The sequence below is a fragment of the Papaver somniferum genome, chromosome 2, assembly GCF_003573695.1.
Source record: "Papaver somniferum cultivar HN1 chromosome 2, ASM357369v1, whole genome shotgun sequence".
Taxonomy (NCBI): Eukaryota; Viridiplantae; Streptophyta; class Magnoliopsida; order Ranunculales; family Papaveraceae; genus Papaver; species Papaver somniferum.
In genome coordinates, this window is record NC_039359.1 from 57,925,801 (window position 1) to 58,069,979 (window position 144,179).

The 144,179-nt window shown below is 36.4% G+C and overlaps 10 protein-coding genes, 2 long non-coding RNA genes and 1 pseudogene across 15 annotated transcripts; 4 read left to right on the forward strand and 9 right to left on the reverse strand.

Moving 5' to 3' along the window:
• The first annotated feature begins 1,491 nt into the window (after positions 1 to 1,491).
• On the forward strand, positions 1,492 to 3,625 carry LOC113351122. Its single transcript, XM_026595173.1, has 4 exons — positions 1,492 to 1,939; positions 2,101 to 2,345; positions 2,624 to 2,883; positions 3,067 to 3,625. Exons 1-4 carry the CDS (start codon positions 1,492 to 1,494, stop codon positions 3,623 to 3,625), a joined length of 1,512 nt encoding a protein of 503 aa, XP_026450958.1.
• A 12,384-nt stretch (positions 3,626 to 16,009) lies between these two features.
• LOC113351123 lies at positions 16,010 to 16,990 on the reverse strand. The gene is made up of 2 exons (XM_026595174.1): positions 16,643 to 16,990; positions 16,010 to 16,495 (listed from the first exon to the last, which is right to left on the reverse strand). The coding sequence occupies exons 1-2, from the start codon at positions 16,988 to 16,990 to the stop codon at positions 16,010 to 16,012; spliced, it is 834 nt and encodes a 277-aa protein (XP_026450959.1).
• A 4,142-nt stretch (positions 16,991 to 21,132) lies between these two features.
• Positions 21,133 to 24,409, reverse strand: LOC113353347. Of its 3 annotated transcripts, XR_003361220.1 has the most exons (5): positions 23,990 to 24,409; positions 23,595 to 23,896; positions 22,650 to 23,170; positions 21,709 to 21,856; positions 21,133 to 21,388 (listed from the first exon to the last, which is right to left on the reverse strand). It is a non-coding gene; the product is annotated as an uncharacterized LOC113353347 (long non-coding RNA). The 3 variants fall into 3 exon arrangements; XR_003361221.1 differs by lacking the exon at positions 21,709 to 21,856; XR_003361219.1 differs by having other exon boundaries at positions 21,133 to 21,856.
• Positions 24,410 to 33,485: 9,076 nt separating this feature from the next.
• On the forward strand, positions 33,486 to 34,062 carry LOC113353348. The gene is made up of 2 exons (XR_003361222.1): positions 33,486 to 33,661; positions 33,753 to 34,062. It is a non-coding gene; the product is annotated as an uncharacterized LOC113353348 (long non-coding RNA).
• Positions 34,063 to 34,861: 799 nt separating this feature from the next.
• On the reverse strand, positions 34,862 to 36,364 carry LOC113351124 (probable ATP-dependent RNA helicase ddx56). Its single transcript, XM_026595175.1, has 2 exons — positions 36,189 to 36,364; positions 34,862 to 35,129 (listed from the first exon to the last, which is right to left on the reverse strand). Exons 1-2 carry the CDS (start codon positions 36,362 to 36,364, stop codon positions 34,862 to 34,864), a joined length of 444 nt encoding a protein of 147 aa, XP_026450960.1.
• Positions 36,365 to 65,647: 29,283 nt separating this feature from the next.
• LOC113347739 (pentatricopeptide repeat-containing protein At4g19440, chloroplastic-like) lies at positions 65,648 to 72,025 on the reverse strand. Of its 2 annotated transcripts, none has more exons than XM_026591407.1 (6): positions 69,203 to 72,025; positions 69,043 to 69,085; positions 68,871 to 68,965; positions 68,387 to 68,570; positions 66,063 to 66,230; positions 65,648 to 65,908 (listed from the first exon to the last, which is right to left on the reverse strand). In XM_026591407.1, exon 1 carries the CDS (start codon positions 71,869 to 71,871, stop codon positions 69,304 to 69,306), a length of 2,568 nt encoding a protein of 855 aa, XP_026447192.1. In that variant the 5' UTR covers positions 71,872 to 72,025; the 3' UTR covers positions 65,648 to 65,908; positions 66,063 to 66,230; positions 68,387 to 68,570; positions 68,871 to 68,965; positions 69,043 to 69,085; positions 69,203 to 69,303. The 2 variants fall into 2 exon arrangements, with proteins under 2 accessions (XP_026447192.1, XP_026447191.1); XM_026591406.1 differs by having other exon boundaries at positions 68,865 to 68,965.
• A 1,205-nt stretch (positions 72,026 to 73,230) lies between these two features.
• Positions 73,231 to 77,071, reverse strand: LOC113347740. Its single transcript, XM_026591408.1, has 11 exons — positions 76,915 to 77,071; positions 76,766 to 76,827; positions 76,601 to 76,681; positions 76,408 to 76,512; positions 76,212 to 76,319; positions 76,061 to 76,132; positions 75,914 to 75,964; positions 75,266 to 75,328; positions 75,051 to 75,175; positions 74,667 to 74,892; positions 73,231 to 74,082 (listed from the first exon to the last, which is right to left on the reverse strand). The coding sequence occupies exons 1-11, from the start codon at positions 77,009 to 77,011 to the stop codon at positions 73,360 to 73,362; spliced, it is 1,713 nt and encodes a 570-aa protein (XP_026447193.1). The 5' UTR covers positions 77,012 to 77,071; the 3' UTR covers positions 73,231 to 73,359.
• Positions 77,072 to 88,033: 10,962 nt separating this feature from the next.
• Positions 88,034 to 94,791, reverse strand: LOC113347741 (conserved oligomeric Golgi complex subunit 8-like). The gene is made up of 12 exons (XM_026591409.1): positions 94,508 to 94,791; positions 94,255 to 94,407; positions 91,665 to 91,813; positions 91,476 to 91,553; positions 91,265 to 91,358; positions 91,047 to 91,121; positions 90,567 to 90,863; positions 90,172 to 90,239; positions 90,034 to 90,088; positions 89,697 to 89,835; positions 88,837 to 89,021; positions 88,034 to 88,729 (listed from the first exon to the last, which is right to left on the reverse strand). The coding sequence occupies exons 1-12, from the start codon at positions 94,622 to 94,624 to the stop codon at positions 88,397 to 88,399; spliced, it is 1,743 nt and encodes a 580-aa protein (XP_026447194.1). The 5' UTR covers positions 94,625 to 94,791; the 3' UTR covers positions 88,034 to 88,396.
• An 11,940-nt stretch (positions 94,792 to 106,731) lies between these two features.
• On the reverse strand, positions 106,732 to 107,301 carry LOC113351125 (leucine-rich repeat extensin-like protein 3). The gene has a single exon (XM_026595176.1). It carries the CDS (start codon positions 107,299 to 107,301, stop codon positions 106,732 to 106,734), a length of 570 nt encoding a protein of 189 aa, XP_026450961.1.
• A 1,411-nt stretch (positions 107,302 to 108,712) lies between these two features.
• LOC113351127 (U-box domain-containing protein 34-like) lies at positions 108,713 to 111,887 on the forward strand. The gene is made up of 9 exons (XM_026595177.1): positions 108,713 to 108,941; positions 109,039 to 109,160; positions 109,243 to 109,361; positions 109,463 to 109,584; positions 109,668 to 109,966; positions 110,052 to 110,153; positions 110,291 to 110,722; positions 110,797 to 111,540; positions 111,638 to 111,887. The coding sequence occupies exons 1-9, from the start codon at positions 108,713 to 108,715 to the stop codon at positions 111,827 to 111,829; spliced, it is 2,361 nt and encodes a 786-aa protein (XP_026450962.1). The 3' UTR covers positions 111,830 to 111,887.
• Positions 111,888 to 119,100: 7,213 nt separating this feature from the next.
• LOC113353349 lies at positions 119,101 to 120,320 on the reverse strand. Its single transcript, XM_026596983.1, has 2 exons — positions 119,526 to 120,320; positions 119,101 to 119,451 (listed from the first exon to the last, which is right to left on the reverse strand). The coding sequence occupies exons 1-2, from the start codon at positions 120,173 to 120,175 to the stop codon at positions 119,418 to 119,420; spliced, it is 684 nt and encodes a 227-aa protein (XP_026452768.1). The 5' UTR covers positions 120,176 to 120,320; the 3' UTR covers positions 119,101 to 119,417.
• A 4,250-nt stretch (positions 120,321 to 124,570) lies between these two features.
• Positions 124,571 to 127,708, reverse strand: LOC113351128 (annotated as a pseudogene).
• A 13,443-nt stretch (positions 127,709 to 141,151) lies between these two features.
• Positions 141,152 to 142,171, forward strand: LOC113353350. The gene is made up of 2 exons (XM_026596985.1): positions 141,152 to 141,246; positions 141,486 to 142,171. Exons 1-2 carry the CDS (start codon positions 141,174 to 141,176, stop codon positions 141,995 to 141,997), a joined length of 585 nt encoding a protein of 194 aa, XP_026452770.1. The 5' UTR covers positions 141,152 to 141,173; the 3' UTR covers positions 141,998 to 142,171.
• Positions 142,172 to 144,179: the final 2,008 nt, after the last annotated feature.

Genomic DNA, 144,179 nt, shown 5'->3' on the forward strand with positions numbered 1-144,179 from the left:
AGAATGTGGAGAAAATGTAGAGAATCAAATGCATATTTATGATTCATTTATGGGCCAAATTTATGGGCTTGGTTCTCGTATGGAGTTACTTAAGTCTTACATTGCTCTAGGAGAATCGGATTTCTCCCTTGATGATTTCAATACAGACAATATTGATCTTGCTAGTCCAAATGCTTCTATAGCTTATTCACAATCTTTACAAGCTCTAATAGTCCATTTTGAGGAAAACTTGGAAGCACAAAACCACAATGAACTAAATGTAGAGTCATCAGCTAATGCACATGTGAGCTTGGATATTAATTCTCCATCACCTAACTCACTATATTCATTTCATGGGACTGTTTCAGAGAAAAACCTTCACAAAAGACTAAAAGCAACTTCTTCAAGCACTAACGTCCAGGTAATTACTTACTCTCTGTTATTTTTCAAATCTTTAATTTGCAATTATATTAATCTTTTATACATTTCTTTCTGTTCCAATAGCGCAGTTTTACTTTCTCATTACTATTTGTTTTCTTTAAATTCTGTCAATATGAAAATACTATCATGGAATGTTCAAGGTCTAGGGGGTAAAGATATTAGAGATCATTTACTCGACATTATTAAAATGCACAAGCCTGATTTAATTTTTCTGGTTGAAACTAAGGTTGGTGTAGACAAAACTAAATCCTTGACACAAAGATTTAACTATATCCCAACTCTCATTATGTTAGTTCTATCGGATTGTCTGGTGGACTGGCTTTAATGTGGAAAAATGGTTTCCCGTGTGATATAGTTTGTTAAAATGATAACATGGTGCATTTTCTTATTATCGAAAATCCATCTGAACAGGAATGGTTACTTTCTTGTATGTATGGTTCCACTCATAATGGTTTGAAACAACACCAGTGGGAGTTTATTAAAGAAATCAGTGAAAATGTTTTCCAACCATGGATACTTCTAAGGGATCTTAATATTCATGTTTCTGATAATACTGCTTCTACTAGTGTCAACTCTTATGAAAATTGGGTAGGAAATATTTTGAATAATGCGGGTCTAATGGATTTAGGATATGTTGGTTCTTCGCATACTTTGACTAATAGAGTTAGTGGAAAAGGATTTAAAAGAGCTCGTATTGATATGGCTTTACATAATGCACACTGGATTAGAGAATATCCTGATTCAAAACTTTTACACTTTCCGTTCTTGGGGTCAAACCATAGACCAATCCTTCTTATCACTGAATCTGATTCTGTCAAACCAAAGAATGTGTGGAAGTTTTATAGGTGTTGGCTTAATGACCCAAATTGCACTGATATTATATCTAATGCTTGGGATTCTTCGAGTACAAATGATAACCTTCATCAGAAATTATGCATTGCAAGGAAAAAAATATCTAGATGGAATAGAGACTACTTTGGTAAAATAGGTTTTCATGTGAAGTTCCTCAAAAATCAGCTGGCTTCTCTTCAGAATAAGCCATATAGTGATGCTATCTCTTAAAAGATACACATGACTACTCAAAGGTTTCAATTCTGGAAGAAATTGGAAGCAGATTTTTGGCATAAAAAATCAGGTGTTAATTGGTTTAAAGAATCCGATAATAATACTGCTTTTTTTCACTCTTTTGCTAATAGAAGAAGGTCTAGAAATCATATTTCTTCCTTGAGAGATGATCGAGGTCAATGGTATCATACTCAAAAAGATTTGGAAATTCTTCTTACCAAACACTTCTCTGGGATAACTCAATCTACAAATCCAAAGTTTGAGGATACTTCTTTTGACATCATAACTCAATCAGTCTCTGAAGATGATAATACCTTCTTAATCTCAATTCCATCAGAGGATGAAATTTTTAGCGTGCTTAAGAATATGCCTAGATGGAACTCTTCAGGGCCTGATGGTTTCCGACATGATTCTTTTTATCCCAATGGAATACTGTTGGTAGTAACGTGGTCAAGTTAGTTCAACAATTCTTTATAATAAGACAAATGCCGCAGAACATTAATAACACAGTCACTTGCCTTATTCCTAAGATTAAAAATCCTTCCAACCCTTATGATTACAAACCAATTGGTCTATGTATCATAACGTATAAAAATATTTCAAAAATTCTTGTAGCCAGAATGAAGCCATTGATGGAGAAAATTATTTCTCCTACTCAAGCGACTTATGTTCCTAGAAGGTATATAAATGACAACATAGTGACGGCTCACGAATTGGTTCACACTATGAAGAAATCTAAAAAGAAAAATGGCCTTGTAGCGCTTAAGCTTGATATGTCGAAAGCCTTCGATGGAATTGAGTGGGCTTTTATTGATAGAATGTTATTTTCTCTTGGGTTTTGTGAAGATTGGCGTAATATGGTTTACCAATGCCTTTCAACTACCACTGTCTCTGTTAGAGTGAATGGCTGTCTTAGTCAATCTTACACTCCTTCAGAGGCCTTCGTCAGGGGGACCCTCTGTACCCATATTTGTTTATCATCTCTATGGAGTACCTTTCTAGATCTTTGGTTTTGGCTGAGTCAGAAAGGTTACTTAAAGGAATTCAAGTTTATAAAAATTCTCTATCTATCAATCATCTATTTTTTGCGGATGATTGTTTACTTTTTTTCCAAGCGGATCGTTCTACCATTCATCAGGTTAAATCTTGTTTAGAAAACTTCTGCACTATATCTGGACAGATGATCAACTTTTCAAAATTGTCAGCTTTTAAAGTTGACATCATGAATGCTCTTGGTGTTAAACAACTTTCCTCTTCTAATAAATATCTAGGTCTGCCCATTTTATTAGGCAAATCAAAGGTTAATTCCTTTGTTTCTATACAAGAAGCTGATGAACATAGATTTCAGGGGTGGGTTTCTAAAACTCTTAATCAGGCAGATCGCTCGACTTTGGTCAAGTCAGTTCTTAACTCCATGCCTACACATTAAATGAGTAATTTTAAGCTTCCAAAAACTATTCTAGCTAAGTTAGATTCTTCCCAAAGGAAATTCTGGTGGGGACACATATCCAATCGTGGTCTGAATATGATTTCTTGGAGTTCACTGTTTTATCCTCTTGATGAAGGTGGTTTGTCTTTCAGAAATCTTGAAATATTTAATAAAGCTTTGCTCATAAAATTAGCCTGGAGGTTGTGTACTGAGTATAAAACAATTTGTACTCAACTTATGAAGGTTAAGTACTCTCCATATACTTCTTTTCTTCATCTTCAGGATTCGCCTTCTACTCCATCTTGGATTTGGAATGGTATAGATTTAGGTCTGTCTTATGTAAGAAAGTTTAGCAGATGGGAAGTGAGAGATGGTAAAAGCATATCGGTTTGGGAAGACAAATGGATAATAGGGTTAGATTCTCCACCTAAACCAAATGACTCATTCAGAGAGCCAGCTGCCATCGTGTTTGTATCTGACTTATTGTTGGATAAACCTAGAAGATGGAACATACAGTTAGTTCTGGATTTATTTGATTTTCATACATCTCAACTAATTCTCAAAATGTATATAGGTCAGGAGGGTAAAGATAGACTTATTTGGGAACCAAATAGATCAGGCTCCTTTTCAGTCAAATCTACTTATAAAGCCTTATCTAAATTGGAAAATGTTCATTCTCAGTTATGTTCTGCAACTTTTAATGTTAACTAGAGAAAATTGTGGAAGTCAAATTTTCCCCACAAGGTTAAGTTGTTTATATGGAAGTGCCTTAGGAATATAGTACCAACTAATTTTAAGCTGCATACTTATAATCAAACAGTTGATACTATATGTCCAAGATGTCTTCAGGCTGATGAAACCTTAACACATTTACTGCTTCAGTGTGATCATTCCAGAGCTATTTGGTCATCCATGAACATAAATGTGTCTTCTTTGATTGTTCAAAATATAGAAGCCGTTGAATGGATTACAAGTTGGTTTCCAGATTCTGCTAACTCATCTTTAGTAGAGTATAACACTTGGATTTATACTTTAATGGTCACTGCTTGGTTCATATGGAAGAATAGGTGTTCAAAGGTCTTTCAAAATAAAAATCAAAATATTTACTCCACGGTTCACTCTATTAAATGGATGTTACAACATTTTGTGTAGCAACAATAAAAGAAAAGCAAGCAGTACAAGTTTGGTCTCCCCCTCCGGTGAATAGTTTTAAACTCAATATGGATGCTTCTTTTAATCTTGACACTTCTGAATTTGCTATTGGACTAATAATCCGAGATTACACAGGAAAAAGCTGGGCCATCAAGGGAAGATACTTCCTTGGAGGAATAGACTGTGAGCAGGAAGAATTTTTAGCCATGAACGAAGCAATCTTGTGGGATAAAGAATGCAATCTCAATAATGTTATTTTGGAAAGTGAGGACTTGAATGTAGTAAACTCTATCAGACAGACAACTTCTTCAGTACTTTGGATGAATCAAGCAATTATCGAAGACATAAAACTAATGCTGTCTAATGCTTCAAATTTTGCTGTAAATCATATAAAAATATCGATAAATAAGGTAGCTCATGGTATAGCTAAGAAGGCTAGTAGTGACAGAACTTCTTTTGGCTTCACTTGTATTTCCCGGAAGATCTTAGGAAACTAGTATCCACTGATTACAATCTGTCATTTTAAGTTATGTACTTGAACTTTCAGTAATAAAAAGGTGTTTTCGTATCAAAAAAAAAATATATATATATATATATATATATTTAGATAAACTTCGATTTCATTCTGCTCTCCACATTAATAATCAATAATTTTATTATTTTTCTAAAACGCGTCTACAAGGTAGTATTATTTAATGAGTAAAATTTGTTTATGCTTAAGAGCTTCTCCAATGGAATGTATGTGATGATAAATGTCTAAGTCCACATAGAATACACATTGATTTTCCCTAAAATTCTTCTCCAACACAATTTCTTAAGTCAATGTGAAGATGACATGGCTTAATATTTGTTAGACATTATCAAGGTGAATGTCAAGTTTTAGACATTCACCTTGACAATGTCAAGCTATCCTAGTAAGCTTTTACTTAACTAAACTTAATTCAATATATTAAATAACCATTTTTAGGTCTAATAAAATCTTAAAATTACTAAAAATAAAATTTACATTTAATTAAAAAAAGATGACAACTAACATCATTGGAGATGAATTATTTTTTCCCCAAAATTTAAGTTAACATTGGAATAAGGATGTATTATTTGTAATTCTACCTAGGAAACACACACAACACTATTGGAGAAGCTCTTAGTTACCCATATCATTCTACTGAACAGATATTTATGGAATGTTACCATGCTTTATATACTTTTCAGTAAAATTTGTTCTGCTCGGTTGGCCTGTCCCCTTAAGTTTATTGGTAAGTGGTAGGGATCTGGGTTGCCGGGAATGCTCAATACGAGTTCAAGTTGACCGTTGAGGTGCTGTAAGTGACAGTTTAATGAAACGAGGGGCTTACTTTTGTGGATATAAAATTTGCAAAGGGTCTCTCCTCTTATGATATTATTAATTAAAAAAAAGTGAATGTTATTCTCCGCATTCTTTAGGGTTCCTCATCAGTCATCATATCAACATTTTCTTTCGGTTCCGCACTCCACAATCTGTGCAACTTTATCTGTTCCAAGATGAGATGAGATAGAGATATAGATCAGTCTCAGATACTAATAATAGAAAAATCTGCAACAAGGATTTTGGTCACTTGATGAGTGACATCATCATGATAATATAATGGAGATGCATGAATGAACAGTTTCCAAACTAAAGAAAAAGCATCTAATAATCCAAGAGACTTGCCCTACCAACCTACCACTATATAAACGGAGATGATACACCTACCTCGCCTCTGTCCGGCAAGATATCCCGCTAAGGGATCGGACGGTTCCTGGTCATCTTCTCTGTATTGAGATTATAAATGGGGGAAAGCAGGATCCATGTATGTGAGAGGCGGGATTTTCAGTCGGGAGAGAAACGCGGTAGGGCAATCATTTCCGCTGTATAAACCGTCTTTTGGAAACCCTAAACAGTTGAGAAAATATAGCCAATGTCAGACAGAATGTCACTTAATTAAGCGACCTTTTTCATTGGATGGGTTTGTATTGCATGTGCAAAGTGTACATGTCACGTGGTCGGTTGGCTGTTCCACACTTGTCACACCGGGATTTTGCTATATTCGAAAACAAAAAAGATTAGAACGATCCGTTGTAAAAACTTTTGTAACTTTGACCTTGATCCAAGTCTTCTCATAAAGAAGAAAAACAAATGAAGAACTTTGGTGGGGTTGTTTGTGAGTGGATGGATGGATGTGGAGGTTGATGGGGAATATATAGCTAGGTAGATGCGCCAAGATATGGTCGGTACAATAGGATATGTATAAATTTTCTGGGTAGATAATAATCGATATTATCAACAACGAAAGTGAATGAATGCCATGAACGTAGGAAATACAGCAGCACATTTGTGAAAAGACGAATCAAGGTTCTGGTTCAACTATTAGGGAGATGGAGTAACAACTCTACTCTCGGTCTTGAGAGTTGAGACTTTAGTGCGGCCCTATAATGCGAAGCCAAAATTTACAACGCATGCAGATGTACTACCAAGTGGTTCCTTGTCACTCTCTATTTCATAAAGACTCCTAGATTTCTCGACTTACCCACTAATATTCTGCACCCCGATACTGCATGTTGCGACCCTTCAAAATAAATCCTAGTTACACTCAGTTGCAAATCTAATGTGAAAATGAAACAATTCTAACCTATTACTAAATTATTATATATAATTACGACAAGAAAATCATCAGTGGAAAATGTCGATCAAATTTTGTTTATGAAAATGAAATGGTCCTCATATAGATATAAATGGAAGCGACAAAACTTGAAAAGGAAAATACCTAGTGATAGTTGACCAAACCCGTAGAGCAATGTTGAAGGGATACTTATTTAGAACGAGAATAATATCACATAAAGCAAGTATATGTATATGATTATTTCAATCAATGGTCTAATTCAAACGGTATCATATCCAAACCAAATAAAAAGATATGGCAAAGATGTTATGGATATGCTCAATTAATCAGTGTAAAAGGGGATTACCTGATGTCCCATCAAGAGAAGAACTTATTCCAAACCAAAGTGGTGGATTTCGTATCATACACTCTACGGCCCAACAAATTTGAGTTTCCCAAGTTCAGCAAGTTACTGCCCACGGAACGTCCCGGGGAAGTATAGCTATAACTCACTAGAAGCTTATTTGTTCATTTGTAGATCTGAAGTTATAATCTGAACTCTCTCTTCCTTGGTAGCTAGTAGTGCTCAACTTGAATGTGACCAGGCCTCCAACTCTAGTTTTCGTATGCTATGATGAGCAACATTAATTCCCGTGAAACTCTGGTTCATCACCCTAACTTTCTCGTGTGCACAGGAAATAACAATCCAGCATATGATGGTTACAAGATAGTGATCGCAATGACGAACTCTGATGAAGTTTGGTTGACTTTGCTCTTATTGCTCTGCTACCAGTATCTCATCCGTAATTCACTCGGCGTCTCGGCCCGACTCTTGGATAAAAAAAAGGTCTATCTGTAACGCTACTTTTGACATATCTCAGTCCAAGTTGCATTCCTCAAACGCAACCTTGCTAGCTAGTGCCATGTTTTCTTGAAACCTATTTATCCATACATCTATGATATTACAGATATCCCTGGAAAACAAATTGTACTAGTATTTTAACAGTTCTGCTCCATCTATATAAACATTTTACAAGATATTGTGTCTATCGTATAAGTAGCTATTTGTAAGTTAGTTCTCTATCTAGTAGAAGATTAATAAGTTTCTTATTTTGAGAACATTATCCTATCTAAATGAGATATCGTAGTATGATTTTCTGTTTCACAATATGTTGAATCTTCCCGTCTTTAGGTTTTTGCAGGTTGACAAGATGAAGCATTGCAATCGCGCGTGTCTGATTCACCTCATAAGTCATAACAACTATCATTAGTTTGAGCTCACCTTCTTCGTGTTGGAAGTTTTGAGACTTTAAAGCTATTTTGGCTCGTTTATCTCTCTCGCTTTTGCACATTTGGAGATAGACTGCAAACCATCACGAGTAGCTTGCTTCAGAAAATAAAAATAAAATCACGAGTAGCTTCAACACTGTGAAACCAAAGCCATGTTTCGATTATACAAGTGCGAAACTGCGAATCCATCTCAACCCATGTAAAATTACACCATATTTTAATATATCTGAGGTGACTCCCCGCTTAACCGTCTCGTCCTAAGCTTAAATGCTTCATGAGTCCACTTTCCCATCTTTGCAACATCCATCGATGATTGTGTTGTATGTGACAGTATCGAACGGCAACTGCCTCTTTCATTTTCTTGATTTGCATAAACTATTAATTACAGTGTTTGAGGTAATTGTACTTCGGAAATCATTACTCCAATAATTTATACCAAATCTCAGTTTCCACAGAATGATTCCCCTCCAACTTTCCCTCCCCTGCAATACGCGTTTTTTCTCCCTTCATTCTTGGAAGAGATTTTGCATCTCAAAATTCAACTAGGGTTCTACCGAAAAGTTCTCTGAGAATTAACATACACATACGTACAAACAAAAGATTTGTGGAGATTCTAGAGAAAGAGAGAGGACACTGATAGATGGATCGTAATCACTCGCAACCAGTCAAGTACTACAGAAGATCATAAACACATACTAGATCAGAGAAAAGCATGAAGGTAAACTAAAAGTGGAACCCAACGAAACCATTAATGACATCAACACCTCCTCTTAATGGTATATATATGAAGAAGGTGAAGATGTACCATGGGTAGTATATTTCCCTAGCGGCAACGTTCTCCACTTTCCTGCCTCCACGTGTCCACGTTCTCTGGGTAACCGTTTATTACCGGTTAGTATACCTCGAACGTGCAGTCAACCCATTAAGCCAGTCATCCTTCCTGTGCTATTTAAATCTCGCTCGACCTAGTCTGGCGTTTCCTTTCCTCTTCTTTCTTTCTGCGTTCATCTGGTTTTGTGTTTTCTCTTTCTTCTGCCATTGTCGCTCCGCTTCTTATCCCTCTATCCTTCTCTTATTATCATGGCTTCCAAGAATGTCACCACAACTACCTCTCGTAAATCTTTTGAGGATTTCTAAGCAGATTTTCAAAAGATGGATTTAACCCTAACTCCTGCTGTTGACTCTTCTGTGAGTCCTCCTGTTATTGCTACTCAGGGTATGGAACTTAACTACAGGTGGATTCATTCGGATACTTGGACGGTCGACAAGACGATTGTCATGATTGGTCAGTTGAGGGCTGGATTAACTTTCCCACTTTACGATCCTTCCAACCCCATCTTCCTCGAGATTCTGGGAAACCTGCAGTGCGGGGATTTTCAACTTTCTGGTAACGCAATTCGCATCTCGAACGAGTTTAGAATTCGTTCTGGTAATGGTATCTCGCAGGTTCCATCAGCGGCCACAAAATTAGATTCTCGCGATTTCAACTTGCATTCCTTCGTGGCCAACTATTCGGCGAAGTTCACAAGCATGAGAGAGCACCAGGAGTGAGGCATTGAGCTTACTCGAAAGACGGTCGTGGCTCCGATCAAAGTTCTTTTGTTAGATGTGGATTCCCAACTTCGCCTTTCTAATGATGATGATTGGGCGATGTTTCCTCTAGTGGTGGGTGGCCCTTTTGTTTGGGGTTTTGACGAGAAAGGGGTTCCTCACCAAGGCCCTCTTCCTAAACATTGCTATCTTGCTGATTGTGATCCTTGGAGACTTCGGTGGTCTGTGCCACCCGATGTATGATTTCCTTCCTTACGATCCACCTTGTTTCGTGATTTGATTAGTTCTCATGTTTCTCCTTTCTTTCAGTTCGTAATGCCTCCCGCTCGCTTTCTCACGACGGACAAGGAAATGGTTGTAACTACCAAGTCCTCAATTCCCAAACAGGTATCCATCTCGCCTATGATTTTCTTCTCGTGATATCCTTAAATTCTAATCCTTTTCTCCTTGTAGGACGATATTCATCTTGTTAAGCATCCCACCTTGGGGTCGACAAAGGGGAGAAAAAGGCGTGACCATCCTACTCCGCCTCCTCATTCTTCTCAGGTATTCTACTTCGTCATCATTACTACCCCGCTTGTTTCAAACTCCTAGATATATTCCTACTAATCTTATTTTTTCGCAGATTGGTGCCCCTCCTTCAGGCGAGTATAAGAGGCAACGGAAGGTCCAGGATCTAGCTGCTTTGACCGCAGTTCCGAAAATTTGTCATACTTACAAGCCTCTCTACTCCTATCAAGCCTCAAACTTCTCAACCTCGTACGATCGCATCTCACAAAGTAATTGATCCTCCTTCTCTTCCAAAGGTTGAGCCCCCCAAGAAGCCCACTGAGGATCCTTCTGCCAGTGAGAAGAAGAATCAAGCGGATTCGTCAGCGATGTCTAACCTCATCTATGATCCTGATATGAAGTTTCTTCAAAAGATTTATGACCTTTAGCTCTGGCGATTTTCTTTCCCAAGATCCTTCTGTGATGCTGAACGCCTCTATGAACTTGTCTTTCCAGCAACATTCCTCCTTAATGTGCCAAATGATTCCTTTGTATCTCCTCAGTTCGACCTTCCTCTCGCTCTGAGGCTTACTTCTAACTTTTGGTTCTTTGACTCACAGGAGGTCAATCGTCATATGGCCGGTCTCGTAGAGATTATATTAATCCGCGAAAAGGCCAAGAAGAACGAAGTTCAAATCAAGAAAAAGAGCTTAAAGAGGAAAAATAGCATTCCAGCAAGCAAAACAATAGAGAAGCTCCTGAGTAAGTGCATCCCCTTTGCAGATTCGTTCTTTTCCTTTTCTTTTGTTTCTGTTATTTTCTTATTTCGTATTTCATCAAGCTCGGTGTAAGCAATGCCAATCGAGTGCCTCCAAAGCATCTGCCTCGTTAGAAGATCTTCGTGCCGAGAACGTGAACCTCGTAACCCAGAATGACTGTTATGTATCTGAGAACACAATTTTAAACGAGAAGGTCGAAACTCTTTTTTCGCAAGTTGATCGTTTGTCCATTGATTGTTCTCGTAATGAGGATATGAATCACCATCTTCATGATGAAAATGAGCGCCTCAAGCTGGAATTTCAACGATTCAACAATTCTCTCATTACTTCGAGGAGTCTCCACTTTTTGTCATTGGCTACCTATAAGTGATAGACACATTTTTGTGTCTAATTCGTCCTCAATGTTCTGTATTGTTGGTACTCGATTTCGTTCTTATTATGGTGTTTTATGTATTTGTAGGTATTTTTGAGAAATAAACATTTTTGGAAAATTCGTCTCGAAAAGGTGCTCGGGGCGCCCCCGTAAAAGTACTAAAGGCACCGTCATTTTGGATAAGGGCACCCACAGGCACCCAACTGTTAAAGGCGCACATACTCTGGATAGGGGGAAACCATCATCTTCCTCAATTGAAACTGAATTTTGGCGGGAAACTTGTTTCTCACCTGCAAAATTTTTTGTTCGAGATTTAAGGACATTTTAGAGAGACTCAATGGCTGAGAATTATTGGGATGATGTGACTGGTCTTAACAGACATGGTATGGCTTATTTTGTCGGATAAAATTGGCTAGATTCCCATGTTGAAGAAGACAGAGGCGTACGTGCATGGGAAGATATTCTCCATTAAACTCATGGATATTTGGTTGGATTTTCTCTTGTTTTGGATATATACCAGCCTTTTATACTACAACAGGGTTGGTAAGTGCTTTCAATTCGATCAAAGAGGAAGATACACGGAATCTCGTGAAACAGGGGAAGAAAATATTCCCGAGAACATTTTTTTCAATACCGAGTAATGGAAGATTTGCTGGAGTTATGGAGGATTATTTTCGGTTCTGGGAGGCTATTTAAGGTGTACGTAGAGAAGCAGATGGGTAAATGGAGAGTTAGGGGACGAAAAAGGGTGAGAAATAGAGCTTCAAAGCTTGTCTCTGCTGCTGCCATTGAAGGAGAGAACGAAGAACATAAGACCCTAAAGAATCGGATCTAACGATCTCCGAGCTGGATCATTTATATACTGATATTCAAGAAACCTTGAATACCACTATCTTGCAGATGGAAGGTAGTTTTAGGTGCGATGCCAAATATCATTGACTACATCAAACTTCTAGTTCCTGATGAAGTTCTGTTTGGTTTTGCAGAGTCCGAAGAGCGTCACAAATCGTGAAAGGGATGAGTCACGCACAGAGATTCTTCGCCTTCAAAATGAGGTCAATGGTTTGAACGAGGATATGGTCGAAATGATTGAGTCTTCTGCGAAGGTGGGGAAATTAGCTCGCATGAACACTCAGAGTTATCTGGTCTCTCTTTTTGGCAACTTTTGTGAAGAGGAAGGCCTTCCTCATCCTACCTTTCCCTTGGAGGTGTTCTCTGATGACGAACAACCAAAGGATGATAATGTCATCTCTGGTGATAAAGATAGGCTCACTGAAGATTGCGAGGAGCATAAGGCTGATGAAACGAAGGTCATGGAGGAAGAGTCCAAGGACTCTTCTGCTAGTACTAGTGTTGGTCTTAACGGAGCGCGTGATGAAATTCCCGAGACAACCGTTACTGATGACGCCCTCCCTCAGCAGTAGATTTAATTTTCTTCAATCATTTTGGTTTTATGTCTGACTTCTTTAGAAACAATTTTTCTTTCTGGGCGCTCCCAAGCTTGGGGGGTAAACATTTTAACTTCTTTGGGTGGTATTTCGATTGACTTTTGTGTTATTTTCTATTTTCCTAAGTATATATTTATTCAATATTATAATTTTCTATTTCGCCAAGTATATACTTACCGAAGAAACATTCAAAAAAATAATGAAATTTAAAGTATATACTTGCCTCTTATTCTTCTATGTGTTTCTAAGGTATGGTGTAGAGATAATTGATACCTCCCATCTTTGCCTTAACCTTGCCAAATGCTTCCCTCCCTTTGGATTCATGAAGCATCTTATCTTGTCTTATCTTATGTTTCGCCTGCGTTCCTCATGTGGTCTTTGTTTTCAGCTTTTTTGTGTTATTTGCTCTTGTTTTTTCTTCTTGCCCTTGCCTCTTGCCCTTCTCGTCGGGGCGAAATGCTAAGCCTCGCGAGGATAATGTTAAACATAAGATGTAAAAATATTATCTCGCCGCCTTCAGTTCTGACAGCCTTACCTTTGCTACCTTATTTCTTTTACCTTCCAAGAATTATCTCGCCGCCTTTAGTTCTTATTCACATTCTGATTGTTATATGTTACTTTATACAAGGTCTTAACGCTCCTCCTAATTAAGGTCTTATTTTTCCTCATCCTTTTTTAGGATTTTAATTCGACGAAGTATCAGGCGCTTATTACCCTTGCGAATAATAATCCATCTACCTCATATTAACATTTATTTTATTTTTCTCCGCGACAATGCGACATGCCTAGCCATTCCCATCAACGTTAGCCCCATGATATTGCCGTCTTTTTTAGTCACACAGCTCCCTAATATGGAGGGTGCTTTCCCTTTATATTCCCCCTGATTGCCCCTTCAAGGAACATGCATGTTGGTCTCCTCCCATCCAGTTATTACGAAATTCAGTTGTTTTCGTGGCTTCTTATCACCTTCGCCGATACGTCTTGGGGTTACGAAGCCACATCCTAAGTGAGGTTTTTTTGATATCGAGTGCATCGTATCCAAGACTTTCCATATGTACATGGCCGGTAACGCTCCAGACGTCCCAGACACCCGCAGCTCAACCGAATACGTCGACGCCTTGGTCATATTTCTGCACCTCTTACTGAAGTCCATCATAAAAAGGGACCCTCAACAGATAGGTCTTATCATTTCCCCTATATTATTTCTCTAAGAGTTGTTAACGACATGTGTTAGGTCTTGCCTCTTGCACTTTCATGCGAACTAGGGTGCGTGCCATGGATTCTCAGCCTTCCTAGGAGAAGGTTTTAAGTTTCCCTAGAAACTGCTTATTTCATGAATCTTATTTTCCTCCTAATGTGAGGTCTTACTTTGCTCTTGTGAAATTTATATTCATGATACGATTTATGGAAATTTATGGAAATTTCATTGATATTCTTTTGAAATTTGATACATTATCAATTGATAGATTGAATTAACTACATTCATCTGGTTTATATCGCTCTTCATCGATTATTAGTGTGATTTTTCCATGCGAATGTGTTCAGACTGATATATTTTCAATTCTTTCATCTTCACTTCGTTCCTGATCTAAAACAATGTCGTGAATAATGGCTGCCTAGCTGATAACACATAGATGAATGAGCGCACTAAATCTTCCTCTGAAATTATTCCTTTTAGTTCTCTGCATATCGCGTCCCACCTTGCCTCTAGACTTCGCAAATTTTCATTTTCTCTTTTCCTTAACGAGAACAGTGTTGCTATTTCTGGTTTGCATGGTTTGCTTCTTGCACATTTGTTTATTAGTTCCGGTTGCAGCCCGGTTGTCTTTTCTATTATTTGGGTATTATTTCCTCTCTTGCCGGCCACCACCTACTGCTGCATTAAATACTCTCTTTCTATGAATTCCCTTCTACTATTCTCTATGGCTCTCTTTAAGTCTTCTCGTTCATTCTGCTCCCATCGCCCCTTGTTATCTCGCTGGTAGTCGCGACATTCTTCAGCTATCTTTTTGAAGGCATATTCTCCTCTTCGTGCGCTACTCTTCTCTTGCTTCCTTTTTAAATGATTGTTTTTAATTATAAGCTTCTCATTTTTTCTTTCCAACCTTATGCGTTCCTTCACTGAGTCTTCCTTCTTTCGTGTTTCTTGATAGAGTTCCTCCTTAAATCGTTCCTTTTCTTCTTCTTCGTAAGCCTTTTTCCCTTTACCTAGAGAATCATGCAATTCAACGCTTCCCTCAGCCTCTTGTTCCAACGCCCTTTTATGTTTAGAAGTGTTTATATTTGCTCTTACTCACGGGGTTTGCTTTTATTTAACGATAGGGGTTTCTTTCTCACTTCTCGGTGCCTCGCTTCCTTCAGCCGTTTTTCCTTTCCGCGTTGCTTTACCTCATCTTAACCTCCCTTTTATGGAGTCATCTCGCGTTCCTTCTCACCATCACTCGTCATTTTTACCTCCTCATATAGTTTCCTCTGTGTTGCGTCCAACTCTTCACACTTTCTAATTGTTAATACCATCAGTTGCTCCACTCTTCTTTCTTCGCATGCCTTCTTCCTTTGCTCGATTTTCTTTCTTTGTTTCTCCTCATAGTTATGGACATCCTTCTTGACGCAATCTTGTGCTTCCATAAGATCTCCTCTTATCTCGCTAATTGCACTTGGCATGGGAAACCGTATTGCCTGATGATATGTTTATGCAATCCGTTTTATCCCGTGTATCCATGGTCTCCCTATGAGAGCATTGTAAGATGAGTCTATGTCTATCACGCAGACTGTGACTTTCGTTTCCAGCTCGCCAACGAAAGTTTTTACAACTAATTCTCCTTTCGTCTTAAATGATATTCCATTAAATCCATATATGTTGTACGTTGAAGGCACGAGGTCCGAGTCCTTGTACCCCATGGTTCTAAAGGTATGATAAAAGAGTATATCGACCGAGCTCCTGGTATCTACCAAGATTCTGTCAATTGCCCAGATTTTCTTCTTTTCGGTTTAATCTTCTTCTCACTTTGAGTACTTCCCAAAATCCAGGGTTAGAACCAAGGGGTTTGTGTGAGAATTTCCTCCTTCTGGTGCATCCTTTGCTGAGAACGTTATTTCTCTCTTCAGCCATTCCTCTAATGGTTCTCTTGTTGTAACGTTGAATATTTCGTTTCCTTCGAAGTCACACTTATGTACTCTTTTAAGTATGTTGTCATGGAAATTTCGGATGCTCTTCGCTGCATGTATTATCGTATTACAGTTTGGCTTTTGTACTCCCCGATCTTTTTCAATTCAGTATATCTGCTGATTGTCACGAAGTGGTGGTAGTGGTGGAACATAGCCTTCCAAAAAATGTGCGAGTTTTCCCTGCTCTATCAAACGAAGTATAATTCGTCGAATGTTTCGACAGTCCCTCATGTGTGTCCATGAAAACGAAGATATTTGCAGAACTCATGACTCCTGGTCTCCGCGGGTGGCTCTCTTCCCAAATTGGGTGGTGGTGGGATCTCCTCTGTTAATACTATTGCCTCCCATACCTTTTCCACAGTCGTGTTAAGCCTAGGGAGCTTCAAATCCTCGAAATCTGGTGCATTTAGTCTCCGCTCTCCGAATCTAGGTCCTTGATTCTTCCTTTGTTGATACCCTGTATTGTAACTTCGTGGCTCGTAATTCCTTCGTCTTGACTCCTCATACCTTTGTTGATCGATCCATTCTTGATATCCACTTGATACAACTACAAGTTTTGCCTGGACTGGAGTTAAAGGATCTCTCTTTTCATGTTTCGAATCATTCTCCACGACATGCACTGTCCTTGGTAATAGCCTTGAATTTCCTTCTTTTGCTGGAATCGGTGCCACTTCGCTAACTTGCTTCTGCTTTTCTTCCAAGGCTATGTACTCCTATTGATATTCTCCCAATTCATTCATCGTCAACGAGTTTCGAATAATGAATATTTGAGTGTACAGCAGGTCAGTTGGTATTAAAGCGTTCACGAAATCTAAGATGAAATTTTTCTCATCAACTCTCCCTGCAAGCTCGCTGCATACCGTTCTCCACCTCGTCATGAATCCTCGCAGGATTTCTGTGGGTCTCCATCTCAAATTGAATAGAGTTTCAATTCCTGGCGTCAAAATGTTGTTAGTTATATAAGTGGTCAGGAATTTCCTCTGTAAGTGTTTGAACGACGAAATTGATCTTTCTAGTAGCCCATAGAACCAGGCCAATGCTTCCCCGGCCAAGCTCGCAGGGAAGTATCGACAAAGTACCGCATCATTTTGTCCCCATTGCATCAACGAAAGGGTGTATTTCTTCAAGTGCTGCACACCACTCTCAGATCCGCTGAATATGCTTGGTAGCGTTGGAAGCACGCATTTCTCTGGGATGTCCGCGTACATTATCTCATAGGTAAATGGAGATTTATCGGCCTCTTCTATTTCCTCCGCCAACTACACTCTGCTGCCTCTTCACGAATTTTTTATCAGTATTCTCATATCTCGCATCTCATCCAAGACTTCCTGGTTCAAGTTCCCTTCGTTTCTCTCCCAACGGTATCCTCTCATCACACTGAGCCTTCCTTCACCATGCCTCCTTTCTTCCTCATCCTTCCGGTTGAATTCGCGTTGTCTTTCATCTTCTCTTCTCCTCTCTTTTTTCTCATGCCTCCGTCCTTATTTGTACCTCCACCTTTGATCTTCCATCTTGATATTTAGTCGCTTTTTTCTTCGCTCTCCTCCATCGTCCTCGCGGGTGTATCTTCCTCGTCGTAACTCCTTTTCTCCTGATAAAATCGTTTCCACCTCTGAATCCGTGTCTTCGGCTGCCGCTTCCTCGTTCAGCTGGCGATTCTGCAACACCAACCTAGCGTTCTGTCTTGTCAATCGGGCATGTTTCTCTGTTAGATCCTTGTCTCGCTCCCTCTCTAGGAGGAGTGTCTCCCTTAGCTGATCCAACGTCATGTATTCTTCACCAATATTCTCCTCCATTTCCTCACGATTCATCTCTTCTCCTGCTACGGTTTCCGTGTCGGAAGTGTGTACAGATCCCTCTCTAAAATTATCTTTGTTGGCCTCCTCGGTCCGCCGCTGGTCCACGCCCTGTCTTTCCCTTGCAAACGATGTTCCTCCTCTTTCCATTCTTCCTCCTCTTTTGGACTACAATCGTTTCTTCTCCTCGTCGCTATCATGTGTGCCGCTCGATCTGGTGTTCTGGTCATCAACTTATCCTAGTTTCAATATCGGCTATCCTTTAAACCCTAGTCTTAAAAAGGGACGTCTCACTAAGATCTCTCTCGTACAACTTCAGCTTCTCTCCACTCCTTAGATGAGGACGAATCCCCAATCTAAGTTCCCTGTTTCTGGACGCCAAAGTGTAACTACTGGAAATCTAGTAGTACACCCACAGTGATAATCGCTAAGATATAAGGCATACCAATTAATATAAACACCGATATCTTATTGATGAATCATTCAAAGTAACAAAGATACAAGTTCTTCAATACAAGGAAACCCTAATCTCTCTCTCTCAACTAAGATCTCCCACTCTCCGAAAATCCCATCCCCGAAACATTGCTCAAGGACCTCTATTTATAGGCCATATAACTCTAATGGAACACAGCTCATTTTATCTCGTCACATTCTCTCGGTGGTGCTTTTCACTTCGTCCAGACCGTTTTCCATAAAGTTTTTCCCCTTCTTTCGCTTACTTCACATGGGTTTGTCGGGACACCTGTCTCTTTCTTGCTCCACAATTTATCTATCTCGTGGATTGTCTTTTCAGCCAAGTAATCTTACTCCGTCCCTTACGACTTCGTCCTTGATATCTTATTGGATACTTCAACTTGGTGCGAGTTTCCTTGCTTCTGCACGTACTATTTTTGTACTTCTCAAGGATGATCGTCGACGAGATAATTCTGACATCTGAATTGACAAGTTTCTGACCGGATCTTTTAATGAGATTTTCTATCCCTATTTCTTCCCTTTATATCCGACACGTGGCGAACCTATTTCGTGTACCTACACCTAAAATGAAAATAATCTAAAGAAACCCTTGTGAGGTATACTCTGATGAAGAAGCCATTGAAGTAAGAAAGAAACGGATCCTGCAAGAGATAGTTCAGATAAGGTGGTTGGGTTGACAGATAGAGAGTAAGCACGCAGTGCTTCAAGTATGGGAACACTCATACAGGAAAACCATGTGGGCTCACTCTCTTCTGTCACCATATAAACCTATGCAAATAAAATCATACATGTACTACTACCGTGCTTAGTACGTCATAGTACTACTTGAATTGAATATATGATCTTCCTTTGACCCTTACCAGCTATATGGCTAGCTAGACCCCTTCTTCTTCTTCTCCTTTTTTTTTTTATCATCATCACTCCCACGAGAGTATAAAATCTTAATGGTTATATTAGAAGATTTTTGCTAAGATTTTCTGAGTGAAGAAGAAGTGAAGGCCTGTTGATCGTTTATATAAGAAGGGATCACAAGCAGCTCTCTCTCTCTCTTGCGGTCTCATTTTTTCCGGTTCCAATTCTCCCATTGGTTTATTATTCCTATCCTCTAACTTTATTTCGCTTTAGCAGCATTGAACAAGAAAAACAGATGTGTGGGCGCAAAATACCGCACACCTAATAGTAATAGTAAGGAAAAAATATACATTTGATATAAGGAAAATATGACGCGCTCATTACATTTTGTTGACGAATGAGATGACGTCACCAAGTCACACCAAAAGTGTGAAGATCAACGTGATGGTTAAAATGTGAGTGCGGCAAATATAATGGAGGGTGATTATAACGCCCTCTCAGATCCGAAAATAAGGTTTTTATTAGCTGTCCTCCACTATGTAACCTCTATAAAAGGGACAAGAAGCCATTATAAAAAAAGAGATCTTTTTTGAGAACTGAGATAAGAATTTTAGGAGAGAGAAAGTTATTTTGTTCTCCATGTTAGGGTTTTCCTTTATCCATTTTGTATTTGTTCTATCTTCTAATGAAAATGATTTAGAGTTTTTGTCGACCTGCAAGCTCCATGTTAGATAAAAAACAGAGGCAAAAATATTGTTAAAAAAAATTAGATTATATCTTACTTCCTCGGAGCGCAAGGTGACTCCTTTAACAAGTTATTCTTATTTTTCTTCTTCGACATCCGGAATAGGCAGCAATGAATAAATTAAGGAAGCGAAACGAAAAGAAAAATGAATTAAAGGGCGGAATCAAAGTAGGCATACTTCTTTCTTTTCCTCGGGCCAATTAAAAATCTAAGGTTTATAAGTAGTAAGTCTATCAGGAAGAGGGAGGATTGATCCATGAACACCTATACCAGTTATGTAAGGGCCCTCCATGATAAGAAGAAATTTTAATCAGTGAGTATCCTTCGATAAGCGAGCAGAATCATTGGCTTTGTTGTGAAAGTCAACTTCACGCATAATATATTCATGCTCCGCGAAACCATCCGCCTTCATCAAACGGATACCCTAGCGGTGGCGTTCATGGGTAACAAGGGAAACATCATAATGTTTTAAGAAATTTTCCACGGTTTATTCTTCCTTATTGGGCGGAACTTTCACATATTGAGGATATAAAGACTCTAAACCAGCATCGCGACGAGAATACTCCACCATAATCCTAATATTGTCGCCGCTTAACTGGAATATTCCATGAGAAAATTTGATATTTGCTAATAGATCATAAAAAAAGGGGATTTCAGGATTATAAAGGGAAATAGGGAGCCCAGCAGAAAGTTGTCCAAGGAAAAATAATGACTCTCTGGTCATTCCATTGCTCAAATGAAAACCAATCAAGTCCAAGCACGGTATTATGACTCGAACCGTTAGGAATTGTCAGAGTAATTCCTTTGAGTTTAAGTTCATCTTTCACTCTAACGAGTTCCTTTAGATGTTTTTGTCCTGCTCGAGGAGCTATTTAAAGTATGGGAATATGAAAGAAAGTTCAGAAAATCTGAAACCAAAGGATGATCAAATCAAGCAAGATTAAGTTAATCAAGATTTCAAAATGATGAGACTAAAACTGAAAGAGAGAATGATAAATTTTAAAAGAAGGGATAAAAAAGATGGTGAATTAAGTAGTAGCAGAAGAACAGAAGCAGAAGGCACTAGTGGAAATCAACAGTTTCGCGACCGACAAAGCAAGTCATTTAACTCGTATCTATGACTTGCTTTGTCAGTCGAAACTGTTTGAGCGTTTTTTTCTGACGTGTCTCTGAGGATCGTTAAAAATCTTATATCAACGACTGATTTTAGCAGTCAATGATTTATGACTGACATTCATCGGTCATAGATATAAATCTTAATAAAAAAAAATGATTCAGATTGGCTGTCTGGCCTGATTGAATCTGAATAAATCTGAATTCAAACACAAATGAATCTCAAAGGAGAATCAAATGAAAATCAAATTCAAATGAGAATCAAATGAAACTCAAATTAGAATTCAAATGAAACTCAAATTAGAATTCAAATGAAAACCAAATTCAAATAAATGAAAATGAGAATCAAATTAAATTTGCACATAAATAATCATTCAACTTAACATTCATTGATTCATTGGACACAAAGAATTAAAATTTGTAGTTCTAACCAGTATAATTTGTAGTTCTAGGATTAGATTACAAGAAGATGAACTAAAAAACTATATTGATTAAACAGCAAAATGATTTTCTCCCCTCCCTTGTGATGGAAACCATATCAAGTGCATAAATTTCATTCTCCTCGAATTGTGCATCATCAACTCTGGTTTCAGGAACATTGAGTACAACCTAGGAAGCAACAACTTCTGAAAAGCAGTTTTCAAGAGAACAGTTTTTAGTTCATTGTTGTTCACAGTTGTGAAATTATTTGTATGACATGCTATAACTAGTCTGACAACCAAGTATTTAAGAGATACACTTCTAGAGTTGTGCGTTATTATGTAAAAACTATCTAATATTTAGTCGTAGTGAAATGCAATGAACTCCTAAGATTGTAAAATTATGGCAGTAAGTTACTAGTCTAATCCGGTAACTATCAAACAATCAATATTTGGAGATATTTGGTTTATTAATATTTAATATACATAAGTAAAAAGAAAACAACGGTAAGTAAAAATAAACTGACTTGAACATTTGGGAATATCCCACACCACATGGCAATGGATGATAGAGTCCAGTAAGGTTCTCCCAACGAATGATTATTTCCATGGTTAAAATTCATTGTTACCATCGATGTGCCAATGGTAACATCTTTATTACAGAACATTCAGAAACTGTAATTCCAAACATATAGTTTCGTTAGTCGACACCAACTGGACAAACCAACGATATCTTAACAGAAAAAACTCCTGTGATAGTACTCTAAAATGTGGATCGTAACATCTATGTTCTTATTCGGCAATCTCATAGGAAAGAAAAAACGGTAAGCCAACAAAAATTATGAGTTCTCGTTCCTTGCCGTGCAAATGAAACTCAAAAGCTAGACCAGGTGTTTCAGGTTTCCACAAGTGCAAGCTAGTGTGTTCTTGTTGTTGTTAGTATTTTTCCTGCCTTCTATAAAATGTGGAACTTAACAATAATGGAAGGGACAATCTTCTTCTTTGCTATCACCTGATATCGCTTTTAACATGGTTGGTCATATAAAATCAAGTCAACATAAATAATTTTCTTTCAACTTGTGTTGATCCATTCCCAGATGCCAGCTTGTAAGACCAATAAAAAAGATACGCATAAGACTGTTTAATCTAAATATAAACATAGCCATCGACTTTCTTTAAGAAACCCAAATGTGAATTGCTTTTAAAACTTGTCAAACAATAAAATTTTATCAAAGGCAAGTCCATCAAAATCTAAGATTGACCCTTCCTGCTATACATGTACATGTAACTTCTGTTTTCGCATACTTTCATTACAGTACCAAATATTAAATAACTCATAATATCAGCAAAGTTTCATTATGTATTCTTAAGCTAGGTTTTAGGTATAAATACTAAATAATTACCTAGGAACCTTAAGTGTTTCTATAAAGTATAAACAATTTCCATCAGATGGGTTCTTGTGATTTACCTGTATCCGAGCGGCGCTGGTCCATCTTCTATGTTTTTCGAGCTCCAACTCATCAATGACATCCAAAGAAGGAAATATACATTCAGAAATAGAAGAACTATGTAGTGGAAAATATTCATCTTAAGAAATTACTGATCGTGTAGTCAAAGATAGCATATGGTAAAAATAATATCCAAATGAGGAATTGTTGGTACCCACTGCCTCAAATGGAGAAAGCTTCATTTCATATGCATCAGTATATAGTAGGTTGTTCATCATTCAATAAGAGGCCGTTGCATAACAAACGCACAAAATGAGAATTAGAAAATTTAGCTAATCCAAGATTGGTAGTTATCTCCTGAAGGAGTAAACAAGTAAAGTTAAACCGTAACTCAGAATATTCCACTGAAAACTTGAGCGAAGGATCACGTAGAGATACATATTTGTGGGACTGAAAGACCACTATCTTAAGCTTTGTCGAGGACTTTCCATATCACTATTCCACGCATGATCACGTGAGGCAGCCAGGTCCACAAGAATAACTGTACCAAACCATAGATAAATTAGTCAATTAATCAAGAAGGTTCCAGGTTTTATTCCTTATTAGGAACACGGGATGTAGTTATATAAGAAATTAAGAAGTGTGTATCCAAAAAAAACAAATTAAGAAGTGGTTCACAAAATATCATTTCACGGAGATGAGATGAATGAACATATTTTTTTTATAACGTTAGGTCACTAACGTGAGTAAATATACCGCTGGAAAAATGAAAACCGCCGAAGAACATCAAAAACAAACACATGTCGGCTTACTGATTTATAAGAATGCAACTGTTTGTTCTGGAGGTAAAATGGTGATGGTATGGCAATGGAGGTTGATGAGATAGTGAATTGCTGATATTTATGATGAGTAGTGTAACACTGATATGGAAAGCTCATAATTATCGGTATATAGAAAAACAATACCAGTCTAGGTCACCAATGTTGCAAAAGCTTTATACGCATCATTTCATAAGTAATTATGGATGAATTGACAATGTCTGCGCTCAAGCTTCAGGGGACAACTCAAAATCTTGAGTGTCAAAGGCCTCCTTTGCTGAGAGTGTGGCTTCCATATCTGTAATTCCCAACATTAGGGAATCTCCTAACATGACTCAACCAAGAAAATAATATATGGAACCAAGAATGCAAATCTCCCAGAGAAATCCTTTCCAAATTGCTCTGGAGCATAATTGAATTCCTGTAGTACATCATTCCCCGTACTGCATCTACTCCAGCAAGAGTATGAAGAAAATTCCAAACCATCTTAACTACCCATTATCAAGAAATATGAGACTTAGTGAAAAGTTTAAAGAAATTACCAGTCTTAGCAAATGTCTGTCCGCGATAAGAAGCCTAAAACCTAAGCTCCAGGATATAGATAGGATTTTCAACGAGTTCAGTGTCTAAAGTAATGTTGTCCTGTTTCGGCTTCTTGAAGGGTTATATCCTGCAACAAACCAATAAAATAAAGCTTCGGTACATCATACCTGATGAATTTGATGATCAAGATCGTAACGAGAATGATGATTTAAAGAAGAAAATGCTGAAATGGGTTAGGATAAAGCTTTGTGAAGTAAGAACAAATCTAGATTTTAATTCTAGGGTTCTTGGGGTTTCATAGATTTGTGTCTACTAACTAAATCAGGGAAGAAGAAGAAGGTGTCGGTGTGGTGATGGAAGTAGTGGATGGTGTTTGGGTGGTCTGTGTTGGTGATGGAGAAGAATGAAAAATAGCTGCCCTCTCGAGAAGAAGAGAAAAAGAAATAATGGAGAAATAATAGAGGGATGAAGAGATAAGGATAATGATGCGTGAAAAATTGAACCATAGAAATATCTGGGTTCATCTGTCGAAGTGTGTGTCCTTGAGCGAGGAATAAAATAATAATAAAAAAAAATTATTCAACGACCAAATTTGGCGCTCGAAGCTGCGGTCCAGGATTTTTCTACAACTATGACCGCCTTGACCAGTCCGCGGTCAATGGACCGCCAGTGAGGGTCGTGGACGTGGGTCAGGAAAAAGCCCATATTCCACTAAGTTGCAGAGGAAAGAAGGTAAAAAAGGATAATCAAGACGTATTAGGGTAGATAAAGGATTTCATTTTTTTTCCCGAGATATTTCATCTCACAGGCGCATTAATTAGAGGAGAGATAAGAAGAGCGTTGTTACCAGTAAAAAGGAGATTTAATGGAAGACGTGTCAATCAATGAGTGATAAAGTCAACACGTGTAGAAGATCATACGGAAATTACGGAAACATGTCGGTGGATCTAAGAGAATGCGAAAAGACAAAGTTGATGCGGAAAATTAAGGCTTCTCTTACCGCTCTTTCCTTCAAAAAGAACGATACGAGAAGTGGAAAAATGTGGATGCAAAATACAGCACACCTAATAGTAAGGCGAAGGTATACATTTGATATAAGGTGAATATGGCGCGCTAATTACATTTTGCTGACGAGTGAGATGACGTCACCAAGTCACACCAAAAGTGTGAAGATCAGCGAGGTGGTTAAAAAGTGAGCGCGTCAAATATAATGAAGGGCGATTATAACGTTCTCCCAGATTCGAAAAATAAGGGTTCTATTAGCTGTCCTCCACTAGTAACCTCTATAAAAAGGACAAAAAGCCATTGTAAGAGAGATCTTTTTGAGAACTGAGATAAGAATTTAAGAAGAGAAAGTTATTTTGTTCTCCAAGTTAGGATTTTCCTTCGTCCATTTTGTATTTGTTCCATCTTCTAATGAAAATGATTTAGAGTTTTTTTTATGATGTTTTAGATTCATTTCATAAATTTATTTGGGTGTTAGTTGTACGATTTCGTGTAACTACAAAATGATTTAGAGTTTTTCTTATGATGTTTTAGATTCATTTCATAGATTCATTTCCAACCTGTCCCAGTAATTCAATTCCTCATATCAAGGTGTCTTCTAATTCTAAATCTCCTTTCAAATGGAAAAAAGTTGGCTTACTTCTCTTTTTCTCTGTTTTATGATGAGTTCAGTCCCCACTAAACCCAATTTTTTTTTGCTGGGTAAATTGAAGATATATTAAGAAGAGAGAAAATTTACCATAGAGCACTAGGGCTAGCCACCAAACAAGAAAGTTGAAAAGGGAAAAAACAACAAAAGAAAAACCCAAAGCCTGAACAACAGAAAACCAGGGGATCTACCACTAAACCCAACTAACCAGCCACGACTCAAAAACCAAACCCCTTATCATCACCAGTAACAACAAGCAACTCGGCTGTCTTTCCCATTCTTATCTCTCTATCCCATGCTGTTTTCCTGTTTCCCTAAACCGACAAGTCTTCCAAGTTTGATGGTTCAAAACATTCAACAAGACATACACATTTCCAAGATGATAGCAGAGAACAAACAATGAGATAGACATGTTCGGAACTTGGAAAAAGAAAAAAGTTAAGGATAAAATAAATAATCAGGCTTTCACTTAAGACTGTTAATAACAATATCATTACTTTAAGTCGCATGTTAATTAAAGTTATGCATTAGTTTAAGTCGCATGTTAATTAAGGTTACGCATTAGTTTATGCTAGTTGGACCACTAAACCTTCATTATATATGGTCCTAATGGTCCTGATTGCGCGTTAAAACTGCTTACAAAATCGCTTTTGACATAGATCAAGAAGGAAAAAACAATTTGGTTATAATAGTATATGTACACTGGCGACTAACAAGTAAGTATAGTAGCCATAGGTAGACGATTTAGTATATACAATGCTACAAGGTTGAGGCCCTAGATGCTTAGGGACCCTTTTGGGATCCGTAGTACATGGACGACTTAATTAGAAAATGCAAAATATCCTCCGTAAACGTCAGCCTTTACGTCGGCGTGATCTGGTCCTAGTACTAATTTTATTTCTAAAGTTAGATATGTTGTTTATTTTGCTAATTTGAAAGGATAGTTATATCACCGATTCGTACAAAAATTATTGGCGAGTACATATAATTGGTTACAATGCAGAGATTCAACTTCCCAGTTTAATCTAATCTAAGCTGACGTATACGAGCTGTGGGTATCTTGTACCGTCCATACGCATGCCATTTAGCTTTAAGATAACATAAGTACAATAACTAGTGTCGTGTTTGCTTGTGGCTCAATATCATTAACTGCCTTTTGAGGGCATTTTATTTTTCTTACTACATGGTGATTGATGGGTATATGTTAGAAAATGGCATCCAACTCAAAACCAATTGACAATAAGTGGAGTAGTTTCACATCTTATATGGATCGATATATAGTTGCCCTGCTTTTTTGAATCTTACTGGATCTCACGTCTCATACAGGACTTGGCTGTGATAACATATTAGAATACGGGCATCCAACTCACAACCAATTGGTAATAAGTGGAGAGGCCTTAAGGGATTATAAACCGCAAGATCTTAGATGCCCAGATAATGTGGGACTAATAATCTCAACAGTCCCCCTTAAGTGTAGCCTCGTTGGGTCTAACACGTGGACAATTAAATCGGATGACGCGGAGTAAAGGCGCGGTCAAATGACTCGTCGCAAATAGCCTGCTCTGATACCATGTTAGAATATGGGCATCCAACTCAAAACCAATTGGAAATGGGTGGAGAGGTCTAAGGATTATAAACCGCAGAATCTTAGATTGCCCAAACAATGTGGGACTAATAATCTCAACACGCCCCCTCACGCGTAGCCTCCTTGGGTCTAACACGTGGACAATAAAACGGGTGACGCAGAGTAAAGGCGCGGTCAATGACTCGTCGCAAATAGCCTACTCTGATACCATGTTAGAATATGGGCATCCAACTCAAAACCAATTGGCAATAAGTGGAGTAGCTCCACACCTTATATGGACCGCTGTATGGTTTCCCTGTCTTCTTGGATCTTACTGGGTCTCACGTCTAATACAGGGCTTGGTTATGATAACATATTAGAATACGGGCATCCAACTCACAACCAATTGACAATAAATGAAGAGGCCCTAAGGGATTATAAACCGCATGATCTTAAATGCCCAGATAATATGGGACTAATAATCTCAACAGTATCATTTGATCCAGGACTTAGGTTTAATGAGCGGTTCAAGAGTTTTGAACATGGAATGCTACATGCTCTTTCATGAATACAATAAACAGAGAAGAATGTATTGTCTTTGAGTCTGAGAAAACACAAAGGACTTACAAGATTTTCATATTGAGTCTTTGAATTTTAGGTTCAAAACATATGATTATCTCATCTACGAAGCCACTTCTTCGGTTTTAACTTGGGAAGCGGCGGCAGGTCGCAGATTTCATCTAATCTTTCCCAATACTGTAATGTCTAATTGGCAGACAATTTTCTTATAATTCTCTGTTAGTTTATCATTTTTTTCATTGCTTCACCTACCTGATATAATAGAATTGCTCGTATATTCCTTCTTCTTATAATAAATCTTCCTTTTCGATCAAAAAAAAAGAAAAAAATATTTGAATTTTCGCATATACGAATAAAATCATCAAATGCAGCAGCATAATTCTAATGATATCTGTGCTTTCATCATCATTTTTTTTTGATACGCGAAAGCCGGACCCAAATCCCTATCCGAACCCAACCAGTTGGACTGGCCCCACTACCAGACCCAACACTGATCAACCCACTATACAACTAATCTACCACAAATCTTTACGACAACAGGGATTAAACCCCTGATTTCCTCTTTACTGAAGTTGATGGGATAGCAGTGAGCTATGCTCTTGGACCTCAGAGGAGTATACATTAAATCACCAATAGCTAGATAAACAAATAGAAGAAAAAATTAATAGGTGGATAAACAAATAGAAAAAGAAATTGTAAAGAATGAAAGAGTGAAAAACGTACGAACTGGTTGCATAATTATAGTATGTATGGATGAGTCTTTTGCGACTTCCAACAGCCAACCACAAAGCGAAACGTAGTCATCGACAGCATTGTACTTCCGACAAACAAAATAATTATTACGGCGTAAAGAAGCATATTTGATTTCCTGATTATATAAACTTGAGCGGATCCAATTAAGAGAATTATTGATCAATGTTTCAACAAATCACGCGTACTGGGTGATCTAGGGAATGAAAGATATGAAAAAGAGTACAACAAAAATGTTGATTCATACCAATGAGGGAACGAAAGCGTGATAATTGTATATGCCAATACGTCAGGGACAATTCAATCTCTTTTTTATCGATCTTCTTAATTCATTAAATTATAGTAGTACTTTAGGGAACCAAAGTACATTTACTTTAGGTTTAGGTTTATATCAAGATAATCAAATTGCTCATACTTAATACTTAATGGAAAATCCTTAATAAACCTATGCAGAGTGAATTGGCCATCAGACAGCAGGGCTCTAGCAGAGGATTCTTTCCCTCAACGCCTTCATCTTATTTTTTATTTTTTTCGAAGATAAGTAGATTGATAAAACAGAGAGAAACTAATCGCTTGATTCAGTCTCATATGTAACCTATTCAGTGTGAATTGTTCTTCTGATGACTGAATCTCTTAGATTAGTTTCTTCTGAAAAGATTACAACAGAGTTACCAAGATTACATAATGCATAAGCTTTTTCAGTATCAAAAGCAATTGAAGGAATTAAAAACCGGAGGGGGGCGGGGGGCGGGGGGTTGTTCTAGCCAAGACTGCTGTCTATTGTTCTTCCTCCCATTCTTTGCTAAGAGATCAGCTACTCTGTTAGCTTTTTCTGTTTACGAAATTGAAAGCCAAAAAGTGTGTTAAGTTTGTTGTTTGTTTCCTTACTTCCTCCAATATTGCCAGAATTTGCCATTGGATTGTTGAATTTTCTTCTTGTAAGTACTTTATGATTGCTTGGTTGTCTCCCTCAATGACCAGGTTTTGTAAGTTGTTTGTGATGGCCCAATTTGTAGCTTGAAGGAGAATTAGAACTTCTTCTTTAGCAGTGGAAGTTATGAAGATTCCTGATTCGGCTCCTTTGAAAGTTCATGTCCAGTTGCGAATCACAAAGCCAAAACATGCATTGGTATTTTCTAAAATCCAAGAAGCATCACAGTTTATCTTAACAGTGTTCACTTTTGGAAATTGCCATAAAGGTATAGGTTTGATGTGTCTGACATGTGATTGGGTTGTAGTATGCAAGATGTGTTGGATGCTAGTAATCATAGTGTCTTGTTATGTCTAAAGCAAGTTGTTCAGGAGTTCTGGATTTATCCTCAAAGAATCTAAGGAATCTCTCCTTCCATATAAACTAACATTTGGTTGCATCAAGAGCCATGGAGATTGAATTCATATCCCCTGCTATCCATTCATTATATTTATGCAAGAAAGTATTGTTCAAATTATGAGAGTTTAGAGTTTGAGATACTCCCTGTGAAGCCATTGGTTGAAGATTCCATACTGCCTTTGCATAATCACAATCAAAAAAGAGGTGATAAGTATATTCAACAGCACCATTACATAAGACACACTTGTTTTCAATAGATGATCTTTTGTCTAGTTGGTAAAGCGTATTGTAGGCATTTTCATATAAACAATTTGATCCTCTGAGAAGTATCCACCGTGTATGCATCTAGTAGGCCTTCATCTTATTATAAGAGTAACTGTTTGTATTTTCTAATTGAACTAACTAGTCTAACTTCGATTCATCTGAACCTATCTCATAACATTCAAAAATTATTGAGTACGAGGATTACTCAGATGCGTGCTCAACGAATAATTTCAAGTTAGACGCATGAGCGGAGTTAGATTTCGAGTTAGACCTCAAAAAAAAATGAATATATAAACGACCTGACCTATAGTACGGGCTGAGTCAAACATGAACCATACACGTTCAGATTCTGAGTCAAATGCAACAAACAAGGTGTATAAAACTAACCCCTAGATGCCTCTCCAAATTCAACACTCAAATTGACAACAGATCAACTAATATTAGGTCCTAACCCCCATGATAATTCAAGTTTGATGCGCTCAATGATGGACTCAAATACATGAGTTATAGATTTTAATTCATAAACCAAATGTGATGGTTTAGGTTTGATATGCTCAATAGTTCGGCGCAAGCAGATGAGCCTTCAGATTTTAACTCATAAAATCAAATTTCATTGTTCATATTTGATGCTTTTAGCGGTTGAGCACAAAACATAAAATTTCAGTGTAATGAATTAGAACACGTCGTATAAAATAGAAAAATATTTGAAAAATAGTTTTATTACCCAACTGTCTATTTTTTTTATTTTTTTAACTTCCTACTATTTTTTCAATAAGTAGAACATTTAACGGATTTGGAGGGGAAGGTTGATTATAGTTACTAACATATGTGAACTTACTTTTGTTTCCGTTACAATTGTTGGCAGAACAAAGTTAAACCTCAAAATCTAAACTGATTACTTAAGCCTCAAAATCCTAAATAATCACTAGCCTGCTTCAAGGCAGATTCAAATTTTAAAAACTTGAAAAGAGAATTTGGTTGTCCACACCAATTTGCCAAACGAATATATCATAGAATGTGCAAAAGGGGTCCCCTGTCTAGCTAGCCTGCACAGGTGCTCCTTTCTCAATGCAGGTCAGTGGCTCATGACTTGAAAGCAGGTGGGGATATCCGACAAATTACCAGAGAATGATTTACAATAAATTACCTAGTTTAAGTTTGACTAACCCGGCATCATTTGGGTTGAGGAACCAGCAAATTAGCTATTTAAGATACAGCCAATCCACGGAATATTGGGATGGTCAAACTACTCTATAGCCAGGATACGTGGGGTTAAGCGTCATAACGAACGTTAAGGCACGCCACTATTTATCAGAAATTTCATGCAGTAGGCACAGTCCGCTGATATAAAGATGATGGTCAATGTTAAGCGCAGTAGGCACAGTCCGCAGATTAGTACAATGATCTCGAATCATCACGTAGATTGGAAACGAGCGTCACGGATTATTGCGGATTTGTGTAATAATCTGTAACAAATTTGCAGATTAATTGCAGATCGTTACAGATTATCATGAGGGGATAGATCATTGCAAGCAAGGGTCAGTTGGTCCCTGAAAATTCCTTGTTGGCAGGTCAGTTCGTCCCCAAAAAAGAAGAAAGGGATAAACCATAGCAAGCAAGGGCGGTAAATTTCTTGTTGGCAGGTCAGGTATCCCCCTAAATAGAAAGGGAATAGACCATTGCAAGCAAGGGCGGTAAATCCCTTGTTGGCAGGTCAGTTAGTCCCCAAAGAAAAGAAAATTCAATTCAATTCAATTCATCGGAGATAGATCTATGCAAGCAAGGGCGGTAAATCCCTTGTTGGCAGGTCAGTTAGTCCCCAAAAAAGAAAACGACCGGTCGAATACCGATGGTGGCCGGGTCAGAACAGCGGCTCGATGGATTTAGCCTGGGCAACTATTCCGGATCGGAAAGCATCGGTCGGGCGGGATGTACATGGTGGGGATGCATTGGGAAGCGGATTAATGGGGAGATTTGAAGCGAGATAGAAAGCCGAAATGTCAGTATAGTTGGTTGAGCGAAGAGTGGGCAACAAGGGCGCTGAGGAGGTCTTTCCACACTGGTGGGACATCAAATGTCTACAACACTCACGGTCTAAACGGTGAGGATTAGCTCTCCCCCAAAACCACCCAACCCGATGAGCATTAAGGGAACAAAAGGTAATCTTCACTGGGTCAATGTTAAGCGCAGTTGGGTTTGAAGAAGGCAAACAAGTTAACTAAAAGAATTTGGGAGTTCTTGAAACTACTATATCTATGGGGGTTGTGTTCTGATGACGGTCAATATTTAAGCACGGTTTCAACCAACAAAATTTCTCCATAGGAGTGGAGGTATAGGGCGGATCCAGTGTATAGCAAGGTCCTTTTTAAAGAATCATATTTCGGGGACCAGCTTTTTTTTGGGATCACTTTTTTATTTTGGGTAAGACATTAGAAGTAAATCTAGGTCACCCCTTATCTAGATACTTTTCCACCAACTTTCAAGAGCTTCATAATTCACCGAGGGATCGTAGCCTTCTCAAACACTTGTTCCCATAATTGGTAGGCCTGTGATTCGATGATAATCATCCGGAGTTATTGCCATCTCGCCAAACGGTAGATGAAAGATATCCGTCTCTGGATAAAGCCTCTCGGCAAATACATAAACAGTGACAGTATCAAACTTTTGGTGTTCATGTTGTATCGCGTTCCACAGTACACAATCAAATACCGCCAACCAGACCTCGTCACATTAATCTGATATATCCCATATCACTACAACAAACAACAATATTCGTGATATTATATTCTCAACACCCGTAAATGTGTTATAAATATTATGCATTTGTGATATTTCTTGTATCGCACATGTATAGCGTTAGCTGAGTACAATGATAATGTTAATATATTAATTTGTGGCTCTCGTATAGTCGTAGGAAATAGTATTCGTGTTAATAAAAAATTTAAAAATAAATAAATATTTTTTTCAACGTTATTAAATGTGAAAAATAAAATAAAGTACTGATAAAATAAATATTAAATTAAATTATTATTTTTTACTATAACCGTTTTAAAGGAGGTGTAACCTTTTAATTCACCCGGATATCCTTTCTTAAAATCATTAACTAATCACCATGCTTAAAGGAAAAGAAAAACTAACTATTCACCTACGTGTAACCGTCTTAACTTGCCAAGGGAACTTGGTGGATTCATAGGATTACACGTTAATCATTTCTTTTCAAAGTCACGTTTTTTAATTTTTGGTTAACAAAAATCCAGCCCACAAATATTTGTTTCCATATATTTGTTTAGGAAAGATATTTCTCTTTCCATATATTTAGAGTAATTAACCCTAATATTGGCTTATCATCTTCTTCTCTTTTTTCTTTCTTCTAGTTTTTCTTCTTCTAGACCTACATTTAATCAAAATCAGCCGCCACTACGAGCATTAGAAAAGAGGATTAAACATAAAAAATACTCTCATGAGTAAGAAGTTAAAGATCTAATTGATGTTAAAGTAGGTGTTCCTTATGCTTCAAAAAAGAAGAAGAAGTAGGTGTTCCATCTATCTGTTACTTTAGATCAATCAAAATCATTATTTGTTTTATGGGATTTTCGTTTTTGTTTTTTCTACTGTCCGTAGGTGGAGTTTATTTTACTGGTAAGCAAAAGATCTTAATCTTCTTTGGAGAGAAGAGACAAGTTATTTGAGTATGATTGTCGAAGAGCCACAATTAGAACCGATTCCAGATTCTTCTAAGCAACAACAACTGTGAGGATGAGATCAAGAATTCGGTTGTCCAAAGCTAATACGCTTTAATTATGAAGAAATCAACAGATTTAGAATGTATAAATATTTAGTTCAACAAAGTTTGTATGTATTTGGTATTCCTTGTACAATTATTTTTTCCGATGGAAATGTACTATGTACAAAGTCAATTGCTTTGTTTGTATGTTTAAATTCTATTTTTTGTTAACCGGAAATTATATCATCATTTTCTGATCGATGTTCAGCATACAGTGTCTGCTCATGACCTTTGATAACTATTGATTATTCAGAATTTTTTATCGAAGATTCTTAATTAAGAACAACAAATTGTAAATTTTCAGAATTCTCCGCATTATCATAAAAATAAAATGTCATATTAATTAAAAAATAATAAAATAATAAAAGTTTAATTTTTATGACAAAAATGAGTAATTTATCGATAAATGGAAAAATAGACTTTTCTGACTCATAAATTGATTTTGTGATAGAAAAGTATGCTACAAAAAAACCCTCGGCATAAGTGACGCTTTTAGCGTCGGTCGGATTATTCGCAACACCTCCTTTTATAACGCATTGACTGACAGCAAAAAAGCGTCACAACAATAATTTTGTGACGCAAAATAAAATATTTTCGACGATATTTTCCATTGTAAAAACCATGTTTTGTTGTAGTGTATCTTGTTCTTATAACGTTTCAAAACACTAACCGCATTATTATGATCCTACAAAAACAATATCATATATTATATATACTAATAGTTTGTGAAAAATATATGTCAAAATATAATAAAACGACTGAAAAATCTTGATGGTTAAGATTCAATACCTTTGTCGCAAAGATCTTGACAGCCCATGAGTTTTTCTAGCCAAACAATACCTCCCCTCCATCTCTTGGAGTACCATAAGTTGGGTTCTTTGGTGGCAAACACAAACTGTCATCAGGAATGTATGCATATCTAGCACAAGCCTTTTTAGGCATCTTTCTAGGATTTTTTTTGAATTATTTCTCCTTGTTCCTCTTCCTCATCCTCTTCATCCGAGTCCTCCCCTGATTTGCCATCTTCATTATCTCCATCCTTATCTCCATCTTCCTCGTCTTCTTCACTGTCATCATTGTCATTCGCTTCATTTTCATTTTCTTCTTCTTCTTGTTTAGGTGGTTCCTCTTCTCCACCTTGATTATGTTCTTGAGTACCCATATATTCCATAATCTCTTGATTAACTTGTTGGATTACATTGTCAATAGTATTTCTATTGACATTATTTTGGATGACAACACCCGGTAATGACCCACCTCCAAACTTAGCATTTTTGGTTCCACGCTTATTGGCACCTAAGTGTACTTTGCCTCGAGGCGTGGGAGTTCTCTTATCTTCTACTAAAGGTTGGTTGGATTTTTTTCCTTTGCCACTAATGAAGAAAACAAAAGATATTATCTTAACCGATAAATGATTGACTAAATCAGACGCAACATAAAGGTTCTCAGCATAAGGTTTGGTTAGTAGCAAAAGTTCACGAAAAATAGGTCAACTCTAATTTTGTGTTCCAGAGTATAGTTCGGTTACTTAAGTTTTTTTACGAACAAACCGAACTCGACATTGGTCACTATTAGGTAACCGTTCGGTTAGTCAGGTTATTTTGCGAAAAACCGAACTCAACATGTATGCAATTAGGGAATAGTTCGGTTTGTCAGGTTTTTTGCGAACAAACCGAACTCAACACTATGCAATTAGGGAAGAGTTCATTTACGAAAAAAATTTAAAAAAAATATGCGAACAAACGGAAGTCCATATATCCACTGAGGGTAAAGTTCGGTTAAAGCCAAACTCAACATAGTGGTCCAAATAGCAGAGTTCGGTTACAAAGTTTCATTTTTTTTTTGTAATAAAGGTAAAGTTAGGTTAGAAAACATTTTTAACACTTTATGCGAACCAACCGAAGTCCATATATCCACTGAGAGTAAAGTTAGTTAAAGCCAAACTCAACATAGTGGGCAAAATAGCAGAGTTCGGTTACAAAGTTTCAAAAAAAAAATTGGTAATTAAGGCAAAGTTCGGTTGAAAAACAGTTTTAATATTTTTCGCGAACCAACCGAACTACCAGTTCGGTAACCTAATTCTAAATTTCATGGAACCGAACTGTTCTTCGTGTTCTTCCTTTCAGGAAGTTCGGTTAGAAAGCTAGGGTTTTTTTGAAACTCGTCATAACCGAAAAACACACTGTAACTTTCATTTGAACCCTATTTGATGATTTCTATTCAATTTAACGAATCAAAATCAAATTAAAAGTAATGGGTTTGTGGGAAAATACCTGCGGATTTTTGCCATGGTAGTTTCAGGGTTCTTCTTGCGTCTATTATAGCCGATTATGACTTCACTTTCCGGTACCACTTCTTTATTAATCTCAAATTCATTTGGGAAATTTGCTAGATGTGCTAATTCGGGACCTTTTCCAGGGAGTCTTGGGGTTTTCTTTCGAAGAACCATTCTTATATTCGATTGATTAATCGACGATGAAAATTTTATGAATCGACGATTAATCGATGAAGACGATGTTGAAAGGAAGAAGAAGAAGAGAAGAAAAAAAAATTCTCCCAAAACCTGCTTGTGCGGCTAGGGTAGGGTCTAATTTTGATTTTTTGTTAATAGATTAGATTACGTTAAATTTATATTTTGGTAGTTATTAGTTTAGTTATAATCCTAATTAGGATTAAGGGTAAATTAGTAATGTTTATATTTTAGGACATTCCCTATAAATATAGGATAGATGGCCTTATAAAACAATGGTCCCAGAAAAAGATTGGTTCCCATTAAAATCGTTCTTCTTAAATGGCTTCAAAGCCTAAAATTTGAAAAATGCTGGGCATCCAAGCCCATTTCACCTAGCTTGCACCCCCTAGAATTGTTTTGCTCCCCCTTAGTCAGAAGTCTGGCTCCGCCCATGCAGGTAGTGGAAGGGACCCTGCGTTCTTGATACGAGTTCAAGTTGGAAACGAGGGATTACTTTCGTGGATATAAATTTGCACTGGGTCTCTCCTTCTAATATATAAAAACTAGATATAAATGAAAGAGATTCTTCGTATTCATCATCAACATTTTCTTTTTTCTTTTTCGTTTTTGAAGAATAGCATTTTCTTTTGATTCCACTCGCTCCACGATCTGTGCAACTTTATTTGTTCAAAGATGAGATGAAGCCCAAGATAGAGTTATAGATCAGTCTAAGATATTATTAAAAAATCTATAGCAAGAATTTTGGTCACTTGATCATGATTGAGATGCATGAATGAACAGTTCAAAAGAAAGAAAGAAAAGTTTCTAATAATCCAAGAGATGTGCCCTACCATGTGAACTTCTTTTGGAAATCCTAAACAGTAATAACAAGAAGGAAGCCACTGAGCCAACGTCAGACAGACTTAACCTAGCTACCTTTTCTACTCAGTTCATTCCATGTGTAAAGTGTACATGTAACGTGGTCAATTTGCTGTGCCACACTTGTCACACTAGGGTCTCACTTAGTGTACTCCAACAGAAAAAGATGATTCATTTTCGCCAAAAGAAAAAGATTGTTAGAACAATTTATTGTATATACTTTTGCAGCTTTGACCCCAAAGAAGAGGCAAAACGATGAATTTTGGTGGGGATGTTTGTGAGTTGTGGACGGATGCATCTTGAACTTGATGGGGAATTAAAAAATAAGTTGATGCGGCAAGATATGGTCGGTCCATAGGACACATCTCAATTGTTCAGAGGCTTGACACAAGATCTTCTGGATTGTTTTTATCAACGGATATTATCAAGAATCATATCACGGGAAGAGAATCATCTGTGGAAAATATGCTGTCGACCTATTTTATGTCATTTTGGCGAGGGAAACTTATATAGCGTAACATTATGAGGACATAATATAAGATAAAGCAAGTATATGATTTGATTGGTCGAATCCAGAAAAAAAAGATATGGCAAATATGTCATGGATATCCTGAATTAATCAGTGTAAAAGGGGATTACCTAACGTCCCATCCAGAAAAAAGAGCTAATTCCAAAGTGGTATTATCATGCACTCTATGACCCAACAAATTTATGTTTACCAGGATAAGCCGTTACTGCTGCTCAACTTGAATGTGCCTAAGCCAGGCCTCCAACTTTAGTTTTCGGATGTTCTGAGCACGTTCTCGTGAAGCACCTAGTTCATCACCCTGACTTTCTCGCATGCTTGGATGGAAGTAATAATCCCGCATATGAAGGTTGTAAGATAGTGAATGATCTTCACACTGCTGCTACAATGCATCACAACCGAGCTACCCAAATGACAACTCTCATGGTGTTCGGTTGACTTCGCTCTTATTGTTGAATGGAAAATTTCTTGTTTGGTCCTAGGTTCATATAGTTATTTATATTAGGGTCCAACCGGATCTTTTTTTTATCCGCAGGTCCAAAATTAATTAAAATATGGAAATGTCCATAATACTCATTACTACCAAACGTGTGTGTCTACACTGCTTACAAATTTGAGTACATATCTGGTACACTGCTTACAAATCTGAGTACATATCTGCTACACTACGTACAAATCTAAGTATGTATCTGCCTCACTGCTTACATATAGAATATGTATCCGTTGGACATATTGAACCTGTAAATGTGACCAGAATATAACAATATTAAAACACAGCAACAAAACTAGCATCCATTTCAGTATTTCGCATACGTACTCATGGATCAAACCAAAATAAAGTGGCAAAACTATGAATAAAACAGAATTAAAAGAAGTTTTTATCAGTACAACATATACGTACCGCGGATTCATAAACTAAAAACTCAATTACATGTCAAGAAGTGATGAATCCATGAATATAACCGAGTCAAAGCACATACTTCAGTATTTCACATACGAACTCATGGATCAAACCAAAAAAAGTGGCAAAACACTGAATAAAACAGAATCAGAAGAAGTTTCAACCAGTACAACATATATGTACTCCTGGATCAAACCAAAAAAATAAGAGAAAACCTATAGATTCATAGTAAACAAAAAAAGAAAACAGAACGTCAGATATGTATTGATGGTTAATACACAAAAGAAAATTGAAAATCAAACCAAAAACCATAAAAATATCAGATCTACTAATGAAATAAACGTAAAACATGATTTTTTATTTAGATCTGAACTTGCTTCATTAAAATCCACCAATATATCATATACGTACCGATGATTAATACACAAAAGCAACTCAAAAGCATATAAAAAAAAAACAAAATGGAACTAAAATCAGTTGCATGTGAAAACCAAGTAATGAATCTATAAAAAACTGAATCGAAACACTTTTTTTTCCAGTATTCCATGTATATACTTCTAGATCGAAGAAGAAGAATATCCAAAACTACAAAAATAACAAAATTAAAGCATAATTTTTCAGTACACCATATATGTACTGCTGATTCATAATCTAAAATTTAGCGGCATGTGAAAAACAAGTAGCGAATCTATGAAAAAATATAATCGAAACACTTTAATTTGAGTATTCCGTATATGTACTTCTGGATCAAACAAGAAAAATCTCCAAAACTATAAAAAAAATAAAAAATTAGAGCAGTATATTTCAGTACACCAAATATGTACTGTTGATTCATAGTCTAAAAATCAACAGCACGTGAAAAACTAGAGAACATCATGAAATCGAACTACCAAAACTGGAAAAAGAAAGTGAAAACATCATGAAATCAATCAGACCTTCATGATTCAGTTGAGAATTAATCAAAAACAAAGAAGAACTGGAGAAAATATTACATAACATACCTGTAAAACCACGAAACATCTTCACAAACCCTAGGTCTAAACTTCATAAGCGGCTGCAGCAGAGAAGAGGAGAGCGAGCGAGAGAGAGAAAACGGATCTGAGAAGAAAATTGAGAAAATGTGGCTTTTATTTCTGTTATACTTATAGTGAAGGCCATTTTGAGAATTATTAAAATGCACGTAATAGGTTACACACGTGTGTAGGACCTGGGCTTAAAAAATTTGGTCCATTTTTATGTTTTGTTTTAATTATGGACCTCCAATTACTGGGCTTTAATGAGTGGACCTGCCACTAACTAAGAACACTATAATTATATAATAGTACCTATTGGTAATTCCTACCTGTTGAATCTCATTCGTCTCTTACCCGGCCCAACATGCATCTTTGTTAAGCCCAATCCATTTTGTGATGTGGACGGTTCAACAACAACGTAGATGAAAAAAGAAGCCGGATAAAAAATAAAGGGGAAGACAACCTTGCATATGTTTCGGCAATGCCAAATTGGTTCGGAACTCGGAAGTATCGGCAGTGGCATACTCCTTCCTTACAGAAAAGAGCTGCAAGCTCGTATAATATATAGATAGCATGAAACTTAGAAGATGAATTTTGGACTTGGTAAACAGTTGGGCGTGTGAAATGTGAATACAGGTGGGCGAAACAGCAAGCAGAGATAGAATAACAATTTGGGCATCCATCCTATTTAAACTTGTTTTTTTTTCCTTCTTATATACGCTTCCATTTCATTAAACCAAAGATCTGAAAGTCTCAATTCTTCCACATCTCACTCACCTGCAATATAGGTAAATTGGTGAGAAGCAAATGTGAATTTCATCTCCTACGGAACATGTGCATTCTTAGTTCATTACGACAGTGCCCATTACTCCCCTTATATAAAGTAATAATTAGATCCACTAGCGGTTCATCAGCAATAGCTAGAGGTCGTTTTCCGTCCCCGAACAAGGTTATGGATAACATAGACATACACAAGAAGAAATGCATACATAAACAGATTGGACGAATAACATGTGAAAATCAACTAGCTAATTAAACTACCGGTGAAAGGGTTATTCAATCTCTTATCTCTCCATGTGTTATTTATTGTTTTATCTGGTAGTATATATATATCGTCTTGGAAATGTATATGTCGTGAACCTTCGAACTTGGACGAGTTGTCTTTGTATATGCCTGTCTAGGATGCCAATAGAGATAAGATCGGGAAGCCAAACAGTAGCAACGGTATGTATTGTTTCTAGTGGTGTTGGTCAGTTAGTGGGGACTGACTGAAAAAAGGAAAGCAGGCCAACTTTTTTTATTTGACCTTGACACGAGGAATTCATCATCATTCATCAATGAGACAAGTTGGGATATATATGATCGACCAAACCTATATACAGGTTCGGATATCAATGAGACAGGTTGGGATAGATGGATAGATAGATAGATAGCTCATGTGTACTCCCTGTATAAAAGGATTACATGGAGAAAGTACTCCCTATGTAAAGGATCTTGAGTCATATATAGGTCTTCGGTTCTTCACACCAAAAACATCTCAACAATCCATCCTCTAATAAAGCAGTTGGCTAGGGAATGGGGTTTTATATATCTAGATAAGCTCTTTGATCGCCTCTTTTTAATTAGCTCTTAAATAGGGCTAAAAATAAAATAGGTTAAAATTTGTATTAACTAGCTACAACTTTGCGTGGGCAAAAAAAAAAAAATTTAAAAATTTCCATAGCAAAAAAACAAAAACAAATCAGCAGTTCCACATTGGCCAGGGTTGTGTCCAGGGAGATAGTACATATATATTGCTATATATAATAACGTTAACAATTTTCGTGCTTGGCTTCAAAGATCAATGTATATATATCATCTGGTTACATGAACAACATGATTTGTGTCTACATGAAGCTAAGTTTATTTTAAGAAATAAGAAAAATAAATAAGAAAAAGAAAAATTAACAACAGAGGTTTTGAAAGTCCACATGGGAAAAGTGTTATTTGGGAGTTGGAACATTTGTTATCAAGCAGCATAACAACCATACTGGTTATGACGAAAGCGCCGCATTGGTTTCGATCCTAATAACACACGGCCAGGTATATATTTCCAGGGGCCAAATCTTGTTTCTCCTTCTTCTAATTCTGTTCCAAGCGCCTCGGTATAAACAATCGAGTTGATGGTGGGACTCGTGGGAGGATTAAGAGGTTGTACATTAACTTTTTATTTTAATTGTAAAACAATACATCTTTTTGGAGAGAGATCAAAATTTTGTAGAATCACCGTACAATACAGCATCATAAACTCCGATAATATGATCAAATAGCTAGCGAACTTCTAATGGCTTTTCTGTTTTTGTCTCCAATATATACCCTCTTGTTGGAGACTGAGTCTGTTTAGGCGATAAGTCAATCACTATACTACTAGCTCATATATCAAAGTTAGGGACAACGCCACTCTTTTATTTATACAAGATGTTTTCTTTACTGTATTGATCTACTCTATTGATTACCCTCCATAATCAGATGTTTGTTATAATGTTGCACCTTTAGGAGAAAATCAAAACCATCCCAAAAATGAAATAGAATGTGTATTTGATACCTTGCAACATAAAATAGAATTAGTTTGACATATACTTGTACAACATATCATAGTCTTAGCTTGCAAAAATCGAAGTCCCAAGTCTCCCATCAATTGGTACATAAATTTGATGGATGATCAGTTAATTAGTCTCCAAGCAAGAAAACTTGGAATATGAATATCTGACTTCCCCTCATCAACTTAATATGATGAACCGACCTGACCAGATCCGAGGTTCATACACAAATCATTGATATATGATGGTGATGATACAACTACAAATAACAGATACTTGAACGCAAATTATAAAGTAAACAAAAGCTCGATAAAACACAACAGTTTACTTAAATTTGAACTATCTTTTTTCAAAAAAAAAAAATGATAATAATTATAAGAGATTTTGCATCTCAAAACTAAACTAGTTAGGGTTCTTTGAGAAAAATCTACACATACACTTAAAATAAAACACAAAATAGACTTGTAGAGCTAGCTATTAGAAAAAGAGAGAGAGCACAGATAGATCGATCATCGATAGATCCTAATCACTGAGTGGAGAAGATCGTAAACACATATAGATCGAGATCTAGATATCAGAGAGTATGAAGGTACCATAAAAGTGGAGCTGTTAGAGGAGTAAATAAATACATCAAACAATACCATTGAACCATTAATGACATGAACACCTCCGTATATGTTTGTTAGTAAAAGGGAAATAATTTAAAGAAATCCTTTTAAGGTATACTCTGATGAAGAAGCCATTAAAAGTGAAACAAACAGATCCAGAGTAAGCACCCAGGTGGTTGAGGTGACAGATAGAGACTAAGCACGCAGTGCTTCAAGCATGGGAACTTTCATACAAGAAAACCATGTGTGCTCACTCTCTTCTGTCACCATATAAACCCATGCATATTAAAAAAAAGCAGACCATCGTACCTGTATTATTACTACTGTACACCACCTTACACCTGAAGAAAATTTCTTCCTCCAACCCTAGCTAGTTATAGCTAGCTAGCTAGATCCCTTCATCATCATCACCCTCAGATTTTAGTTATATAATTGTGTAGAACCAACTAGTTTAATAGAAACTCTTGTTGAGATTTTCTGAGGGAAGAAGAAGCGAAGGCCTGTGGATTCTTTATATAGAGATCACAAGCACCACTTGTGGTATCACTTATTAGGGTTCCAACTCTCCCATTGGTTTATTCTTCTTATACCCTTACTTCGTTGGTCATTTTTTAAAACAAAAAACAGATGGATATCTCTATCTATCTAGATTACACATTCACACTAGCCCTCTCTCTGTCAAATTCCAACCTGTCTCACTAAATCAATTCCTCATATCAAGGTGTCTTGTAATTCTAAAGTTGGACTACTTTTCTTTTTTCCTCACTAGAAGTTCAATCCGTCCCCACTAGTTAAACAAACCACCACCGCCCAAGAAAAAAAAAATGTAAGAACCCTTATCACTGTTGCAACTTAGCTACCCTGCTTTCCCTTTTCTTATCTTTATCCCATGCTGTTGTCTGTCTCCCTAAACCCACAAGTCTTCCAAGTTTGATGGTTCACAACATGCAACAGGAACATACATTTCCAAGATCATAATCAGCCTCACTGATGTCTGTCAATAACAACATCATTAGTTAATCCGCATGTTAATTAATTAAGGTACATAAACTAATGTATTAGGAATTCATAAAACCATTCATTACATGGTCCTAATGGTCCTGATTGCGCCTCGAAAGTGCTTGCATATGCTATCGAACACTAAACAATGGCGCCTTTTGTATTATATCAAGCAGGAAATATTGTTAACAATACACACTAGCGTGACCAATTACAAGAAGTGAGTATACAGTAGTAGCCAAGATTTGATACATTCGTTTTGAAAACGATGAAAGAATATATAATGCTGTTACTAGGTATAGAGTTGGGACCCTTAATGTTTGGGGACCCTTTCGGGATCCGTAGTACTGTACGAATTGCATTAGAAAATGCAGATAATCCTCTGTTCTTTTGTTCATTTCACACGAAAGTTATATCACCGTACATTAAATGTTCATACAAAAATCATTAGCGACTATGATTGGTTACAATGCAGATATTCTACCACCCAATTTGTGATAATGTAGTTGCGGAAAATTCCACAACTACACCCAATGAAATGATAAGAACACGGAGTCTAAGCCAGGGAGATAAACTTAAATATTAATGATATTATACAACTCTTGATACTAGATATGATCTTCACACAAGCTTTTTATTAAGGATATGGTGTTCTTATAAATATGATGAAGATTCAAGTTTATAACAATGGAGATGACAAGTAAAAGATTAAACTCTAATGACTTCTTTTCTCTCTTCTAAAAGTGGTTTTAGCTTTGATACTTCACTGAATTCCCTCCCAACCTCTCCTCTCTCTTTACTATTTGAACCCTTATATACGCAAACACTATCGTAGAAGACAAACGAATTCACGTGCAAAATCTCTGCTATCTGATCTCTGTTCATTCTGTCTTATTCGCCAGGCTTTGGGGAGATGTCGTCGTCCTTCGCTACTTCTTCGTGCTCTTCTTGATATACATCGTGCTATGCCTGTTGCATGGTTGTTCTTCGTGCTTAGTTCTCCTTATCGCATAATTACTCTTCGCCTAATTTCTCTCTTCTTCGTGTTGATGGTTGTCTTAGTCATGGCGAGGTCATGTTTTATCTCTGTGCGATATTTCGCCCCTACAGATAAAAAATCAAGAAGTTGCTAATCTAATCATAAATTTGTTAATAATTTTTAGGCCAAAATAAAAAAGTGTTGGTAACACTTCTGTAGAAGCAGAGGGAGTATAATCGAAGCGTGTACAAGTGCAGACGAAAAACAACATGTAATTGCTAGCTATCTGGATGGTAAAGCATTCCCGTGTCAATTAACTCAGTCTATTTGACTTTTTTCGATGGACAACGGCCAAAAAATCCCTAATGTTATTGAGCCAAACTATTTTCATCATTCGATTTATTTGACATTCTTAAGGAGGGAAGTTGTGTTTGCACCAAATATATAATGCTATTGCGCAATGGTACTCTATATGTGTAGGAGTGGAATATCGCACGCTCATTATGTATGAGAATCAAAGATCATCTAATACAAGCGAAGATCATCGCACATAGCAAAATTGAGATGACGTATTTGGTGTTGTCAGCAAAGTCACGAGTAAAGTGTGATGATCTGTGCGAAGTATAAAGTGTGCAAAGTTGAGTAAATGTATATGAGCGATTGTAACGCACAGTGATTCCGAAAATATGGGATCTATTAGCTGTCATCCACTATGTAAAATCCTATATAAAGGGAAGAGCTATCATGTAATGAGAGAGATCTCAGAGAGTGTGTTAGACAAGAAATTAGGAGAGAGAAAGTTTATTTGGAGAGCAAGTAAAGTCTTTGTATTATCTTGTTTCCATCTTAAGATTTTAATGAGTAAATGAATGATTTTCACCATGATAACTTAGTATATTGCTTAGATTCTTATATGGATGTGGTTGTAAGATTTTCTGCAACTACATTTTGGCGCTAGAAACAGCTCGGAGTGATATACCCTGTTGGTGAGTTCGTTTAGAAATCAAGTCTGCGGAATTTTAGATCTAACATTTTTCTTTAAAAAATTGAGATTTTCATCATTAGAACCTTCAATTCTTTTTAAAATAGTATTTCATTTGTTATTACAAAAAAGTGGTGATGAAACGAATCGGATCTACTACTGAACGAATGGCGACAACTAGGAGGAGTAAAAGAATTGCTGAAAGAAGAAGAGGTGAAATTCCTGAAAAACCAGAGGTAGGACAAAGAGAAAATCAAAGAAATGAAAATCCAATTGGACCTCAGCGCATACAAGAGCAGAACAATGATATTGATTACGATCGAGTCAGTGTTCATCCTGCACGAACGAATTCTACCGAAGAGGAACAAATAACTGGAGATGCAGGAAGGATTAAAGAAAATGAAGAAAATATGATAATTGCAGAACTTAGGCAAATATTGATTGCACATCGGCAAAGAGAAGAAGAAGAGCGTGCGAACTTGATACGTCAGAATGATGATCTAAGATAAGAGAATCTTAGATTACAAGAACATAGATCAAGAAGCGCTACGCGATCAAGATCTAGGGCAAGCAGAAGTTCATCAAGACGAAGTCAATCTAATCAAAGAGATGCTAGGCGTGAGCAACCTTTAGATAATATTGATGAGAACTTACAGGTAGATGATAATTTACAAGATCAACGTGATGAGAGACACATAGAATATGACAAATACCATCAACTGCGTGAGCATCATCACCGACAAGAAGGTCAAAGGAACAACAGACGTCAAAATGCAGGCGAGCGATATCGCACACACTATGAGTCGGGTTGTGATGAAGAAAATGATCCAGAACAAGGAAGAATTCTATTGAATGGTAGAGAAATATTGAAAGATCAATATGAACGCGAAGAAGAGGATGAAAAAAAATAATGTTATTCGTGAACATATGAGAGATGAAAGAGAAAGGCGTAGGAGAAGATGAGAAGAAGCTGAAGAACGACAGATCCAAGAGTCCATGAGACAAATAATCCTGAGAATATATTGAGGAAAGCGAGATTAAAAATACCTATGCGACAGGATTTAGATCAAACTATGAGTGAAGAAATTCTTCGAGAAACGGCAGAGTTAAGAGAAATTATGACTGCGCAAAGAAATGGTGGAAGGAGACAATTAGAAGAAGCAGTAGAGGAAGCTGGAAAAACACCCTTTGCAAGGCAAATACAAATTGCAATAGTACCACCTAAGTGAAATTTACCAGTATATTTGATGGAAGCACATGTGCAGTACAACACATAAAAGCTTACAGCCGATCTCTGTTGCAATGGGAAGAGAATGATGCAGTATTGTGCAAGTATTTCCCTGCAAGCTTAACAGGGGAAGCTTTGTAATGGTTCGAAGGGTTTCCAGTGGGGACCATTAGATCATTTCGTCATTTACAGAACGTGTTTTTGGGACAATATATCAGTAATAATATGTCAAGACCGGGGATTGAGACGGCCTTTGGACTTCGCAGAAGGATCAATGAGAGTTTGCGTCATCTAACCACGCATTGGAGGACCATGTGTACTGAAATGGTAAAACGAGTAGATGAACGCAATCTTATACTAGCCTTTATCAATGCTCTTTTTCCTACAAATTTATTATATACACGGATCTTCAGGATAAAGGATACCACAACAATGTCAGAGCTGCGTGAATTTCAAGAGGAGTATATAGCACTTGAGGAGAAGCAGAGAGATATGGATTATTACCCAGTTGAGATACCTAATGCGAATAATGGGAATGCAAGTTTACTTCCAAGGATGACAAATGTTGTTGCGAGTACATCACAGGGAAGTCAAAGAAAGAATATTGAAGAGGTGGAACAAAAGCTGGTAGCCATGGGTAGCGCAGATCAAGAAGAATTCGAAAGAGAATACAAATAAAAACAATTTCAAAATCGCGGAAGAAATAATAAGATTCAAAGAATGGATAATCCTCCAGAAGGCTATGGAGGCCAACAACCATATTATAATAGGAAACAAGGAACTGGGAAAATAGTCTGGGAACATATAAACTTGCCAAAGCTGAATACTACAGTAGACAAAATCTGGGAAGATGTTATACTAATGGAAGAAATTACTGAACCACATAATGTAGGAGATGAGCCACCACCAGGGAGAAGGAGCAAAGAATTATGTGTATATCGTCGCTTTCATGGTCATACTGCGAATGATCGATCAAGGAAAATTGGATCACTTCTTATCACAACAACCACAGAATTTACCACCACCACCACCAGGAGGAAATGCATATGGTGATGAGAAAGGAAAGAATGGATACATAATTGAAGTTGTTGCGAGGGCGAAGAACCTGCATTGTAATTCGATTATACATTCGTTCAAGAATATAGAAGACTTTCATGACAACATCTTAAGTCGGGTGCATGCGAAAGACAATGATGGAAGAGAAATATTTAACCTTGCGAAGGTATCACCATTAAAGGATTGGCAAAAGCAGGCTATTTCGTCCAGTGTGGAAGAAACACCAGGAGCAGGAGAACCACATGAATGTCCACTAGTGGTGAGGTTAGGGATTAATCCGAAGGCTAAAGTAGAGGATGACGAAGAAGATGAAACAAATACTTGGGCTATAAATAGAATACTCATAGATCCTAGGAGTTCTGTTGATATTCTCTTTTATCATACGTACAAGACTATGGGTGGGAGAGATGACGAATTAATTCCTTCAACATATAAAATTTACGGCTTTAATGGTGTTGCGAATAATCCAAAAGGAGAAGTGACAATGCACTTCCAATAGAAATTGTATTCTGTGTTATTGATGTCGAATCACCTTATAATGCTTTGATTGGGAGACCATGGATGCATAGTATATTGGGTGTGGCTTCGACGTTCCATCAATGCATAAAGTTTCACCTCAAGGTCTTGGTATAATAAGGGGAGATACAAATGAAGGAAGAAGCTATCAGGAAATTGATATTGACAAGTGCGAAGAGCGGGAATGCAAACGAAGAAATTTGAAGAAGCATGCTAAAGATAATCAAAGAGGTGAAAGATTAATGGTGGATGTAGTGTCTAAAGGTGGAAAAACAGATAAGCAGGGTACTGAAGCAGAATCTTCTTCGAAAAATAATACCAAGCGATCCAGAAAGATTATTTCTAAAGAAGGAGAACGAATCCAAAGACAGAAGTTATGTTTTCAAGAAAAAAGTGAAGTGTGCGATGATTCTCGCACAGAGGAGAACGAAGAAATCATGCGAAATAATATTTTGAGAAGCATTTGCGAACTTCAAGAGATGCAAAAGACGAAAGAAGCAAGTGAATAGTATGAAAGGCGCAAATGTTTTTCTTCATGAGTAAGAAATTAATAAGAATTATATGTACTAGAGTTGTATAACTCAAGAATAAGAATGAAATGAAAAATTCTATTTTCATATGATGATATCATATCAAGAGAAGGCAAATGTAAGTCCTAATAATAAGACCTTAATAGAAGGCAACAGAAATAAAAACTCTAATTAGGGAGGCTAGGCATCCGAATGTGACGTCCAACCTAGTTCGCATAAATGCAAGAGGCAAAAAGTAAGACCTATCACATGTCATATTCGGGGAAAACCTGGTAAGCATGACTCAAGGAAAAGCTACATCGACCTTGGAACTTGAGTCATGGAGATTTGGGGTGAGAAAAACGAAAATGCCCATCCAGGAAAGACACCTAAATCGAAAGATTGGGGTAATAAGATCTTTCCTAAGGAGTGCAGAAAGTCGATCAGGACGCCGAGGTACACGGTTGAATCAAGAGTGCCCGGGGCGTCTGGAGCGTACCTTGCCACTTTTGACAAGTCCTGACTATGATGCACTCGGTCCGAAGATACCTTACTTAGGGTGCGTTCTCGTAACCATAAACCTCATCGATGGAGGAATAAGAGGCTGCGAAATCAACTGGTTGTTATATTGTCGGATGGGAGGAGCCAACCTTAACTCGATAGAGGTAAGATTCCTTGAAGGGGCAACCAGGGGGAAGATAAGGACGTCACCCTCCATTAGGGAGTTGAATTTGTCAAAAGACGTAAATGTAATGAGGCTTTTTACTCATGGGAGTATTAAGGCTTGTCATATTTACGCACATAAGAGACCTGAAGAGGTAATAATACAAGAAAAAGATAAGGCGAGATCAATAGATCGATATATTACAGTGTAAAGACGTTCTGCGATTTCGTCGCACAAGAATAAAGAAATTTTCGGGGAAAATAAGACCTTTAATTAGGAAGGCAAAATAAGACCTCGTGAAATATGCTAACTTTGTTTTGCAGGGGAATGAATACGCTGCGAATAACTTCGCATTAGGACAATATTATGTTCGTCGGCCTATCAATATGTGACAACTAACAGAGGCAATAATGGGAATGCAAACATAAGAGGAATGTTATTCGCCCCATTTGATAGTCTCATGCACGTACGAGAAATAATGACATTTTAAAGAGTATTAAATCTATGTGCGAATACAAGTATAAATCAAAGGGAACATACATTAAAGGAGCAAAGATTAATACTTAAAACATGCTCTTTACAAAAGACGTGTTCATTCCAAGAAACATGAATATATACAAGAGGTAGAAAAATAATTTACAAGCAAGTGAAGAATGACTAATTTTTATCTTCATCATTTCGCTCGGCTTCAGAATCACTTACTTCTTCTTCATATTCTTCGTATTCTTCTTCACTATCAGAGATATCAGGAACAACCTCATTGGGGGAAACGTCTGCGTATATATACTTAAAGAGAGGAATAGCGTTATCAACACAGACTTTCTTAACGACTGCATCACGAGCGCGAGTGGCATCCTTGCCATTATTCGAAAAAGTAAGGATGTAGTTATTCTTTAACTTCTGGTACTTGGAGTTGCGGGCAGATAATTGCATCTCTAATTCTTCAATATTTGCAAGATAGTTCTTCTCTTTCTCTGCGAAGAATAAATAAGCAAGTTAGAGATAAACAAGATATCAAATGACCTTCATGATTGGAAATTATGTCTTTAACCAGTGCGGAGTGTTCAGATTGAAGGCTCACGTTTACGGATAAACCCTGCCTAGCATCATTCAGAACCCTAGCAGCCCAACTAAATTCAGCTTCACTTTCTATAAGAAGTTGAGAGCGAATTAAATTTCTTTCCTCAATAAGTGCGTTCTTTTCGCTCAAATCTAAGTCACGTTCAACTTGAACTTTAAGAACAATTTCTTGGAATATTTATAGTGCCTTCGCACCCTTGAGAGCAACCTCATCTTTTTCACTAATGAGTTTGTTCTTCCTTGCTTCCAAAGTCTGAATTGTCTCTTTATTCTCATGAAGACAACGTCTGAAGTTATTGAGTGTAGTCAATAGGGGTGTATGATCCATTCTAAGAGCAGTATACTTCAGTGTTAATTCTTCCAAACTAAGATTCTCAAATCCTTTGGTAGGATAATTGTTTAAAGAAGAATTGAGATGTTCTAAAAGAGTTTCCCCATCGTGAAAATTGGATGCCTCATCAGAAAGGTTATAAATGTCTGCGAACATGAAAAAATAAGAAGTGCGAATTATCACATAAAGCAAGGAAAATGGGAATGATAAAAATTACGTACCAATAAGTTCATCATTTCTTTCTCGGATTTCGCGAATACGCTCAGTGTTGGAATAATTATCAGCTTTAAGTTTGGTATTTTCCCCCTTCAGCTTGAGGAGTTTCCTTTGGTAATCTGAGGAAACCACATAAGATAAGCGAGATACCTGCGAAAATATAAGGAAGGAATTATGAAATAAAAAGAAAGAATATAAGTAATAATTAAAGAAAGTGTGAAGATGTGAACATTACCATAGAACCAAGTGCATATTGGAAACTTGGGTTTATTACAGAAGCGGCTCCGCGAAGAGATGGATCATCCAAAATGGAAGCATCGCAGACTTTAGAAACCATTCCAAAAGTGCGTTGTAATTCATCATCATTAATAGCTGACATTGTATCAGAGAAAAGGGTATATAAATCTTTCATGGAGGAGGAGATCGATGGATCTTCAGAAGTGAGAATATCATCATCATCGGATTCAGGACTCGAAGAAGGGTCAAATTCTTTACGCTTCTTGGAAAGATCCGAAGAAGACGTTTTGGATGAAGATTTAGACAAAGGTTTCTTGGTTTGATTCTTAGTTACCCATAGTTTTAACACCCGAAGTTTCAACCTGCCCGAATAACCAAGATAAGGAGCAGAGACAACAATATTGTTAAAATTAGAGAAAGAATGTTCCTTACTTCGATATTCTGCGAAGATGACACATCGTGCGAAGTCTTGGCCCTCTTAGCCATATTCTTTGACTTAACAATCTGGAATTGAAGGAGTACAAAAATAAGAAACAAAGAAAATAAAGTTATGCGAAATTTAGAATACTTGTGCGAAAATCTCATACCGCTTTCTTATTCTCATCTTCGGACAGAGATAGTTTCCAAGGATGATAAGCAGAAAATTTCTCAGGCAGGGGAAGATCCAACCATCGGCATCTTTTCCCGACACATAAGGCCCTCCTAAGATTACAGGGAAATTAAGCCAACATGTGTCATTGGACCTGCGAGCAGTACTATTGGATTTTTCATTCCAATCTACATCTCGCATAATCTTCTCGTCTTCAGAAATGCCATCCTTTCTTCTTAAGCGAATGGCCCACTTGGTTGATTCATTCTTCATGATCGCAGCATAGTAGTGTTTGAAGAAGTTATCAAGAGTATAATCAACAGGATCGATAGCTTTATCACAGAACAATTCATTTCGTACCTCATAAGAATAAGAAGTTCCTAATCCTGCTGCGCGACGCGAATATTCCAAAATTATTCTAATAGCATCACCACTCGGCTGAAATATTCCCAATGCGAATCGGTTATCAACCAGAATTTTGTAGAACAAGGGGATTTCTGGATTATACAATGGGATAGGAAGATTATTCAGAAGTTGTCCTAATGATACGATAATCTTCTGATTAGTCCATTGTACGGAATTGATTAACTCAAGATTGAGTTTGGATGAATAATCAGAATCAGAAGGAAGGGAAAGCGAATAACCTCTGGTATCAAATTCTTTCTTGAGTTTGGTGAATTCTATCTCCATCTTTTTGCCAGCAGGAGAAATTGTAAGAATGGGAATGATGGGTTTATAAGTAAAAAAAAATCTTGATCAAGATCAAATCAGTAAGATTATGATCAAATCAGTGAAATTAAGATTAGGTTATAAGGAAAAGATGGGAAAACGCGGAGAACAATAAAGAAGATGGGGAAGAGATGATAGACTGTAAAAAAAAATGATGAAGAAAATTGCAGTAACAGGTGAAAAAGAAAGAAGAAGTAAAAATAAGAAAGAAGAAGATGAAGGAAGATATATAAGAAGATTTACTCTCGTTTCCCGAGGTCTATCTCATTTAATGCGAAGAATAAACGGATAGAAAGAAGCGGTTATAAGGACGTGTCAGATAATGAGTGCTCAAGAAGACACGCGTAAATTAGGAAAGCTCAGATTCCGGAAGTGTGTCGGCAAAGCAGAATATGAAAAGTCGAACATGTGCGATATTTTAGGACGGAGATTTCTCATATCGCTCACTCTATAAAGAGAATGCAATGAGAAGAGGCAAAATGTAGGAGTGGAATATTTCACACTCATTATGTATGCGAATCAAAGATCATCTAACACAAGCAAAGATCATCGCACATAGAAAAATTGAGATGACGTATTTGGTGATGTCAGCAAAGCCACCAGTAAAGTGTGATGATATGTGCGAAGTATAAAGTGTGCGAAGTTGAGTAAATGTATATGAGCGATTGTAACGTACAGTGATTCCGAAAATAGGGGATCTATTAGATGTCATCCACTATGTAAAATCCTATATAAAGGGAAGAGCTATCATGTAATGAGAGATCTCAGAGAGTGTGTTAGACAAAAAATTAGGAAAGAGAAATTTTATTTGGAGAGCAAGTAAAGTCTTTGTATTATCTTGTTTCTATCTTAAGATTGTAATGAGTAAATGAATAATTTTCACCATGATAACTTAGTATATTGCTTAGATTCTTATATGGATATGATTGTAAAATTTTCTGCAACTACAATATGCACATGCTGGATAGGAGAACAATAATAGAAGAAAAGGGAAAACGTACTAATTCATTCTCTGGTTACATATATATATATACATGATCAGTCTAACCAAGAGCTCCTGTTGCAGCTTCGGCCAACCAGAAATCGAAACGTAGTTATGACAACTTTGTACTCCCGACAAACATAGATTTATGACAGCAAAGTAAATTAAAGTAAATTTGATTTTCTAATTAAATGTATCATTGAAATGTTTATACAAATCACTGAGTGATCTAGAAAATGAAAGATGTACGAAAAGAGTAAAAGAAAAATGCTAGTGACGATCAATGCCCATACTTCAGAGCTTTAATCTGTTTTTCTACTTCTTAAATTAAATAAATTTGAGGAGTGCTTTAGGGAACCAAAGCATGGGGGGACAATGGTCCTATATGTGCACTTACTTTAGGTTTCTGTCAAGATTAAAAGGCTGATGATACTTACCGAAGATGGTTGAGTTTGAATACGGGACTGGTACCAGGAGTGCCGCCATGGGATTGTAGCACATAAACACGGCGTCCGCGGCATGCTAACTGTTACTCGCGGATTGCAATCCATAGACACCGAAGACTGATAGCATATTTTTATTTTCATTTTCTTTGATCGGTAAAGATAAAGAATATGGTGCTGGCGAGTTCAGAACTCAGATCGCTGCTATCATCATCCAGTGACTTTACCACTGTACTACAGTTATACCAGTCGCTGATAGCATCTTAGAAGCCCATATATTTTACTAACTTCGAAAACCCGCTTGTAATAAATTTCACAAATACATACAATAACATACAATCCAGGTGATGAAGGAACATTTCTAATACAAATTACATCCTTAAAAAGAAGATATCACTGAAAAATTCCAGAATCTTTCCTTGATGGGTGTAAGACGCACCTGCTGATCACTAGCATAACACATTAAAGGTCGTTCCCTTTAAGGTCGTTGGTCCCCCAAGTCAGCTTATTATAAAAATAAGCCTCGGTCTGTTTGCCTGAGAATGTGCAACAGGTTTCCCCTGCCTAGCTTTCATAGGTGCATGGCTCTTTTCTCAATGTATGTCATTGCCTTCATAACTTGGGAAGAGGAAGAATCAGTTTAAAATACACGACTTCATTACCAAAGTTAAGAGTGGTTTACAATTAAGTGATTAACTACCTGGCTAAGCACCATATGGTCAAACAACTCTAAAGCCAGTGGGCGCAGTCAGCAAGTAGTAATTGTGGTAATCGGTTGAGCATCACAAGTCACAACTAGTGTTGAGGCACACCCTCAATCATCAGAAATTATTTTTGTCCTAAGCACCATGCACTAATATAAAGATAGTGATCAATAACAAGTTGATAGTTGTAACTAGCCGAAGCATGCTGATATGCACTCACTATCAAATCATATATGGAAATTTTCCATTCCACCACCAAGAATAGGCAGTTCTATTATATTATGAGGAGATATCTATAAAATACTATGGATTGAGCTTGGTGTATTCTTTTTTAACCATTTTCTTTGAAGCATTTTTAACCATTTAGTCTACTGCTCATTTTTTTATGCTTGCAATCTCCAAAGGAGTAGAGATAGTGGTAGGGAGCCTGGATTAATTGCTGGGCGTGCTCAATATGAGTTGATTGAAACGAGGGATATTTTGCGATGGATCTGTCCTGTAATATAGCAGGAGTATTAGCATATGAATAGATATTTCATATACTCTTACGGGTTTACTCTTTTTAAGGGTTTCTCAACATTGTAAACTCAGCGACATTTTATTCCAATTCTTTATCACACAGTGCGTGCAACTTTACTTGTTCAAACTTCAAAGATGAGATACAGTTATAGATCAGTACGGATATTAATTAAAAAAAAATCTGTAACAAGAATATTAGTGACAATGAAGATGCATATGAACAGTAGAAAAGAAAGACAAAGCATCTAAGAATCCAAGATATTTTCCCTACCATATACTGATATACATATATGATAATGAATGCGTCTTTTGGAAACCCTAAACAGTTCAGCAATGGCCACTGATGAGAAAATGTCAGACTTAACCTAGCTAGCTTTTCTCTGCTAGTTCAATCATCATTCATTGAATGTGATTGAATTGCTTGTGTAAAGTGTACATGTCACGTGGTCAATTGGGTGTGACACACTTGTCACACTAGCTTCTCTCTGACCGTACTCCAAGTGAAAATTAGCCTCGCGTTTTTAGGTGCCACTCGAAAGGATTTAGGGGCCAACAATAAAACAAAAAAGGTCACCCAAAGGGAAAATGTAGCCAGCCCTTATCTCGCGTAATTCGTAATGGCGAAATTACCCTTATATATTCGGAGGATATGATAACATTGTTATCCTCCGATTGCAATCGGAAGCCAAAATATTTCCCAGACTTCCGATTGTAGTCGGTGCAGTATTAGAATAATTTGTGTTCATTAATCGGGAGTGTACACAGCCAGCCATAACCACTTGGTTCGTGTTTTGGATGCAGCGTTAATCGGGAGTTAAATATATTACAAAACCTACCGATTATAAGTTGCCCCAAATTCAAATTTTGAAAGCTACCATAATCGGTGGATATGCTAAATACAATACCTATCGATTATTGGTTTCTCCACATTCAACTTTCGTCAAATTAGTCGTTGGAGTTTATGGGAAAAACAAAAAGAGCCGTTGGACCCTAAACCTATATGAAGAAACTCATATCTATCACCCCAATTGCACCAAACTCTTTCCTCTCTTCAGTTTTAATTTTCATAACAAAAAACATGGATATTGCTTTTGCCGAAGAAGAAGATTGCTCATGATCGTGTTCACAAGCTCCACAAATCGGAATCCGAAGAGCAGATATGGAACCGTATCTTTGAGGCCTTAGATGGTAATCGAATTCGAAGATCATCCAATGACATTAGGATGAGAAAGAATGCGCTCGATAAGGAGATTGACAAACTTGAAGATGAGGAACGGTTTGTTAGGAACGCTTTCCTTGGTGGACGCATGAAAAACGAGTAAGTATCTCTGTAACTCCAACTCACATTAACAAAAGTTAGTACTAACTTGTTACTCATTCGTAATTTTAGAGAAATCTTGCGGATCGCCGGTATGTGGACCTCTACGGGAAACGATTTGAACATGAAGGATGCTACACAATCAAGAGGGACAATTTCTATGGTCACTGGAAGTTATGATCTGTTTTAATACTTTTATGGTCAATTAGGAGTATGGATTTAGGTGCTTTTGACGAAATTGTAAGGTTAAGGCCGTTTGAACTTTATGTAATGGATGTAATCGGAGTATTATTAATATAAAAACTAGCCGATTATACGAAATCGGTAGATTATTTTGTTAAACAACCTACCGATTGTAATATTCGGTTATGTTATGAGTCAACTTTTTTTCCGATTATGGTGTTGTTTAGTTCCAGGAAACAGTTTTTTTTGTACTTGTAATATTCAGAGGATAATTTTTTTGTAAAGTTCCGAATGTACGATGGCCCAAAAATCAGAATTTGGAAAAACTTATACTTTTCAAATTTTGTCTTTGAAATAATCGGAAGTTAAATTAGTTACCAAAACTTCCGAATATGGGCTGTCTAACCTTCAATATTGGCCCTTGGAACCACCTGGAGCCATGGCGTGGTTTGTTTTGAACTTGTAATATTCGGAGGATAATTTTTTTGTAAAGTTCCGAATGTACGATGGCCCAAAAATCAGAATTTGGAAAAACTTATACTTTTCAAATTTTGTCTTTGAATTAATCGGAAGTTAAATTAGTTACCAAAACTTCCGAATATGGGTTGTCTAACCTTCAATATTGGCCCTTGGAACCACCTGGAGCCATGGCGTGGTTTTTTTTGAACTTGTCATATTCGAGGATAATTTTTTTGTAAAGTTCTGAATGTACGATGGCCCAAAATCAAATTTGGAAAAACTTATACTTTTCAAATTTTGTCTTTGAAATAATCGGAAGTTAAATTAGTTACCAAAATTCCGAATATGGCTGTCTAACCTTCAATATTGGCCCTTGGAACCACCTGGAGCCATGGCGTGGTTTGTTTTGAACTTGTGATATTCGGAGATAGGTTTTTTGTAAAGTTCCGAATGTACGATGGCCCAAAAATCAGAATTTGGAAAAACTTATACTTTTCAAATTTTGTCTTTGAAATAATCGGAAGTTAAATTAGTTACCAAAACTTCCGAATATGGGTTGTCTAACCTTCAATCTTGGCCCTGGAACCCACTGGAGCCATGGCGTGGTTTGTTTTGAACTTGTAATATTCGGAGGATATTTTTGTAAAGTTCCGAATGTACGATGGCCCAAAATCAGAATTTGGAAAAACTTATACTTTTCAAATTTTGTCTTTGAAATAATCGGAAGTTAAATTAGTTACCAAAACTTCCGAATATGGGTTGTCTAACCTTCAATATTGGCCCTTGGAACCACCTGGAGCCATGGCGTGGTTTGTTTTGAACTTGTAATATTCGGAGGAATTTTTTGTAAAGTTCCGAATGTACGATGGCCCAAAAATCAGAATTTGGAAAAACTTATACTTTTCAAATTTTGTCTTTGAAATAATCGGAAGTTAAATTAGTTACCAAAACTTCCGAATATGGGCTGTCTAACCTTCAATATTGGCCCTTGGAACCACCTGGAGCCATGGCGTGGTTTGTTTTGAACTTGTGATATTCGGAGGATAGGTTTTTTGTAAAGTTCTGAATGTACGATGGCCCAAAAATCAGAATTTGGAAAAACTTATACTTTTCAAATTTTGTCTTTGAAATAATCGGAAGTTAAATTAGTTACCAAAACTTCCGAATATGGGTTGTCTAACCTTCAATATTGGCCCTTGGAACCACCTGGAGCCATGGCGTGGTTTGTTTTGAACTTGTAATATTCGGAGGATAATTTTTTTGTAAAGTTCTGAATGTACGATGGCCCAAAAATCAGAATTTGGAAAAACTTATACTTTTCAAATTTTGTCTTTGAAATAATCGGAAGTTAAATTAGTTACCAAAACTTCCGAATATGGGTTGTCTAACCTTCAATATTGGCCCTTGGAACCACCTGGAGCCATGGCGTGGTTTGTTTTGAACTTGTAATATTCGGAGGTAATTTTTTGTAAAGTTCCGAATGTACGATGCCCAAAAATCAGAATTTGGAAAAACTTATACTTTTCAAATTTTGTCTTTGAAATAATGGAAGTTAAATTAGTTACCAAAACTTCCGAATATGGGCTGTCTAACCTTCAATATTGGCCCTTGGAACCACCTGGAGCCATGGCGTGGTTTGTTTTGAACTTGTGATATTCGGAGGATAGGTTTTTTGTAAAGTTCGAATGTACGATGGCCCAAAAATCAGAATTTGGAAAAACTTATACTTTTCAAATTTTGTCTTTGAAATAATCGGAAGTTAAATTAGTTACCAAAACTTCGAATATGGGTTGTCTAACCTTCAATATTGGCCCTTGGAACCACCTGGAGCCATGGCGTGGTTTGTTTTGAACTTGTAATATTCGGAGGATAGGTTTTTTGTAAAGTTCCGAATGTACGATGGCCCAAAAATCAGAATTTGGAAAAACTTATACTTTTCAAATTTTGTCTTTGAAATAATCGGAAGTTAAATTAGTTACCAAAACTTCCGAATATGGGCTGTCTAACCTTCAATATTGGCCCTTGGAACCACCTGGAGCCATGGCGTGGTTTGTTTTGAACTTGTGATATTCGGAGGATAGGTTTTTTGTAAAGTTCCGAATGTACGATGGCCCAAAAATCAGAATTTGGAAAAACTTATACTTTTCAAATTTTGTCTTTGAAATAATCGGAAGTTAAATTAGTTACCAAAACTTCCAATATGGGCTGTCTAACCTTCAATATTGGCCCTTGGAACCACCTGGAGCCATGGCGTGGTTTTTTTGAACTTGTGATATTCGGAGGATAGGTTTTTGTAAAGTTCTGAATGTACGATGGCCCAAAAATCAGAATTTGGAAAAACTTATACTTTTCAAATTTTGTCTTTGAAATAATCGGAAGTTAAATTAGTTACCAAAACTTCCGAATATGGGCTGTCTAACCTTCAATATTGGCCCTTGGAACCACCTGGAGCCATGGCGTGGTTTGTTTTTAACTTGTGATATTTGGAGGATAGGTTTTTTGTAAAGTTCTGAATGTACGATGGCCCAAAAATCAGAATTTGGAAAAACTTATACTTTTCAAATTTTTTCTTTGAAATAATCGGAAGTTAAATTAGTTACCAAAAATTCCGAATATGGGATGTCTAACCTTCAATATTGTCCCTTGGAACTACCTGGAGCCATGGCGTGGTTTGTTTTGAACTTGTAATATTCGGAGGATAGGTTTTTTGTAAAGTTCCGAATGTACGATGGCCCAAAAATCAGAATTTGGAAAAACTTATACTTTTCAAATTTTTTCTTTGAAATAATCGGAAGTTAAATTAGTTACCAAAACTTCCGAATATGGGCTGTCTAACCTTCAATATTGGCCCTTGGAACCACCTGGAGCCATGGCGTGATTTGTTTTGAACTTGTGATATTCGGAGGATAGGTTTTTTGTAATGTTCCGAATGTACGATGGCCCAAAAATCAGAATTTGGAAAAACTTATACTTTTCAAATTTTGTCTTTGAAATAATCGGAAGTTAAATTAGTTACCAAAACTTCCGAATATACCACAAAAATCATTGTCATTTGAACTTGTCTAACTTAGTTACCCAAACAAATTTACGAATGTACAACAAAAATCATTGTCATTTATCTGCTCTTCTTTACTTTACGACCGTGACTACCTCCCAGTCCTACACGACCACGGGTTTGAGCACCTTCAGTTGGAGCAGCTTCAGCGCTCGATGAAGCTCGAGTTCTTTTACCCGTCTTTGATACTGCCACCTTGGGCTGATGCCTCTTCGTGACTTTCTCCCCAAACTGGGAAGCATAATATTCGTTATCCATATTATCAACTAGATCTCTAGCCTCTTTGATCTTCTCAGCTGGCATGGGATCTCCGCTCTTCAGGCATGCAGTTAATGTTTTGGAAACACGCTTGAACCTATTCACCTGTTTTTTATACGTAATGACATAACATCAAACGGTAATTACCTAAGATTTATAGGAATAATATAAAATGAACAAAAATATAAGAACACGCACCAGTCTATCATAACCAGCTGGTTTGTCTTTGATGATACAATTATAACTTGAACCCGCCGCAGTAGTGTTGGATTTGATTTCACGGATAACCAAAGGATGTGATACCTTGTTATACCAACTCATATAGTCTGGAGAATTTTCATCACCTCGGGTGGTTCGTCTACCAGTGTCGATAATGAAGTCATTCCTCTTATCCCAGTTATCAAGAACAGTAGGTTCGATAATTCTCGGCGGTATTAGCTAACCCCGAGTTGGCAAAAATTGACTTGAACCTTTCACATTCACCGGATAAAGGCCACGCAAGCATTTTTGTTAGTGCGGCGGTAGGTTTGAGTAGACGGACCGCATCTTGATGATCCTATTAAAGTACATAAAAAAATACTTAATACAAATATTACGATATAACACATAGACAATACATTAATAAAAAATAGTAATTTTATTACCTCGGTTTCGTATATTTCTCTGGCCCATGAGTCTTTGTATCCAAATAGCAATTTTCCTCCATCCGCCGGTAGCCCAAGGATTGTGCCTGCTAGAATACCCTTCTTCTTCAAGTGCTGAGGGACAAGATGTGATGCTTTCTTAGCAATATCCTTCTTTACACCATATTTTCCTTTTTTGGCTTTTTGGGTACCACTTGGTTGTCCTTCTTCTTCTACTCTTGGCACTGGATCAACTGGTTCAATTTCATGGTGGGGTGTAACTTGTGGAGCAGTTGGTTCTGCACTTTGTTGAGCGGCTTGTTCAACACTTGGTTGCACCCCTTGTTCACTGCCTTGTTGTTCTACACTTTGTTCAGCACTTGGTTGCACTCCTTGTTGACTGCTTTGTTCTTGTAAGCTTTGTTGAGCACTTGAATTATCTTTGGCGCTCCTTTCCCTCCTAGCACTAGCTGTCACTTTCTTCCTCCTTTCTCGACTTTGTCTAAACAACAAAGAAAGGAACAATATTTACAAACTATACAATCGGAAGACAAAGTATGGAAATATAACCCGAATGAACACATTCGGAAGTAAAAAGACACATCTAGTTCCCGAATACAAAACAATCGAAATATAACTAAACATGTTTACAACCGAATATGCATCAATTGGAGTTCAGAAGCTGTAAATTTTTCATCCTACACAATCGGAAGACAAAGTGCACATCTATAACCCGAATGTACAAATTCGGAAGTAAGAAGACACATATTTTTTCCGAATGAAAAACAATCGGAATATAACTAAACATGTTTACAACCGAATATTCATCAACTGGAGTTCAGAAACTCTAAAATTTTATCCTACACAATCGGAGGTATAAAACATTATATTGTCTTTCGAATAAATACTGGCCCCAAAATGGGATTTTTCCTATATCAGAAATTTTGAGATTTTTTCAATATATACATTCGGTAGTGAGTGTTCTTCCGAATACTCTGTGTCTACTTAAATATATTCGGTAGCCAGAAAATTCATTAAACTACCGATTATTAGCAGTTTGTATCCAGGAAGATATGACCACCAATATTCGGCAGATAATCATCAAATCTTTCTTCCGAATACTGTCGATGTTCTTGAGAAATGAAGAACACGACTACATTCGGAAGTAAATGAGCATGAATATCGTCCGAATGGACCGAATCTGGATAAATAACCGAAAACCCTAGAAAAAAATTTTCTCGATTCGACGAATTAAAGCGAAATAAACACCAAAAATGATAGATTCTTACCTAATTTGGGTCATTTGAAGTTGACGAAGTGTTTGACTATCGGAATCGCCACCACCGACTACATTGTCGGGTACTTGTTCTTCGCGTTATTCGCGTTCTTCTTCATTTGCAGCAAGAATTTCTTTATTTCTTGCTATAATCTCAATCTTTGGATCTATACCCCGAGCAACATTTTTGGTTCTAGGTCTGTGGGTTTCATTTCCCTTATCCATTGTTTTATAAACGAATCGACGATGTTTTGATTTTACGATTCGCGGGGATGTTTCGGTTGAACGAGGAAAGTTTTTTTTCTTCCACAATCGGAAGATATGAAACTGGAAGAATAAGAGTTGAAATGAGTAGAATTTTTCTTGATTTGGTTTTTATACGGTTTTACCAGAAGGGCATTTATGTAATTTCAATATCATATAGGGTACCCCTTAACTAGAGTCTTTGGATGGATATAAATTGATGACCCCTAAATCCTTTTGAGTGGCCCCTAAAAACGCGAGGAAAATTAGAACTAAATATTGTGTAAACTTTTGCAGCTTTGAACCTCCCAAGTCTTCTCATAAAGAAGCAAAATGAAGAATTTTGGTGGGGGTACGTTTGTGAGTGGGTGGATGGGTGGGTGGATGTGGAGCTTGATGGGGAATATATAGGTAGATGTGCCAAGATATGGTTGGTACATAGAACGCCTGATAAACTGTTTAGAATGTTGGCACAGTAGGATAAATCTTCTGGATATATAGAATGTTATCAAGAATTATTATAGCCAAAACGAATGTAGGAAAAACAGAAACAATTATGGGAGAAAATCATCTGTGGAGTATGTCGACCAAATAGAAGCGACAAAATTTGAAAAGAAAAAGACCTATTGAAAGTTGACAAAGTTTTCAATGACCCTCGAGCGTTGTGGCCAGGAAACTTATGTAGCACCGCATAATGAGAACACAATATAACATAAAGCGAGTATTTACATGACATTTCAATGGTATCTCAAACAGTATCTTATCTAAAGCAAATAAAAATGTCAAAGATGTTATGGATATGCTGAATTAATTAGTGTAAAAGGGGATTACCTAATGCTCCATCCAGAAAAGAGTTTATTCCGCTATTGTTGTTGTAGTACAGTGGTAAAGTCATTCAGTAATAATTGATTTGAAACTCGTCTTACCAATCAAGAAAAAAAAAAAGCGAAAGAGCTGATTTCTTATTCACTCTAGGACCCAACAAATTTTCGTTTACCAGGTTGAGCAACATTTTTTTTTTCCTTTTTTTTGATCAGCAGGTTCAGCAACTTACTGCTGCTCATATCTCCCAAACACCATTTGTTACTCTGAAATCTCTACTCTTCCTTGGTAGCTAGTTCCCAACTTGAATGTGCCCAGGCCTAACTCTAGTTTTCTTATGTTGTGAGCAACATTCTTGTGAACTCCTAGTTTTATCACATGCCTGGATATGTACTGGAAGTAATAATCCTGCATATGATGACTACAAGATGGGGAGTGATCTCAACAAAACACTCTTCTCTTCTGCGGCTGCAATGCATCGCAACCGAGACACCAAAAAGACGAACTCTGGTGATGCAAGGTTGACTTTGCTCTATTGCTGTATCTCATCATCTCTCAGTCGGCCCAACATGCCTTTGTTAAGCCCAATAACTATTGATGGATTTTTGATAAATATGTCCATTTGTAGCGGTACTTTTGAGTTTTGACATATCTCAGTCCCTCAGGGTTGCATTTTCCTCCAAAGGAGAAGGGGTTTCACAACACTGTAAGGGTTGTTGATCACAAATCATATAAAGAAAAACAATGAAATGAAAGAAACAAGAACTTTTTTTTTTGAAAGGTAAAGAAACAAGATGATACCACCACAGCAAGAAAAGAAAGAAAATACTGATGACCATAATATTTCGTTTTTCTTTTAGAGTTGCATTGCAAAAGAAAAATGTGAAGATACATTAAAGATTAATTTCATATTTTGTTATTGGTTTGATATTTACACGGTGGACAGCTGAACAAAAATGGCTAGAGGAATATAGTTTCATTAGTTTTTCTACAATCCACTCGAGAAAGAAAGAAAATTATACCTGGACTGCTGCACTGTGTATAGTTCATGCTGGACCTCTTTACAAATAGGTAAATGAAAAAGAGAAGCTGGACAAAAATCCTCTACGGGCTTGATAATCTCCTAGGAGCAACTGCAGTGGACGACTAAACCCAAATTTGGTGTCGAGTGGGCTGGCGTAATGGGACGGACCATCGATCAAAATTTGATCAAAGAGTAAAACTCGGACCAAATTTGGTCGGCGATTAAGACCAAATCCAAATATAGTCGGGCGTTTATATAATGTCCGCCTACCCGACGGGCGTTGGTATAATGTCCGCCTGTAGACGCGCGTTCGTAAAGTTAACGCCTGATGCAGGGCGTTGGTATAATGTCCGCCTGGATGGGGCGTTGGTATAATGTCCGCCTGGATGGGGCGTTGGTATAATCAACGCCGGACACCACATAAGCCATGGGGTATTGATAAAGTCTTGAACCCAAATTTGAAAAGTTTACAAAACTTTGGTTGGGGCGTTGTCTTTATCAACGCCCCATTTTTTTTTTTTTTTTTTTTTTTTTGAACCCGGGCGAACGTATAATCTCCGTCCCACACACCAGGCGTTGCTATAGTTCACGCCCCATACAGGCATTGTCTTTATCAACGCCCCATACCAGGCGTTATCTTTATCAACGCCCCATGCCAGGCGTAATCTTTATCTACGCTGGACGATGAAGCGGACTTTATATCAACGCGCGACCAAATTTACTCTTCACCCGCTACGTCACAGGACGGACTAAACCCAAATTTAATCTTTTTTTTTAGTCTTTGGTCTTTAGTTATGCTCGCACCACTGTGGACGCTCTAAGCAGCCAAAGAATCAGTATACAAATCTAAAGTAATCCTGAAAGTTTCCAGCTGACCCCTTCCTAACAATGCACCTGGTCAGCAGAGAGAATGATTTCTCGATAACAATGGACAAATTTCAAACTCTCGTTTTCCATACATTATTCTCCGCCTAGCCAAAACAACCAAGGCCCATTTCCAGAAATAAATACCTGAATAACAGAGTGGGAGTCAGAATCGAGAACAATATGCTTACCACATTCTAGTGAAGTTTGTAGCAGACCTAATACCCCTCATCAGCAGCAATCATTAGCACCAAACCACAATGATTTCAAATACAACAATTGAAGACTAGAAAAATAGTACCTTTGATATATCACAGTAGAATTAATAATTCCAATGCACCACGTGCTGCTTAACTCTAGCTCTTCTCTTCTTTCCATCCTATTCAAACCTGCTTTGTTTCATCTTATACGCTTCCTTTTCATTCAACCAAAGATCTGCAAATTCGCAATTCTTCCACTTCTCATTCGCCTGCAAAATAGGCAAATTGGTGAGAAACAAATGTGAATTTCATCTCCTATGGAACATGTGCACTCTTGGTTCATTATGACTGTTCCTATCACTTCCCTTATATAATCTAGCTAAGTAACACTCTCGTTGAATATTTAGATCCAATAGTGGTATCAGCAATAGTTATAGGTCGTTTTCCATCTCCAAGCAAAAACAGCCTTTTATATACTAGGTAATGTATTTCATCATGATCATCTCGCCTATTATACCAGTTGACAATAAAACTGACAGACAAGCTTATGGATAACATAGGCATAAAGAGGAAAAAACGCACACATAAACAGATTGCACGAACAAGATCACACGAAAAGAAAATCCAATATAGCAAATCATACACAAAAATATGAGATAAACCTATACAACAAATCAGACACAAATCACAACTAGAGTAGATCAGATTCATGACTTTTAAGAAAAATAAGAGAAGAATTATGAAACTGAACTACATCCCCTGACTTCACTATGCCCTCTTTTCCTCCATGCCAAACACAGCTGCCTAAGTCCACTAAGAAATGATCTACATGAGCTAACAACCAGACCGTGCTTGCAAGGATACTAACATATATATTGTGTCACAGGATTCAAAACATTCCGCATACTATAAAATTTATTCAACTAAATTGGTCTAAGCTGTGTTCATAAAGAGGATAAGGAATTCACTCCCACTATTTTTTTCGGGTTTATAGCATTTGGAATCCAACGGGTGTATAATTTGAATATATTCTAATATTAGCACAAGCTTAAATAACTAAAAAAAGCATGAGTATGTTATCGTAGGTGCAGCTAAAAGACTAAATCGAAATATAAACTAACTTATGAATGGCTAATCTGCCGCAGCTTTAGGTCTTCATGCTGTTGATGTCAAACTCAACCTGGCAAGCACAAATATATACGAAACCATAAACCAGAAAAGCATCATTGTTAAAGATAAAAATGATGCCTCCAACTTTTTCCTTGCTCAATTGCCTTACCACTTTTTCACCACATCCTAAACCTGCACGTTTTTGTGGTCTCTCACAGACATCAACTCTCCCCATAGAATTTTGAAACCTTATCCCTTATTTAGGTCGAAAGATGCTACAAACTTGACCAAACTAATGCGGCAGATTCCCGGTATAGATGATAAGAGCATGTTTGCGACCTTTCTAAAAGATTTTCTTTTTTATAGATGTTTAAATGAATAACCAGTAACTATAAACAGAGAGCTTACCTAGTATCTCACATACTAATATATACAATAACATTACAACTACTACTAGTAATTGCATCAGCAAAAAAACGTCATCACTACCATTATCACAATTGCTACAGCCTACAAGTATTACATTTGTTTAGATCTAATTCAAACTAGAAATATCTCATGAGAATAGTTTTGTTTTTCTTAAAGTTTTAGTAAGATTCTAAAATATATTTGAACACACACATTAAGGGTATCAAAATATCCAGCCTAAATTTGCAATCAATAACTTTAATAGTCAGTAATCATTCATATATATGCTGAGATATACATGTATTGGAATAAGATTTACACACTCTAATAGCATCCACAACCATGAATGGTAAAACGGAATGGAATAAGCAATACCATTTTACCAATCATAGTGCAAAACCACAATAGGTGTATGTTAAATGTGTATTTGGGCAGTGATTGAAACTGATCCCAAAAGATGTATATTCAGTTGGCGGTGATTCAAACCGAACCATAATTTAGGCCGACTAATAAACTCCGTCAACAAACACAACACTAAACTAACTTCACATATGGACCGTTTGATGATGAGAGGATGTTGTTATGCTTGGAGGTGTTTCAAAAAGCACCCCAACTTCTAAACAATGCTTAGTTTATGCGCGGAGTTTTACTACCCACGGAGTCAAATTTAGCTATTGCTAAATTTGTATGGTAAATATACCATATGATTTTACCATGTATGGTATATACCCTTTTTTTTATATATTTTTTGTTTTTGATATATATGGTATATACCAACTTTTAGCGTATCCACTGCCAACCCCTGCTAATTGGTATATATACCATTTTAGAATACGACTGTGGATGCTCTAATCATCAAGTTGAATTTAAAGAGGACGAATTACAAGGTGGTAGGAAAGTTATGTACCTCTAATGAAGAAAGTCCACGCAAGACGGGATTTTCCAATGTTTCCTTTGACACCGTTGGTGTCTTGCTGTCTGCAACATCCTTGCCAATCTCTTCTTTCTGGTACTCCAAAAGTTCTTAACATCGTTATAAGTTCTCCCTGCAAATATGTTGCAGTTCTTGCCCATTTGTTCCTGAACCATGCCTGCAAATCAGTCGGTCAAACTTCACTTAACTCCAGATCCGGAAAAAAGAAAAAGTGAATATAACCGGAAGCTAGATAAATTTACAAAACACACCAACCAAACATATTTCAGCAGTTTTTTGTTTTTAACGTTTTTGAAAATGAAAAACTGTTTTAAAAAATAAATCAAAGAATTAGTCTCCAAGTGACAAGAATCTAAGTTCTGGATTGCAAGAGGTTTTGTTGTCAAGTTCCATTATCAGAGTAGAAGTATAACTCGCAGATGAAGAAACAAGAGGTAGTACAAAAAAAAACCTGCACCATCAATGGTAACTGTCAAGGTTTTATTTGGGCAGGGGGAAGTGGTGAAGGAGGACGAGAAGTAGGCAGCCTCTTCGATAGTCCATACATACAACCTGCACTATCATCATTATCATCAATCACGATTTATGGATTCTATACTGAATATGAAAGAGGGAACAATGAATTAAACCTGCAAATCTTCTCCGACTTCGCCCATGCACAAATTCCAGCAGCTTTTGGAGATATAAAATAGTTCAGGAAGTTCACGTGTGTCAGCCACACAAGCTACTAAATTGGAAAAAGATACAAAGAGGAAAAAGCCCAAAAATTGGCAAAAACAGGGGCAGTACCTTTGGGATCACACTCAGGAGGACGTAAATAACCCCCGCATATTCTGGATATCGCAGTATAACTCCAAAAAAAGTCCAAGATTTGCTCCAGATTAGAAGGCTTACAAAAGGGTGTCTTCCTTAACATGCCAAGGAACCATACCACGCTTGATGATGCCCTCCGATATCAAGGTAGCTTCTTTTGATAAGCCTAAACTACATAAACCATCAACTAATGTGGTATATGTAACTTTATCCATCACCAAACCTCTTTGAGACATAGCATCACATGCCATAAAAGCGTCTTCCATCTTTCCTGTCATACATAAACCATTTATCAAAGTATTGTATGTGACAACATCAGGGGCAATACCCTTCTCGAGCATTTGCCCATAAAGTTTCATAGCTTCCTTTTGATCAGACATTTTAAAGTAGCCATTAATCATGACGGTGTAAGTGTACTCATTAGGAGCCACACCAAATGCACACATTTCCTCCATCACATTGGATGCATTTTCCATCTCGCCTATCTCATAAAATCCACGAATTAATTGAGTGTAACAGACAACATTTGGGGTCAAACCCTCTGTTCTCATCTCACCAAAGAGGTTCTTTGCTTCCTGTACCTTTCTAACATCACAAAACCCACCTATTAATATTGAATGTGTCTTAACATTTGGCATTATACCCTTGGCTTTCATTTCATCCCGAAGTTTGAATGCAGCAACCATATTTCCATCTCCACAATAACCTTTGATAAGATTGTTATACACAGAAGAATTTAACTCCAGCCCCTGACTGACTAACTCGTTAAAAAAACTTCTTCCCTCTTCCACTTTTTTGGCCTTGCAGTACCCATCTATCATCATGTTATACATATAAATATCCGGCACTAGACCACCCCTTTTTATCTCATTCCAGAAGCTTACAGCTTCATCCATTCTACCCTTATCACACAACCCATGTAACAGTGCACTATATGTTATGATATCTGATTTAACTCCCCGCTTAACCATCTCATCCCTCAGCTTAAACCCTTCTTCCACTTTCCCATCTTTGCAACATCCATCTATAATTGCGTTGTACATGACGATATCAAGGGGCAACCCCCTCTCAATCATCACCTTCAGAAGCCTAACTGCCTCTTTCATATTTCTTGATTTGCATAATCCACTGACTAAAGCGTTTGAGGTAGGTGTACTGGCGGCAAATCCTTTCTCCAATAATTTAAACCAAATCTCAGTTGCCACAGAATGCTTCCCCTCCTTGCAAAGTCCATTGACCAGCTTCGTCAGAACCTTTTCATTGGGCCGATAATTTCTCAACATCATCTCCCTTATGAGTCGTACTGCAGAATCCAACCTAGAAATTGTACATAGCCAGTGAATAATTGAATTGAACACACCTGGACGTACAGAAAGACCTCTTGATAAGGTCTCCTCCAAGAGATGCTCAGCTTCTTCCATGCGACCCACATTGCACAAGCCATCAATTAGTGAATAATAAGTAACTTCGTTCGGATTAATCACTTTTGACGTCATTTTCTCTATCAATGCTGACGCCTCCGAAAAATCACCTACTTTACAGTACCCATCAATCAAAGTATTAAACACAACCACATTTGGCACAACCCCCATCTCTGACATTTCCTTCAAAACACATTTTGCATCCTCAAGCTTGTCCAAATCAATCAAGCCTTTTATAATAGAACTAAACGTATAAACATTAGGAATCACATCATTTTGAATCATAATCTCTTTAAACCTAATCGCCTCATCGACATTCTTCTTTTTGCAAAGCCCATCAATGATAGTATTATAAGTAACAACGTTCGGATAAATACCCAAACTCTCCATCTTCTTAAACAAACAAATCGCTTCATCAACTTTCCCTCCCCTGCAATACGCATTAACTCCCATAGTAAACGTCCTAACATCCGGATTCACAATACCACCCGAAGAATAAACAATGTTAAAAACCTCAATACTCCTCTCAAACTCCTTCCCTCTCACAAGTGTATCCAACAAGAAATTACACGTTCTAATCGACGGAAACGAACCTTGACCGGTAAGCAACCTAAACACATCGAACGCAATCCCCAACCCAAAATTCCTAAACTGGGTACAGTAAACATGAACTAACAAATCAAATGCAGCCACACCACCACTCCCATTCTCCTCAGATTTCTTCAAAATGGAATCTGAAAATGTCTTTACAATCTCAATATGTTTATACTCTAGATTCTCAAACACAACATTCGGCAACTTCCCATCAATTAAACGAATAAGGAACAATCTAGCGGAATCAATTTGATTCGAACGAATAAGTATATGAATCAAAATACAATAACATCTAAGTGTAAAACGAAATCCTAGATTTTGCGAAGCAAATGAAAAGAAATTCAATGTGGTTTTAGGATTAACAGTAGATTGAATATTGAATAAAACGTAATCAAATTTTGACGGAGATAATAATCTAATTGATTCCTCTTTACATTTCGATGTATCAAGAATTGAATTCGATAGAATTGATTTTACCTTATTAATAATAAGTAGATTTTGATCTGAATCATTTGATTGTGGTTGTGATTGTGGAGATGGTGATGAGATTGAAGAAATAGGGTTCGTGAAGAATAATAAGAGACGTTTAGGTTTAGTTTTGTGGAGAAGAGTTATTCTTCTCAAATCCATAGAAGAAGAAATTGACGGATTAGATGGATACAATGAGAGATTGAGGATGGAGGATGGTTTTATGTGGTGGTGGTGGCGGCGGTGGCGGAGGAGGAGTGGGAGGTTTTGGTTATCGGAGAGGAGCTGCTGGCCATGAGAGATTCAGGGAGGGTATTAGTTGCAGAAGTGAGGAGAAAGAAAAAAAATAAGAGTGCGGAGCTTGGGGTTTAAGTTGTTTTTGTTTGACCATGTTTTGGCAAATATGCCAAGCCGGCGGCGTATATTTGTTCTCTATGTTTTAGCCGTAGGTTGGGGGGAGGTAGGTGTGGGCAAATTTTATATCACACCAGTAGTTTCTGGATTGCACATAAAAAATTTCAAGATTTCTAAAGACTTGTACCAGCATTAGCCGGTTGGTACCATTTGATATAAGAAAATTTTACAAGCGACGTTGGTCGTTAGATCAGTAAATTAGTGCTAGCCCCGCTAATGTTGGTACCCGCAGTTAGCAGTCATGGAAAATTTGGGTCACAGTTCAAGGATCACAATGGAAATTTTGGATCAAAAAGCGGCAACCGGTTCACATATAGGTTTTGAGTCACAATTACTGGGACCAGTGTAAATTCTGGATCAAAGACTGACAGTTTTCTGAATTATAATGTAGATTTTGGGTCACAATGTAAATTTTTAGTCATAGTTTCTGGGTCAGAATCTAAGTTTTCGTTTATAGAGTTACAGTTTTTGGAATCACAGAGTAAATTTTGGGTCACGAATTATGGATCACGTTGTAAATTTTGAGATGCGGTTTGCAGAAATATGGATCATGTTGTAAATTTTGAGATGCGGTTTGCAGATTGCAACATATGTTTTGGGTTAGAGAGGAGTTTTCTCTATGCAGATTTTGGATCACATAGCAGCATCTTCTAGATAATGTGAATTTTTAGTCATGGAGTGGCGTTTTTAGGTAACTCGATTTTAGATTACTTTAAGACAAATGCTATTCCACACGACTTTGCGGGATGACAAATTTGAACGCCAATTATGAGTTTCAGGTTAGGAAGCAGATTTTAAACCGGAAAGCAAATTTTCTATCAGAGGACAAATTTAGGCCACAACACATACTTTGGGTCATATGGAGTATTTTCTGCCACATAGCAGCTTTGATATCCAAGATTTTCATTCATCTCATTGTGCACACTATGCCCAACAGGAAACAGAAGGAAGCACTATCAAATGCGCTAACCACATTGTATGGCAGCTGTTACAGACGTGCCACGCCGCCCGCACTGGGACATATAGCACACTGAAACAATCTCCCGGTCGATCAAGAACTGGTCGTATGACTTGAAATATGACAGATATTTGAACTACCTTGGAAAATTTAAAGCAAGACTTATGATTGATGTAAATGAATACAGCCCATTGTTAAGTTTAAACATCAACAATGTGATCACAACCTTAAATCTGATATCGTACATGAACATGATAAAAACAATGGCAATTTTTCTTTTACTTGCAATGGTGAAAGTATAAGATATGCAAAGGTAAACTGGTGAGGTCGCTATCGTAACTACTACTACTGGAAAACCAAGAACTTACTATGTTTTGAGATAGCTCCACCGACGATCTTCCAGGCCATCTATCAACGAGCTTGAAACCAAACTTTGATGCAGTCAATAATATAGAAGCCTCATCAACTCGTCGAAAAATGTGGCAGAGAATCAAAGCTGGTTTTAATTCTGCTGCAGTATTTCCATTCGAAGAAGTAATCAACTCACTAGCAGTTTCAAATAAGGGGGAGATGGCTTCAGCGACGTATGTTACATCTGTACCAATGATGACCTCGAACCCTGAAGGACTCGTCTTCTTGATTGCCTCTATTTCGTCACGATTACCCCACTCTAATCTTTTCGTAAGTACTTTGTTAAGAGTATGTTCATTCAAGTTTGAGACCACATTTTGTTTCAGTAATTCAACTGCTATCGTATCTCCATCGGTGGCATAAACTGATTCTGCATACCTAGCAGCAATCATGGAGCACACTCCCATGCAACCACTACCCAACTCAAGAACCCTTTTCCCTTCAACTATAGAAGGATTTTGAGCCAGAACTGCTGATATTAGATGAGCCGACTCCCATAGCATCAACCCTGTTGATTTGCATGTGTGCTGGTGTTCTTTTGAAAGTCCTTTTAGACTAAAGCTGTGTTCTCCTACCTCGATCTTAATGATCTAGTAGGCAATAATGACAAAGAAACTTTTTAAGCATGGGAGTACATCCCAAGAAAAGACACAAAATAAAGACGACCTATTGTTTCAGGGGAACTAGGTATTTTCTTTTTTCATTTTATTAATTTTTTGTCGGTTAGCTTGTTCTGTACAACAGACAGCGAGTTGAAAGTTTTAACAGTAAAGCTCGATTACTACTTAATGAAACTCGAGATTTTAAGGTGAACCACCCTTCAATAGAGTTAAAGTGTAAGCCTAACTCTGAGCCCTGATTTATATTGTTAAGTACAAGTGTGCTTTTGTTTACACTTTACACAGTTATAGCGTGAGTAAGAAAAATCGTTTATCATCTATCCCTGAGGTCTTATTTGGTAAGGTAAACATTTACTATCCTGCATTACCAGGCTAAACAATGAGTGGACGTGTGAACAAAATCACACTATCAGTAAAGACATTATGCTTGATACTTCTGTTGTCTTAATCGAGGGAAGCCAAGGTCGTACGGCTCTAAACAACCGAAAAAAGAAGAAGTACAGTATAGATTAAATTACAGCACTCATAACAGCAAAGCAGGCTTAAAGGCGTACCTCATGGTTAGCATCATCTATGGATGGTGTAATACTGAACATTTCAACAGCAATGCTCTCAGACATGTCAATCTCGATATCTTCTTTAGGTTCCTTCAAGTTGATCATTCCACTAATGGCACTCCCATTAGCATGTTGATCAAGGAGATCCGAGTTCTTTCCAGGTCCTGAAATATGAGAAGACTTTACCCCATCCGTGAAACGGAACACAGACTGAATCCAACGCCTGAAATAATAGAGCACCACAGAAAACTAAATTATCAATCAATCCACAAAAATTGTACAATAGTTTTGAATTTGCTTTTGCCACTAGAATGTAGACTTTAAGTCATAAATCAGCAAATATGCTTCACAATATCCACCCAAAATCTATAATGCTTATACCGGTTCATTACTAATTCCCGTGACCGGTTCTCCACTTGTTTGCAGCACACCTCAATTTCTTCAGTATCAAACCCATTTGCATTGAACAAACTCGTCAAGAACTCCTCCGAAAAGTAAAAGGCACGCTGAGAACATGATAATTTGGATTAAGAAACTGATATTAATAAAAATTCCAGAATTTAAGACACGTATTCAAATCTGCGTTGAGAACTTACAGTGCCGTCTCCCCTGACATAGAAATTCTCACTGATCATCTGATCTTTGCAAATTAATCTTTCCTGTAAGATATGAAATCAAGAAAAACTCAAAAACAGAAAAAAGGGATAATAAGGAGAAATGTACGAACAGAACTTCTGGAGTTGTCAATTACACAAAAAGGACAGAATTAGGAAGCCACTTAAGTTCTAAAACTTAAATTTGTAACGTCAGATCAACTAGATCTCATGGTAACGTTTACCCGCAATTTTCACCAACAATGAGGCTGCCTAAAACTCGGCATACTAAATGTTATCCAAAGTAACTTACAAAATTGAACAACCTAGAGCAGAACAACTTGCACCTCAGTTTCCTTCGGACTAAAGCTTCATGATTTAGCGAGTCTTGGAGGGGATGAACTTCAGGATGAGGATATCATCTTCAGGAATTGATTCACCACCCAAACAACTAATGTTAGGGAGGATAAGCAACTATTTCTACCAACATATCCTCTAAACAAAGATGGAAAAGTTATTATGTCTATTAGGTCGGACGATTTTGGTAAACATAAAGAATACAGTAAATCTAAGACAATAATTTTCCAGGGATATATTAATACATGAATAGCAACGACAAAAGATGTAATGAGGATCACAACAGAGACTAACCTGAGCAAGGTCACCAACAGCATAATCCCGCAGCAGTACAAGACCGTTTGGCTGCACATTAACATCATCAAGTTAAACAATACAGTAGGAAAGTTGAGCACGAAGTATGAGACAACTGAATGTTTATAGCTGTGGTAGCCATATTACCTTAAGAATTTTTCTGATATTCTGCAATACCATCGTCATCTTTTCAGGAGAAACTGCAGACAGTACAAATATCTGTTTAAAATGTCAGCTGAGTTGAGATCAAAGAAAAGAAAAATTGAGCTAGACCAATTATGAGAAAAATAATGTGTACCAGGGTCACAATGTCAACCGAAGACGGGGACATCTGCTTGCTAATGTCATCCGCAGTAAGATCACAAACGAACGCATTAACACGGTCACTTGTGAACTCTTTATGTGACTGCAATTCATAAACTCAGCCTAGTTACTAAACAGTACCATTGAACATAAACAATTGAGTACATCCGAAAGATTAAACAAACTCGAACCTTCACTAAATCAACAGCCCGAGGAGAAAAATCACAAGCGTGGACGAAGATATTCCGGTACGTTGCAACCAATGGAAATATAGTGTTCCCAGCTCCACAACCAATCTAAGAAAATAAAAACAGTTTCAGCCTAATTAAACAAACCCCCAAATCTAAAAATCTAAAATTAAGATTAGCTAACTTAAAATTGTACCTCTAAAATGTTTTTCGTCTCTGAATCTTCCTGGAAATAATGACCCCATTCTTTATCTAAATAATGCCTATCTTTAAAGAACTGTAATTTCCAAAAACACAACTTATCAGATTCTCAGAATAGAACTAGTAGATTGAATGAGTGAATGAAGGAAAAGGAACAAACTTTATCTTGATGTCTCTTGTAGAAAACATCCCAATACTTCTTTGCATCTTTTTCATACTTTTCTGCAACAAAAACAAATCAGAGTTTATAATCAGTGATTGAGTTTGACTCAGACTGAAAACTGAGAGAATTTTGAACAAATTTTTTACCTTTCCAGAAAGGAGAAATTCCAGTAGAAGCAGTGGGATAAATTTGAAGCTTTGGGGGATTAGGGTTTTGTAGTTCCTCTTGTTTGATTGCCGCCATTAGAGAATTAGAGTAAACAGACAGAAAAAAAAGTGCAGGAGTGTTTGTGTCTCTCTCCTCTTTTTTAAATCTAACACCTATTTGATTTGGTATGTCTCCTTGTTTTGGTAATATTGGTATGTCTCCCGATCTGAATCTGACTCGCCTGGTCAAATCTTTGTAGTAGTTTTCTTTTGATGTCTGGCTCGAGGTCTGAGTCGGTTTATATGTCTGACTCATAATTATTTGAGTCCGATCTGAATTTGATTCGGCCTGGTCAATTTTTTTTGTTTTTAATAGGAAAATAGATTGAATATAAAGAAAGCTTACGTATTGTTTTTGTCTTGGTGGATCAAAACTTGACTGCAAGAAGGGACATTATTAAACCAACTAAAATATAATGATTGAGTTCTAGCATGTTTAGCTAAAAAATCAGCTAAATTGTTTGCATCCCTGTGAACATAGGAGCAAACCCAAAAATCTAGAATTTTCAGAATGCTTAATACATCAGTTATTAAATTATAAGTTGTCCACTTCACAGCTGTGGATTTTCCATTGAGAGCAGCTATCACATTTGCACAATTTCCTTCCAGGTGTATTCTTCTCCAATCGTTTGATTTAGCCCATAAAACAGCTTCTAAAAGAGCTTGTGCCTCTGCCTGCTCTGGATATATTGAAGAAGCTGCACCTCCCCGCAATCCATGGCTATTACCTGTAAAATCTGTACATATTAGACCCCATCCAAACAGACAATTTATATTTAAATGAGAGCAATCAAAATTTATTTTCAGAACACCACTAAGGGAGGTGCCCATTTGTGTACAGTTTGCCTGTTGGGATGAATTTGTACTGAGTGAAGAGTATTAGCTCTATTCCATTCATCTAGTTGTAATAAGATATTGTTAGCCACTTCCACAGGATTAAGAGGCTTGTTATCAAAGATCTTTCCACATCTGGATTTCCAGATGAGCCAAATAATGAAACATGCCATATCATACATTATTATTGATAGTGGAGAAAAAATCACAGAACCATTCATGCAAATTCTTGTGCTGAATATGAGCAGTAAGACTAGAGCTTACAGTATTCCAAATAACATTAGTAACAGTGCAATCAAAAAACAGATGTTGGCAAGTTTCCTGTGCATTGCCACACAAAGGACAAGAACTTCATGATATTTAGTGAATCTAGAAAATCTAGACTTAGTTGGAAGACAATTATGAAGGAATTTCCAAACAAATTGATGAATTCTAGGTGGAATCTTATATTTCCAGAAAGATTTCCAACATATGTTGAGATTATTCTTAGTGGGTTTGTGAACTAAAGTGTTATTAAGAATAACATTGTATGCAGACTTAATAGAGAAAGTTTTATTGCTAGCTGGTTCCCATCTAATTCTATCTTTTCCAATGAAAGGAATCCTAATCCTATTAATCTCAGTGACAGTGTTATCATCAAAAAGAGCTTTTAAAGTATCAGTATTCCAAACCTTTTTATCTTGATCAATTAACTGAATAACATTTTTCATACCAGTGAATTGGAAATGTGATTCAGGAGGCCTATGTCGCTTTGGAATCCAATTTTCTTTCCAAATTGACACAGAAGCACCATCACCAATTTCCAAGACATGGTGCTTTTTGATAATCTCTAGCCCAGTGCGGATACCCTTCTAAATCCAAGACCCATGTTCACTCACAACATCAGTTAGGGGATTAGCATTAGCAAAGTACTTTTCTCTTAAGATAATAGACCAAGATTCATCAGGAGAAGAAACCATCCTCCAAGCCAACTTAGTAAAAAGATCAATATTAAGGATTTTTGTGCTTCTAATATTGAGGCCACCTAGTTCTCTAGGGAGTGCAATATCATCCCAACCTTTGGGATAATATCCTTTCTCATTTTCTTTTTTACCCCACCAGAAGTTCATTTGAATATTGTCCATTTGATCAGTTAATTCTTTGGGCATAGGGAAGACAGATAGATGGTGATTAGCTAAGTTTCCTAAGACAGCTTGGCTCATAATAGTTCTACTAGGTGCAGAAAGGAATATTGCATCCCATATATGAAGTCTATTCTTGTAACTATCTAGGAGGTGAGCAAAAGACTCATATTTTCTCTTCTGTAAGATAAGGGGAACTCCTAAATATTTTTCATTTAGAGACATTCTTCTTATTCTAAGGATATTGGAGATTTCATTTTTCACATTACTAGGAACCTTATAGCTGAAAGCTAAAGCTGATTTCTCAAAATTCACAGCCTGCCCTGAGAATTTACTGAATTGCTCTATTATAGTAGACATATTCTTTGCATCTTTGCTTCTTGCCTTTATAAAAATAAGACAATCATCAGCAAAAAATAAGTGAGATATAGGAGGACAGTTCTTATTAGCTTTAAACCCATGGATGAGATCATTATTTTCAGAAGTTCCCAAGCTTCTAGACAATGCTTCCACACATAGAATAAAAAGATAAGGGGATAAGGGGTCACCCTACCTTAATCCCCTTTGAGGGTAGTAAACATTACCTGGAGATCCATTAAGAAGAATGGATGTATACACTGTAGAAATACATTGATTAATCATGTTACACCAAGCATCAGAGAATCCTAGTTTTTTCTGACTATCAATAAGAAAACACCACTCCACTCTGTCAAAATCTTTTGACATATCAAGCTTAATAACAACACAACCATATTTAGCTTTAGTTTTCTTCATAGAATGTATAAGCTCTCATGAGCAATAATGATATTATCATGGATAAGTATACCAGATAAAAAAGCAGTTTGTGCAGGTGATATAATCTTATGCAGAACACATTTAAGTCTATTAGCAAGCAACTTTTATATGATCTTATATGAAACATTGCATAAGCTAATGGGTCTGAAATCAATTGCACTCATAGGACAGTTGTTCTTGGGAATGAGAGTTGTGAAGCTTTGATTTAATTGTTTAAGAATATAATGAGATTGAAAGAAAGTTTGAACCATTTTAACAACATCTGGTCCAATAGTCTCCCACATCAGTTGGTAGAAACCTGGAGGAAAACCATATGGACCAGGAGTAGTCCATGGCTTCATCTCAAAAACAATTTTTTTAACTTCATCAGCACAAGGTATAGTAGTTAACATGGCATTATCATCATTAGAAATAGCAGTATTAACATTGGATAAAAACATATCAGAGCAAGGAGGGTTGGATGTTTTACTCATTGAACTAAAATGCCTTAACAATTCATTTTCAATGTCAACCCTTTCATCTAGCCAGATCCCATGGTTGTCTTGTAAGAATTCTATTTGAGTTTTCTGTCTTCTATAGTTAGCTTTGTGGTGGAAATAAGTTGTATTTCATCATCCTGAAGCAAATAATCATCCTTACCTTTTTGCCTCCAGTAATCTGACTCAATATCATACCAGTATTTGAGTTTTTGAGCTAACTCATTTACTCTACTGTCATTTCTACCATTAACAGTACTAGTAAAAACAAACAATTGTCCTTCCAGATTTGAAATTTGAGTGTTTATATTTCCAAAATGATGATAATTCCAGTTTCTTAGACAAAATTTAGTATTCCTAAGACAATGAGTGAACTGGAAAGTAGGAGAACCATTTTAATTACATTTCTATTAAGATTTAATGATTTCAGTACAACTAGGGTCCCTAAACCATGCCTTATTCACCTTAAAAGGTTTTTTGGTGCTATTTTCCAGTTTACTAGTAAGCAACAGAATAGGGCAGTAGTCACTTCCTATACCCGTGAGATGATAAAGAGCAGCATTAATGTAAATAATTGTCTAATCATAAGAGACAACAGCTCTATCTGATGCAGGGCATACTACAATTCCATAAGATTCCGCTTAGAGGTTTGGCTTCCATGGTTTCCTAGTTTCAGTCTTTCTTATTTTTAAGATTCTTTTAGATTTCCTTTTAGTTTTCTGTTTCCTAGTTTAGTTATTCTTCAAGCCTATATAAAGGCTAGATTAAGTCTTGTAAGAGCTATCTATTACTCAATCAAATTATTAAACACAAACTTATCTTTCTCTTCTTGCTTGAATTCTCTTCTCTTCTTGCTTATAGCAATCTAGTATTGCTTTCTTTTACCTTGTTCCACATTAGTTGGTATCAACCGCTTAGTTTTAGGTTTTCATCCTATAACTTGATCCTTTACATCGCTTCCGCAACACCTTTCAGTCCTTTTTTTTTTAGTTCTTTTTCGTATACAAAAAAAAAAAAAATATGACTGCTCAACCAGTTACTCTAGCAGCAATCGAAGCTCTCATCAAATCTCATACCGAGATTTTGGAAAAAAACATTACTGAAGCTCTTGAGAAGTCCATGGAGGACAAATTAGGGTTAAGAGATACCAAGCTTGAAACCATGCAGAATCAACTTTTGAAGGTTGCAAAACATATAAATCTAGATTTGGATATGCCTGAGCTTGTAGACTTAGAAGGAAAAACTAAAGAAGATATACTTCAGTTTTTACAGAATGATGAAGTACCTAAAGATGTACTGCGTACTTTAAACATTAAGAAACCGTATGAAGGGTTCATAGGTCATTCAAAAAAGAAGCTAGTTTATCCTACACTCGACAGTGATGACGATGAGTTTGTTGGGATGATTCGTCCATTATTTCTTACTCAACAATGCAAGTCTCAGAGACACAGTATCTTTAAATCCAGATGTTATATTGGGGGTAAAATCTGCAAGATGATAATTGATAGTGGCAGTGTGGATAATTATATTGCTGATCACGTAGTTAAGAAGCTTGAACTACCAGTAACTTCTCATCCAGAACCTTACACTGTAGGATGGGTTAATGCCTCTAGCACACAGAAGATTACTCTTCAGTGTTATGTGTCATTCTCTTTTGAGGGTTATGAAGACACAGTTCTATGTGATGTTATTAATATGACGGCAACCCATCTTCTTCTTGCCAGACCTTGGAAATACGATCTTCACGCAGTTCACAATGGATTCGAGAATACTTACACTTTTGTTCATGATGGGAAAACCAAGGTTCTTCGTCCATCCAATTCCACTTCAAACTCTTGTGCGTAGACTGATGCTGTCGTAGCCACTGTTATTCGTTCTTTGCACCCACAACATTCTTTACATTCCCATGAAGATTCTAAGCCTATGATTGAGTTGCCTCCAAAGGTGAAGCCCTTATTATTTCAATATAATGTTTTATTTCCAATGAACTACCAACTGCATTACCTCCTTTACGGAATATTCAACACTGCGTCGATTTTATTCCTGGAGCCTCTTTACCAAACCAAGCACACTATCGCTTGAGTTCTGCTGAGCATGAGATATTACAGGGACAGGTAAATGATTTGCTTACAAAGGGTTTGATATGACCTAGCAACAGTCCTTGTGCCAGTCTTGCCTTCTTGGTTAGTAAAAAAGACAATGGATGGAGGATGTGTATCGATTGCAGAGCATTAAATCGCATCACAATTACTTATAGATTTCCGATCCCGCGTATTGATGATATGATTGATTTACTGTCGGGCTCTATTATTTTTACTAAGTTGGATTTACGCAGTGGTTACCACCAAATACGCATTCGAGGTGGAGATGAGTGGAAAACAGCATTAAAGACACGTGAAGGTTTATATGAATGGCTGGTCATGCCATTTGGGTTATCTAATGCACCTAGTACTTTTATGCGACTAATGAATCAGGTTCTCCAACCCTTTCTCAGTAAATTTGTTATTGTCTATTTTGATGACATACTAATTTTTAGTCGCAGTGAGCCAGAACACCTCCAACATCTTTCACAAGTGTTTCAAGTTTTTGCTGACAACTCTTTATATGTTAATTTGAAGAAGTGTACCTTCATGGCTTCTTCAGTGACATTTTTGGGATATGTGATTTCTACTGATGGTATTCATGTCGATCCTTCTAAAGTTCAAGCAATTGAAGATTGGCCAGTTCCTACTTCTATGCGTGATGTTCGTAGTTTTCATGGTTTGGCTTCTTTCTATCGAAGATTTGTGAACAACTTTAGCTCTATTTCTGCACCTTTGACTGACTGTCTCAAGAAGGAGAAGTTTGAGTGGACGGAAGCAATGGATAAAAGCTTTATTCTTCTTAAAGAAAAGCTTTGTACGGCACCAATTCTTGCACTTCCGAATTTCAACAAGCCTTTTGAAATAGATTGTGATGCATCTGTTGTTGGTATTGGTGCAGTATTATCACAGGAGGGTCATCCAATTGCATATTACAGTGAGAAGAATTCATATGCACAAAAGAAATGGTCTACATATGAATTAGAGTTATTGGCTCTTGTTCAATCTCTTAAGCAGTGGCATACTTATCTTATACATAGGGAATTTGTTGTCAACACTGACAACCATGCTTTGAAGTTTTTGAATACTTCTGCTAAAGTTAACAGAATGCATGATCGATGGCTTTCCACAATCAACAAATACACTTTCTCCATGAGACATAAAAGTGGAAAATTGAATCAAGTTGCTGATGCCTTAAGTAGAAGAAGTCATCTATTAACAACAATTCGTAATGAGAATTATGCATTTGACTATATCAAAGACATTTATCCAGAAAATGAAGATTTTAGCAAACTATGGGATCAATGCAGTTCTCAAACTCATGGGGTTGATGATTTTCTTATACAAGAAGGTTTTCTTTTTAAAGGGAATCGATTATGTATTCCTCAAGGGTCTTTACGTTTACATCTTATGCGAGAATTACATGGCAGTGGTCTTGGTGGTCATTTTGGGAGAGATAAAACCATTGCCCTGATTGAAGAAAGATATTTCTGGCCATCTTTGAAACGTGATGTACAAAAGTTCGTACAAAAATGCATGGTCTGTCAGAGAACAAAGGGTACAATTCAAAATACCGGGTTGTATACTCCTTTACCAGTTCCTGATGCACCTTGGGTTGATATAAGTATGGATTTTATACTTGGTTTACCTCATACTGCTAGAGGTAATGATTCTGTTATGGTCGTAGTTGATCGTTACTCTAAAATGGCTCACTTCGTAGCTTGTAAGAAATCAACTGATGCTTCTAATGTTGCTTCTTTGTTCTTTAAAAAAGTAGTAAGATTGCATGGGGTTCCAAAGTCTATCACTTCTGACAGAGATACAAAATTTTTGAGTTATTTCTGGAAAAGTTTATGGATGCGCTTAGGCACAGTTTTACAATCCAGCACAACTTCACATCCGCAAACTGATGGACAGACTGAGGTTGTTAATAGATCACTTGGTAATTTGATTAGAGCTAAGTGCCTGGATAATAGTAAGCAGTGGGATGTGTTATTGCCACATATGGAATTCGCTTTCAACACTTCTGTGAATCGTTCTACTGGGAAAACTCCATTTGAGATTGTGTACTCTAAAGTACCTAATCATACTCTTGATTTGGTAGCCTTACCCACCACACAGAGTACAAATACTGCAGCCGACTCTTTTGTAGACAAAGCAACTGAATTACATAATGAAGTAAAATCTAAACTGGATAAGTCCAATTCTAAATATAAATAGGATGCTGATAAACACAAGAGGTTTAAAAACTTCAAGGAAGGGGAGCTCGTGATGATACATCTAAGAAAAGAGAGATTTCCAGTGGGTACTTATAACAAAACCAAGATGAAGAAATATGGTCCTTTCAAGGTTTTAAAGAAGATCAATGATAATGCTTATGTTATTGATCTACCAAATGATTGGAATATCTCCAACACATTTAATGTTAAAGAGATTTTTACGTTTCATGGTGACAATGAACTTCTGGTTTGTTTGGACAACTCGAGGACGAGCTTTACTCTAGAAGGGGGGACTGATGCAGGGCATACTACAATTCCAGAAGATTCCGCTTAGATGTTTGGATTCCATGGTTTCCTAGTTTCAGTCTTTCTTATTTTTAGGATTCTTTTAGATTTCCTTTTAGTTTTCTGTTTCCTAGTTTAGTTATTCTTCAAGCCTATATAAAGGCTATATTAAGTCTTGTAAGAGCTATCTATTACTCAATCAAATTATTAAACACAAAACTTATCTTTCTCTTCTTGCTTGAATTCTCTTCTCTTCTTGCTTATAGCAATCTAGTATTGCTTTCTTTTACCTTGTTCCACATTACTATCTAACCTTTCTAGGATAAGTTCATTACCATGTCTTCTATTGGTCCATGTGAATGGGTTTCCAATGTAAGGCATACTAGAGAGATTATTAATGTTTAATAACCTGTTATTGTACTCTATTTCAGATTGACTAACCTGATTTCCCCCCTCTTTCTCATCATTATGCAAAATGAAATTTAGGTCACTTATAACAATCCAAGGATTAGGATAAGTAACCCTTAGAGTACTAAGATGGTTCCATTGCCTAGTTTTCTCAGACTCATTCAAAGCCCCACACAAAAAATTTATTAAGGAGCTAGTATTCTGACTATCAAGCTTAACAAGAAATTTATCATGTTATAGTTCTTATCCACTATCTGCAGATCAATGTTATCCTTCCACATAAGGCACAAACCTCCAGATAAGCCAATGGGATTGAAGAAAGATACATTTAGGTATTTGTATCTAGATAAAAGATATTTCATTCTTTTCTGCTGGTTTTCTGTTTCAGATAGGAATACTATATCTGGGTTTTGAGATTTTATGAGCATATGGAGGTGATTCCTAGTATCCTTGTTACCAATACCACAAACATTTCATGCAATGATTTTCATGCTTCTAAAACTTTTTCTAAATTGAATGCAGTTTTTTTGTAATTGAAGGACACAATAAAAACAATTGAAGAAATGATGTATATGGATTTGTATGCAGTACACAAAAACTGGGTTGTCTCTCTTCATCTGTGATTCTGTCTGTAGCCTTTGAATCCAATTGTTTCCCATCAAGAGCAATTTCAGTTGAGGTGGCTGCATCAGATCTGTTATCTTCAGATATCCTAATCCTCTTTCCAAGCCTTGCTGGTTCATTTCCACCTTCACCATATTCTAGAGCTTCATTCCTTGGAGCGATAAGAATTCCATCTTTTGGAGGGATGAATGGAGCATTTTTGATTTGCTTCTTAGTTTTGCAGCTTGGAATGGCCACAACATTGTTTTCTTCAGTCAGCTTTTTCTTCCCAGCAGTGATGTTACTTACACCAAAGTAGTAAGGTTTGGTATGAGCTTTTAGTGAGAAACTAAGTTGCTGCCTTACATGCTCCTGTTGTATGTTTTATGATAAAACATTTAGGACATAGATTATGGGGTTGTTTCTCATAAAAAATTCTTATCCACCTTGTGTAACCTGCATTTTTCTTTGCCATAGCTCATCTTCTCATTGGGTCATTGATGTTGATGAAAACACACACTTTGACACCATCTTTGTCCACTGGTATAGCATCTTTTGGCTCAATAGCAATAACTCCCCCCATCAATTACCCAATTTTTGTTACTGATATGACATTCAGATGTTCTGGTATAAGTTTCTTCAGTTGGATCCAAAGAAATGGTGGTCCCAGTCCAGCTCTTTGTACATAACTGAAGAGTTGTAGCTATGCAGGATGACCAAGTAATTGTTGATACTCCATGGCCTTGTTATAAAAACTTTTTGCTTTGTGTCATCATCAATGAACTTGAACACCATTACATTTGTATCTATCTCCACCACCTTGACTTCACCTTCTGGGATAAAAGACCATGTAAACTTGATGTGGTGTTCTACAGCTTTGAACCCCATTAATCCATTTTCCATTACAATCTTGCCTACCTGACAATTTTCCCATTCACCAGTTTCTTCAATAATATCGTTTCCAACTAATTGAGATTCTTCTTCCTCTTCAGCATCAAGATCCAACGCTGCTTTCTTAAATTTCTCTGCTAGATCAATAACTTGATTATCACTTCCTGCCGCCATAGTGAACTTCAATATTAGTTTGTCCTGTGATTCTCTGACTGGTTTCCCTTGCCTATTATACTTGTATAGATAAGAAGGGTTAGGGTTTTTTTTCCAAAAGAATGGATTTTCTGGCGAGATTGTTGAGTAGAAAAGATATGATTGTTATAACCATATTTTTTATTTCCGGTAACAAGATATATGAATGATAATCCAATGAGAAAAAACAGGAGATTGTTGACATAATTGAACCATCTTTTTTGAATATCAAATTTTCTTTTACTCCGCCTTTTCTTCCTTTGACTTTTCTTCCTGTGGCTAACGGATCAGATGTGACTGAGTTGAACTTTCTCATGATGAAGAAACAATAGAGACAAAATGGCTTCCACAAGCAACTGGGCTAACAGAGCAAACCCTTTAATCACAATATTCATACCGGCAAACGTCATTCCAGAGAGAACAACCTGTAAACACGTTAAAGGAAGTTAAAGAAATTAAAAATCCATTAAGGTTCAAAAAGTAAAATGAATAATTTTTTAAGAAGTAAGAAACATGGACTATTGAAGTATTGAATTAAAATCTGAAATCGATGGATTATTGATCTACAAATTGGATACATCTGCAAAAGACATGATAAGAATGATTAGAGAAAGAATAGATCAACTATTAAAACATGATTTTGATGTCAAAGGGTTTGATAACAAGGATGAAAAATTTAAAACTTTTACTGAGCTGTAGTCGCCGATTCACAGAGACATAATGGCCTGGTCAAATATCAAATCACCCTTTTCTTTTAGGATTTTTCTAAGTTATGACTCGATATCTGACTCGGCTTATACATCTGACTCATTTTGAGTTAGATATCATTTTGTACCTGACTCATGCTTATGCATCTGACTCCTAAGCATTTGAATTAGGTATCATTTTGTACCTGACTCACACATATCTGAAATGGATTCAAATGTTTTTTTTTTCGGATCCGGATGTGACGAGCGAATCCAAACGAATCAGTTGAGTCCAAAAAAAACGTGCAACATATAAAAGTATAAAAAAATTGGTTAGGACTTGCATTTACCTTTTTTACGAGACGACCTCTGCTAAGCTCATATAGTTGGACAAAGAGAAGAAAAACATTCACCATTTAGGATTCTAGGTTGCAACTTGGATGGCAAAAAAAAAAAGGGTTAAGAAAATAGATATTGGAGTATCTTTTAATTAGTGGTAATTCCCACAAAATCTAACCAGTATAACATTAACAGAAGAACATTGTGATATTTCGATCTCGTTCAATTTTATATAGCGGGAACATTACAGAACTCAAATATCATTTTCGCTTCTCTGCTCTCTTGAATCTAACAGATGGCGAAATATAAAATAATCGTGTTTGATGGTAACAAAAATATTGGAGGAAAAACCTAACCAAGAAATGTGCAGGATATGCTTATAATCTGTATTTGTTCGTCGTTGTGGAAGTGGAGAATGGCTTCATCTACATTGCTATAGGGTACAAATGGTGATCAAATATTAACGCTAACAAAGTTCAATTACATGAATATTTATGCTTCTTCTCCTTGGTTTTCAGCAGGAGTAGAAGTCTGTTCACTTCCATCCACCTCAGGTGTCTCCGACTGTTCTGAAACTTCTACTTGAGCATCTGACGAGACTCCATTTTCTACTGCAACTGGATCACTATTATTTTGACTATCATGCTTTTCTTCGGACTCATTAACTACTCTAGGAAGCTCCCTTGTAGGAGCAGGAGGAGGGGGAGGAGGAGCGACTGCTAATAGTTGGCTAACTCCATCAAACAAACTTTTTGACTCCGTGATCAAGGCAGCTCCACCAGGATAACATCGACCAAAGCATGTTGCACAATGCGGATATGCGACCTAAAGATTGAATCCATCTTATATATACGCTTTTGGGATAAGCAAGATGAAAGGGGTGGATAGTCGTGCAACAGGTGATATGTCTAATTGATTTCATGAATTCTTACCTCAAGGAATGCGCGGCAGAGTGAGAGAAAAAGCTGTGACTCGTTCTGTCTCAGCATTCTTGTAGCATTATATAACATCAGGGAGTCTGAAACTGCCCGGAGTCCCTTAATAACTTCCTGAGCCACCACAAGTTTCAAGCTTACTGGGGCACATGGCCGCAATTCGTTCGTAGCGGCTGAGACACCTGCAACAAGAGATTGAACAAGATAACCTTGTTAGAATAAGCATGCCCCAAATTTGATGGCGCTTTGCACACGGTATGTTAGATGTTTTATCTTAACAGTGAAGGGACTGTGCATAACAATGATCGACCATGATGTGCGCTATGGGTTACTGTCTTGTGAGTCTATGTAACAACATTAGATCATCACGTACAAATTTAATTAAAAATGGGATGAAATTACGCAGACATGTATATTTCTACACATACGATTGCTTTTGCATTTTGGTAATTTCTAATTTGTCATGCTCCACACCACATACCAGTATCGGAGACATGCACATGGATCATTGTTTAGTTGGTTTACGCTCAGTATATGTTTAATACATGGAACATCTATCATCTTAAACACTATCTCAAGCTACGACAGTTCAGATATTGTATGGACAGATTGACACTATTGTATAGCATACAATTTCTAAACTTGCACATATTATTACGTAAATATTTTACAGTAAGTTTCTAATTTAATCAACAACACTTATGTGGCACTACAATCACTATAACCGTACGTTTATCCAAAGCTTTGAGACCCATACGAAATATAATCACAAAATAATTGCCCACTGTGTGGATCCAACTGTCTATTTGCTAACATGGACATGGAATACAACCAAGAAAGAGGTTAGTCACACTCACCATTAACAAATATGGCAAGAGGTGGATGCTCCATTAAATAAGAGGGTGGAGTCACATCCTCTTGACTCTCCGCAGATGGACCATTGGTTGAAAATCCTGTTGGTAGCGCAGCAACCCACCGATGTGAATCTAAAACTACCTAACAATACCCGTTGAAAAAGGAAACATAATCAATAATCACTAAAATGAACTACCAAGTAATACAACAATTCAAGTTGATTCTGAACCAATGTGACAAAAGATTAACGTATTCCTCATTGAACAAAACAAAGTCATCCTACTCGACTCTAACAGCAGTATTACAATCAACTATCTTAGACACAACTTACAAATATACCTGAAAATTCTCAACAGCAGTGGCCATATTCTTCGAGAATAAGTTGAGTACTGCACTGAAGCAAGAAAGAACAAAGATCAGAATTCTAAATCACCTGGAAACAAGTTGTTGAAAATAAACAAAATGAAAGCCATTTACTCTTCAAAAAGTGGTGGAAGCAAGCCTCGAAAATCCAGTCCAACCCAACCAAGACCCATGGCACAATACTGTCAGAGCACGAGAAAAAGGTGATCAGTTACTAGCAATTTATTTTGAAAGAATTTTTCTAGCGAAGAGCTATGACTTGCAAGCCCTTAAACTGGATGCTGTCCACTGTACAATTTATCATATCAGTATTTCTATTGGTTTGGTTTTACATAATCAAGGAAGAAATATCACTGATTGCTGAATTAAACAACAAAGAGGAAATGGCCAACTATTTGTTGATGGGCTACATGATCACACGCTTCTCAGAAATGTACAAATCGGAGGGAAAGTACAATCTTGCTAGGAAAAGAATGTAAAAGATGATATTATGGAGGATTTTTTTTTACCATGCACTGATCTAAGATATTTGACAGTGATCCACCCTCGGTAATCTTCGGAAGCATGGTTTTAAGAGTTTTGAGGAGAGAGGTAATTTGATGCATAGCCCAACTAAACAGAAGACCACCATCATAGTTTTGCTCACTTCCAGATTTATCGTCAGCAAAAATTGCTCTGTATTGATTAACAACGTCAAATAGATGCATTCTAAAACAGTTCACCATCCCTTTTAAGTAGTCATACGCATTTCTCTGGTCTAAGTCATCAAGAATGCCTGCAAGCCACGATTCTCTGCATCTCAAAAACTGACTCCAACGAAAAGGAATTTCTGTTAGAAACAGAGCCAGAATAAGGAAACATAAATATATATACCCGTGAAAGCATAAAGTTTGGTGACAACAAGAATAACTTTTTATCACTTTAGCCTACCATAAATGAGATATCAACAGGAATGCCTTTTAAAATATATAAAGAGATCATAGCAGTACCTGTAAACGCATTTCAGACTCAGTAAATACTCCTATTCGGCGTAAATGTCCAATTATACGAAGACATTCGGGCAACTGCATTAAAAACCATCGAATGGGAAAGATCAGATCTCATGTACTAAAATCATATTTAAGAATCTCTAGAAAAAAAAAATGGATAAGTGAGGGAATACTTTACTGCTTCTGCAGTTGTGTTTCTTATGTTAACAATACAGTACCTGGATATTAGACCGAAGTTTTTGGAGAAGCTGAGACAGAAGAGATTCGGTTGTATGTGCAACTTCCGCTGCTAGTGCCTGAATCACAGGTAGCCTTGGCCAAGAAAAAAAAAGTTTCAATTCCATGGATTAAAGACTCTACATTTTTATTTTAAAATTGGGAGTAATTAGTAAAACTTTTCCTTTTGATCAGATAATTACTGAAACTTACTTCGGATGCATCGTTGACAGTTTGCAAACAAAGGCTTCCAAATCCAGGGCCTCGTCATAATTTCCATTCCTTACACATCTACAGCAAGAAGAAACTTTGAGTCCTTAAAACTTGGTCCAACATAGTCTCCACTAATTACTGAAGGACGGCGAGTTTCAGTTTAAATAGACAAAAATAAAAAACACTTACGTGTCCATAAGCTGAGGTATTTCAAGCAAGTCGAGCAATGTACTGTGGTTTGCTAGTAATGTTCGATTCAGCTTTCTCTTCTCCAAAATCTGTTGTGCAGAGTCAATGAACTCCGTGCAACCGGATGTAAGCTTTGGAATCTCATTTATCTGTTCGGAAAACAAAATCTTAGCTACATGATTTCCATTTTAATAAAACACGCACCAATTAAGCAGCGCTACTGTGTAAAAGATTACCCAGTATGCCCACAAAATAATATTACAGAACGAGCATCAGTAATTGCCTCTCATCACAAGCTTAAGTTTCAACGGGAAAGATAATGTTGCCAAATAGACTCTACAAAATACTTGCACAGTGCACAAAATAGTAATTTCTCAAATTTGTGACAAAGTAAATGTACCAGAAATGATAAAAAGATTACTCAATATGCCCTTAAAATTGAAAAAGAAAGAACATCGGTTGTTGCCTCTCATCACAAGTTTAAGTTTCAACAGAAAAGCTAATCATGCAAATAGATTCTACAAAATACTTGCACATACTACTAATTCTCACATTTGTGACGAAGTAAATGTACCCACATGATATATTCCCTACTGTCCAATCGTGGGAATATCCCCACCATTGCTGAAACTTGTCATAACAACAGAAGGACAAGTCGTAGTAGAGTCCTTCAACAACATTTCAATAATCAAGATCATGGCCTTGTAATATTGAAGCCAAAAAAGAGGAAAAACGTAAAACAGACACATAACCTAAAATTAGATCATATAGAGACTATCTTAGTGTTGTGGCATCAATTGCCCAACGTGGACACTCCTCTAACCTTGCTTTCTTCAACAAAAAATATATACCTCTACTAGATGAGTAAATTATTTAGATAAATTCAGTGGCGGAACCAGGATTTCCAATTTTGTGTGTGTGTGTGTGTGTGTGTGTGGGGGGGGGGGGGGGGGGGGGGGGGGGGGGGGGGGGGGGGGGGGGTAAAAAGAAAATTTGTCGCACCCAAATCAATCTGGGAAACACTATTTCACCTTGAAAGCAATAACAAAATAAGATCATATTAAAACAGCAATGTACAAAGTTTTTTGTCAACAGACTCCGCCTCAGACAGAAAAATACTCTTACTAACAAGAGTTCAATCTTTGGGGAACATCTCTATACCTTTGCAAATTGCTGATGCATTGAAAAGAAGTGGAATCTACAAACAGATGTGAACAACATGACTTAGATTAAATTTGTTATCGTTCTAAGCACTAAAATATGACACTATCAGAACCTATACAAAGGGCAGGCCAAAGAAATTCTTGTTGAAGAATCTAAGAAATTCTTTAAACACTCAATTCCATAAATTTGAATGGCTCGTCGTAGCTTACACGAACCTAAAGAAAATTTCTAAGGTACGAAGGGCCATTAAAATTCACAGCTGTGAAAAGTTTATGAAATGTGTTGCAAACTAAATTAACCTCAAATACGCTACTAAGCCATCTCCATAAAGCAGTGGCATAGCTGCATTTAAAGAACAAATGGGAATTGGTTTCTAAATGGGAGTGAACAACACATAAAGAACAACTTGAAACTACTGTAATACCTAAATCCTGCATCACATCATCAGTTGAGACTCTGTCGTGGAGTAGTTTCCATGTTAACCAGGCCTGTTCAGCAGTACCCTAGCTTCCCATACACTCGCAAAATCCATATGTGTGCAGTAACACTATAGAGTAATACTGTAAAGATTCTATTACTTTGATGCAATTAAGTCAAACTTCCAGTTGAGTTTAAAATAAATCATCAATGACTCCTAACCTCCTACATTAGTAAGTGTTTACAGGTGACCAAGCAAATAGATAGTATAAGCATTTCGACAAACACTTACCGAGCATCCCTCGTATTGCACAACATGGACTACCTCTCCCTCCCATTTTTCTCTATTATTCTTCTACTTCACAAACAACAACAGATATGAATATGGTGGACTAAATTGCTTGGCTTGGTGGACTAAACATAATTTTCTTTTGGACAAAGGGTAAATTACTGACTTAGTGAAGTTTTGTAAGAAAAACAAAGGGGTGGGGGGTGGCTACAGCCAGGTTTAGTCAACCTGTGCTTCCGCCCCTGGATAAATTGATGCCAAGTTCATTTTTCTATGATTCAATATATTCTTCATCACAATGTACCTCTTAATTGACTTCACATAATTCAGTAAAATCTGTCACTTAAACTGCTAATATTTGGCAAAATTTTGTTGCATAATCACCTAGAGACTATCTTTGTGTAGCACCAATTACACAAGGTAAACACTCTTTAACAACCTAAACTGGCTTTCTTCAACAAAAATCATCTACCTCTACTATATAATCCATTAATGAGTAAATTCTCCAGACAAATTGGTACCATGTTCATTTTCTATGTTTTGGTCTATTCTTACCTCTTAATTCAGTTCCAATAATTCAAAGTCTGTCACTTAAATTGCTGATTATCAGAAAAAATAAGTTGCAGGATCATCTAATTCAAGTCAAATTTGAGCTTAAAAGGAACCTTAAATTCAACTACAATTTAAATAACTTGAAAAAAAAATCAATAAAATAAATACCGTGGCTTCAAGATGTTTATCAACAGCAGAAACTTGTTCGCGAATCGCAACTAAAGCATCAGCAGCAGCAATAAACGCTCTATAATTCCCAACTGCAACTTCTTGCATTTGCCTCCGAATTCTCTCTGAATCCACTCGTAGCAGCTCCGGTTCCTACATAAAACAATCAAAATATTAATACCAACACACATTTTCATAACATCAAATGATTTAGATAAAGAGAACTAGATTTTGAGGGGATCTGATGAGATACCTTATGAAGACGTTCAAGAGTAAACGAAAGAAGTTCAGAAACATATGGTTGTTGAGCAACAGAAGCAAGAGGTAGAAGACTTGATGCATCCATTGTTGAATCTTCTGATGAATCCATTGATTGATTGATGAATTATACAAATTCGACCCTATGAAAATTTAGGGATCGAATTTTTAGAATTTTTTTTTACTGATCCAGAATTTTTTTCTTTTTTTTTTTGGTTTTTCCAGATCCGGGAGGGGAACGAGTTTTGAGTTACTGTACTGGATCTGATTTTTCCTGGACCTTAGTCTTGGTCTATCGTACTAGAAAGCTATTTCCACCCATTTGTTTTCATCCGGGAGATACGGTTTTTCAGAATCGGACTTTGTGCCAACCTGACCAGACGACGGATCGAGGGTGTCCATGGATGTTTGAAAACTCGATATTTGCTTGAATTCATATCCGAAATATCTAAAATTATAGGTTTTCGAATTTTTTTATAAGAATAAAAATTCCGATACTAAGGTATATTTTCTTAACTACTAATTAATTTTTAAATATTTTTTTGTTATTATTTTAAATGATTACGGATCGGATAATATCCGTTATCCGGATAAAAAATTAGGGTGAGAAAAATATCGTTTCGGATTTCGAATCGAATACGGGTAGTATATAGGATATTCGGATTCTGATACGTATAGCACACTATTCGCATCCATATACATCGGTTGACACCCTTACACGGGACACAAAGATTTGCAAAGATGTAGGAAATAAGTTGACGTCGTTCACCATCACGGAATAGTAGGGTGTGTTTTTGGTGTAAAAGCCTCTCGCATCTGTCTCATTTTTTTTTCCTTTAAATTTGGATTGCGTTAAGTACTTTTGAATTTGTGCATACTCATGACGAGTGTGGACACAATACTTATGTATCGTCTTTTGATTTAACTTTAAATGGTTATGTAGCGAGAAACGAAACTTTTTTAACTTTAAATGGTTATGTAGCGAGAAACGAAACTTTTAGCCCGCATAGTAATTGGGTTTAGTAGCTAACTAGTTAACCAATTAGATGAAACTATCGCACATAATGCTTTTTAAAGGAGCATGCAGAAAGTTGTATTACGTTTTAGGATCAATTCTTTTTTAAAAAAAATGCTCTTTTGAAAAGCAAACGAAGTTTCTGAAGAAATTAACAAATTAGGGAAATTTTATATTAGTGTGAGAGTGAGTAAACTAGTCTAGTTACAAAATTTTACAGAGAAAAAAATGATATAATTTCCACTCCGGGAACAAGAAAAAGCAGTGATTTTACGATTTTTCCATTTATCGCTTCATATCAACAATATAAGGAAACTTCGAATTGACATATCTCCCAAATTCGAAATTGAAGATTTATATAGTTGGAAAAAAATTATGCAACGAGTACAAAGATAACTACCAAATTATAAACATACACTAGAACAAAATCTAGCTGAAAAGATCATTACAAAGGATTGTGTAACCTAATAAGAAAAGAGTACCAAGACCAAATATACCACCAATTCTTTTTCCTTAACCTATTAAGACACACTATGTGCAATCTTTTCGAAAACATAATGACAATAGACAAAGTGACCTTGATAATAATCCAAATTCGACTAAGGACTCACTATAAGATCAATAAAGGTATGATTAATGTATGAGTCTATTTACCCTAATTATAAAGTTGAACAATATAATGCGGAGTACAGTAAATAACACATACACACAAGAGTTTGTTAATGACGAAAACTACTTGGAAAAAAAAAACCCTAGTTCAATTTTGAAGGCCCTAAAAATTAAACGGCTACATCAATGCCTACCTGCAACGTCGTGTAGTTGATATTAAATAAACTATCCCTAGTCACTCAGTTTTTCCAGTATCTCTGCGCGTACAACCAATCTGGCCAGTGCATGCGAATCCCTCAGCAGATCCCACAGTCAAGAGTTGCTTCACTGCAATGAAGACTTCTGCAACCTAATTCTGTTAAGATATCTTTTAAACATCATGGAATCAAACTTTTTGACAACCAGTCACTTCCAATCTTTCAGAGTCAAGGTTCTTCCGCCTAGGTCTAAGATACCAATTATATCTTATTTGAAACTTCTTGATCACGATCAATCAAGATTTATGATTATCGAAATAATCCACTCCATTACAAGGTTTACATTTATGATAAGTCACAAAAAACTTGTCGATCCACAAGAATTACTTTTATCAAAGAGAAACTACTTATTCTTCCCCGAAAATCAAGTTAGAAAGATATATAGATCAAGATATTAAAGTCTTTAAATCTTTAGCGTATCCAATCTTCTTGATCAAGTAACAACCTGCACTTGATTCCACAATATATTTTTTCGCACAGAATGGAGTATGTTAACGTTTGCACAATAATTCTATCAAGATATTATGTATCCCTAGAATTTATACAATCATATTTTCAAGTCTTGAGTGGATTCATATCAAAGAGAAGGATTATGAAATAAATAAGAATTTATCAAGAAGATAACTGTAAGTTAGTTCAGTAATGAGTAATAAACAACGAATATAAATAACAATCTAGTTTCCCACCCATAATATTTCTAATGTTCCTTGATTTTAAAGAAGGCTTTAAACTAGTTTATCGTGCACTAGTACAATTATGGCTTTTTGTCACGGTTACCCTAGTCACGGTTGTAACTATAAACGTGACTAAAGTTTGGTTTGTCCCGGATAAATATGTGATCGTGACCATTTCTCTTATATGTGGACACGAGTGCGTTCAACGCGTGTCTGATAATCCTCAATCCGTATTTTCTTAACACGATTGAAGTTAAAACTACTTCGGTTTCTTAACCCACCTTCTATCTCCCACAACTTCCTACTGGATTTCAAGTTTCCACTTCCTTGTCATTCTTCCGAGCAATCTTTCCTCTTTACTTCTTTTTTTGTCATTCCAACTCAAATTCGGCTTTTTCTTATCTCTTTGTTTTGATTCTCTCTGAGTCTTCTTCAATCTGCGTTCTGATTTTTATTCATTTTTTTTCCAGGTGATAGGAACTTAACTCCAAAATTGGGTTCTCTCGCTATTACATCTATTCTCACTTTCTCTTCACATATCTTTCTTCCGTTATTGGTTTATCTTTGTTTTTGATTAAAAAAAAGATTGATTTTTTTTTTGTAGTGGGTGATCATAAAAGAACCATGAGGTAATAAATTCTGTGTCATTGATAATTCAATTTAGTAAAATTCCGTTATTACTTCCATCTATCAGAGGTTAATTATCAGTTGATGTAAATTAGGGTGACTGGTTTTGTAAATTAAGGTTAATAGATTCTGAAAGTTATGGTTCATTAGTTGATGGTAATGCTTTTGTTCGTTCTACTTCACAGACGGGTTTAATTTCTTTTATGAATTGGTTGTTCAATTTTGTAAGTAAGGCTTAATTATAGGTATTAGCTTCTATATTATAAAACTTTATTCTTGAAACTTTTAAGATTTTTTAATTTTTTGTGCTTGAAGTGTTTGGTGAACAGCCTAATAAGTTTTGAGTTTGGTTAGTGATCTTGTCAGATGTGTGTATTATGTGAGAAGTGATGGGTTTTCAATGAGTTAGATTTTGTATTCAATATATTTGATCGAAGTGGCAAATTTAAGTAGCATGTTCTCTTATGTTCGATAATGACACATGGTTGACTAAATAATGCGGAATATAATTTGAATGGTAGTCATGTTTGTTAAAATATTACAATGTAGTTAAGTACATTTGAAATAAAACTAGAAGGAATACTCTTAATTGCATGGGAAATACTGTTGGAATTGGGAAATTGATATTGTGCTCATTGATTACGTGGATGGATATTTCATGATCAATAATGTTGCTTCTATGAGTTTGATATTTTGTTTAGTATCTTAGATTAAGAGGTATGTGTATTTTATGTATATTACTTGTTCGATCTGATTTCATTTTCCCACGGAGTATGAATCGAAGGTTCCAATCAGTCATTTTTTTCTTTTTTGTTTCTCTCTACATCTCTATTAAGTTTGAAATTTTTAATGGTTAAAATTAGAGGAAAACGTAATAAACAATGGGTCTTGCTCCTTTGATGTTTTGAAGCCATGGTAACGCTTTAAATATTTTGTGCATGGGGATCTACATAATTTTTATGATTGATGCTACTTTTTTTTTGTTGTGTAATTAGGTTATCTCTGTAAAAATTGATTTTGTTTAGTAAAACGTGTGTTTTAAGGCACACAATTTGATTTTGTTCGATTAAGTTCAAGCGGATTGGGTATTTCTGGTAAGAGTTTGACGTCGTTATCAAGTTTTTCGACTCGTTTATAGATGTAATATTCGGCTCATGTATGAAAACATGGATTCGTTGTATTTTAGGAGTTTTTTTATTTGAAATCATAGTGAATTAATTCCCCCTAATTTTGATTGTGTTTGAAATTTAAAAATAGATACCCAAGATAAGCATTGCTGGAGTCGAAGGGATCCATGCCTTTTCTCTCAATGTTAATGGTAAGTTGGTTTCCTCCTATGAATCTTATTTTAAAGATGAATTGGCTTTCCATGTCGCTTTAGCAGTGAATCCAAAGATCATAATGACCATTAACCCAGTCGATCCATCTGTTCCAGACTTGGTTTGCATTTCTTTTTGTGCTATCTTAGGATTATTCTGTCATCAAATTGGTGACTCATACAAAGGTTATTCTAGACGTTGGCTGTGGTGTTGCTAGATTTGATGGATACTTGTTGGACAAAAATGTTATTACTATGTCATATTGTCATTTTCCCCAAAGGATGAACACGAGGATCAAATACAATTTGCACTCGGGCGAGGAATTCCAGCTATTCTGCCAGTCATTAGGACACAAATGCTTACCTTTTTAGATAATTCTTTTTATTTGATCCATTGTGCACGATGCAGGGTGCATTAGGATGCAGATGGTAGGTCTCAATTATATAACATGTTGTTTTTGACAGGGTTGAGTTCCATTTCTCAAATGTTGTTGAATTCATATATAAATCGATCCCGAAGATTTCTGGAGCTTATTTGTGTGGAATTGTTTTTTTCTGCAGCTGGGAAACCGTTAATGGAGCTTAACAGGGTTATAAGGCCAGGAGGGGTTTTCGTATGGTCTGCAACACCAGTTTATCGTGATGATAGTGACAGAGATCGGAATGTCGGGAAGGTTTTGTTGGCTTAACCCATTTTCCCACCTAAATCTAGTTATAGAATCTTGACTGGCTAACCATGTACCTAGGATGTGGCAGTTCATCAATTGAACTTCATCTTTTTATGTTCATTGCAGCCATGGTAGCTTTAACTGAATCCATTTGCTGGAAGGTAGTAGCGAAGACAGTTGATCCAACAGGAATTGGGCTTGTAATTTATCAAAAGCCTGTCTCTAGTGTGTGCTATAAAAAACGTAAAGTGAATGATCCTCCATTGTGTCATCCAATTGAGAAAATAAAACATTCCTGGTATTTATTACTAAGTTAAAACAGGCATATATTTTTCATGCTATTCAATTGACTTATTTCGTGTAATACGACTTATGTTGTTTTGTCTCTGAGGCAGGTATACACTCCTAGTAAGTTGTCTTCCCCAACTCCCAGTTGTTAACTCAGGTGGAGATAACAAATGCACTACCCCTTGGCACCAAAGGCTTAGTATAAGACCTGCTAGTCCGGAACCAAGTGCTGAGGAAATATTTTACAAGGACGCTAAACACTGGTCTGCACGTGTGTCGTAAGTGTACATGGGTGGCGTTTCTCTTAACTGGTCGCCTATCCGGAACGTAATGTATACAAATGCTGGTTATGGAGGGTAAGACACATTTAGAAACTAATTATGCAGGCTTATCTTGATTTACTTGAATGTGAATTAAATGGAACTTAACCACTGATAAACCAATTTAAATTTGTACAACAATTCCCTTGAAGTTCTATATTAGTTTAGCATCGTCATATGTTCTTGGAGCACATCTCTTTCTCGTTTTTTGTATAGTCCCTATCTTTCAATCTCTACAATGAAGGCTAGACTATACGAAGATCAATTCCTTGTCACATAGAAGGATTAACAATTAGTTGAATTGTAAAACATTAAGCTATCTCTTTCGCGTTGTTGAACTTGATTTTGTGTTTAGTTCAATCGCCTGTAACAAGAGAGAGCCAGAGACACCAAATTTACTGTCTATTATTTTCTTCATCCACACAAGTAAAATTCTCAATGTTCAGATTGTTTTTCCTTTTCTTCATTTTTAGTCAGTGCCCCTTGGCTGCCACCAAAATACTGGATATGCTTAAGCAAAACCAGCTTGAGTAAAAATAAAAAATTCTTGTTCAAATTCAGTATAAGACTAGAAGTTGTATTTCTTATAGTTAAATACATAATCTTGTCTAACATCACTACAATTGAAATTGGTTAGTTAAATACATAATCTTGTTTTCTGAATGCTGATTACCTTCAAAAAATTGCAGTGTATTCAGGCTTACTTCCGGTGGGATCGATTCACGGATTACCATACTACAAGACTGGTGTTTTAGTGGCTGCAGCTTTCTGTTGAGTATCACATGCTAAGGTAATTTAAGGAAGTACTAATTAAGGTTAAACTTTTTAATCTATCATGCATCTAATCTTCACTGGTAACACAGCATATACCAAGCTGTGAGATCTTTGATAGATTAGCGAAGTCAGTTGCTTTGTTTGTAACCTACTTTTTCCTCCATTGTTAGTCTTTTTTACACTTTTTTTTATTTTTCTCTTTTGCATCCGAGCAACATCCTAGATACAGAGTTTGGAGGAGCTCTTGCAGTGCGATTGGGCACAACCATATTGAGTAAATCAGACCTGGAGTAGGCATGCAATGTCAGTGGAATTATCCCTAGGAAACTCGGTTGGGGGCCACCCTTCCTTCTGTTCTATGGGAAAGTGTTTATATGTTTTGATACTTGATTATTATATTGAGATGTCCTTATTATTAACTCTTGTTGAATCCATATATCAACATAAATGTAAACTACGTTGATTTTGCAAGATATTTACAGATTCAATGCCATGCTTAGTGATTTTAATCAGGATTATTTAACTGTTTTTCCAAAAAAAAATCATAAGGAAGATAAATATGCCTAAGCATCCAAATCTTACATATGTTCGATAGCTTAAAATTGGTCACGGTAGTAACAAGGAATTCGTCTCCAATGATTATGTTTGGTCACGGTATATTCCAGCATCCCATGACTAAAGAGAAAACTTGTCATGGTGTACCATGAAATCCCGGACTATCGAAGTTGTGGTCATGGTGGATTTTAGAAATAGCCCCGCAATTCACTGTGGCCAAATGTCAGACTTTTGGCCACGCAGGCTTTAGTCACGGTTCCTCAAAAATGAATCACCGTAACCATAGACATTTGGACACGATAAATTACCGTGATTAAAGTTCATTTTTGTACTAGTGGTGCTTTTTTCCAAATTGAATCATATTACTTGTTGTTGACAATAATCTTACACTTGTCTCAGGTGTGTCCTACAATGAGTTTGTAAGAACGAAAAGTTCCGTTGTTTTTAGTATTCAAGTCATCTAAATGCTAAGGCCATTGTAACTGCACTTTTCGCATGACGCGCATGCTCAAAGATATATCATTGACTAAGATGAAGCTTCATGTCAATCTTATGAAGCTTATTAAGGGATGCATCATAGTATGGGTGCATCGTCTTCACATTATGATGCTATAATACCATTATACTTGTCCCTTACCAAAAGAAACGATATTAACTAACGTTGCTTACCTAAAGAAGTATCGTGATGTTACGACATCAGCATGCTTGACCCTTACTCGAGGATCGATGTAATATTTACCCATGTTTCTTAATATTGGAAGTAAATTTACACTATAAATACTGGAGCTTGTATTCCTACAAACTCATCCCATGACACACTACCTAAAAGTTTTTGTGGGACGCCCACTCATGCATACTCGCTGATGGAAGAAGTATCCTAAGTGAAATCTCTTGTGTGGATTTAGTTTATATCCTTTTTTTGGATCAAAAAGATTTTAATAGTATATTTTTGGGAAACTAAATTGTATTGTTCTTTCAGTTTTCGATTATTGATTTGACTGACTAACGATAAAGTTGAACTTGATAGATCTAGTTTGTTTATTCGGTGGTCCTTGTATTATGATATAAGGCCACTCGAATTAGTACAGGTGTTAGAGCATTGGTCGGTCGAACTCGCATGCATTGCTATCTCAAGCATGTTTGTCAATATTAGTGATCAAAACTATATGTCTGGATTTCTAGTTTACTTATGACTAAGTCCCGGTCTAGGATAGTTAAGTGTAGTTGAAGCTCCAGAATCCATGGCGATCATCTTACGAAGACGAATAACTACTCGAGGAACCGGTGGAACTTCATCCGACTAAAAGGTATGTGGATACTTGAACTTATCTATCACTCAAAAGTCTATTCTATCTCCCACTCTTGAGACAAAGTCGTATAAGTATGATAGTTTTCATACATACACATTTGCTATTTAGAGTCGAGTTTACTCGCCTATCTTTTTCTCGAAATATGTGTTGGTAAGATTTCGCTTTAACCATTTTCATCTTTACCCATGACGAAAGTCATGATGACGTTTCAATCTTGAAAATAGCTTTGATGACGATAGTCGTGAATAACGATTGTTATAACATTATAGAAGAATGTTTCAATGTTTGAAATGTAGAGTTGAGATTACCATCTATGGATATAAGCATATATAGTATGTTTGCACATTAGTGTATAAATCCATGTGCCGGAAGCCAAGTACGTGCATATGTGTGCATGCGGTATTGGTGAAGGAGACATGTTAAGTACGCGTACTCGTACGCGTACCCACAGAAGTTTTTATACCGAAAATTTCTACTATGTTTGTAAACTCAAATCTGGTAGCTAAGGTACGCGTACTCAAGCTAGTGATATCTCAAATCGGTAGTTCATGAACTTAAAACAATGCAATCTTTGCAAACCATGGCTATATTGTTCATGAATTGATTCAAGTGGATCAAACCGGTTTTGTTTCAACTGTGTCTATGAATAAATACCTAAGCAATTGAACAACTCTTCAACTAGTTCTTATGAATCATTTGATATAGTTATGAGAAAGATGAATACGGTTAATATGAAAGTGCTCATATGGATAACCATTGGTTAAATATTTGTGAACCAACTAAGTGTACACGTTTAGGTATGGTTACTCAAACCAAAATGAATACATTTCATTTGTATGTGTGACAAGCTAAGTTTCGATCTAACGGTTGAAAGATATTAGCTTGGTTGAATCAGGTTTTTCATCTAACGGTGAATATTGAATGCTTTGTTACCAAGGTAACTTAGATTACAAACCCTGATTTGAAAATTATATAAATGAGACATCTAGCATCTGGAAAAACTAATCCCCACACCTCCTGTGTGATACTAGTTGGTTTGCTGGAGTCGATTCTCCTTTAACCTTAGGTTTCTTCTCGAGACCCTGTAGGTTAACGACTGAAAGACTTCATTGGGATTGTGAAGCCAGAAGAAACTACTTTTCTTGTAGTTGAGCGATCTGATCTTGCCATTTTCTATCGTACAAGTTCAATTGAATAATTGGCTTGAGATTATATCTCCGGTAAGGAAAGATAAAAAGAAATCACAAACATCTTCGTCTCATCGTTTGTAATTACACAATATCTAGTTTCGCTACCATACGATTTAGATTATTGTGATGTGATTGATAATACTAGGCTGTTCTTCGGGAATATAAGTCCGTTTTATCAATTAGTTCCTGTTCACCTTGATTTATCAAAAGACGAAACAAAAACTCTTCGGTATTTTTGTGGGAGACAGATTTATTCAATTCTATAGACTTTCCTGTGTGAGATAGATTTGTTTATCAAGTCTTCGACTTTGGGTCGTAACAACTCTTAGTTGTGGGTGAGATCAGCTAAGGGAATCAAGTGCGTAGTATCCTGCTGGGATCATAGATGTAAGGAGCACAACTGTACCTTGAATCTGTGTGATATTGATTAGGGTTCAAATACAGTCCAGACCGAAGTTAGTTTGTAGTAGGCTAGTGTCTGTAGCGGCTTAATACAGTGTGGTGTTCAATCAGGATTAGGTCCGGGGGTTTTTCTGTATTTGCGATTTCCTCGTTAACAAAATTTCTGGTGTCTGTGTTATTTCTATTCTGCATTTTATTTTGTTATATAATTGACATATCACAGGTTGTGCGTTAAGATCAATCAATTAGAATATCCAACCTTTGGTTGTTGATTTAAATTGATTGACACTTGGATATTGGTCCTTGGTACCATCCAAGTTATCTCTCTTGTATTTGATAAAGACTCGCAGATTTCTATTTGCTTGAGTATAGATCAAATCGAGAGGTCGAGATAATAACTCCTTGATATTCGTTTTATTAAGATTGAGTCTGACTATGTAGTTGATTCTCTTAAAAGTATATTAGAGTTAGTCCATACAGATTGCTAATCGAAATATTGGGTGAGGTTGTTAGACCCCCGCATTTTCAACGGGTATTTGTAAAATCTTGAAAGTAAAAATCTTTATATTTAATGACTAGCAGAATTCCTTTGTTAACCCTCATTAATTAGATAAAATGGCCCCACTTTAAATTTTCTCTTTACCTGCGATAAGAGCATCGTCTTTCCCTTTTATGTCCGATATGTTTTCAAAGTGTTTCTAACCTTCTTCCCAACTATTCCTCCATGAATACTGCTCTTAGTAAACAGTATTGGACATTTTCTTAATCATATCATGTGCAAATGGGATGAGTAGCATGCACAATTAAATAGTTAATGTAATTGACTCATACTCGTCACGTCAACCAAACAATGGAGATCAGTCTGATCCTTTTCACTTAATCTGACTTTTCGCATTCAATTACCATCTAGCTTGATATCATATGTTAATGGAAGTGAAAGATCGGTGAAGGGGTAGTAAACAAGTTTGCGACCGGTAACCCTAGGGTTTCAGAAATAGTATGACTAATCAATTAACTGTCGAAAGCATAACAAATATATGTGAAAATTTGTTTCATCCGATTAGAAAATGACGGGATATTTTCGCGTAAAGGAAAGTCAAAAGCAAAGTAGTTCCGAAATATTCAAGGGTATATATGAAATTTAATCTTCTATAATGTAAGTTTAAGTAAAACTACACTTCCAAAAAAAAAAAAAAAACCAATTCCAATATAAAAGGTGAGATATTAATGTTTTCTTAACCTCTATGCGGGTATATAAGTTAAGAAAACCCCAACAAATTTATAAACAAAAAGTTTATGCGGAGAATCAAAATTATTCAAGAATTTAATGCTAGGAAAAAATTAAAATTATTTTTGTTATAATAGCTTCGTCATTTATTAATTTTTTAAACTAAATAAACAAATAGTATTAGATGTCGAGTTACATAAATCTCTGGAATTTCAACTTTAACCGGACAAGCACAACTCCTACCATCTTATTTACAATTTTGATCGTCCAGGGTGATAATGATTAAGATTACAGCTTTAATAAAAGATTATGTAAAACTCAAAACTCGACATGGTAGCATTCTACTAATGGTAAAAAATGCAGTTGCCTTATGTTTGAATTAGCAACCAGTAGCTCAATTTACTCCAACATATCAACTTTCTTTTCCGAACTTTACCTGTCTGAAAGAAATACAACATCAAAACAACTTAACAAGAATGGACTATCTAGTCTATGCTTAACTCGACAGTATGTAGCACAACTATTTTCACATCTCAATTTTGGTAACCAGATGAAAACCTTATAAATAAATGAGCTAAGTAATGTAACATCCATGAGTGTAATTAGTCACTTATTTGATTCACCCACCGCCTTGATAATATGATGCACAAAGTATATGATAAACAAAAATCAATATAAGTATGAGGAGCCTAAAATGAATGAAATGCGGAATCTTTTTTCCAAATATTTTTCAAATTTATATACAATAAATAATTAACAAACTCAAATTTCACTTTAAGAGGGAACCACGCCATATTACATTTACAATGGTTCTAAAGGAAATGACCATTAACAAAACGTGATAAATAATTTTCTTTAGCTTTCAAATTTATACATACAAATACATAATAGAGCACCCAAAACTATAAATTGCATATACCACGGCTTGAGACTTTCAACCACTTAAATCATGTTGGAGTTTCTTCCAAAAAAACCTCAGGAGTTTTACCAGGAGAGACTCATCCCATGACATTGATGACAACATGCCAGAAATAGAAGAAAGAAGGATGCAAAATAATAAGGAAACGAAATTTGAGTTGCTTGGGATGTATAAAAGTAGTAGTAGGGATTCGGATAGTTATGAGGTCCATTGGTCGTTGATGATGGGGATGAAGGTATATTTCCATTAGTGGTTGGTGGTGGCATGTTTTCCCATGAAATTTCAGAAGGTGGAGGTGGTGGTTTCTGCGATGTTTGTGCTGGAGTTGGTTTTCTGGGTGATGGTGGTGGCTGTGGGGAGTGAGTGGTAGGAGACTTAGGAGTTGGGTAGTGAATGGTTGATGGTGGGGGTGACGATGATCGAGGTGGTGGAGGAGACGAAGGTAACAATAGAGGCGGTGATGAACATATAACTGGGCAAGTAGTACATTCACTAATACAAAGTAACTGATCTTCTTCGGACGATAACGAAGATCTTGTAAAAACAACAGTGGCTAAAGTTCCCACCATTAGCAATTTGATTAAGCATCCTCTCAAGTATGTTAAACCAGCAGCAGTTCCATGACAAGTTGCCATATCAATTGAACACAACAATCATAACCCTTGAATAAGCTAACTAGTTTGTTTTGGTTCCTACGTTTTGTATTTATAAAACTTCAAATGATTTGTAACATCCCATGGACAAGTGTAAAGTTCACATTTGATTCTTTCTTCAACGAATACTCATTCCAAAGTGTAAAGTGCATATTATGTATTTAAACTTTTAGCACCGTGTCACTACTTCAAACATCGGGCAACAAAGGGACTTGGGAGTGGAAGGGATGCAAATCCTTTGTCACCAGACACATTTACACCGAGAAAGCGAAAGACAACAAAAAAATTAGCCCCAAAAGTACGTAGTTCCTTCCTCATACACGAAGGGAATGCATAGATGCGATTGCCAGCCTCTTTCATTCAAAGCGTGTTTGGCAATCCCAATAAAATTCTCTTTTTTTTTTCTCAACTTTTACTAGTACTAATCGTTTGATACCTTTCTCCAAACACAATCTTACCTTTTTCTTTTCAGAAATCTCTTCCTCCAGGTTTTCTAGCTTTGTTCTTGATTCGTCTCACCTCACTTGTCTTTTCCTTAGCTTTGCTAGTTTCTTTACTTTCTTGATCGCCTGCCATCTGCAGCGGGTGGATTAGTGGTTCGGTTCGGTTCCGTTCATTTTCACCGTTGAAATGGCTTATATGCAAACCCTACTTCTAGCTAGTGCATGCATGTTTAGAGGAGATTTGTTTTGATACACATATTGTAGACACTTTTCAACATTTTTATGGGAACTTTGACTCCTAGTGGTTTGCACGTTAATCATTAATTTGGGTATATTCCCTTCGCTACTTCTGTCGTGAGACTCGTGACAAGCTAGCTAGTGGACTCAGCTAACTAAGCTAAAATTGGTAGTAAATTGCATTATCTCGCGATTTATGTTGAAATTCTAGCGATCCCCATAGTCTATAGTTTTCATGACTTCGGTTTCTTGTTTATTCCATATTCTGGCGCTCTCCATAGTTCACGACTTTGATCTTTATAGGACAATAATCTGTTAGACCCGGAGCAGATGTCTCTGTGGTGCAGTGGTGGATTGATACCAATGATCAAAATTCGAAACTATCAGCACCCAAAAAAATTCCACTTGACATAAAAGTCGGTTCACGCAACAAATTATTGGTGAGTTAGACAAGGAAAAATAAGAATACACTGGAAGAAATATACACTTAGTTGCACCCCACCACTTTTAACGGTTAAATATTGTCAACTCGAAGACTTTTCAGCTTCCAGGTTCAGCTTCCAATTTCAACGAACAACCTCTCAAAAAAAGAGTTCAATTTCATTTCTTCAATCCTTTGTAAGTAAACTCAATTCCAATCCAGAAGTAGCTAGGGTTCATGTTACAAAGAGTTTTTGAGGACAAAAACAATCTGTTCAAATTAAGCTAATTAAATGTCTAGTATTAAAACAACCAGTACTAAAACAACCAGTAGCGATGGTAGTCATTCATTATCGCCAACATCGTTGGCAGGCACAAGAACATTGGTGGCTGTGGCAGTAAGGGGAAGTAGTATGGGTAGTCGACAAGCTGTTCGGTGGGCGGTTGATAATCTTATTTCCATTGCAGATAGATTCGTTCTTGTTCATGTCATGCCTCCCCTTAATACCATTTCAACTCCATGTATGTTATCCCTCTCTCCATCTCTCAAATAATTTATGTGTTGAATGTGCTCCCCTATGTTATTGATGACAATTGTGGGTTCATTTTTTTTTCTCAGCGGGAAATCGCATCCAAATCAGCGAAATGGATCCAACCATTGTAGCTATGTATAGGCAAGAAGTTAAAGCAAAATGTGAAGAAGTCTTTCTCCCATTCAAAACATTATGCAGATCAAAGGAGGTTTGCTTATGATTCATGTCATGAACCTTTTTCCCGATTTTACTTGACGTAGTCTAAGCTTTCGGTTTTATATCATGTGTAGATGGAGACTTTGATTTTGGAGGATGAAAATCCTGCTTATGCACTCCTGAAGTACATTACAAGAGCCGGTTGTAACAATTTGGTATTGGGTTCTTCTACTTCTTCAAACTTCGTCGGAAGGTAATACTAATCCTAAATCCTCAGTTCATAATCTGTGTTTTTGCAGAAAAACAATGACATTTTAGGAATAACATAAATATTTTTGCTTGGCAACTACGCAGGAAATTGCAGGGTCAAGATGTGCCAACAACACTTATGAATTTTGTCACTACCACATGCAATATATTTGTCGTATCAAGAACCAAAGTCATCTCAAAGTTGATCGACTCCTACTCTAATCCGGGTATTCACAAAACAAAATAATTATTTCGATTTTCGTTTGCTTCTTGATCTCTTTTCTTATTTATTCTGGCTTGATCCTTGCAGAAGACGCGGAAGAAAATAGAAACCACGAATTTTCAGTTACTATTAATAGAGAAGTATCCACTATCCATCCACCTTCTGAAGCATCAGAATATGGTGGTGATGATGACTATTCTGCACCAGTATCAGAAGTCTTTACCGACGTACCGTCTCGAAAATTCACCAATGGTGATTCTTTCGCTGGTGCAACAGTAAATTATAAGCGCCAGATGAGCCGCACAAATGGAAAGAAGAACTTGTTAGAATTACCAAAGGGTAACGAACACGATTTCATGGCTTCAGCGTTTAAGGAGTCCAAGAAGGTACTAAATTTTGCAGACTCTAGTTTTGTTCATGATTTTTTCGTTCCTCGGTGACGCATTGCGATTAATCATCATTTTTGTGCAGTTTGAGCTTCAAAGTGAGCTATCCGGATTGCAATCTGAGCTACGCCATACGCTCGAAATGTATGATAGAGCTTGTGAAGATCTTGTACATGTACAAAAAAAGGTGACCTATTTTAAGTTTTTAGTCCACAACTATACCATGAACCGTGTCTCTATTTTGCAAACATATATATATATATATATATATATATATATATATACACATATATACTCGGTTTAATTTTCGTATTAATATTACAGATCCAGTCGATTTCTTCTGAATGTGTTGAGGAAGCGTCAAAAACACGAGCTGCAATTGAAAGAGTAGAAATGTGGAATAAAATTGCTGAAGAGGAAAAATCCAACTACTTAGAAACCACAAATGAACTTGAAGTGGCAAGACAATTGCTGTCGCAAGAAGTCCACGAAAGACAAAAGGCAGAACTGAATGTCATAACAACGTTTACGGAGAGACAGGTTTTGATTGATGCTCTTTTCTCGGGTGATAGAAGGTATAAGCGGTTTACTAGAGATGAAATTGTTGTTGCTACTGGTTCGTTCTCGGATGCTAAAGTTATCGGTGAAGGAGGATATGGGAAAGTTTACAAATGTACACTTGATCACACACCAATGGCTGTTAAAGTTCTTCACCCGCAGGAGTTTCATTCTAAGAAAGAAGAGTTCTTAACCGAGGTACTTATTTGATATCAATGTCTAGATTAATTTATTGAACTAAGCTAGATTAACAAGTTCTGCAATCTTGGCAGGTTGAGGTTCTTAGCCAACTATGTCACCCACACTTGGTTTTACTGCTAGGGGGTTGTCCTGAAATCGGTTGTCTAGTTTATGAATACATGGAAAATGGGAACCTTGAAGAACGTCTCTTTTGTGAAGGTGGAACGGAACCTCTTCCATGGTTCATCCGGTTCCAAATAGCTTATGAAGTAGCTTGTGGTCTTGCATTCCTGCATGGGACCAAACCGGAGCCAATTATTCATCGCGATTTGAAGCCAGGGAATATCTTACTAGGCCGAAACTACGTGAGCAAAATTGGAGATGTCGGGTTCGCAAAGTTTATGACATCTATTGTTCCTGACAATGTTTCCATGTGTAGAAATTCTACCCTTGCAGGCACACTCAACTATATGGACCCTGAGTATTACAGAACCGGTGTCATTAGACCAAAATCAGATGTATATTCTTTCGGAATAATTGTTCTCCAAATGTTAACCGCTCGTCCGGCAAATGGGTTAGTAATGAGTGTTGAAAACGCGATTAGTTGTGGTCTTTTTGTTGATATTTTAGACAAGTCAATTACAGATTGGCCACTTCCTGAAGCACAAGAATTAGCATGGCTTGCATTGCGATGCGCAAGATTAAGATGCAGAGATAGGCCTGATCTTAGATCTGAGATCCTTCCTGTGCTTGAAAGGTTCTCAAATCTTGCAAATATTCAGTTACAGAAGGCTGATAATTTCATGCCAAGCTACTATTTCTGTCCCATACTTCAGGTATGAATTATGTATACACCACTAACGATGGCGAAACCTTCGTTCCTTCTCCTATCTAAATGAGTTATTGATTTGTTACTTCATTTGGGTATTGCAGGAAGTAATGGAGGATCCACACATTGCAGCCGACGGATTTACGTACGAGTACTCGGCGATCCAGAAATGGGTTGAGAAGCAAAAAGTATCCCCAGTAACGAGAGTTATACTCCCACATATCAGATTAACCCCAAATCTTACTTTAAAGTCTGCGATACAAGAATGGAAGCAGCAACAGGTTCAAACTGCGTGAATGAAAACCGGTTCTAGTTGCCATGATTGAACTGAGAATTCCCATACTGACAATTCAAATTTTGTATTTGCAAAGGGTGTGTTGAAATTCCGTTTTTGTGATTTGGTATTCTTATCATATAAAAATTTGTATTGTGAGACACTGATGTATATTATTCTGATCTGAATGGCTGAATATAAGTAATAACTTCGAGTTGGAGCTTTATAGCTTGTTTGGAAATCGGAAGCAGAAATAGTTTTCAAAGGTTAGAAAAGTGAAAAGTTGTTTAGTTCGGATGTTAGGAATTGGATGTTAGCCAATGTTTAGAAGTCTTCGTTATTTCCTTATTCTAGTATGTTTTTATATTTAGCATTCTAGTTACTTTAGGAATTCTAGACTCTGGTTAGTAGGTACAGGCCTAGCTATATATATGTAGTTGTTAAGTCCTGGAGAGGGGATCTTATTTTTTGTTCATCAATAATTCATTCTTTTCTTGCTTCTTATTCTTTTGGCATTTTTTTTCTCTTCCCACCCTGCAAGGCTGCAGACTCATTCACGAAGCAGAAATACTTTTCAGAAGTCAGAAAACTGAAATACTTTTCAGAAGTCAGAAAACTGAAAAGTTAGGTTTCACAAAAAATAGACTTTGTTCTACCGGAAGTTATCTTGAAATTCGATTTTCAAACTAACTTTTCACTTTTCGACTTAATTAAGTGGAAAAACTACTTCTTATGCAATATCCAAACACTAAATATTATTTTTTCTCTCTTTAAAAATATCAGGAGGTTAATAACTTAGGGTTTCCAACCATCTCCCTTGCTTCGTCATTCTTATCAGTGGATCAGGAGAGGAGGTGCTTCAGATCTTGCGACACTAATTCGCTGCGCCAGTAAATATACACGGATACACCTATCCACGACCTGACGGCCGGTGCTGCCTGGATTCCACAGCTCATGGAGACAAATCAAGGTGACGAGTCTTTCTCTGACGAATCTGATGTCGAGTATGAGACGTGGAGTGAACACAGCGATATTGACTACAATGCCGAGGAAGAAGAAGGAGCTTTTTTTCTAGAACAACGCCGAGTGAAAATCAAATCCGTTTTTCATATCCTTCAACATAATATATCCGTTTTTCTAGGTCTGACAGACAATGAAGAAGCTGATGTGTGCGCGGCACTGGAATTTGTTTATACTGAGTGTAAGAAGCAGAATTGGATAGCCTCATGGCCTGAGAGTGCTACTCATGTTCAAACCCTGATAGATCATGCTATTGCACGTCGCCATTGTTTTATTATAAACGTCGGTAGTATAGATGGAAAGCACGGATGCTTCGGAGTTATTATTCGTGACTACCGTGGCAAACCCATCGTCGCATATTCTGGATATGATGCAAGCTCTCTTTCAGATATTTACCATGAGATGCAGGGAGTAAACAAAGCCATGGAGCTTGCTATTAACTTTAATCTTACATATATTCATGTGTACTGCAGATTGTCAGGTGTAGCCTCCTTTCTGGTGTCCTGCCAACGCCTCCTTCATCGATGCTTCTGTAATGATGGTAAGCCTTCTATAGAAAGAAAACAAGGTTATTATGCAGGGCCTATTATAACAGAAGTAAAGTGGTGTGAAAAATGTGTATTAAAACATTTAACATTTTGTCGATCTGATGAAAAAGAAAAAATCTCCAATCTTGTTTGGGAAATTATGGATAAACTCCCCCAACTTGAGAAGAAGCATCTCAATATCATGGATAGTAAAAGGTCTTGGAATTACCCTGTCGGTTGTCTTGCAACGTGTGGGAAGTCATGGGAGATGAATCCATGGGAGTTGTGCAAGCACAGGCAACTGACGGAAATTCTCTACAAAGAAGCAAGCGGTGAGTCTGGATTAACTGTATTCGCAATAAGTGAATGATGGTAGTTTTAAATCCCGAATCTTACCCACCACGTCTCCGGGAATTTGTAAAAAATAGCTCGAGACATCAATGGTTATTGGAATCAGAAATGATTGTCGATTAATTCTTACTTCATGTTTGGAAATGTAAATAAGTTTCTTTCCTATGGTAATTCGTTCCTCGATTTCATTAACTCTTTTACCGACTCATGAACCAATTTAGTAGATATGTAATTCGAGTTTACGAACTATGGCAACTTGAGTTATTTAGTAATCTCACTTTTTTGAGGACCAACCATCAAAATATAACGTTCAAACAACTCATAAACCTACTACTAATATGACACAGATCAATTGACCTGTGCACCGCAGTATAAAATAACTTGAGTAAATTATTATAATCGCTTAGCATGAAATTAATTAAAAAAAAATCATAAAAGTATAATGTTATGGATCAATCTTTACAACACGGCATGAATAAACAGGAGCTCCAGTCTGTAGACTAATGGACTCGGTCACCTTGAAGAATTTATCATTGAAGGATGCTGCCTCTACAAATAGGGCAAGTTTTTTGTCTTGAATTTCCCGGCTTCAACCATTCATTGATGCAATTGCGATGAAATTTGTGTTTGCACCTCCTAATCATACACATCTTATTACCTTCATCATCCTTTTGGCGTACATCATATAAATTCCCCAAACAAATAGCACATTCAGATGACACGGCTATGGGTGGATGTTTATAATCCGAAGGTGGAGCTCGCTGTTGAGTATTGCTCAAAGAAGTAAATTCATCACATGAACCATGATCGTCTACTGTTAAGTTAATGATTTCGTTTTGAAAAGCACAAGGGTCATTGTTTTCATGTACCACACTTGGTTGACGAGGAGGTATCAGTTGTTGTACTGGTTGAGTTGTTTGTATGGATCGTGCATTCAAATATGGTCGGGAAGCTGGATGCGGTCCTTCATTTGCTTGTATACTTTCCGGATCCAGAAGAAACCTCCGGTGCAACAGCACCCCAAAGAGACGCTGAAACAGATTATAGGTGCCATCATCATATTATATATATATATATATATATATTTTTTTTTTTTTTTTGGAAAACAAGGACTACTGTTGATTAGTTGGAAGGGGAAGACTTGTATATATAGCCACACAGACAGAAAGAGATGTTATATTGGACACAAAATTGATTAAAAAGACCAAAATCAACAATTTCTAAGTGAAAGTTTTGATAGTGTTTTTACACAAAATTGGTTAAAACGATCAAAATCAACAATTTTTGGGTGAAATGAACAGTTAGATTTTGATACTGTTTAAATGGACAAAAATATAAAAATAGGCAGGATGTAACCAGTTTCATCGTGCCCATTTTCAAATATTTTTTCTTATTTTTAATTTACACAGGATGTATTCAGTTTCATCCTTGCTATTTTTTAAATTTAAGTTAGGATGAAACCAGTTTCATCCTTACTATTTTTTTTTTGGCCATTTCACCCAACTATTTTTTACTCGTCCATTTGAACCGTGATTTAAAAATATTTGGACAAATGACCTATTTTTCGGTGTTTTTATGGACAAGAATAAAAAAAATACTGTTCAATTATCCAGTTCTGGATATTTCACCCAGAATTTTGTTTATTAATTAACTGGAATTGACCAATGTGTCCTTGTCTTCCTTAATTTTGGGTGAAAAAGACTTTCGATCGGAAGAAGAACATGCTTCTTCATCCTCAAACATATTTTCTTTCTTTTCCCCCAACAAGACCAGATCTAATGACGGTCACTATTACGACAATTGATAAAACCATTGTTTCTGAGTTATAATTCGGAAAAACAAACATCGCCGCCACAACCACCAGCAGAGAGGTACATGTTACCTAATAGTTAATCGATTATGCGGATGAGAAAATGGGTTTTCTTAATGCTTTATTTTTCATGAGATTCCAAACTTAAATTCTTTGAGATTGATTCTTAGATTCACTTTAAAAAATCATTATTAGCTATTGATGTCTTTGTTTTGATAGTTTATGATTCTGATTGAATCCATTTGGGTTGTATGAATTTGATACCAAACTTAAATTATTCATTCAACCAATTTGATTTCAATTTGGGTTAGAATAGTTCTTACATATGAATTTCTATTTCGGGGTTTGATTTTTAGGTATATGTTGATGAAGTAAGGGATTATGTAGTGATGGATTAAGAGGTTGTTACTGATACTTATGTATTTGGAAGTATTATGTGGATTGTCTTTGATTAGGCCATGATGATGAGAAATGGTTTTGAGTGATTATTTTTTTTTTTGTGAATTGTTAAATGTGTGGAATGCAATTTGGGTTTGTTTGTGGTAACCAAACTTCAGCACTGAAATATGTTCCAACATCTAATTTAATTTTTCACTGTGAATAATTATAGGTGAATGCATCAATTTAATTTTTTATTTTTTTTTGTGTTAAAGTTGAACTTTTTATCAGCTTGGTGGTCATCTTCCTTATTTGGATCATAGCAATAGTATAGAGCAGTTTAATAAGAGTAGGGTGCTCATTACTGATGTTCTATGCAGGTTCATTTCTACGAATTTTGAACTTAGATAGTGTTCACACGCTGGAACCACTCTCTCAAGGCCAAACTTATAGGTACTCGTTCCTAATGGAGAGGCCAAATAATTGTGATGCTGGAAACATTTTTACATTGAAAGGAGGTATAATACTTCTTCTCCTACTAGTCCACATCGCTAGCAGTGGGTTTCCCATCCCTCAATCTTTCTTTAGCTTCTTTTAATGGAGAAAACTCTAGAAACTCCTCATTTACAAGGATAAGTGAAGGGTATCGATTTCGGCGTAGGAGGTCGTTCAATTCTGGAATATGGATTTTGATTGAAAATGTATACAGAAATGATGTAGCCCATACACATGTATACAATTTAAATTCGTTTTGTCATATCATAATGAATTTTTTGGTTTTATCAATTATAAATGCTTTCATTTCTTATAATAAAACTTGAATAAATCCAAGTAAATTACAGATTAAGCCTGAATGAAACCAATTTTATCCTGCATTGAAAGACAGATTTTTGAGTAGGATGAAACTGGTTTTATGATGCTTATTCTGACAAAAACATATATTCATTCTCTGCACAATCATAAGTAGACAATTTTTTCTTTCGACGAAACCAGTTTCATCCTGCATATTTTGACGAAAATATATACTTTTTTGTCCATGTATGTACCTGGTTTTATCCTGCATATTCTCACAAGATTATATGAAATTAGCAACAAATTATAGTGAATTAAATTTTTCATATTAATTGACCTCCAACTAAGATATATACATTCTTAGATGAATTCATTTTCATAATTGTAAGCGAATAAACATTTTTACAACGAACATTGATACTTTTTTTGGTAGCGACTATATTGATAACCAGCCTAATGAAATGACGGTCATAGTTCCCGTTCAACTTCCAATAATTACTTCAATCATTCATAATTCATATAGAAGGTCTCCTCGTTTTATGCTCATTTCATTCCTTGGAACTGCTCCATCTTCATAGTCACAACCATTAGTCATCACAATTTTATGAGGTCGAGAATATATATTTTCAAAGTAACGAATGCAAAACCAAGTCTTGATTTAGTTTGTTTTATATAAATGAAAAAAAGTAAAATAACCAATGTTAATACATGAAATAGGCTCTTCTAGTGTCACCACATGATGAAATCAGTTTCATCCAGTAATAAGACAAGGTATAACTAGTTGTATCCAATGAAAACACAAAATGAAACCAGTTTCATCTTTTTTTAAATTTGGATAAAACAATTTTAGCTCAATTCAAAACAGGATGAAACCAGTTTCATCCAATTATAAGCATGGATGAAATTAAGACAATTTCAAAACAAACTATATTATTTAAAATGTGAGTTGAGGCAAAACATGTATGAAAACAATTTCATCTCAATCCAAAACAGGATGAAACCAGTTTCATCTCAATCCAAAACAGGATGAAACCAGTTTCATCCTAGTATAACATGGACAAAAGTAATTTCTGTTCGTTCTAAAATAGTGGTAACACATGATGTATTTGGATTCATCTTGTAATAAAAAAGGATGTATCTGGAATCATTCAGTGATAATAAATGATAAATTGTACTCAACCAATTATAACACAAGATGTAACTAGATTCATCTAGTGATAATAAATAATGAGATAAGCATATTCTCTGTATAACGTACCATATGTAAATTCGCTCTAACTAAATCTGGATGAATCCAATTTCTTCCTAGTTCGAATAGGTTAGAGAGAAAATCAATTCACAACATACAAATGACAATTTTGTAAACCTGGATGGATGATTCTGGTTTCATCCTGGTTTAATGGGTTAGAGAGAAACGATTTGGTATGAAATCAATTTCACAGTTAACATAAAACCATTTTTGTAAACCATGATGAATGATTCAAGTTTTATCCTAATTTAAATGGGTTAGAGAGAACCAATTTCATATGCAGAAGAAACCAATTTCATTATTACAAAATAAATTTCAAAGAAAACCTAAAATTAATAGATAAACAATAATTACCCTTTTCGTGGTAACAATTAAGAGATCAACTGGCTAGGGTTTCTGATGGTGGTAACATAAACTTACGATTTGAAATCATGGTGGTGGTGGTGGTGGTGATTAATGTAGATGAAACTAACGTGGGTTTTTGTTGTCAGTGGTGGTGGTGGTGATGGTTAATATAGATGGAAGAGAGAGTTTGATCAGTTATGGTGGTGGTGGTGCAGGAGAAAGTTTGATGTACAAAAAGAGAAAGTTTTGATGTACAAGAAGAGAAAGTTTTGATGTTAATGGCGGAGAAAGCTTGAGCAAACTTTCTGCTCATGAAGAAAGATGGAAGACGATAGATATTTTTGAGATGACGTAATAGAAAAATTAAAGATGCTTCAAGGGTACAATAGCCAATATGCTATTTAATTCTTTCCCGTCCATTTCATTCAGGCGGAAAGTTTATCCGTCCATTTGACCCAGAAAAAGTACATTTTTGGCTAAATAGTCCATTTTCTGTATATTGGACAAGGAAAAGAAAAAACCTAATCCTTGCTGGACCCTAAAAACGCAATATATAGCCAGTGGTTTTTTTTTTTGTTTCTTTTTCAGGACGAGATTCTTGCATGTATCAAGAACATCTCCTCTTTCAATTTTACAAGGATGAAATATTTTTGTTTGATAAATAAAAGAGATTCTAACACTATTATTTTAAGTGAAATAACATGCAAAAAACACGAACGCATGCAAGAACCATCAGAACACTAAATATCGAACAGAAACCCGTAATAAATATTCAATGACCACAGCTAATAAGAAACAGATTATTGATTCTGGTGCATTTAACCAAAGCTCATGGAGGGAGCAGTTTTGTAGAAACATAAACAGAAAATTCCAAGGATTACATCAATAGTGCCTTCCAAACGATGGCAAACAGTATGTAATTTTATCATAAGACTATGGATCCCAGTAAATGTGGCACGCCTATCAACGACAGCTAGCCTTCCCTTGCTTCAAGTCTTCCGGCCTGGATATGACATCCACTAATGAAAAAACGAACTTTATCTTCTCCGGCTAGGATCTTATCAATTGTTTCGGTTGCATGGAATTCAATCATAGCATACATTGGTTGACGTCGTTGAGGGGGCCTAACTTCTTGCATTCAGATGCTTTCAACACAATTTTCACCATACGTCCTGCAATTAACAATGTTAATTCTGACTCAAACAAATTCCAATAACAAATAACATTATTGGATAACAATTATTACCTGACAAAGAATTCACGAATTTGATCTTCTGAAATTGGAAATCCTCTAGAGAATATAACGAACAAAGTTCGTTTACATGGTGGAATAATTTCTACTGTTGGTTGTTCCTCAATTGTTGTCAATAGTGATGAGGTCTTAACAAATTCAGAAATATTCTCACCCTGTGTAGTACCAGATGACGAACCTGCCTCGACCTTAAGTGACGTAATGGGTGCCGAATTATCGAGGTCTACCTCGGGAATATTAGTGTCTTCATCAGCACGATCATTAACCAGATCATTAGGATTGTCACCGAAACCATTCTTCAACATCGCTTTTCTCAAGATATCTGCAAACATTATGGAGCAAAGATTTCCTATTATTAGTTTGAGAGAAGAATACCCAATTGCTCCATGTTCGAACAGATATTTCATAGAAACGTACATTGCAGACCCAGAATCTCGTATCAGTGTTAACGTTGTATTCATATCTGTTACTGCAGTGCGGTGAAAAGGAGGAGGACGAGTATTGGCAATGATATAATGCACTGCCGATACCGCTTCATCGTATGCGGAATTCGTTATGATATCGCTTTGATATTTAAGTAATTCGATTATGATAATGGGGTACCCCAACTCTTCCATGAACAACCATAAAGCAATCACTGCCATCGAAAGCAAAGGATTTCCCTAAGGTAATCGCTAAATATCTGTATAGATCTCGATCGATCCTGTGGAAGAACCTCAGTTCCTGCATCGTCATTTTCTCATCATGATAAGAGGCCATAATTGAGAGATGAACACACTGAAATATGAATTAGTGAAACTGATCGGATCGATGGGTACTGGTGAGAAGTGGGATTCTGGGATATTTATATGCAAAATGGTGACTGTTAGTAAGTGTCTTTTGGTATTGAAATCTGTCTTTTACGAAGAGGTGTGAATTTAATATTTTGTGTCGTTTCTATTTCAGACGCGATGGTTGAGTTTAAGGCCATTTACAAGGAAGGGTTGTTTGGCGCGAGAAATTTGAGTTTCTTGTATCTGTATTTTGAGTTACTAATGAAATGACCATATTACTCCTTTTAAATGGTGCAAATATTTTTCTCCTTGGATAAACAAAGTAGTTAATTTGTACTATTTGATTTTCTCTGTAAAATATCTAAAGAAAAAATATAATGAAATCTTGCCAGACATCCAATGCCATAACACGCAGTAGGGGAGCCAGACATTAAAATAGAGGAGGACTAAAAAAATATCTTTAAATACACGAGTGAACTAAACTTAAAATTAAGGTGGCTAAATATAAAATCTCTGGTAAAAGTAAGGAGCTTTTTATGATTTTGGTGAATTTAGGGAGGGCGAGAGCTAGGGTTAGTCAACCCTTGGCTCCACCCTTGATAACACGACAGTGCCATTCAACTCCTTCTTTTTCACCTCTCTATTCACCACTCTAAAATCTAAATCCCATATCTGGGGAATGGTGAATCCGATGTGTGGTTTAGATTGTAGAGCGGTGAATAAGTAGGTGGAAAAAAGAGAGTCGAAAGTTTTAGCCATTGCCCGCATGTTATCCTCTATCCAATACTTTATTATCTTAAGGCTAATTCTTATGGATGTTAAATTTAAGTTTCAACTTCCCAACAATGCGTCAGTTTAAATTGAAAGCTAGCTCTTATACTTTTACTTGGTTAGAGCTTCTCCAATGGTCATTCTGTGTGTTTCCTATGTGGCAACACAAATAAGACATCCTCAATCTATTTTTCCTTGAAATTAAGGAGAGAAAAATATCCATCTCCAACGGTATTGCATGTAACATCTTCTTTTAATTAATATAAATTTTATTTTTCATAATTAAGATTTTATTAGAGCTAAAAATGGTTAGTTAATATATTAAAGTAAGTAAAAGCTGACTAGCACTAGTGGAAAACAGACATTCTGCGACCGTCAGGACAAGTCATATATAAGAGTTAAACGACCTGTTCTAGGGTTCTGTGAATGGGTCGTTGATAAAACGTTTTTTAATTGCACGACCCCTAACACGTGGGTCTCTGAACAGAAACCCTTTCTTGCAGTAACTAGATGCTGACTAGCTTCACTGGTCGTAGATTTGAATTATAATATTAAAAAAATACAGATTCATATCAGCTGAAATGTTTGAATGGCTGAATCTGAATTAATCTTACTGGCATTTAAGTCAAACATCCAAGTTAAGTCATACAGTCAAGTCAAGTTAAGTCAAACTGAAATTCAAATGCAACCTCAAATTTAACTGAAACTCAAATGCAACTTAAATTTAACTGAAATTCAAGTGCAACTTCAAATTTAACTGAAATTTATAATCAAACTGAAAATTTTAACATTCATTCATTTTATCCATTGGGTGTAAAACTACACAAATAAGATGAAATATTGAGTTCATAGAATACATGTCCAAGATAGTCAAGTTCTGACAACAACATGCTAAACTAATAGACAACTGATAAAAAAACAAAATGATATTTCATCTCCTCCTATGACGTCAATTATCTTAATTAGCCAATACTTCACAAATGATATCAAGCAGAGCATCCATGTGATGTGTCCTTGGTTAACATGCGACTTCCTGCAAAGAAAATCAACAACAGTACAATGACTTTGTTCAGTTCATAATACACGGTAGAATAAAATAAGTTACTAGATATAGGTCATGTACAACAATGTGAGGTAATTTGACAGACATTCTAGCAATGGTTAGTAGCTGAAAGCACATGTGTGAGGTAATTTGACATATAGGTCATGTAGATAACAGTTGACTAATTTATTGCAGGGCACATCACATATGTAACTTAACAACTAATAATATTAGATGGGGGGAAGATGTATATAAATACATGCAGTATTATCCACAAACTGCATGAAAGTTATCGCACAACCATAACTACGATGGGAGAAGATTGCAACAAAACAGAAGCTTCAGGGAAATCGAAGGCAGATACAGGGGAAAAAGAAGATACTTGCACAAACTAAACTAGTAGTCATATGTGCGCAGGGGAGCTATAAGTGGAAGAAGAAGAAGATTATAAGTGATCTCATTTATTAGTATCGAACTTTACATGGCACAGATCAAAAATAACTTCGTATGCTTTTGCTCACAAGAAGCATACCAGATTAAGGTCTTAGTAATTCAAACTCAGATGGGGGTATAAGTAACATGAAGGAATGCTTATCTTTCAAGTAAACCAGATGTACATTGTAGTTTAATTCAGCTCTTTCGTTGTGTATTATACCCAAGTGAGCAACACACGAATTTCCAGCATTGCCACCTTGTATTCTCCTTGATGTTAACTGCATAACTCAGGTGTAAGTTTCTGATTTATAAGGAGACAAAAAAGAAAAGTAACTAAACCATTTGGAGGAATCCAATTCCTTTATAGTTCACTAACCTGTCATGTAATAAGAACTTGATTGCAGTTCTCATTATAGTCTCTTTGTATTTCATCTCTCCTTGGTTATATCAATCATACACCATAACGATAGCTACTAAGGTTCATAAGTAAATACTACGAACTATCATAATTGCACCTAAACTAGATTATTTCCATTGAATGGGGTATTTCTCATAATACGAGGAAATCCTAGTTCCGTTATCACATTACAATCTGAACTGTTCTCTTGTAACAGTTACCCAACCAAGTTGAGAGCTTTCCTGGTTATCATGAAATTCACTTAGGTTATTTTTAAATTCAACACTAGTTTAAAGGGTCAGTTAGCAGCTTAACCTTCACAATCATAGATATCAACAAAGGAAGATATGTTAAAAGCCATCTAACTATTAATATGGGACTTTCCGGTATGAAAAAACAAAAAAGAAATGAAATTAATCAAGTGTTGGAGAAAATCACCTTGGAAACCTAACTTGTCTGAACCCAGTGTTTTTCTCAAAGCTCCATAATCATTTGCCAGCTGAATGCAGCAACTACAGGCTTGTTGTGTCGAATCAAAGCTGAAAGACATCTATAGCAAACACATAAGAGGTCGGAATTATTTCAAGTGATGCCAGTTAACATCAACAGATGAACGACTTACTCTAAAATAAGCATATGATAGCTTACTCTGCAGTTGAGAAAACAACCTCGCAACCCTTGTCACCACTTTCCATGACGAATCTCAGTACATCACTTCAGGCCCTAAGCACAAAAACTTCATTAGTGATGCATAAAGAGCTTTATGGATCCACAAATAAGACCTCGTCGATAAAAATGTAAAAAAATATTACCATACATTTCATATTCTTTGAAATATTATAAATTATCACTCACATAACTGTTTTAGTAATCTTATCTGCCTATAACATAGTCAAAGAAACAAAACTGAAATAAATGGAGTACTACAGTAAACTAACCTTATGAATCAGAGAAAAATAGTTATAATGAGTAATCTTCTTGGAAAATAAATTTCATTCTAAGAACCCTAACAATGGACAGTGGAGTAACCTGAGAAATACGTCAAATAAAAGAAGAACTATATATCCATTATTTCCTTTATGCAAAAGTCTGTGTTATAATCTAAATAACCAGCACACTACTCAAAGCTACAGCACAAAAGAGTTAAAACTTGCATTACCATTCTAAAGATACTTTCAGGATTAACATGAAACAAAAACATCAAAATAAAACATGTACAGTGTAAGTAAGTCAAGTTTTTAGAACTAAACTTCCATAGTAATCACCATGGAAGATTTGGATTAATGGCTAGTTCCTATGTATTAGAAAGAAACATTATCATATGAGGTACATGACAAGTTATGTCCAAATGAGATACATGACAGTTACAGGAATTGAGAATAATTCTCAAAAAACCTCGAAAATGTTATGCAGTGAGCTTATTAACTGGTTAACTTTAAGTTATGAGGTAAAAGATTATAAGTGCGCTTATTTATTACTATCTACCTTCATATTTTAAGATCAAAAATAAGTTGCATGCTTTCACTCACAAGCAGCATACCAGCATAAGGTCTTAGTAATTCAAACCAGATGGGGGTATAAGTAAAGTAAATGAATGATTATCTTTCAAATAAGCCACATGTTATAGTTTAATCATCTCATCTCTATAGTTGTGGATCATACCCAAGCGAGCAGCACAAGCATTTCCAGTATTCCCACCTCCTTGTATTCTCCTTGATGTTAACTTCACAATTCAGGTGCAAGGTTCTGATAAGGAGACAAAAATGAAACTAACTAAATAAACGAAACTTGCAAGTTCGACAAACGAAATTTTACCTGAATAGAATGAATGAGGAAGCAGACCTCTTTGGTTTGTTAGGGTCTACTGCACTAGTTTCGCCCTTAAGCTTCTTTTTCTTCTGTTGGTTCACTTTCGTTTTCTGCAATTACACACTGCATTAGACTCCAATTCCACAACAATTCACAAATTTCATCGAATGGATGAACAAACAAACAAACCTTGATTATGTTTTCAGTTTTCTCCTTCTTCTTAAGCATTAGTAAAGCTTCATGCTTATGAATGTTGTCAATGGCCTTTTCGTCTTCAATGGATCCTGCTCCTTCCGACAAATCTTACAAATAACAAGAGTTAAAACCAATTCAAATCGATATCGAAAATTCTCGCAAAATGAGTAATCAAGTGTGCACATTGCTTACTTCTTTTTCTTGACATCCTTGGCTTCTGCTTCATCTTTTTGCTTGAACTGCAAGTACTGTTCAAGCAATTCCATTGTAGTTTTCTGCTTCTGATCCTCTTCGAGTAGCTTCATCGCCTCGTTCTCGCGCTTCTCTTTGCCAACAATCTGCAAGTAAGCTTCTCTATCAGCTTGGTATTTCTCTTCATATAGTTTTTTCTCTTCTTCAGTTACATTCTTCCATTTGGATCTTAAAATGTTTGAAACTTCTTTGAATTCTGCATCCGGGTTCTCTTTTTTAACCTCAGCCCATCGATCTTTGCACCATAAAACATAAGCTCATGATGGTTTTTTCATCTCGGGATTCTTCTGCTTCTTTCGCTCTCAGATATTGAACCAATGTAAGACTCTGCACCTACAAAAAAAATCCCCAAATCAAAATTAAACCTAGATTCAGAAATCTAACATCAAGAAATTGAAACCCTTAATTCAGAATTTATCAATTAGCCAAACCCTAAATCTAGAAGAAATCAAATATCAAGATCAAAACTCAAAACCCTAAATCAAAACTTCTATTTCAACAATTCATGATCAATAAACGAAAACCCTTGATCTAAAAATCAAAACCCCTATCAGAAATTCTGATTCAGCAAATCATGATCAAGATATGGATACCCGTTATCAAAAATTTATGAACCCTAAATTCTAAAAACCAGAGATGAAGAAAGCTATGCCATAGTAAGATTAAATTCCTTCAACTCAATTTAAGTTTCAGTTGTTCTTTCCCTTTAATCTCCAACTCCTCTTCTTTCAATTTCAACATCTCATCACGATCTTTCTAGATATCTTCAGTTTTCTCCTTAACCGCAAAGATGAAAAGAAGAAGATGGTTCAAGAACAATAGATGGATTTCTTCCTGACGGGGAAAGGGGCTGGGTTTAAGAGTAACAATTTAATTGATTTCTTCTGAGATTTTTTTCAATTTTGGTTTGGTGGTGAGGATGAAGAAGATGGATAAGATCGCATGATGAGGAGACCGAGAGAGCAGGACAAGAAAGAGAAACTGAGATGAGAAATGGGAGAGAGAAAAATGTATTTATATTCTCTATCAAATAATAAAAAATTATCACATCCAAATCCGTTTTCATGGGTCGCCGTATCGGTAGCAGTTTTAGGGAAAAAACCTAATTATTCAGAGACGACTATTAATCATCTCGGAATTTTTTCCGTGTTTTTATCATATCAGAGACCGCTATTTTTGGTCAACGGTTCAACTACTGTTACTGAGGGTCTCGGATATGGGTTATAAAAACGCCATTTCCACTAATGTAGGATGATAGACAATGTCAAGGAGAATGTCTAAAACTAGACATTCACGAGTCCAATTTTGTGCACACTCCTATAAAGAGTGTGCACAAAACAAATTGATCTCATTGGTCGGTATTAACCAACTGTTAACTATTTATTAATTTTTTATTTAATTTTATTTAATTGAGTTAAAATCTAAATTTGGTTAACATTAATAAATATATCCAGACCTAGTTTACAGGGATTACAAAACAGCAAATAGGTAAGCATATACAAAGATATGTACTTCTGAAATCAATGATTTGTTTCCTAATTAATGAGCGTGTGATTTGATCTTGATCTTGACAAACGAATAATTATTAATGATCTGTTTCCTAATGAGCTAATTGTCATTTGGATCTTGACAGACGAATTAGGTGATTTAGTTAGTACTGTAAAAGTTAGTAAGATTTATTTTCTTTGATCAGCCAGTAAGATTATCATTGTTTAGCAAGATTATCAATTTTTTTTATTTTTTATTTGTATCATCAGTTAGATAATCAATTTTTAGTAAGATTATCATTTTTATTTTTTTTGATCATCAGTGAGATTATCAATTGCCACAACAAAAATAGTACAACAAGGTCATCTTTTTGGTTCGTCTTCCAATCATATTCCCGAACGGAGTTGAAACACCGGAAGATGATCGATGTAAGCAACTTAATTCGTCTGTGGCGTTGTTAACAAATTGAGAGTTTTATTTTAGGAATCCTATATTTTAGGTACTATTTAGATATGATTCTCAACAAAAAGATACTATTTCATATCTCGTTACCATTTTTAAGATTTAAATAAAATTAAAATAATAGAAAAAAAAATCTTTATTAATTAGCTAACGGCTGGTTTAGAGGAGTCAATAGAATCGCTTTGTTTTGTGGACACTTCTCAATGGAGTGTGCAAAAAATTGGACTCCACGTTCATCTTGACAATATCTACCCAAAATCATCTACACATTAGTTTAAGAAATCATGGTTGGAGAATGATTTTAGTGAAAATATATGTGTATCCTTGATGGATTTTGATATTTATCTCCACACACGTATCATTGGAGAAACTCCTAAAATAAACTTTGCCCATTTTGCGCTGGCGAAAACAGTAGAGCCTTGATTACCGAACGAATCTCTCCATCAGATCGCTCATATTTTTCTACGCTAATTAGATTCGGGCACAACAGTATAATTTCTCTGCCCTAAATGATTGAGCGCAAAGAAATCGATTCAATTTTCACCTCATACATTTATTTGATTCACATCTTGATTGTTGCAACAGTTTTTAAATTTAAATTTTGAAACTGGATGACCAAAAAAGTTAACGTAACATATCTTGGCAGAGTTTATTACAAATTATTTGATCTACAGACGATATCTTTCGTAGGGATGCACAAAATGCAGGCATTTTTGAATCGGATAATACACATAGTTAAACCATACACTAATCTAATAACGCATATTATCTAATTCAATTATTTCTACCTATCTTATCCACAAAAACATTAACAACCACCTATAAGAACAAAACAACGACAGGTTACTGCTTCCCATGTGTTCCTTGCTGGTGAGACCCACCTAGGAGAACTCGGGGTGATTGACACATTTAGGACAACCAAATGATTAGTTGCTTGCTTGGTCGTATCATTTCCATCTCTCAAGATCGTTAATGATCTTAGAGATCTTCTTGGAGTCTAGCATGATTGATATTGGGAGAGAGTTAACAAATTCTCCATGGATTGCCATTGCCAATCTACATCACACAAAACACTTGTAGGAAAAAAGTATCGCACATACAAGTTATGCGAATAAAAGAAGATATAGCGAGAACGAATATGATCGCGAAAAGTTAAGTCAAGATGACTATCAGATGAAATCAGCATAATCACGAGTAAAATGTGAGATCTGTGCGAAGTATGGAAGATCTGCGATATAGGCAGATATAAGTGTGCGATAATAGTGCACGGTCATTCCGAAATAAGGGGATATCTTAGCTGTCATCCATTATGTAATACCCTATATAAAGGTTAGATTGGCCTTGTGAGAGGAAGAGTTCTTTTTAGGATCCTTGATCAAGAAATTAAGAGAGAGAAAGATTGTAGAGAGGAAGAGAAAACTTAAAATCTCTATTATCTTGTAATTCATTCTTATGATTTTGATAAATAAAGAAGTGATTTACTTTGAGATCAATTGATTATCAAAGGATCTTCATATTTTTGTGGTTGTAGGATTTCCTGCAACTACATTTGGCGCTAGAAAACAGCTCGGAGTGATAAATCCTGTTGGTGAATTTGTTTAGATCAACCAGAAGGATCAACTATCGAACAAACGACAACGAGAAGGAGCACAAGAATTGCTGAGAGAAGAAGAGGTGAAATTCCAGATCAACCAGAAATGGAAGAAAGAAATATTCAAATAAATGAAGATCCAATTGGACCTAAACATATATAAGAATAGAACAATCCTATCGATCATGATAGAGTAAGCATGCATACTTCACAAACTGATTCTACTGAAGAAGAAGACCAAAGAACTGCAAGAACGGGAATGATAGAAGGAGATGAAGGAAATATGATAATTGCAGAATTGAAGCAAATATTGATTACATAAAGACAAAGAGAAGATGAAATACGTGCGAATTTGATAAGACAAAATGATAATATAAGAGAAGAGAATCTTAGAATGCAAAATCAGAGATCCAGAAGTGCAACACGCATAAGATCAAGATCAAGAACCAGTAGAAGTTTATCAAGACAAAGTCAATATAATCAAGGACATGTTCGAAGGGAACGAAATTTAGGTGACAACTTGCAATTGGGATATGATCGATATGAGCAGCCACAAGAAAATCATCGTAGACAAGAAGGCAAAAGGGCTGACAGATATCAAAATGCTGGAGAACACCATCTCACACATCATGAGAGATATAATGATGAAGAGTATGATCCAGAACAAGGAAGAATCTTATTTCATGGTAGAGAAATGTTAAGCGATCAATATGCACGCGAAGAAGAGGAAAGAAATAATGAACTCCGTGAACGAGAAAGAGATGAAAGAGAAAAGCGTAGACGAAGAAGAGAGGAGACCGAAGAGAGAGAGATACAGGAAGCTGCGTGACAGAATAATCATGAGAATATATTGCGACAAGTGAGACTAAAAAGGCCTATGCAATACGATTTAGATCAATCTATGAGTGAGGAAATTCTTAAAGAAATGACAGAGTTACGAGAAATGATGTATGTGCGAAAAAATGATGGAAGAAGACAGTTAGAAGAAGCAGTAGAGGAAGCAGTAGAGGAAGCTGGGAAAACACCTTTCGCAAGACACATACAAATTGCAATAATACCACCCAAGTGTACCTTACCCACGTTTACCCATATTTTTGATGGCACCACGTGCGCAATACAACATATTAAGGCTTATAGCCGATCTTTATTGAAGTAGGAAGGGAATGATACAGTATTGTGTAAATATTTCCCAGTCAGCTTAACTGGAGAAGCATTACAATGGTTCGAGGGTTTTCCAGTGGGAACCATAAGATCTTTTCATCACCTACAGAGCATATTCTTTGGGCAATATATTAGCAATAACATGACAAGACCAAAAATTGAAAGCGTTTGGGCTTCGCAGAAATATTAATGAGAGTCTGCGACATTTAACAACACATTGGAGAACCATGTGTAGTGAAATGGGCAGACGAGTAGATGAACGGAATCTTATATTATATTTTATCAATGCTCTCTTCCCCACAGACTTATTATATACATAAATCTTCAGGATAAAAGATACCATCATTATGTCGGAGCTGCGCGAGTTTCAAGAAAAATATATAGCTTTAGAAGAAAAGCAAAGAGATATGGAGTCTTACCCGGTTACGATGAGACAAGCAAATGGGGGTGCGAGTTTACTTCCAAGGATAACGAATGCACTTGCGAGTACATATCAAGGAAGTCAGGGAAAGAAAAGAGCTGAGGTAGAACAAAAGCTAGTAGCCATGGGAAGTGCATATCAAGAAGAGTTTGAAAGAGAATACAAAGAAAAACAATTTCAAAATCGGGGAGGAAATAATAAAATTCAAAGAATGGATAACCAACAAGAATGTTATGGAGGTCAACAACATCACCAACCATATTATAATAAGAAACGAGGGAACCAAAAAATAGTTTGGTGGTGGGCCCGGAGATGTGTAAAATTAAGCGAAATGAAAACGGGCCTACAGTAATACCGCAAGTGCACGGTCGTCAGTTGTAGCTCGTGCAAGTACGGGTCGATCCACAGAGACTGGGTGTGTTTTGGAGTTCTCTAGCTATTTTGGGCTCTAATTTGTTATTGGGCTATGAATAATCAATGGGCTTTTGAGTGCTAATGGGTTATGAATACCCTTGGAATGAGTTGGGCTTTCAGTGGTTTTGATGGGCTGAACTTGGGTTCAGTTGGTTTCTGATGTGAATTGAACTGGGCTTGATCTTTGGATTGAACTGGGCTTCAGTTTGTACAAACAATGGACAGTGGGCTTAGAGAGTTTTTGGTCAAGAAGAAAAGAAGTGACCTCTACAGACAGGTAATAACCTTAAGAATTTACAGTGGGCTTTTGTGATAGAAAATAGAATTGAATTTGGACAGTGAACAGAATCAAAAGTAAACAGTAACTATGAACAAAATGAACTAAACAGAACAAAAGTAAACAGATCAATGAAACTAAACATAATGGAACAAAGTGAAACTAAACAAAAGCAAAACAATGAAACTAAACAGAATGGAAGTGAAACTAAACAATGAGACTAAACAGAAAACAAAAGCAAAACAGAGTGGAACAAAGTAAAAGTTAAGGTGACAATGAAAGTGACAAAATGTGAGACAATGAACAAGTACACTAAAAAAAAAAACATCAAAGAAACTACTAGGTGATGACAGTGACAGGAAACAGTTACATACCAAGGCCTAAGCCAAGGGCAGTGAAGATGAGAAGCTAACAGTGAACAAAACATGAATTTAAACACAATAACATAACATGGGAAGCACATAACAGTGAAGGTGAAATGGTGAAGGTGAGCCTAGGCATACTACTAGAGTGGGAAGAGAACCAGCTTGCTCACAGTCACTAGTGAGCACTAGTTTCTCCCCACTGCTCAATCAATCCAATGCTCTAAAGGCTTTAGCCTAACATTCACACAAAACAGTAAACATGAGTGATGAAAGAACACTAGGATGTTGAATCCACCATTAACCTAGGGGATATTCTCCTCACAGCTAAAATAGTTACCAAAGTACTAATTGTCTGATTAAAGTACAACTAGTCTAAGGGCTTAACAACATTGGACAAGAGCTGCACATGATGAAGACTATCTTATTGATTCATGGTTTCATCTAGTCCTAGAATTTGAGGTTTAGAACATACATAACAAGAACATTACAGAACATGATACAAACATTACAGAAACATAACATAACATGAATATGGGAGTGACAGCAAAGAACAAACATAACACAATAGTGGAGTTCATAACAGGAACAACACATAACAACATCACAGTGACATAAAATGGAGAAAATCAAAACATTAAAATGGATAAACAGTGAACAGCAAAATGAACATTTAACAGAACTAAGTTCTGGACGCCGGCTATTCCAGGCATAAAGTTTTACAACAACACCCACAAGGCTATTTATACCCACAGACCCCATTTCCCCAAAATACAAAATTAGGGTTCTTCACCCAAATCCCAAAATCAAACAACACAGAAATTAGGTATTTGATTCTACCTAATTTGATAGTACAATTTGAACCCATGTTTCTCTCTATTCGTCTCCAGGCTTTCCCTAACAGAAATTAGGGTTTTCTATAAAAATCCCCAAAAACCTAATTTGGACAGTTGAAATTAGGGTTTCGAATTTTACTCACCAAACATGTGATTTGACACTTCAATCGTCGACCCATTATTTTCCTTGTTCACCTGCTCCATTCCCACGCGCCAATTGCTTCATCTATCAACCTAATTCACCAAATCCAACCCTAACAGTGATGAGGATGGTGGAGTTGTTGAAATAGATTAATAGGTGATGGGGGTATTGAGGGATATGATGGATTGTGGTTGTTGTGGGGAGTTGTTGATGGAGAAGGAGGTGGCGATGGAACTGGTACGACAGAGTAGGTGGTGGTGGTTCTGCAAACAGGGTATGGTGGTGAAGGAGAGCTCGATGGAAGAAAGAAGAAGGGGTAGTTTGTTTGGGTTATATGTTTCTGGTACTATGGTGTTAAGCGGGCGTATCGAGTTTGATGATCTGCGACGCTGAGCCGTGGGGTGTGGAGATGAAGATTGATCTAACGGATAAAAGTGAAGATGCTGGCAGCGACCGTTGGATGCAGATATACAACGAAATTAACGGCGCCAGATGGAGTTAGGTGTTGTAGTGTTAAGCGGAAGTATCTGGGTTTGATGCGCAGGCAAAGAAGCGATCGTTGGATTCAACTACAATCTAATCTGAAGGCTTGGAATTTAGGCACTATGGTGTTTTGCAGGAGCTTCAGATTTTGATGCTCCATGAAGGAGGCGACCATCGATGATGAGATGGATCCAATCCGACGGCTGAAGATGGATGCGGTTTTGGTTATAGAAAATGGGTTTGGGTAAGGGTTTTGGGCCTTGGGTATGCCAAGCCCATATCTTCTTTAAGAACAATTCTTCCTTCTTGAGCCCATTCCTAGCTTTTTGGACGTGCGCTCCATTCTTTGCGTCTTCCTTGCGTAATTTCTTCCGGCTTTTCACCACTCTTCAACTCTTTTCCGCTCCGCAATTCATCCAGACTTTATTTATTACCTAAAAATGCAAAATTAAGTAAGAAAAATATTTATTCTTGAAAACAATGAAAATACAGAATATGGGATAAAATGTAGAATTAATGCACAAAAGATGAGTTAAATGCCAACAAAAAGGGATAGATATATACAATATTTGGCACTCATCATTTGGGAACAAATAAAACTTCCTCCATTGAATATAACAATAGAGAAAGTCTGGGAAGCTGTTATTTTAATAGAAGATATTCCTAAGCCCTTCAATTTGGGAAATGAGCCACCATCAGGAAGAAGAAGTAAGGATATCTACGCGTATTATCACTTTCATGGGCACACAACGCATAATTGTAGAAATGTGAGAAAGATTATACTACAAATGGTAGAACAAGGAAAATTAAACTACTTCTTAGCACAACAGCAACAAAATTCACCACCACCACCACCACTTGGAGGCAACACATACAATGCATAGAAAGGAAAAAACACATATGTGATTGAAGTGGATGCGAAATCCAAGAATTTATATTGCAATTCAATTATTCACTCTTTCAAAAACATCGAAGACTTTCATGATAATATCTTATGCGAGAGATTATGATGGACGAAAAATACTTAACCTTGCGAAGATATCGCCATTAAAAGATTTGCAAAAACAAGTCATTTCGTTCAGCGCTGAAGAGACACCAAGAGGAGGAGAACCACATGAGAGTCCATTAGTGGTAAAGCTTGGCATTAATCCCAAAGAAAAATTAGAAGACGATGATGAGGAGGAAGAACATGATGCAAACGTATGGAAATTGACAGAATACTTATAGATCCCGGAAGTTCGGTTGACATCCTCTTTTTATCACACATATAAGACCATGGGAGGAAAAGATAACGAACTAATTCGGTCCACTTATAAGATTTATGGATTCAACGGTACTGCTAATAAGCCTAAAGGAGAGGTGACAATGCGAATCCCCTTGAAGAGTCTATCTACAAAAATCATATTATGTGTTGTTGATGTAGAGTCCCCTTACAATGCGCTGGTTGGAAGACCATGGTTGCACGATATTTTGGGGGTAGCTTCGACATTTCATCAATGCATAAAATTTCCACTGCCTTAAGGAATTGGAATAATAAGTGGAGATCCAAACATGGGATAAATCTGCCAAGAAATTGACGTGGATAAGTGCGAAGAAAGAGAGAATAAGCGAAGAAATTGGAAGAAACATGTTAAAGACAATCAAAGGAGTGAAAGACTAATGGTGGACGTAGTGTCTAGAGTTGAAACAACTGAAAAGAATGATACTGAGGCAGAATCTTCTGAGAATGTTCGCACCAGGAAACATAGAAAGATTACATCTTAAGAGAAAAAGTGGAGGTGGAAATATGAGTAATTGTGCGGTTGTTCGCACACTATGAATCAATTTCCTATAAGCATCTGCGGACCTAAGAATGTTGCACAAGCAGTCTGAAGAAGAAAAAAAATTTGTTTCTTTTATGAGAAACTATATAATAAAAGTTCTATGTACTAAGAATTATATTACTCAAAAGTCATAAAAGCTTGCGATGTTATTCGCAGAAAGACAGATATATGAAAGATATAAGCATGAAATATTATTTTCTTGAATCTGAGTGTACTGTTTGGTGGAATGAATAAGATTGAAGATTTCCTTTTTTATTAAGAGATTCTCTTATAACTAAGGGACAGAAATAAGACCTTAATAAAAGGCATCAGAGATAAAGACTCCAATTGGGGAGCCTAGCTATGTGATTGTGGCGTGCACCCTAGTTCGCATATATGCAAGAGGAAAAAGTAAGACATAAAGAACATCATAATTCGCAATATAGTTAAGCATGACTCAAGGGAAAGCTATACCACCCATGGAACTTGAGTCATGGAGATTTTGGGGTGAAAAAACAAGAAATCCCATCCGGGAGGGACACCTAAATCGAAAGATTGGGGATAACTCCCAAGGAGTGCAAAAACTCGATCAGGGCGCCGAGGTACACAGTTGAGTCAAGAGTGCGAGGGGCGTTGGAGTCTACTTTACCACTCTTGACAAGTCCTGACTATGATGCACTCGGTCCGAAGATATCCCACTTAGGGTGCAATCTCGTAATCGTAAACCTTATAGGTGGAGGGAAAAGAGATTGCGAAAACAACTGGTTGTTGTATTACCGGATGAGAGGAGCCAACCTTAACCCGGTAGAGGTAAGCCTCCTTGAAGGGGCAACCAGGGGGAAGATAAGGACGACACCCTCAATTATGGAGATGAATTGTGTCAAAGACGTAAATGTCATGAGGCTTTTTACTCACAGGAGTATTAAGGCTTATCGCATTTACGCACGAGAAAACCTGTAGAGGTAATGATACAAGAATAAGTTAAGACAAGATCAATGGGTCGATACAGTAAAATGTAAATACGTCCTTCGATTTCGTCGCACAGAAAAATGGAGACAGGCAAAATAAGACCTTTACTTAGGAAGGCACAATAAGACCTCTAGAGATATATGCTGCGAAGCATAAGAGTTATGATCTATTATCGTACGTTGTGAAAACACTCGCACAAGTACATGACATAGGTATGTGAAACATATAAGATCATGAGTATATCATTCTGCGTCAACAAACAGAGACAAGAATGGGAATGCAAGCATCAAAAAAGATGTTACTTGCCCCATATAATAAACTCATGATCACATGAGAAAAGTTGGTATTTGACAAATACAAATATAAAAATAAAGGAATGAAAATGATCAATATATTTAAGAAGTCTAATGTATATTCAAGAAGAACACTAAAAGGGAAAAATTCAAAAAGACACAAGGATATACAAGAGGCAGAAAGAAGAATCTACAACGACAAAAAACAATCAGTCTTCGTGCGGATTATCTTCATTATTCTGATTATCATTAGAATTATCATTATTTCTTCGCTCAACGTCAGAATCGTGAATTTATTCTTCACCTTCTTCGTATCCTTCATACTCAGCCTCACTATCAGAAATAAAAGGAATATCTTCGTTGAGAGAAACATCTTCAATAGGATAATTGGAAAGGGGAATATTATTTTCTTCGCACACTATCTTAACTGTTGCGTTACGACCGCGAATGACATCTTTATTATTATTTGAGACAGTAACAACTTAATTCTTCTTGAGCTTGCGATATTTGGAATCATGGGCAGTATACTTCGCACCCAAATCTTCTGATAGCCTTTGGCATTCTTCGAGTTTCTTCTTCAATCCTTTAATTTCTTTAGCATAGTTCTTCTCTTTCTCTGTGAAATATAAAGTGGGGTTAGAATTGGAAAGAAGATATTTTCTCTTTCAGAAGAAATAGCAAGTATAAAAGAGCAGTAAATGACCTTCATTATTGGAAATAATGTCTTTAACTAAAGCAGTATGTTTGGATTCAAGGCTCAATTTTACAGCTAAATCAATTCTAGCATCATTCATAACCCTAGCACCCCATTTAAACTCATCTTCACTTTCTATAAGGAGCTGAGATCGGATAAGATTTCTTTCCTCCATGAGTGCTTCCTTATCGCGTAAAGCTAAATCTCGCTCGACTTGGACTTCAAGTAAAAGATTTTGAAAATTTTCTAATGCCTTCGCACCCTTAAGAATAGATTTATCTTTCTCATAAATAAGGGAATTATTTTTTGCTTCTAAAATTTTAATTCTATCTTTGGATTCCCAAAAACGACGTTTGAAGCTGTTACAAGAGGTTAGGACACCTCTATGATCAATATTGAGGATTTGGTATTCTGATTTGAGTTTTTCAAAAGAAAGGGAGTTTATTCTATATTCAGTGAGATCATTTAAAGAAGAATTAAGGTAGTTCAAAAGAGTGTCATCATCAACAGGATGATGGGCAGAGCGAAATAAAGAGGCTGCTTCATCGGAGAGTCGATAAATTTCCGCAAGAATACATAACTCAAGAAAAGCGAACATAAAAAAAGGGGGGAGGGATAAGACAGAGAAATGGTTATAGAATAAAATACCAGTCAGTTGATCATTCCTTTTGTAAAGCTCTGATATCTTATTCGCAGAAGTAGAAGCTTCAGCTTCAAGTTTGGAATTCTTAGTTAAAAAAGATTGAAGTCTTCTTTCATAATATGAGGATACTGCATATGACATGCGAGACATCTGTGAAGATAAAAAAAATTAGTTAATGATATAGAATGAGGAAATGATACGATGATGCGAAGATTAAAACTTGTTAAAAAACTAAAAAAAGATAGAAATTACCAGAAGACCAAAAGATAATTGAAAGCTGGGAAATAATAAAGATGAAGCTCTGCGAAGTGAAGAATCATCTAAGCGAGGAGCATCACAAATTTTTGATACCATTTCAAGGGTACGAGTTAATTCATCATTATCCATAGAAGTCATGGAATCCAAAAACACGCCAGATAAGACTTTCATTGAAGAATCAATTGATGAGTCTTCAGATGCGAGGATGTCATCGTCACTGGATTCAGTATTTGAAGCGGAATCATATACTCTCTTACGCTTTTTTTCAAGATTTGAGGGAGAAGAAGAAGATCGGGTTCTTTTAGATTTGATTTTGATCCTCTTCTTAGTCTTGACACCATAAGAACTCTTCTATACGAATAATAATGATAAGAAACAGAGGCAACAATATTATTAAAATGAAAGGTGGAATGTTCCTTACCTTATTATTCCGCGAAGGAGCGTCTTCAACGGATTTCTTAGCTTACTTGATTTTATCCTTCCCCTTTATAGTATAATATAGGAGAATCTAAATGTTAGTGCGAAAATAATAAACATACGAGGGTCAAAATACCAATGCGAAGATCTTACATACCTTTTTCTCTTCTTCGGTCAAGATGAATTCCCGAGGATGATAATGAGAAAATTTCTCAGGAATAGGAAGGTCCGAGTTATCCACAACTCTGCCAGCTACATAAGGTCCCATTACAATAACAGGACAATTCACCCAACCCAAATCATTGGATCTACGACAAGTCTTGTTGGAGTTACTATTCCAATCGACATCTCGCATTATTATCTTATCTTCATCAATATTCTCATTTCTTCTTATGCGAATGGCCCATTTTGTAGATTCATTTTTCATAAGTGCCACGTAGTAATGCTGAAAGAAGTTATCAAGAGTATACTCGCGGGGGTCAATAACTCTATCACGATACAGTTCGTTTCGCACTGCATATTCATAAGAAGTTCTCAAACCTGCTGCGCGACGAGCGTATTCAAGAACTATTCCAATTGCGTCACCACTCAATTGAAAAATGGCTCGAGCAAATCGCTTGTCAGCAAGGATTTCATAGAATAAAGGGATGTTCGGATTATACAACGGGATAAGAAGACCATTCTGAAGTTGCTCTAAGGAGACAAATATTCTTTGGTTTGTCCATTGTTCTGAGTTGATCAAATCAAGAGTGAGTTTGGATGAATAATTACATCCAGGGGGAAGAGTGAGTGAATAACTTCTTGTGCCGAGTTATTCTTTTAATGCTTTGAAGGCCAATCCATTCTTCTTAGCAGTTTATATAACCATTTTCAGAATGAGAATGATGAAAGCAATAAGATTAAATCAGGACGTGAAGAACAATAAGAAAGAGAAACTGAACTGTAAATAATAGTACAGAAAGGATGCAGTAGCAGAGAGAAAAAAAAGAAAAAGAAGAAGAAAGACTTAAAAGGGAAAGTTATTCATCGTTCCCGAGGCTTTATTTCATTAATGCGAGAAATAAATGGATAGAAAGAGGCGGTTAAAAAGATGTGTCATGAAATGTATGGTTGAAAAGATACGAATTAAAAAGGAAATCTTAAAATCCGGAGATATGTCGGTGGGATAGAATTTGAAAAGTTGAACATGTGAGATAACAAAGACTAATAAGTTCTCATTTTGCTAGGGATGGTCATGGGGCGGGTATGGGGCGGGTAGTGTCAATCCCGGTCACTGCCCCGTTTGTAAAAAAAATACCCATCCCCGCCCCGTTACCCATATGAATTGGGGCGGGGCAGGTATGGGGAATACTAATATGGGGCGGGTTTCCCATGGGTTACCCGTAACACTGAGTTAATACATAAATTTGATTATAATCAAAACTTAAATATGATTCAAACAAAAATAATAATGTAAGAACGACGCATTCTGGAATCTTAAATTCAGTAATTTATCTTAAAGTGAACAAAAGAATCTGTTAATGACTTATTAGTTTTTCTGTTTTTTTCTGTCCCGTTCTATCTTCGTCCACGTCAACCATTTCATTATCTGCTTCATTTTCTCTATTTTAACTTTTAGAGAATGTGTTTGATCACAAAAATAAGAACGAAAGTGATGAATGTACAATAACGATCGAGAATATGATAAATGAAAGAAAGCTCGACTAAGTGGTGGAAGTATAAAAATCATACACATTGTTGCATAAAAGTCTAAACCCCTAACTTGTTAAAGATACGGGGCGGGTATGGGGCGGGGACCTTGAATCTCATCCCCACCCCATCCCCGTAGCTTAGTTTTCGGGTATTACCCATACCCGATCCCATCTCCATTTGTGCGGGTAAAACCCTACCCGAACGGGGCGGGTACCCACGGGGATGGGTTTGGGTGGGGAAAATGGCCATCCCTACATTTCGCTCATTTCACGGAAAGAACGATATGAGAAAAGGCAAAATGTAGGAATAAAGTATCGCACATACAAGTTATGCGAAGAAAAGAAGATATAACGAGAGCGAATATGATCGCGAACAGTTAAGTCAAGATGACGTATCAGATGAAGTCATCATAATCACGAGTAAAATTTGAGGATCTGTGCATAGTATGGAAGATCTGCGATATAGGCAGGTATAAGTGTACGATAATAGCGCACGGTCACTCCGAAATAAGAGGATATCTTAACTGTCATCCACTATGTAATATCCTGTATAAAGGGTAGATTGGCCTTGTGAGAGGGAGAGTTCTTTTTAGGATCCTTGATCAAGAAATTAAGAGAAAGAAAGATTGTAGAGAGGGAGAGAAAACTTAAAATCTCTATTATCTTGTAATTCATTCTTATGATTTTCATAAATAAAAAAATGATTTATTTTGAGATCGATTAATTATCAAAGGATCTTGATATTTGTGTGGTTGTATCATTTCCTGCAACTACGTCTCACACCTCTGGATTTCTAGATTAATTAACCTTGTGGAATTTTCCTCTTATTTCACGACTAGCAATCGATGTATTAAACAATATTCAACGCGCACCCAATTTCAAGATTCATCTGTATGGTGAGTGGTAACAGTTCAATGCACACCTATGAATCACGTGGAGCATTTAAGTGGAACGAATAAATATCTTGGTTGATTTCGCGCTGTCTATATATATTATCACCATGTGGATCACGATATGCATCTCATTTTCCCATTTCTTATATCAGTAAAAATTAATATCAACAAGTAATGCTTCTTAGTCATGGGTACTATTTTACTCGTACCAAAAAGACCTGCAAAGCCATGAGATGGTGGTTGATTGTTTTTCTTATTTTTCTTTCGAGGAGAAAGGTTAATATATTGATAAAAGAAAAATGAAAAGGATACAGAAAGATAAAGGCACTTAACAGTGCAAACATGAGCCAAATGTTAAGCTCAAACAATTGTTTTTCTTTTAAGTACTATATGTAAAGCTAGAAAGGAGTGATGGCTACATGTACGTTAGAAACTGCCTGCATCCTGTGATCCGGGCTTAGTTTTCTCTAATTAGTACTTAAAAAGAAAATTGATAGCAATAGCATTTCCAAAAGGCAAAAACCCAGAGTTTGGGAAATGGTAAATTTTTGGAGGAACGAATTAATGCGGTGGGTGCATCCAAGTCAGACTTTCCTCTTTAAATAGAGAAGTTTGTGAGGACATAAATCCGCCTGCCACTAGAGTTTTTGAAATCTTATCACAAATCAAGCATGATGTCTTCTTCTATGAGTTCCCAAATTGGGTTGTTTCTCTTTGCAATACTTGCTTCGTCCCTCTTCTCGGGTAAGTAGCAAAAATTTCTAGAATACGATGTCTTATTGCTTTCTTCTTCTTCTTCTATTCCAATAAGTTCTGATTTTTTGTTAAAAATCGTCTCTTTTCTTTAGCTAATGAACTTTCTATTTCTAGACTAGTTTTTCCTGTTTTGGGTGTTAATATTTGTTTGACATACACTGGTATGCAGAAGCTTGGATTTGTTACTAAAGTCTAACCCAATTATGTGCATTTTGTGGTCTTTGCAGAGATAACGTACGCACAAGTAAATCCTTATAATTGTTGGATGGGAGGGACTACAAAAGTATTCACACCGTACTTCCATCCAGTTCCTGGGGATGGGACCGAAGCTAAATGCATTTCTGTCCTACAAGAATGCGAAGATTTATGTCAAGCGCAGGGCAGAACCAAGGTTTGGGATATTTGCTCATATATTGAAAGCACACAGAACTACGCATGCACGGCTTGCTGTGGAGATGCTTCTTTTCGTCCACCACCACTACCACCTTCGCGAAGAGATCCAAGAGATGAGTGCCAACTAAATGAGATTTCTTTATCGACGCAAGTAAGAAGCTGCCCAGCCCCGGCATGTGCAAATTGTCCAGGAAGGTGTGCGTCAATAGGAGCTACAATAACATATAGGCGGTGCAATTTGAATACCGGCTTCTGCAGCTGTTGTTGCTCTACCTTTAACAGTGGCCTTCCTTCATCAACAAGGATCCGTAGTCTTGGTTCATCATTAGTAGACGCGGCACAGTAAAACTATGATCACGTGTCATTTAAAGCTAGCTAGCCGCAGCTAATCTGATGTGATAATCACATCGAATTTTATCTTTATATCGTTTAATTAATTCTCAAGAATATATGACACAGTTTGGATAACTTTACCTATGTAAAGAGTGGTCAGGATCTATCCTCCCAATAGATAAATCAATGGTTGTGCTTGATTTCCTAAAACACAATCTCATTAATTCTACCGAGTAAACGTGATCCTATAAACCGCTTCTCTCACGACTTGTTTTTCTTCCATTGCAAAAGAAAATGCTCCCCCAAACACCTCTTTTCCTTCTTCAATTTTCATACAATTAGGAGACCAACCTACGGATAATAGAAACACCTTATCTTCTGAGGTATTATTTGTTCATTGTTTTTATGATAGCAATTGAGAACTCAAAATCTATGATTTCTGAATTAGCCTATTCATACTATCCATTTGACTACTTTTTTCTCAAAAATTCTGAAATTAGATTCTATCGGTATGTGAATGTGTTAGAGTAGCTAAGATAGACTTGGCTAACAATAAGGAGAAGAAACATTAAGGTAAAGCAAACTCTTAAGTGTGATATTTTTCGGTTACTTCGATCATATGTTTTGTTCTGATCTTAATATTATTGGATAGATTTGATTTTACTTTTAAACCTGAGGATTTTTAAGGCGATGATGCCAGTGATTATTTGTTTTTTGCTCCGCCGGTGGTAGTGCTGGTGAAAAGGGCAAGGTTCAAGCAATTTTTTTCTCTGTTTCCTTTCGCGGTTGGAGATTAATAATTTCTACTAGACTATGTTTTTGTTTCTTGCGGTTTTACAATGAGGACTAACTTAATTTTTGTTTGTTTTTTTCCCTTTCTTCCATCTTTTTTCAGGTGTTTCAAAGACCGAAATTGCTTAGGTACCACCCATGAAATAATATGGTTCAGAAGTGCCACCATCTTTACCACTTATGCGATTGTAAGTTTTTTGTTCTCTTAGTTATATGTTTAAGTTTGTTACATTGTCCTAAAATTTTGCACAAAACTTGCATAACTATACGTCTATAAATATTTTTTTGAGAATCTTCTTCGATACTGTTTATTTCGGTTGATTTTAGTGAGTTTGAATCCTGATTTAAAGTTTTTTTACAAGTTATTATAGCTTGAAAGTCTACTTTCGATGTTTCAAATTTTTACAATTGGGTGTTGTTCCGAAATTTGTGGAATTTCTAATGAGTGTTCTTTGGATAAGTAAATCTGCCAGTTGAAAGTACAAATACTGACTAAAGGTAAACGGTTAAATAACTTTCTGCAAGTTGGCATTTTTAGAATCTAAATGAGTTATTAATATGAACCTTGATTGGATACTGTTTCAAATTACTGCCCTTATGTCTAATTCTTTAAAACGGAACATGTCAACAGAGAGGTTTGTAACTTTGGATCGCAAGGATGCTGTTAAGAACAAACAGATGAAAAAAATTCTAAAGAGGTGTTCTTACTATTTAGTTACAAGGTAACTGGTGAGATTTGTTCCACTATTGATGGTTTTAGTAACATAAAAGAATTAAAAGAGTCGCTTTGGACTAATTTGTATGCATCATTAAGAGAGTGAGATAGAGTGGTTGTTAAAATATTTATAAGTATTTGAATTAATCGTCATCATACATGGCTAAGAACCCTTAGGATATTATATAAGTGTAACTAAGGAAGCAAATCTTACAGGTTTAGTTTGTCTGACCAGATCATTATTTATGTTAATCGAGAGTCACTCGAAGGTATTCCCATGTATCGGAGAATAACATGTTTATGAGAGGTCTTATCTGCCTACCTAACCGTTGCCACTTATTTTATTCCGCTATATTATTTGCACCATTTCTTCTATTTTGTTGGCAGGTGATAACTTATTATGTTCCTCTAATGCGGCAAAGCTTTCCCTATCAGAGTGGGTAAGATACAATGAATATGTATTGATGAGTGTAAAATGCTTATTCAACCCAATTTATTCAATGGAAAATAGTCGCGCCAGAAACACTCATCATTTGGTGAAGCATATGATGAATGAGACTTTTTTTTATTTTCGCATAATCTAACTTTAGCAGGTCTATTAGAGGTTACCTCAACATCGATGCATCATAGGTTTTCCCGTATGAAGATTTTAATTGAACATTTCATGCATTTTTAAAATTAGCTTTAC

Bases quoted from the DNA above. Each gene is read 5' to 3' on its own strand.
- LOC113347739 (XM_026591407.1), bottom strand. From the start codon at position 71,871: ATGGATTTGAGAAGAATAACTCTTCTCCACAAAACTAAACCTAAACGT.
- LOC113351122 (XM_026595173.1), top strand. From the start codon at position 1,492: ATGACTACTCAAAGGTTTCAATTCTGGAAGAAATTGGAAGCAGATTTT. The intron at 1,940-2,100 runs GTTAGTTCAACA...AAATTCTTGTAG, and splicing joins GTTGGTAGTAACGTGGTCAA to CCAGAATGAAGCCATTGATG. The intron at 2,346-2,623 runs GTTTACCAATGC...ACCATTCATCAG, and splicing joins GTGAAGATTGGCGTAATATG to GTTAAATCTTGTTTAGAAAA.
- LOC113347741 (XM_026591409.1), bottom strand. From the start codon at position 94,624: ATGGATTCATCAGAAGATTCAACAATGGATGCATCAAGTCTTCTACCT. The intron at 94,408-94,507 runs GTATCTCATCAG...TGTTTTATGTAG, and splicing joins CTCTTGAACGTCTTCATAAG to GAACCGGAGCTGCTACGAGT. The intron at 91,554-91,664 runs GTAAGTGTTTTT...TTCTTGCTGTAG, and splicing joins ATACCTCAGCTTATGGACAC to ATGTGTAAGGAATGGAAATT.
- LOC113351125 (XM_026595176.1), bottom strand. From the start codon at position 107,301: ATGGCAACTTGTCATGGAACTGCTGCTGGTTTAACATACTTGAGAGGA.
- LOC113353350 (XM_026596985.1), top strand. From the start codon at position 141,174: ATGATGTCTTCTTCTATGAGTTCCCAAATTGGGTTGTTTCTCTTTGCA. The intron at 141,247-141,485 runs GTAAGTAGCAAA...TGGTCTTTGCAG, and splicing joins TGCTTCGTCCCTCTTCTCGG to AGATAACGTACGCACAAGTA.
- LOC113351127 (XM_026595177.1), top strand. From the start codon at position 108,713: ATGTCTAGTATTAAAACAACCAGTACTAAAACAACCAGTAGCGATGGT. The intron at 109,161-109,242 runs GTTTGCTTATGA...TATCATGTGTAG, and splicing joins CATTATGCAGATCAAAGGAG to ATGGAGACTTTGATTTTGGA. The intron at 110,723-110,796 runs GTACTTATTTGA...CAATCTTGGCAG, and splicing joins AAGAAGAGTTCTTAACCGAG to GTTGAGGTTCTTAGCCAACT.
- LOC113351123 (XM_026595174.1), bottom strand. From the start codon at position 16,990: ATGTACGCGGACATCCCAGAGAAATGCGTGCTTCCAACGCTACCAAGC. The intron at 16,496-16,642 runs GTATGCAGCGAG...GAATATCAATAG, and splicing joins TCATGACGAGGTGGAGAACG to GAGTACATAGCCTTGGAAGA.
- LOC113353349 (XM_026596983.1), bottom strand. From the start codon at position 120,175: ATGGCAGTGATTGCTTTATGGTTGTTCATGGAAGAGTTGGGGTACCCC. The intron at 119,452-119,525 runs GTAATAATTGTT...TGTTAATTGCAG, and splicing joins ATTCGTGAATTCTTTGTCAG to GACGTATGGTGAAAATTGTG.
- LOC113347740 (XM_026591408.1), bottom strand. From the start codon at position 77,011: ATGGCGGCAATCAAACAAGAGGAACTACAAAACCCTAATCCCCCAAAG. The intron at 76,682-76,765 runs GTTTGTTCCTTT...TGGAAATTACAG, and splicing joins ACAAGAGACATCAAGATAAA to TTCTTTAAAGATAGGCATTA. The intron at 74,083-74,666 runs GTACGCCTTTAA...ATTGCCTACTAG, and splicing joins TAGATGATGCTAACCATGAG to ATCATTAAGATCGAGGTAGG.
- LOC113351124 (XM_026595175.1), bottom strand. From the start codon at position 36,364: ATGGTTCTTCGAAAGAAAACCCCAAGACTCCCTGGAAAAGGTCCCGAA. The intron at 35,130-36,188 runs GTATTTTCCCAC...TAATGTCAATAG, and splicing joins ACCATGGCAAAAATCCGCAG to AAATACTATTGACAATGTAA.